General features: G+C 36.6%; 1 protein-coding gene across 1 annotated transcript; it reads right to left on the bottom strand.

The window, feature by feature from the left end:
* Positions 1–26,395: 26,395 nt before the first annotated feature.
* LOC105392304 (lachesin) lies at positions 26,396–99,488 on the bottom strand. Its single transcript, XM_048621683.1, has 9 exons — positions 99,162–99,488; positions 75,649–75,728; positions 74,946–75,064; positions 69,629–69,814; positions 68,009–68,198; positions 28,871–29,002; positions 27,682–27,801; positions 27,158–27,337; positions 26,396–26,707 (listed from the first exon to the last, which is right to left on the bottom strand). The coding sequence occupies exons 2-9, from the start codon at positions 75,710–75,712 to the stop codon at positions 26,526–26,528; spliced, it is 1,173 nt and encodes a 390-aa protein (XP_048477640.1). The 5' UTR covers positions 75,713–75,728; positions 99,162–99,488; the 3' UTR covers positions 26,396–26,525.
* Between the last annotated feature and the right edge of the window lie 3,926 nt (positions 99,489–103,414).

Below are 103,414 nucleotides of genomic sequence, written 5' to 3'. Positions count from 1 at the left end.
ATTCTGGTACAGGCTGATGCAACGATACCTGACTCCTCTTAGAGTAACAATACGCGAGCGATCAAGGTTGTCCTGATAAATATGTGAATAAGGACATGTATTATCAAAAATTCACTTACATAAATTGTGAAATATCTGAAAATTGGAAAAATAAATATATTATACTAAACGTAAAAATATCATATAAAATATCGTAAAAAGTAAGATATAAAAAATAATACCTATATCGTTGTTGTGAACAACGACGCGATTTATACATGTGGGAGTGGAACAGAACGCAAGGTGAAGTATCCATGACGACGAATAACAGAGGAGCATAGAGTGAAAGCAGAGTGTGAAAAGACGTAAAGACGTAAAGACGATTAAGTTTGGTATAAATTAAACGACGTGATATATCATTAAAATACTACTTTTTATTTATCCCCACAAATTGGGGGCTCGTCCGGGATAAATAAAATTAAAAAAATCTCGGAGATTACGGCGGATGAAGACGGATTTTTATAAAAAGAGCAAGATTGACAGTTGCAAATTTTACAAGAAAATTTTTCTTCGCATCACAACGCCTCCAGGTCTGAACATATACCATTTTAAGACGTAACGACGACGACAAGAAGATGCCACGGACGACGACGGGAGATGACGGGGAGGCAGTCGGAACATCAGGACCGCTCACGTACACGGAGGAGCTGGTAGCTAAGTTCAGTGGGTGCGACCAGACCGATTCCGCAACACGGTGGGCGCAGGAGGTCGATGACAACGCCGAGATCTTCGGGTGGACGGAGCTGCAGCGGCTGATCGTGGGGCGCAGGTCACTGACCGGTACGGCGGCACTCTGGCTGCGTTCAGAGAAACCCTTCAAGACGTGGGAGGCTCTGAAGACGGCGGTCACCAAGGAGTTCCCAGACACCGTAGATTCCAAGACGATCCATGAGTTAATGAGCAGCCGGAAGAAGAAAGCAAATGAGACGTGCCTAGACTACATGCTGTTAATGAAAGAGCTCGGCAAGCGAGGCAAGATGCCCGACTACGTCGCTATTAAATACATCGTGGACGGAATACTAGACGACGAGTTACATAAGGTGATGCTGTACGGCGTGACGACCTATGGGGATCTGAAAGATAAGTTGAAAGTGTACGAGACCATCAGGCAGAAGTCGAGCGGAAGACGGGCACCGGTCTTCAATCGTCTACCTACTGCAACTACACCCGCAGGCCCCGCAGCAGCTGCGCTCGCACCAGGCAACAGGACGACGGCCGTGCGACTGTGCTACAACTGTGGAGAGAGTCATCACATGTCAGCAGATTGCCCGTACAGACAGAGAGGTATTAAATGTTTCCGCTGCAACGACTTTGGACATATTGCTACGCAGTGTCAACAGCCAGGCGGAAGCGGCAACTGGCAGAGCAACGACGCGTTTGGACGAGGACGACCTGGTCTGCAGCAACCTCAGCGTGGGCCGAGGCGTTCAATGTTCACCATGCCTACGGAGTCAAACAACGAAAATTCAGCAGCGAGTCGGAGCGACCAACGACGTGAGAACTACACTAGCGCTACGAGCGGCACGACGGATTCAGGCGCAAACGTGACAGCCAGTGACAGTTCAAACTGTATGGACGTCAACGTCAAGATGACAGATGCGAATGCAAATGTAAACAAACAGACGGAAAGACGAAAGCCGATGAAGACTATTGAAATTTCAGACTGCAAAATGACTGCTTTAATAGATACGGGCAGTGAAGTTAACTTGTTAACCGACGAATACTACAAACTGATAGGTTCTCCTAAGTTTGACGAGGGACATGTGAGTGCTTTGGTGGGACTCGGACAATTGGAAGTGAAACCCCTAGGGAAAGTCACTTTAAGTGTGAAGATAGATAAAGAACATTATAATAACGTATTGTTTCATGTTGTGAATAGAAGTTGTTTGCCTTACGATGTGATAATTGGTCAAGATTTTTTGAGAAGAGTGGTATTGATTATGGAAGACGGACGCGTGAGTTTACGTATGAAAGATGACGAATGGATGAAACAAGTAGGGTGTTATACGTGTGATTCTGTGGTTGTAGATTACATTGGTGATATCCAGTACAAGGAGCAGCTGACGGAGATGGTAGAGAACTACCAGCCCCTACAGGTCAAGGAGGCTCCCATACAGATGAAGATTGTGCTGAAGGATGATATCCCGGTGACAAGGGAAAAGACTAGGACAAGGATGATGATAAAAGTGGGACCGGGGCTAAGAAGGATTAGAAGGCGAGTTACACATGAGAGAAGAAAGATAAGAAGAGAAGAGATACACGAGATAAAAAAGATGAAAAGAAAGAAGGAAAAGAAGATGAAACAAAAGAAGACAAGAAAGAAGAAAAGAAAGGAAGTGATACTGGGGGAAAGAAAGATAAAAGTGATGATGAATGAATGATGACGAATGTGTGTGTTTTAAAATGTAATGCCGTATTTGTTTTTTCTTATTGTTTGTTCTTATTAGTATTATTAGTTAAGTTGTTAATATATTGTAATTAATAAGGCTGAGGGCAGCCTTAATGTCAGGATGGCCGAGTGTGGGAGTGGAACAGAACGCAAGGTGAAGTATCCATGACGACGAATAACAGAGGAGCATAGAGTGAAAGCAGAGTGTGAAAAGACGTAAAGACGTAAAGACGATTAAGTTTGGTATAAATTAAACGACGTGATACATCATTAAAATACTACTTTTTATTTATCCCCACATACATACAATTACTACTTACCTATCGCAACCCCCTGTATAGTCAGTGATCTCAGCCTGTAGGCTGCATATCGCCAGGGGCTAGAAATATGACACACATAGCCCAGTAATATTACGTTCTCTTGCAATATAAACTTTATTGCAGAGAATGTGCATGAACTTAGAAGTGAATAAAATACTGTCTGCTTTCAAAGGATGATAGAAAAAAGTTTGTTAGTTTTCTGCATATTTATGTAGTTATGTAAGTAGTGACGTACTTACATATTATGTATTAAAAGCCGAAAGGCCGTAGCTCTGGAGGGTTACTCTATACTTGAAACGTAGATTTTCTTTGAAGAATAGGCCTGTTTCCTAATATATTTATTTTATTTACATATTTTTTATTTGATTTGTAAAAAAGATAAAAAAAAAAAATTTAATATTTTTTTTTTTATAAAAAATAATTATGAAACACGTATTTAAATATTTTTTCTCAATGAAAAATAACAATTTGAAAAAACTTTATGATAGTAAAAAAATGACGTCACTAGACCCCCAACTTTATGTTAAGTGGTAACCAATTTAGTAAAGCTTATTTCAATTCAAACCAATCCATCGCTTTTAAGCTATCTTTTCATAGACTGAAAACATTCCAATACATACGTATTTATGTAATTTTTAGACGGATATTTAAAATATCTTTTTCACCAATAATCACTATCACGACCCATCACGTCCCCACTGCCGGGGCACGGGTCTCCTTCCAATGAAGCAAGGGTTTAGGCCTAGTCCACCACGCTGAAACAACTTTTTACTGATGGATATTATTTTACTAATTACAGGTTTTTGATTTATTTAGCTTACTCGGTACGTACCTACATTGTGTCTTTAATTAAAGTAAAGCTAACAATACACCCAACTTCCATTATTATAAAGTTTCCTTGACTCTTACAAACGTGCGTTTACTTAATAAGCAAACTCTTTCTATTTTCGTCTTTAACCACATTACAAAACTTTGCTTACAAACTTCAAAATAAACTTACTTAGAAGTGAGTAAATTAAGATAATGATACGGTTATAAATATATTGAGATAGGAGAGAGATCAGATGTTTATACGGTGTAGACTGTGGAGGCTAATAATTAAGTTACATTGCAGTAGTAGCGAAAAGCTAAAGATCACATCCAGTGGCGTGCAGTGGACTGCTATAGTGCAGCAATACTTTGCTTACTATAAAAAAAACTTAATTACGGTGAAATCAGGATTAAAAAGATAATTATAATCTTCTTCTTATCATGTCGGTGTCAAACTCAAGAGCCTCACTAAGGTACACATTATCATATTGTACGATGTACGCCTGAGTCAATAAATAATTGGTAAGGCAGTAATTAGACATCCTACCAGTAGAGGGCAGGAGTAACTTCTGTGAACCGGTTACGCCCGTCCAACCAATGACCACGAACATTAAAAGTTCACTGTTCATTGTTAAAATTCCATCACGAACAATTCATAGCATTCGAACTTTAACAAGGTTGGGAGGCTAAATCTATTCGAACGCTTATTTTATATTATATTTTTTTCAATAAAATATAAGGAAAAGATAAAATAGACAATATTAAAAATAATCAACATACTGCTACGCCATGCTACGACGTAGCATCGTAGCACGGCGCGTAGCGGATGACGTCACTCGCCGTAGCATACAGTCTCTGAGCACAATATCGAATCGTAATTAAATCTTACGACGCAACTCTCGGATTATTCGTTCACAAATGCTGATATCGGTAATGAGAAATCCCCCTGCAGCGCCGAGGCGAATGTCGTTCTCGAAACAGAATCGAATCAAATATCGATCTCGATTCTCGCCCATTGTTACGCTGACGCGGCATGCTGTTTCATACTGCGACGCTATTGTCATGACTTTCATACAATTTGGGAGACTAAAACGAATACTAATCAATATGTTGATTGATGTGTATGAACATGAAAAATAGATTATATGAGTACATCTTAAAGAGTGAGACATTATCGACAACTGTGTACAATGGAAAAAAAATAGCTTCAAGCCGATACTTATTAATTTCAGAACCAGTGCTATAGTTCAGACATACATATCTAATACACAAGCAGGTAATATATTATTACAAAAAATATCAACAAACAAAACATGATTTAGAAACGACAGAAATAATTTTATAATCACCAGATTAGACGGACTAATATTATTCTAGGAAATTTCAATTAGAATTTATGCTTTGTCATAACAACACAAGTGGAATGAAAAGGTTGTCCGAATGTGGTAAAACTAAAGATAATCAGCTTATTTACCGTAACACAATGGATTCGGACAAACGAGAGGCCAGCAGATTGTCACAAGGTAAGTTTACAAAAGCGATATAATTATGCCATCTCCGTCTCTAATACAATGGCATAAAGACGTGGTTAGCGCAACTAAGATCCGTAACTTTGTATCATTTAAGGTCAGACCCAGGTTTGTTTGATAATGTTACATTAGGGAATAGTGATAGATTTCCTTTTGTTCATTACGGTAGCTGTTAGTTTGAATTTTTTTTAAATTTTTTGCGTAGTTGTTGGGTTTTCCGTGTAAGTCTTATCAGTTAGTTAATATTTATTTAAGGTCATTTTAATCTCAATAGAAGCGTTATATAAAAGTTCTAAGGGCTCTGTGTTCAATTCAAATATATTATAAATATGAATATTGATAACAGTTATGTTTTGCTGGTCATCTTTCTAGAACGTGCGTCATCTACCTTAGTATCTAAAACGACTCAAAATGTTAGTACGTTTTATGGCAATACTAAGTTATCTGCAATATTATGATTCCAGAACTCAATACCAAAACTAATATTATTATAATGGTATGGATTGACCGGCGTTGTTAGTGCAATACTCGCAGAAGGAAATTATATCTGCACTGAACTCAACACCCCAGGGTCTAAACTAATCAATGTTTTAGTAAATACAATAATAGCATGACTACATGATAGTAATGTAGTAATAAGAACAGCTCAAGTAATAAAACCGCCAGTATTTAAATTGCTTCTTACTTACCAACAATTATTTAGTTAGTGACCCTGACTACTGAGCCAAAGGTCCCGGGTTCGATTCCCGGCTGGGGCAGATATTTGTTTAAACACAGATATTTGTTCTCGGGTCTTACATGTGCCCGTAAAATGGCAATAGGCCAGCCCCCTATTACATTGGGACTAACATAACACTGGCGAAAAATGGGTGCGGCAATGCACCTCTGCCTACCCCGCAAGGGAGTACATTAGTACAAGGTGTGAGTGTTTGTTTGTTTTTTTTTTTTTTAATTTAAATTGCTTCTTACTTACAACAATGATTTCCTATATATTTTTTAAATAACTCAACTGCTCAATCCGCCATCTCCATCCGGTCCCCTCCGTATTGAGTTAGGGTATGATAATAGAGTGAGTCAGTCACATGAATCAGGGTGGGCGAGTCTTTGTGTTGTTGGTGGTTGGCGATAACCTTAATGTAAGCATCGTCACGGCGCGGAGAGCGATCGCCTTTGTAGCCCTTTCCGGGACCATTCTTTACAGTGTCCCACTTGAGTAATTCGGGAACTATAAACATTTATAATGCGTTCACGGATGTCTGAGGAATTGTGGGATGATGATCATATTAGATTAGGTACTGACTGGCTATGAGATTCGAGAATAGTGACGTGAGTGCATGAAAATACGACGTATGTCGAGTCAATAGTTTACCTGTAAACTCATACCTACTAATGCTTAAAATTTACGTAAAAACATTTTTAAACTCATAAATCTTCTTCTTTCCTCCTATTTGTTTAGAAACTTTTCTAAGGGAACGTTCTACTTAAAGAAAAATGGTTGAGACAATGACCAAACATCCTTTTAGACGACGCAAATTGCAACGAATAAAAAAAGAGTTAAAAGGAGGACCTTAATAATATAACACTGAAGAGAGCGGCGGCGGCGGCGGCAGACTTCCGCATTTGGGCTCTGTACAGTCGGGGACATGCTCACCTGAAAGGTGGAAATTTGCGGCGGACCACTACTATACAGAGTGTAGCAGTTGCAAAAGTGGTATTTACCTATAAGCAAAGGGGTGACTCAGGGGTCATAGGAAATAACTTTAGTTTTTTTAGACTTAAACTAAAAAAATCGGGAAATATATATTTGATTCTCAATAGCCATTTTATTGGTCAAGGAACTATTGTATTACGAAAAAGCCAAAAGAATATTTGGGAATTTCCAAAAGTTATAGATTAAAAATTTATAACACCCCTCTCGGCTTAGTCTAGCGCTTTTGCATATAGAAATGCATACAGAAACCAGTAGGTAGTGTTGCCGCCTCACGTCTTCTACTACAATCTTATATTGTCTGCCTCTAAATATTACCTTAGCTTTGGTTCACTTTCATTTGGACTTTCCACCATTCTTATGATTTCTACGCTGTAATCATTTGAGGTCACATTCACTGTACAGCTCATTTTTGCCACAAAGAGTTGAGTTTATGACATCCGTTTAAATAATTAACTTTTTGACAAACGTTTGGTTAAGTTTTTGTCTTAGATACACCAGAGATTCGCAAAAAATATTTTATTTCCTATTCTGTTTATTACCGCTTACTATTAGTGAAGGGAAACCTTATCAAGAAGTCTTCTAGGTGCATTGTACTCATAAAAAAATGTTATACGGCTACGACCTATCACGTGAGTATAATTATAGTACTATTTCCCATCCGCGATTACAGTTGTGAGCATTTTAATATGTACATAATATACCTATGTATTTTTTAAACGACTGCTTGCTCCACATAAAAGTGAGATCTAGGTCTAGCTATCAAGGGGATATAAAGGTTCCACTCGAGAGAGCCACGTAGAGGAACTTCGCCCCTCTCAGAAAGGAACAGAATAGAATAGAATAGAATCCCCAAATAAAAGTGAGATCTAGGTCTAGCTAGCAGCTACATAGGGCCCATTTCCACCGGCACCATAGGCGTGGTATTTGTATTCAGTCCGCGCGACGCGATAACTTTAATCCGGCTAAAGTGTCACCTTGAGTGGCTTACACTGGGGCTAGAACACTGAAATAGGGAGAAGTGATAACACTTATTGTGATAAACTAAAAATAGTTCCAGAAATTTATAGACTGCGCTGCAGATTAAAAAATATTTATTAAATTCCAAAAGAGAAGCCTTCAATGTTATTACTTATTTGTGCGTAGGTATTAATAATATAAATGTTGAGGAATGCCATCAAAGTGATAGTGCTTCAAAAGGTTTAGTAAAACACATTAAAATCTAAATAGACCGTACTGTGCTGTATTTTTTTAATTAAACATGATCTGAGTGAGAGATAATTCACGCGATAGAATAATAGGTATGTGCCGCAAAATGTATTGATTTGACAAAGCTTACAATCTAAAAAACCTACCATTTACTAGTAGGTCAGTAATTTCAGAGGCTTATAGGAGAGGGGGCCATGGCAACTGTAGACCGAGTCCACTAAATACGTAATAGGTGCGCCTTTTGATTGGCCCAATTCTAGTTCACGACCAATCACGAAACAGGTACGCTCCTACCAAACCCAGCACGTGATCGCTTACGTATTAAACGTATCCAGAGGGGTTACTTTAGTGTACGAAAAGATGTTTCGGAGCGCTGCGACGCTAACAACGACTCCGTTTATTTACACTAAAACAGATTTCATGACAATTCTCGCTTTTATTCGTTTTTGTCAAGCTAGATTAACCTTCGTCCTGTTCCGGCGCGCCACGGTGCAGATAACTGCATCAAATAGTGAAAACGACTATCACCACTTTTCATTGTTCCGATCAAAGAGCCATTGTCTGGAGTAGGGTAGGATAGGCCTTATTCTTATTTTCCCTTCAGGTTTTTTACTCCATTGTACCGGATAATGCGGAATCAGAGTGAAAAGAAGTGCTAGAAAACTATAAATTGTTGATAAATAGGAACTTTTTAAGAAATGTACATTTCTAATGCTGTACGGACTGTAGAAGATTCTTTATAATATGATTCTGTTTGTTAACCTTGCAATATACTTTATGTGACCAATACTAGATACTTAAAAATACAAGAACATCATATGAGCACTTGATGGATTATGATTGAGTGCCTCATTGATCATGTATCGCTTTCGGTATTTTTATTTATGTGGAGTAGTCTTACTTATCTGTAATGTGTCTTTGTTTCACGAGTATACTATTTTCAATCCCTGAACGCTCACCAGGGGTATTATAAGATTAGCGTAAAGTTTATGTGTGCAGTTGAGTCTTCAACAATCGCACGCTTCAGTGAAGTAATCTAGCAACCACCGTCCAAAGAAATCCAACTCATTTGTAGATATCTAACTCCTTGACGTATCTTACCTAGTGGAAGACCTATCATCTTCTGCTCAACCCTATGCATACCCTGAGGCATGCTCGGTTAACAAAACAACTAAAAGTAAATATACCTACTTATTTTTTTCTACTAACAACGTTACTATTATAGGCCTCTAAGGGCTGATTTTTCAACGGTCTGATAAACGTTATCTGAGGAATAATTTTGATGCTGTCACATCTGAATAGGTGTTTTAGGCAGTGACAGCAACAATTCTATTCCTCAGATAACGTTTATCTGACCATTGAAAAATCAGCCCTAATTCCGTCAAAACTGAGATCAATGTACCTTCTCTCCCTAAACACATCGCGCTAACAAGCTCAACAGAAGAATTACATTCTACGGCGTAATTGGCGAGACAAAGTTCCACGCGAGGTGAGGAAATGATACGGAGCCTTTGTAAAAGTTGCAAGCGACGTGACAAATCTTCCGGCTGCGACTTTGGATTGAAAATTACGATAGACTTCGGCGCCCCGACGTGCCTCGAATCGGTTATTAGTTCCCCATTGAGAAATAGCTGCACAGACTTTAAGGTATTACACGGGAATAGACCGGAATAGAGATGCTCGGTGGGGCGCGCACGTCTCCAGTAACTTATAACTTATAAGTTGTTATAAATGTAATGCCACGGCGTCAATTGAAGTGATAAGATATGGCTTTATGGACGCTCGGATGGTAATGTGGGTACGTGCGGCGGAATAAACGTGGAAAACTTTAAGAAGGGTTAGTTTTAGAACACTTTATTTTTTAAAGGGCTGATTTTTGCATGGTTAGATAAATGGTATCTTAGGAATAAAGTTGTTGGTGTCACTGTCCAATACAAACATTTAGTCGCGACAGCATCTGAATTATTTGTCAGATAACTTTTATTTGACTGTTCATAAAACGGCCCTAAAGATAAATGGTATCTGAGGAATAAAGTTGTTGCTGTCATTGTCTAATACAAACAGTCCAGTTCAGTTGTGACAGCATCAGAATTATTCCTTAGATAACTTTTATCTGACTGTTGAAAAATCTTTCCTTAGTAAAGTAATAAGTAGGTACTATGTACTTATACATTTTGTTTTTCTACGGCAGCGCTTTAAATACCACAAAAAACCGCTACTCAAAATAGGCGTACAATGACTGGCAAACAAAAGTGGATTGCGAAAGAGATTGAAAATCTACTAAAGGAGAAAGGGTCTTCATAAAGCCGGTTCATTACAGACTTTGGCGGCATTAAGCCCTACAACGGGCAAATAAAGCTAAGATTACAAGTTAACCTCATGTTGGTAAAACCCGAATGATAAAGCATCTTTAGAAGTAGGGTACATTCGGGCACACTAATCCCTCTTTAACAAAAACGCTTGGCTCCAAAAAGTGATGGGTGACTCGGGACCTCTATTACTCTGCGGCTGTCAGTTGAGCTTAAACGTCAGGGATTATGTTATATGCGTGGAGGCTTGAAATTTTTAAAACATCTGGTTTAGTTACAATAATTAACTACTCATTCACTCATTTAAGGGAACTTGTGGAAAATATTCTTAAATTGAAAGCAAAATATAATCAAATCAAGAATCTTGCAACAATTATTTTGCGATCAATATTCGTTGATTCCTCCACTTATTTCTAACTTATACACTAACGTACAAAGAAACAATTGCACTTACAAAATGCAGACACAAAAATGCCCCCAATTTTTTTAACATTTCATGGGAAATTTGAACAAAATATTTACGTTTTTAGTTGGTCATATTCTGATGCCGGCCGTTCCAAATACTTAAATAATACAGAAGGCGATATTAACTTAGGTTTTTCGTTGAGGAGTAGGTAATTTGGTGATTTTCTCAATGGAACTTTTTCATTGCCCGTGAGTGTATAATATATTATTATGTAATAAAGTTGTTGATAAGAAGGGTTCGGGTTAGTAATAATTATATTTTCATATGCATACTTAATTATATTTTTATTATTTAATTGTTTAAGTATATTCGTGCACATATAAAGGTTCGTGCACATTATGTGCTTAATCCTTAACAGTATAAGGGCTTGAAGACACGAGGCTAGATCCTGAGGCGTGGGCTGGTGTGGGCAGAATGAACAGGAAGGCTTCAACATATCACTAAGGTAATTGGATACTGCAATTTGGAAGTGCGAGTAGCATCCATGCAAAAGACACTACCAGGCAGGAAGTTCGGTTTAATAGTTTTATTATAGATATTATACAGATATAAGTTTATTATAGAGGTAGAAAGTGAATTTTTTCCATGCATTTAAAAAAAACTTGCATTTTTCGCAAGATTTGCTTTTCTTTTAATTATTATGTACCTATATTTACGTTAGAATTTTGCGTTCCCTTTCCAATTCATGAAAACCTAAGTATTTAATGAGTCAAATGAAAACGTCAATTAGCATCATCAAGTTGTAATAATCCACCTCAGTTTTACTAAATTATTTAGGTACTTAAGTATAAATATGATTTTCCAAACCACAAAGTGCCATTTTCCGGTGTGCCGAAACTAAACCGAATATCGTTCAGAAGTCGTGTTTATTTATGTTATCTTCAAATATTTCTCTTTACAATAGGTCTTCAAAAGATTCACGGCATTGCCTTTGCGTATTTACCTGGGAGAATTTATATTCCCAACGGGCTGGCCCGACGACCTCAATACTACACAATGGGCCGAATTATCATACTGTAATAGACCGCCGCAACTAAACTTTGATCACTTTAAGATTAGATACGTAAACACTGACTTATGTTTACTATTGTTTGCGTGTAGGACACTTTATTCATTGGGTATTAGTACACCGAATGTTTTTGGAAACATTGTACATAATGTACATAAGAAAATCCGTACTAAGTTGTCAATGTATTTTGGGAAATACGTTCGGAAGACATAGAGACTTTGGGTCTGGTCTGGTAACGCACTATAAAAATATCATTTCCAAGCATTATGATATTATTTTTGTGTGTTAGTATATTTCTTTACATAATTAGGTATAGTGCTAATGTAAGGTTTCTTCCTCGATCAAATATGTATAAAGGAGTGAAATAAGACTCTTACATTAAACAAAAGAAGTACCTACCCCATTATAATGAGCGACAACATACATATAAAAGTACATAAGTACCATATCTTAAAATTAACTCAGCGTGTAGGTGCCCTTTGTATTAACATAACATATTAAGTTACTAATGGTGAGCAGAAGCCGTTTTAATAACTTAATTAGCTACGTAATAACGTGCTAATTATGCCTCCAAAACTGCCAAGACTTATAATGGCAAACTTCACTCAATATCGGTTCGAAAATGTCTTGAGCAGTATGTTGAAAATGTTCACCATGAATGTTACGATATAAAAAAAAAACTATTGGAAGCCTGCACATCTATTCTCTATTTAGTACAAGATGTTGCAAAAATGAAAAAAAAATTAACTTTTTTCCACTTACTTGATAATACTAAGTCTTTGTAATACACATTATTTAATATTCAAGGGAGTTTATGGTTCCTATATTTAGGGCTAAGCTTGTTGTTATTCAAAAGACGCAGGTAAAGTGCCCTATTCTGGACCACCCAGCCATTCAAAACTGAAAGACATTATTGCATCGATTTTAAAGCGTAAGTCTACATGTTGAAACTGTTCATAGTGCACTAGGACAAGACCAACCATTTCTAAAGGCACGTATTAAATTCACCGGACAATATTTTCTCCGGATAATGAAAAAACATACTCGTACATAATAAACAAAAAAAAAAAAAAAAAAAAAAACACGCACTCACGCCTTGTACTAATGTACTCCCTTGCGGGGTAGGCAGAGGTGCATTGCTGCACCCACTTTTCGCCAGAGTGTATGTTAGTCCCAACCCAATGTAATAGGGGGCGGGCCTATTGCCATTTTACGGGCACATCCAAGACCCGAGAACAAATATCTGTGTTTAAACAAATATCTGCCCCGGCCGGGAATCGAACCCGGGACCATCGGCTCAGTAGTCAGGGTCACTAACCACTACGCCATTCGGTCGTCTACAATAAACATATTTTTAATAAAGTGTAAATAATCTATACGTTAATATTAGAAACGCAAAAACTCATTTGTGTGTAATAACACCTGAGCATAATGTAAGCCACTTTTTGAGCAACTATTTTCAACAGTAAAATATTTTTGATCGAAGATCTCGGGAGATAGTTCACTTTATTTTATACACTACCTAAACAAAATAAATGCATTTCTTTCACCTAAATTCTTTCCAAGTTCTTAGGAAACCATTATGTGTGTTGCCTCACCAGCACCTTAAATTCTAGACATTATTTCGTCTAAATGAAGCAAGTTTATTATCTAACCCGGGTTTTTATGCGTGGTGCTGTGAAGATTCTCCGTGCTTTATTATTAACTAGCTCATGATCTTATATAGGTACTGTGCATTTAAAATGTATAAAATGAATAAAATGGATAATGATGAGTTCATTACTACCCAAATGAAACTAAAAAAGCACGTTAAAAAAGTTAATACTTTTACTTCAATGACGGTCATAATTTATTTGTGAAAGGTAGTAAAAGAAATTCCCATTTTTTCAGAATCGTGAGGAAATCGTGTTATACCAACAGGGTTTTCCAAAATGGATGTATCTGTAAACGTGCAATCCCATTATTTTAAACCTTTTTAGGGTTCCGTAGCAGTCCTAAGAGTGGAACTATAGGACACTTGGCAGCTTTTTAAAAGTCTTTGGACTTCGTGATCTTTAGTATGTTATAGATGGTTATATTGACTAGTTCTGGAAAAATACACTCATGGGCTCACGAGCAATGAAAAAGTTCCACCTGCCATTTCCGTTCCATATGTCACTGGGGATGTGCGTGGGATGCCCTCCAGCCACTGGAAGCTGGATGTGGCTGATTGTGGAAGGAGATGATGATATCTATCTACGGTCATGCATACGGTGGTGATCGTCTGTGACCGATACATCTGCAGACGTGAAGTGCAGGCTTGATAGGAATCTAACGTTTTAAGATCGTAACATCGTATACTTTAATTATTATACCCAAAACTTTTTAGTTTCTGAGAATGAAAAAATACTTAGGTGAATTTAAATTCAAAAAAGCTGCTATAAAAAAAACAGAATAAACAAATGTATCCGTAAAAAATAGGGCTATTAATACCGAATCTCGTACTGAGCGCTGCCTACGCATATTTTCAATCGAATAACAACGCCGAAGTTAATCCATCGAAATCCCGTAAACGATTTTAAATCAACCCAGCAGCGAGCACAATATACATTTACAACGTTTCATAGATTGTTTCGCAAAGATAAGCAGAAGCCTGCAATATTCGCTGGATATGAGACAAAAGAATTTAATGATACATAGGGATTTTGAATGGTGGGTGACGTTGTGACGTGCCCCCCCTAGTCATTGTCAGCCATTTCCATGCCCCCTCCATGCGCAATTGAATAAGACGATTCTTAACACCAGTCACGGGAAAAGAATTTAATAACACGCGAAATAACAGCTTTCTAGACATCCGACCGAAAGCGAGCGATATCGCGGGCGCCGCTACTTACATTACGCTCCCTTGTATGTTAGGTAAAACAAATGTGGTTTAGAAATATTCACCCTATGGATGTTGCTACAAAGCTATTGCGCATTTGAAATAATTTCATTCTAATATTATATTATTGTGTACGTATGAGTGATGGGTGCAAATATTTTCACCCCGCGGCGCGCTGCCCTCATAGAATCCGACTGCCATTTTTGTGCGCGAATAGTTTTTATTTAAATAAAATTCCAATAATTTAACCGTTTACCACTGGAACTGGTGCAAAAGGGCGAAAATAAAATGTGCAGTAGGTAAAAAGCGTGCGCTTTTATTTATTTATTGGGATATGATTCAGCAATAGAAGTAAAAATCCCGTAGGAATTTGTGTGTATTTTCAATTAATAAATAGTGATTGAATAGTTGAACTGCTCTACATTCTGCTTTTATACAATACACTTTACCTAATATATATTTTATGTATTAGTGAGGTATATTGTGTTTTCATGCGATGGCCAAGTCAAACATTTTATTTAAAACACTTTAAGATGGCGTTGGTTTAGTTAACTACGTAATCATTTGAGATGGATGGATTTTACAACTTTTACGGTTGTTGACCTTAGTTTCGATAATGTTTTTATGGCTATAATGTAGGTATTATACTATATCACCATTAACCAGTAGTACATATCTTTTTATTAACTTAGTATTGAATTAAGTAACTATTAAACTAAATCATTATGTTTCCAAACGAATGAATAAAATGACACAAACTGAACTTCACGAGATCATCAGATTAAAATGTTAGCAGACGTTTACGAGCGCTCTCCTAATTCGATTTACTGCGCACTCAAGTCTATTCGAGTGTGAACTAAAAATTATCCGAACAACTCGTGATTCAACTGTTTAAGAGATTGTTTGGCTCTTTTTCAGTTTCTTTGTGGAAAATTTCGTTACATGATATGAATTAGCAATCTTAAACTTACGTTACTTTACCTAATTCATACTATAGTTGCTTTAGGCCTTTTTCTCATTGTTTCAGTTCAAACAAAAGAGCTACACTAGGGTTTGCCCACGTAGTTTGGAATAGATTAGCCACTTTTTACTTGCCCGGGGTGCGCCGGAAGTATAGTTTTCCAGTTGATACGTAGCCTCCGACATCGCAATTTCTGACACATTTCATGAATTTACATACGAGTACATCGGTTAAATACAAATAATCAACCAACTTTTATTCGTTGCCAAGTTAAGATTTTCTAGGTGTCTATAATTCCTTGAATAACTTTACTTTTCTGATTGCCACCAACACCGCTGTCACCAGCACCGACTTAAAAGAAGCAAATATAATAGACAAAGCCATAACCGTAGGCGCGTGGCGGGAAATCTAAGCATAGACAAATCTGGCGGTGTGTAGGCGGTTAGAGAGTGTGGAATGGGCGATAAATCGCGCCCAGCTATCGTCGGTGGGCGATAACTGGCGACCGTTTCGTTCGCGGCTTGTGTATTTTGATAATTCGGTGCCACCTGCCGCCCTCTACTGTCAATAACTCGCAAATATTGCGTGCGAGGTCCCAATACTGGAGTCCGATAGTGCGTATGATAATTTTTTTTAAAATGCCGAACAAAATAGGATTCAGACCTGAATTTTCAGGGGTATCCGGAAAGAGCATTCTTGAGTGCGTATCACCTGGTTTCACCCATTGAACTGATATTACTATATATATATATATATATATACATTAGTAATATTAGTTTAATGGTTTACCTTACCTATATGCATCCGGTGCTCCCTGGGCCGTCATCAACTGTCGTAAATCTGAATGGCTGAAAAAATAATAAGTAAGTAATATGAAAAACGAAGTTTAAGAAGGATTGTACTTATACAGCTTACGGATACTATCAATAGTTTTTAGAAGTTATGTTCATTGCTATTCTATCCAAATAAAAATGATACAAATCTTTGATTCATTTTCTATTCCAATACGAACACACAAGTCATATAATCTACCATGTCTAGACTTCTAGACATATAAAAGTCGGCGTAGAACTTATCGTTTTCGCGGTTGGATTACGCAATTTTGAAACGTAAAATGGTAAAACGCATTTCATTACAGTAAGAGACTAGCAATAAACTATGAATGTCGAAATATCGCTGTCCCGCTCGCTCTCCGGCGGCGCGGGCGACAACAGCAGTGATTCCGAATGAAATATGATTGTCAAAGTTCATAAATCGGAGTTTGACCCGCGCCGCTATGTGGTTTGGTGTAGTTTTCCGAACAGTGCATAGATGGTTTAGGTGTTACTACATATTTTATTAATAGAGGTCTTGCTACAGAAATCATCTTATTTTTTTAATCTTAAACATCAATTTTAAAGATTGGTGAATGAAGATTTGAATGAAACAATAGCACCACATTATATCCATACCTACATAGTTTTTCAATAGCATACTATTTTTTAGAAGGCTTGGCAAATTCTTGATTTGATAACTAATGTAAATCCAGCACCATGTAGATTACTTCACCACTTACTTACGGCCGTTTCACACGTGTATCTTACATACGCTATCGACGAAAAAATGTACACAATGAAATGGAACAGTAAATCGGAGACATAGACCTATTTAAACTAGTCATTATTGTGAGAAGTTGTGCGCAGGAACGTATTAAAATATCGATTGATGTTGGTTGTAAAAAAAGTCTTTTATTAAATATGTCCGGTGCTTATATACCTATATTAATGCTAGCGCAGCACTACATGTGTATGTTGCAGTTCATTCTAACAACTAGCCAATTTGCGGATACTACCACACTACATTATCATGCAAAACAGATCCTGATCACGGATACTGTGTGAATGAAACCTATTGGTGGAAAGTGACTGAAGACATGACACAATATCACTCCCATTGTCTATGAACGTAGGTATTGTGAGTGTCATCAAACTACCCACTAAATCACATAGAAAAAAAAACCGATTATTTTGTTTCTTATTGAATTTGTGACCTAGTTTACTTACCCTAAAGATAATAGAATAAAATAAAAATGATTATAGATACACAAACAGCATACAGCCAGCCATTTCACTGTTCAGTTCGTACACGATGCCTTACAGTAAGTGCTGTCGGAGTACATTCACGCACACATAACGTACAGTTCGCTCGAGCCGCTACAAACGATAAAATATCACTTTTTAAACTTCTACCATCTAACCTGAGGCATCGGGCTTTTGTATTGCTTAGCTCCAATTTCTCCATAGTCGGTTATCTAACCGACCAGGGATTGGTTAATCAATTATACGTCATCTCCATGTAAAATTCTTGACAGATATGTCAAAAGTCAACCACTAATACCTGGATATGCTTTAACCGACTATGGAGAAATTGGCAATTACACTGTTGAATGCAAACCTTGGCAGGTTTTTTTGGCAAGTACCTATACCTTTTTTCTTAACTGGTAAGTATATGTACTTCATTTTATATGTAATTATTAGCTATCAGATAGATCTAACTATATTATATCCCACCAAATAGTAACTCTGACTTTGTATGCAAAAAACTACATGTAAACATAGTAGGTATAATAGAATTTTAGGAGTCATGAAATGGTTGCACTGATCCAAACTTTGTCGTGTCGTTGGCTCTCGGTTTACTGTGTGCTGTTCTGTCGTTTTATTCTTAAATTATATTCTTTATCCAGCTGCTGTAGTTTTATTAACTAAAGCTATAGTGTTATAAAAAATAGAGTATTATAAAAAAATGTAAAGTAGGTATTAACTTTATATGTAGGTAGTATATTAGTAGGTTGCAACTGATACAGCACAGCAAAACTTTAAAAATTACCCAATGTAAGAATGCTGGTATATTATTGGTACTTGATAACAATAAGTTCCGGGGTCGATTCCTAGCTGGGAAAGACATTTGAGAAAAAACTTTTCTTTTCCTACATAGCTTATTGTAAAAAACACTTGCTTCTGCGTTAGTGAATGATTAACTACATAGACTTCATGGACCTTTTCTATTGTAGAAGTTTTTGTTTTTTTTTTAATTAAAAAAAAAAACACTCACTCACGCCTTGTACTAATGTACTCCCTTGCGGGGTAGGCAGAGGTGCATTGCTGCACCCACTTTTCGCCAGAGTGTTATGTTAGTCCCAATGTAATAGGGGGCGGGCCTATTGCCATTTTACACGGGCACATCCAAGACCCGAGAACAAATATCTGTATTTAAACAAATATCTGCCCCAGCCGGGAATCGAACCCGAGACCATCGGTTCAGTACTCAGGGTCACTAACCACTACGCCATTCGTCGTCGTTTTAATTTTACTTCTTATTTAAATCTTTTTATGCTTTTCAATGAGAACAGCTGCGAGCACGAGTGTATTTCAAGCAATCTTTGTTAATTCCCAGTTCAACCTCCCATGCGCTGAACCGTGCGTGTCCTTTGGCGTACGTTTTTCATACGCCACGGCGCATTTAAACTCAATATTTTCCGCCATCGATACTATTTACGTCAACAATATCGCAATATCACAACCAGACGGCGGCGGTTAGCCGGGAAAGGTCAGCGGAAGTTATTGGATTTCTGCGAGGAGCCTCCAACACTGCAAATTCTCAGTTTCCATCCCTTCCCGTGGCGAGGCTTTTATTGTCATCGGCTTCTTCAATGTATTGCAAATTAGATCAAATTTAGGCCGGAATTCTGCTGAATGCCTGAATACGTATAATATTATATTATTATACTACTGTAATTCCATGGCACTGTTTCAGACACTAATGAATGTTTATTAAGTTTGGAAGTCGGAAGCCGCAGCGGTTAGTAACACTAAATTTTGTGCCTGGGTTTGAATCCCGGACTGGGAAATATAATCAGTCATTTTTTGCATTAGAGCCTTGGATGTAATTTATTTGTTAATGCTCATGATAAATATATCAATGTGCAGCTATAATAATCCAAAAAGTATATTACAAAATGATAATTATAGTATGATTCGCTACCTGCCAAATAAAACTTTATCTGCTACGCCGCGCCGTAGCATCGTAGCACGACGGCTACGGTGCTACGACGTAGCATTACAGTATTCAATTACTAGTGGACGCCTTCACAGGCGAGAGATCGTGACGATTCTGCTCTTCAATCGTCGAGCAGACTTCTCGGACGAACGATGATTCCGCCAGCGTATCGTAGCGCCTAATAATAACGGAACAGACAGACTTTAATAGTCTCATAATTATTGGCTGTCGATTATGATAAAATATAGTAGAAAAACTGTTAGTTACAAAGACGAAAATAAAACGCATCTAGCTGCACCTTAACAGGAAAACAGAAACAGTCTATAACGCCTTAATCTCACTTAGTTTAAACTTCCATCGCTACAATCTGAAAGTGCAGGCTAATGAAATGAATGCGAAGAGCAAATGCTCAGCGTGACTGCGCTATTCCACTCTGTGCATTAAACCTAGACATCAGTGTTGTATTATTGAGTACAGTGATATTGCATTTAACTAAATGAAAAAAATATTGAGCATAGGTATACTATATGGAGCATAGTAATACAAACGATCGCTTAGATAATAATATAGCGCACGCTTTCCACCAGAAGGTATTAAAAGTTTTTCCTATAATATTTCAGTAATATATTAAGCATTAAGCATTAGCGGGGCCGCCCTGAACAGACTTGGCGTCGCTCTATTGGTATGTACCACTGACTGCTGTCGACCAACTGGGGTGGGAAACTGCTGTGTCTGTCATATGACACCAAGAAAAAGAAGAAGAAGACATTTTTTTTTATTAACATCATCACGACCCATTATGTGCCCACTGCTGGGACGGGTCTCCTTCCCAATGAAGGAAGGGTTTAGGCCTAGTCCAATTAACATAAAGTTACATTATTATGAAATGTGAATTATTAAACTCTCGCCATAGTACCTCTCGCCTGAAGGTTCCAGAATCGCCCTGCAGCAGCTTCATAACTCGGAACATTCTCGATAGTTCGATACAGTCTTCAGTCGCTCGCTCCATTTACCGATTCCGCTTGGGAGCTGTTGTCCACGAGTTCGCCTTACAAAATATACTTGACTTGAGCGTTTAAGTCTTGAATTTGCATAGCTTTTTGAACCTTATTTAGAATTAATTTGGAATGCCGAACAGTTGGATATTTGTACCTGAAAAGTAGATATTCGAAAATATAGCCAGTCATTATTGGTGGAAATCGGAAATGGTCGTAGATTACATTATGTTATACGAGTTACTTACATGACAATATTTAAGGTTCGTTCAGATTCAGTTTATCTAACATACTTACTTTAATGTCAACGTGGAATTCCGTATTTGTACAAACATACATACCTACTTACTCCATTATAAACGATGCACATATAATAAAAGAAGAGTACGCAATAACTCTGCAGTATTTTGCAGCAAGTGTATTTGCTAAGGATGTAATTGATTTTAATTCCACTGGCAGTACTTTGAAACGCAACCGAGCGTTAATGAAAAATAATTTTCCCATCCAAGTTGTAACTCCGGAGAAAATACTCGCAGTGTGGCTCGCAGCGCGGAAATATTGTCCATTAAACATTCTTTCTGTTGAAACTTGTGTTGCATCTAATGGATTTACAATCTGTTATTATGTGCTCTGCAGATTATTCTGTGATAAAGTGTCGACTGAACTTCAGTACGTAACGTTAGTTTGGATATTCTAGTTACAGTAGAGTATACCGTGTATGCTTTTGTTCAATTTTGTACTGGAAATTATAAAGTAAAACTCTTTATTAGCTAAAATTAACGAAGTAGGCAGAAACTGTAACAAAATAATTAGTTGATTAAAAGAATAAGTAACTTCAATAGGTACATTTTATCTGGTGCCCAGCAGGGACAAAGCGGCGACCGTGACGCAGCAACATTAGTTTCTTTCCTGCATCTCGAGCGGGCGGTAGATTGATGAGTCGCCCGCCGGCCGCCCGACACCCGGCCACCGGACGGCGTCATTAGGCGATCGGGAGCGCCGGATAATTGGACGAAACGGTTTAGAACATGCTGCGGACACACCGTCACGCTTTTCTTTCCTGTACATTTTACTTAAAAAATAATATACAAAAAATCCCTCCTAGAAAAACGACAAGCCAAGATAGAGATAAATAAAACCGTAAAACTGTTTGTTCCGTGAGTTATTTGTACACATCGACACCTAAACAAACATGTTCCACGAAAAAAGGTACTCGGGCTGAAGGAATCTCAACCATTTTAGGCGGCAGACACTAAATTATTTACCTGCTCAACCACCGCCTTACCTTTGTAAAACAAGGAAAAAGTAACTTCAACACGTCCTTTCCGTCAAAGCGACATTCCGACCCAATTCCTTCACAGCCGGGACGTCCCGGCCGCGGCTCGCGCGAGTGTGCGCGCGCCCTAAACCGTCCGCTTACTTTAATGACTGGCATTTCTGTTTACAGAAAGGACACACCGCACTTTATTGAGCTGTTTGCGTTCAACCCAAAAAGCCATTTGCTTCGCAGCCTTCTTTTTGAAAATTGTTTTAAGTTCCCTGCCAAAGAAGGGATGGGACGGTGACATATTTTTAATGGATGCCCAGTCCTAATTAATGCTTGACACGGAAAACGTTTTAAAAATTTGCTTTGACTGAAACTAGGTGGCTGGTAATTTTTTCGTGTCAATGATCAAGGTTATTAAAATAAATAAGACTGCATTTTAGTATAGCTACCTCATGAATACTTTAAGCTGTAAATAACAGTGGTTGTGTATAAAGTAGTATGGAGCAGTAATGTCGATATATTCCCTGGTCCGGCGCGGCGGTAGATTGATCACCGCGCGCCGGACGGACAGACGCCCCCATTCCGACGTCACTCTGCTTTGCTTCTCTAATTTATTTGTTTACTCGGCGTATGTGTGTGTGTGTGTGTGTGCGATACACTCACACACTCGCACACGTCGGAAAAAACAAACCCAATTACCAACGGACACAACTTCTCAAGCACTAAGCAAACACCTATCAGTAACTTCTACACAAGTCTCATTATCCAATAATATTGTCGCTACGCGCAGGTTTGTGAAAATTACTTTTGTCCACCCCGTTAGGACCCCGGTCAGGTACACTGTATAAACGTTGACCCTTTTTATATTTGAACGAACACTTTTCCAGGTTTCTTTTATAAGGTCTCGAATGTCCGGGTCTGCCCTGACATCCGCTTTTATTTTAAGGCCAAGATAAGCGACGACTTACCTCCAGTTTGTTTTGTCTTCATCCCGCCGCGTCACCGCTGTCGCTATTCATCTGGATTTCGTGATTATTTCTGAAGGTTATTGTTGCGCAGAAACGAAAATGTTTTCGAGCTGCAGCAACGTGTGCAGCAGTTGGACTATAAATATTGGTTTTTATTTGAATGGGTTTTGTTTAAAGTTGGTCGTCGTCGCGCGGCGCGCCTCCTCTAACTCCTATGACAATGTAAATCCGCTCAGTCGGCGCGGCAGGCATCACCAGAGGTAAAGCTGTCAGTACCGTTTTCAAAGAATTATAGTCGCATGACAGCATCGCCCCCTCGCGGACTTTTGTTACATCATACCGCAAGTCAGAATGCTCTTTTTTCCAGTTTGAATAGAATTTATTGACTACAGTGCAAACGATGACTGTGTGCAGTTTCACCGCTTTCAGCGCCCTAATATTTTATGTGCTGTCAGGTGCATAACTACATGCGACGTAGATCCGACAATATTAATTGTTTGTCTTTTCGCAGCTAACACGAGGTCGGGTCTATAAATTTGAACAATCAAAAGACTGCCAAAATCCTCAAATCGCTGCGGATAACGCACTCAAATTTGATGGTTATTTTGTGTTGGGGATCCAGCTTGATCCGGTGAAGAGATGCGGCTAACAAGTCACGTCCGCGGCTATCGCCCATACCGCCCGAGGCCGGTGGCGGCTGTCTATGACATTATTAAACTCTGGCGCATCTTTGCTCGAGTGACGCTAAAAAACTACGTGACCAAAGTGCACAATTGAACGTCGCTTCTGAAAAATCACCGGGCCCGAATCCGAGGAGGGGCGCGGTGGAGGAAAAATAAAAAGGCTCGCTACTTAACTGGGCGTCCCGAATAAATTATGGTGATGAAACTGTTACTGTAAGTGCTACGTGTGAGAGCTAATAACACACTTTCATAAATAGTAAATAATGGTTCTAATGGAATCTTAGATGTTAACTTTAAATACAGTACGGCGTATACTGTAGATAATGGTCGTTTTATTACTCTATTACTTTATTAAAATTTTACCATAAATGTTACGCATTTTCAGCATACTTAATTCCGGCGATTGGCGAAATTGCTCAGAATCAATAAATACCTATAAATATTGGATGTTTTGAAACTCAAACTTTAATCGCCGTGCATTTTATGAAATTTTCGTTGGAAATAAACACCTGACATGAGTTAATTCACAGTTCTTCATCTTTATTCCGGTGGCACGAGAGGACAGTATAAATTCATACCTACCTTATTGTGATATTCATAACGCAAGCTTTGTTCAAGGTTCACTAAAAAGTTTTAGGATTTAATGGTGACCTTTTTTTGGACAAGAACATCATGTTTTTGCATTTACCTATCAACTTCGCCTATCCCTGCCACTCATTCGTAGATTTATAGACTCTTATTTAACGGGCAACAAGGCGTTCGTTAGTAACTAATTAACTATAAAAGTAAATTATGTCATATTCTTACTCACTCACCTTATTTATATTTCCTACACATGATTCAATAAAGGGGATACCATCTTTTATAACAGTATAACGTATAATACTGCAAATACGAGTCGGAAGGACGAAGCGCCACACGAATACCAATTCACCAAAGTCGACATTATAAACCCCATCGATCTTATTTCACGGTCATTACACGGAGTGGACGCGCGGTACACTCGCGTAGAATAAAACCTCCGCATTAATTCAAGTGCAACACGAAAAATGCATTAGACTCACTTGCCGCTTACACTATTCATCATGATTGTACCCTGTCTGCTGCTACGGCGCGCGATTTGACTTATTTCTTTCGTGTTGTTCCGTACTTTTGGAGCTTTTGGAAATAAAATTATTGTGAAAAGGCTTTCAGAGTGCACTTTAGGAGCTTTTACCTATTGTGTATACCTGTAAGTTGTAACTAAATAAATAGGTACAATTGGAACAAAGATCTTGTTAAAACGCAAATATTTTGGTCTCGGCTCTTGGATGTTTACGAGTAGTGCTGTTTATGTCGTGTGATTATTTTTGATATCGTAACTTTCTTAAAAAAATATGGTCTTAGTTTTGACGGGAAACCCCAATGAAAACCAGGCATTTCCCGCTACCTTTCTGAAAACTGTTCAAATTACCTGTTTCATTTTATAACCTACTGAAAATAAAGATACATATACATTATGAGGACATTTAATATATTTCTTAACGTTAATCGTAAGTTAACATTTATTGTCAAAGTCAACGTAACAATATAGCACAAGGGAATAGTCATTATTTACAATTTAGGACAAAGAATAAGAAACATCAATGCCATAAAATATAGGTACATGTATAGCTTATGTTGTAACCAATGTCTAGACAGACCTATTGATTATATAAATATAATTACGCTAGATAGTTTTGATATTCTAATATAACTCAGTAAGTATGAGTTTGATTTCAAGTCTTAGTTTTTTTATCTGATTGTTTGGGCATGCACATAATGTAAATGCATTTATCTCCTACTCAAATAGTTAGGTAGAATCCATGTAAGTTGACCAATTATACTGTGACACTTTTATAGTATTTCATATAGTACCTAAGCTGCATTGTTGTGTCACCTTAGTTCAATGACGTGAATCGCAGTATACCAATACAGAGATAACAGACTGTGTATTATTTATACTGTATAATCCTGTAGTGTTACTCACTTATAAAATTAACTATAATTATTATTATATTGTCGTAAACCAAATAATTTTAGTTTATTTTATAAAATAAATGACATAGATATTTTTATAGAATATGATTTATGAGTATGAACATAAATACAATAAATCTGTTCTGTTTAATATAAATACAGACAGTAATGTTATTACAAACTATATCAGCTAACGTTAAAATATTTTGAATTTAGCAATTACCTACCTAATTCAATCAGATTTTTACTAGCACAATTAATGTATAATAATAGTCCATAATAAGTAATACTTTGAAACAAAGATATATTTTCTGTTTTCACGTGATCATAATTTATATTAAATAATTAAATAGGTATATTTTACATGAATATATTTAGATTTATGAACATTTTAATGCTATATTTACAACATTACGCTAAAACAGCAATACTAAGTTTGACAAATAATAAACTTGTCCTGTCTGAGTTAGTAAAATACTTACCACTGAGTTTCCCATTTATTTCAATCGCCAAAATAAAGACGTCTTCAGAAATACACTTTAGAGTAGTGACAGCCTGTTCTACGTTCATCTTTACGACTTTATAATGTTATGTTATCTATATTTTAAAGATTTATATAAAGTTAAGTTCAGGAATATATTATGTTGTTATAGTTAAATACCTTGAGCCTTAAAGTAATAATTTATCTCAGACTTACAAAGTATCAAATTTACATCTATTATCAGCTGAGAACTGAGAATGTTTAAGGATTCTTCGCTAATTATAGGTACCTCAGGGTATACTCAGCTGAAATCGGTTTATGATTTTGAACCTAGGTCAGTATTTTTGTGGTATCTCCAATAATATTAGCTACATAGAAACCCATTAAAATTTAACAAGTTAAACTTCAAAATAACATGAGATCCACATAGTCATGACAGTTCCACTAAGGCAAGGAATAACATACAGCACAGACACAGACAATCAGACTTTAGAACGTATAGAAGTATCTGACGACAACTACCAGGAGAGCATAGAGCGGCGGCGGTAGATGGTGCGTGAGCTGGGACGAGGCGGGGCGCGCGCGGGACGAAGTAGACCGGGTCCGCTGCCACGCCGCGCCGGAGACCATGGGCTCTTCTGCCCCGAAGCCGTTCATGCTCAACTCTAGCCCTGTGGGGAAAGGAGGTGGTAAGTTTTTGGAGATATATTTGTTGGGGACGCAGGAATGGAGTCTCCCAGAGTAACAACAGACAGGGACGGTGAATTAGTCTAACTGGCGAATGCTTTTCACGAAGACTAATGAAACTCCAGTTCTAACGATTTTCACTTATAAGCTAAGGAGTAGCCCTGCCAATGTCCAATTAATGGAGATAATTAATTGTACCTATGCAATATTCTGCTAGATCATTTAGAATTACAATATTTGTTTGCTACAATTAACCGATTATTCGCCATGCGGGTCTACACTCACACAGTTTACTTTACATTTCACTGGTATCTAGTAGGTAATCGGTCACATCAATTCGATAGCTGAAAGACATCCATCCAAATATCACACAAGACATTTGAAAACCTGACTGTCTTTTCAATTTTTACCTCAATATAAAAACCCAAACTCACTATGCAAGCTGACTTGGCTCTCCATCTTCCCGAGCGCATTGACCGACGCGCACACATACGTCCCATAGTCTCCTGGTGCCAGCGCACGGATTGTAAGGTTCATCCACAGAGAGAACGCGTTCAGAGCCTTCTCGGTGATCCGGAACTTGGGGTTCTCGAGGATCTTGTCGCTGACTAGAGCTGTGGAGAAGATGACGTTAAATGACCTGATTTGATGAAAATAAAAGAGTAAGAATAGAGCCGGACGCTCATATCGTAATAATAGTACCTAATAAACACCTGCATTCTAGTAGAGCCGCGTACATTAAATCTATAAATACGCGAGAATAGTGCTACGTAAGCAAAACAACATTAAATAGGCAGGTATGTATATCTATTGAACAAAATACACAAAGGAGATCAATACACTCAAAAAAATACAACCGATATACTAACCTGAAACGTGGCTTTAGAAAACGGTTATGTGAACTATGTAAATACAACAACATTAACAAGTAAATCGCATGTAAACTTACAATACTCACCGTCTTCCCGGTACCAGGAGTTCATGGCTTTAGGAGAGGCCTCGATGTAGCACTGCAGCTCCACGTCGCTGCCCGGCGGCGCACCCACTAGCTGGTTCGTCACTTTTACCTGTGGTAGGACTGCGAGGGGGAAAGAGGGTGTTATTGTTATTTTCAAGGTCCTTATTATTATTATGTATATGTTGCAGTCATCTGGTTGAATCAGGGTCGTTCATTGAATGGCGGTATTCAATTGAATTACTAAAGCAGAACTCATCATAATTATACAGAGTGGAATTTTATGAGTGAAGTTTCTCTTGCACTAGTGTGTTATGTTGCCATCAAGATATTCAATATTAAAATTCCCGCATGTTTAATGGAAAAGCCTACTCAGTTATTGTTTATAACACTTTTTTTAAATAATAGATTCTTGAAACTTTAATTCCTCGAGTAATAAGAAAAGCAAATATCACAAGCGAAGTGCATATTTGCTGACTCATCAACAATTAATATGATTATCGCAATATCATGATGTAACGTTAGAATAAAATTCCCGGAATTATCTGTTTAATATAACATAAAACGTTAAATTATTTACATATTTTCCATGCAACGGCGGCGGCCCCGATGTGTTATGAAATAATATGTAGTTTCATTATTTTATAACGTTTTGTAACTTTTAATAATGGTTTAATGTATCTAGCCGCTTCATGGCGCTGGGCGGCACCCTGTTGCTCACTATGCACTAGTAGATGACACAATGTATCAATCTAAACTCACTCTTAGCGTGTAACAAATAGAACTCACAGTGCACTGAACTGAACTGAACGGAGTACTGCCGGCGGCTGACACTCGGGGGCATTCCGTTGCTGGCGATGCAGTAGTAGTTGCCCGCAATGTATCAATCTAAACTCACTCTTGTCTAATAACAAATAGAACTCACAGTGCACCTGCACGCTGTACCGGCGGCTGACGCCGGGCGGGACCCCGTTGCTGGCGATGCAGTAGTAGTTGCCCACAATGTATCAATCTAAACTCACTCTTAGCGTGTAACAAATAGAACTCACAGTGCACCTGCACGCTGTACCGACGGCTGACGCCGGGCGGGACCCCGTTGCTGGCGATGCAGTAGTAGTTGCCCACAATGTATCAATCTGCCCACAACGTATCAATCAAAACTGACTCTTAGCGTGTAAGATATAGAACTCACAGTGCACCTGCACGCTGTACCGGCGGCTGACGCTGGGCGGGACCCCGTTGCTGGCGATGCAGTAGTAGTTGCCCATGTCCGCGCGCTGCACGTGGGACAGCTCCAGCGTCTCCCCGCGGTGGGAGTCCACCACTGGAACAAATGAACGGGATAGAAGACCTTGTCCTTAACCCTTAATTGGGCATGACTACTTTGTTGTACTAAATCTAGATATGCAGGTATCCTCACGATGTTTTCCTTCACCGCAAGACCGATGGTATACAATGTACTTAAACTCCAAAGAACGTCAGCGCCGGGATTCGAACCCGAATCTGGCGCGAGGAACGGACGCGTATAGATTATGTGAATGCTACTTATATGAATATGGAGTGGTCATATACGGATAGACATTACACATTGTTGGAAAAGTGACATGATAAAATTAGAGGGGGTATCCTTAACAACTGTTGTTCTACGACTTTTGGGAATTCGTGAAAAAAATAATCCTCAAAAAAGTAATCAAAAGTCACGTGACTATTAAAGTACTTATCAGTGTTTTTTTTAGTCAACCCATTTCAGCTTACTATGCCACTTTTACAAAAACCTGTATTAAATGTCTAATATTCCGCCAAGATGATAAACTTGGCGTAGAGAGAAATTAAACTCCGTGGCCATACTTCATGTTTTATGGAGCAGAAACGCCGATAAACACTAAACACTTGGGAAAGGTCTTTGAAACTGAACATGTCAACTATGAATTATAACTTATAACAGTTAAGTTATTTCGAATATCATATAACTACCTACACACCGACCCGACACTACTATTTTTCGTTAAGTAATTTAAGTGTATTCAATAGAAATTCAATAATGTTGAACTTGAATATTAAACTAATTTATATGCCGTGGTTAGTAGTAAAATACATAAAAGACCAATAGATAACTTCCTTCTTTCTTCTAAGTTAGTTAAAACCAATGAATTGGGTAATGGAAACCAAACCTGATAGATAGTGACATAGAAGTTGAAAATCTGTTTTTATATAAAATATTTATTGTCTCAACAACAAAATATATTAGGATAGGATTAAATAATACATTCGTATCATACCTATAACCTTTGATTATCATATAACGTGTTAGTCCTAAGGGTTCAAGTAGGCAGTCACTCTTTCACCTAAGGTTAGATAAAATCATGATAGTGTGAGGTTTTCTGTTTTTAACTGATGATTGCATACTGTAACGGAACATAGTCCGTCCGTAGCAGACTTATACATTGTTACAATATTTATGTATTGATTGGCGAAATTTTTATTATAAGCAAAATAAGACTATACGCTGGTTGGAAAACACAACCATATCGCGATGTAGAAATGCCACACTAGTGCCATCTAGTGGGTTAGACTCGATGACGCATTTCCTTATATGGTAATGTTCGGGGGGTGTTGTGTCGTTCGAATCGACAGATACCTAGAATAAGTACAAGTCTTATTGTTGACGCCTAGAGTTTAAAGAGATATCATACTAGATTCGGTTATATTATGGTTCAACCGTTTATACGGCTCTGTTAATTATTGTTTGATTATTGAAATGAATGACGCCATAGTGATAAGTTATTATTATGAGGATCAGATTTGCACAACACGAATTTACGCGACACTTTACGTACTACGCCTCCTTGACGCTCAACTGAGTATCTTTTAGTTCTAATTAATCAAATCAGGACTTAAAATTAGTAAATACTAGTTAAATAATAATAATATTAATTATCAATAATTATAGAACAATAGTTCATCGGTTTATTACCTTAAAAATATTTAATAGTTGTGTTATTGTCTAGCTCAGTGGCGCCACCGGTAGTCTAGGATCTGAGGGATGGGGTTGAATCGATAAAGTTCGATGGATGAACCGGGAAGGAAAAAAAAGAAGAGGGAGTCGAGGGTCAGGGAGGCTATAAATAGGATTCGGGAAGAAAACTCGCCCTTGGTCTTCTCGTGGAGTTTCGGGTGATAGGATGGAGCGTTTGCATATGGGAGTGAGAGTGGAAGTGTATTTTATGGCGGGGTGGTTTTGCAGCTTCGACCGGCCGGCGGCGGCGCCTCAGGATCCTCAGCTAAGTGTCGATAGGGTTTTGTCATAACCACTATTTAGAGGTATCACAGCATATCTATACTTCACCCCATTCTTTATATTAGAATATCTGTCTACTTTGTTCTGGTTTCAAAATTAGAATATTTTTCATAACCTAAAAATCCAATTGTTCCCCATTATTTATTGTTAAGCTTCTTGGCCATTTTGAAATTGAAGGCTGCTAGGGTACCTAGGCTTATTAGGAGAGACCCAAGGAAACCACCTTTTACTTCATCAATCAGCCTTAAAGATTCTATCACATAAAACAATCAATTTACAAGTATAAGTACATTCACATTGACGACCGAATGGCGTAGTGGTTAGTGACCCTGACTGCTATGCCGAAGGTCCCGGGTTCGATTCCCGGCAGGGGCAAATATTTGTTTACAGACAGATATTTGTACTCGGGTCTTGGTTGTTGATATTTATATTTAGTATCTATCTATCTATGTATTTGTGTAGATATATCAGTTGTCCGACACCCATAACACAGGTTCTGCCTAGCTTGGGGTCGGATGACCGTGTGTGAGATGTCCCCACATATTTATTTATTTATTTATATTTATTCAACTAAGGGAAAATTACTCCGCTTGTTTCATCAAGCTATGTTTGTTTACCTGGAAGGAATAAACTTAGTTACTTAAGTATATCAATATATTACAGATATTGAATAGTATGTTCTATTGAGATGATGACTAATGACTCAAGTATTTAAGTATGTTACTTTTACTCACAGCATTCTATCTACCTGAAATTGTTTCACCCAGCAATCTTTGCCTACCCAGTAAAGAACAGTAATTAGGAAAATACAGACCATTAGGTGTACCTATGTTTCATTGTGGTGGATCATAACCTATGTTCCAACATATTTGGTTTACAAACTTACTAGGCCTACACAACAATCTGAATAAGTACCTGAGTATTAATAATGGATGATTCATCACATATATAACATAATTATGTGGAATACTATTCAGTGATAAGTACTTGCAATCTAAGTAAATCTATTAGGTAACTTATTAGATCATTCTGAAATTGTTTAGGTTACAAGGCATTCATATTCCTAGGTAGTCGGTACTTATTTACTTATCTCCTGAGATACACAATATAAACATATTTCTACCAACTCCACCTAGTTCTCATGTAAGCATGTACTTATCTATTCAGTCTTGAAACCAGAATGAAGAATATGCTTCAGATTATTCATACTAAACTATGAATCCATTTAGCAAAATTGTATTCTTATTTGAATGAGCATTTCTATTATGTACTTAATTAATTAAAAAAAAATCTTACAGCTAGCTCAATGTACTTTGATTCTCTAAGAGTGGTTATTATAAACATTACTTATTACTTGTATTCTTAATATTTGAAATGATTTTAACCATTTTTCCACCGGGATAAAAATGGGCCGAACCATATTTTCATAAAATACTATGTTTCTACTTGAATAATTACTGTGTGTACTTGTGTGATTCACTATTTTAATGATTCTCTATGGTTTTATTATGGATTTAGCTACACTTGGTAAATTCAAGTATTTGAAGTATTGTTCATCATAAAAAAAAAAAAAAAACATACTTTAACAATTAGGCAGCAACAAAACTAATATACATTTAAGGGACACCAGTGTGGTATTGTTTGCAAAACAAATCTACTTTCAAAACATTAGTTCAGAACTAAGAAACCCAGATTCTAAATTTATACTTACTTACTAGGTATTTGATACTAGGTACATTGTGTAAAATGTGGGTTTGTATAAAATGCATTTCATCTTCAAACCAGTTAGATGCTAAGCAAGTAGGTTTAGACTGTGGGAGAGTAGGTTATTGAATTGAAAAACATGCTATCCTTTTGTATCTCATGTGTGGTGAATGTTATTGATGTATAGTTAGTGGATCTAGGCCTCTTACTCATTGATGTGATAGATATGATTTTGGTATTTACTTACCCACCTAAGTATGTAAAGTTTGCTTTATTGGAATTCAATAGGTATTTACTTCAGTACCTCAATTACTAGTTATGTATCAGAAAACAGAATAGAATTCATGTAATTTAGTAAGTATTCCTTTTATTCAATGGTTACATTGGCCATAACTTGTACCTGACTGACTGTGACTAAGACAATTCTTATATATTCAGCAAGTTAATGATAATGTATAATACTTAAAAACCTGCATTATACCCTTTTATTAATATAAATAAAGATTGATTTTGCTTTGGAAAAGATGTTAAGAATATTAAACAAAATTATAAATAATAGGGTCAATGAGTCAATTGCCGACCTAGTTGAGCACCAACTTTACTTTTACTAAAGTTATCTACTTGTCTGATTAAATAAAATAAATACCTTCAATTAGATACTTATACCCGTAGGGTCAATGTGTTGGATGGCGGCCATAGGAGCACTAACACTATTTTAAGTTAACTGAAATATTTGGAAAAGATAAAATAAATATTTCCATAGTTAATATTCATGCAATTTTACTTTTGAAGGTTAAATGGGTATCATTGGCTATATATTATTGACTGTGACCATGACAACTTTTACATATTAAGTGATTAGTAATAATTTATTATACTTATTATTCTCCTTTAATTCTGCTAATATAAATAATTATTGATTTGGGTTTGGATAAGATGTTGATAATATTAAACAAAATTTATAATTAGGGTCATTGAGGCGATTGGCGACCATAAGAGTTTCAACTGTATTCTATTCTAAATAAAATTTACCAAGTTTTGAATAAGATAGGAAAATATTTTCATAGTACATGAGTTACTTACTACCGATAAATAAATTGAAATGACTTCTTATCAGCTTGGGTGAAGGAAAGCAGTTGCTGAATTGGATTCTTCTTACAAACTGACCAATATACATACTATATACAGGAGGAGATGATGACAGTTAGTTATTAATAAGTAATGTTGAGCTTTACTGTGATGAAGTTAATTAGAGGCAGGGAAACCACCTCGAACAACTTGTAGGTACCATGGTAGACACAAGCCAGCATCGATAAAATATTAATTGTCACATAACTCTGAGATCTACAATATAGAGATACATTTGAGTGATTGCTCTTGACACAAGCTGAAATAGGAGATAGTAATTATATTCTAATTATGTCCATTATTGGAAGACATTGTACTGTGACGATATACATGAGTAGACTCAGGAAATATCCGTGTGGAATAAATGTATGAGTAGACTCAGGGAATATCCGTGTCGAAAATACAAGAGTAGGTTCAGGAAATATCCGTGCCGAATAACTATTACACATTATGGATACATAAGATATCCTTGCCAAATAACTATTACACATTATTAAGTAGACTCAGGAAATATCCGTGTCGAATAAATGTATAAGTAGACTCAGGGAATATCCGTGTCGAAAATACAAGAGTAGGCTCAGGAAATATCCGTGCCGAATAATTATTGCATGTTCTGGATACAGAAGTAGGCTCAGGAACTATCCGTGCCGAATAACTATTACACATTATTGATACATTAAGTAGACTCAGGAAGTGTCCGTGTCGAATAAATGCATAAGTAGACTCAGGAAATATCCGTGTCGAATAAATACTTAAGTAGGCTCAGGAGATATCCGTGCTGAATTGTGAAGCTGAATAAAATATTATTAACATCATCTGGATCCCAATCAATAGATCCTTTCCTAGGGACTGACTGACAAAAAAAAACAGTTTGAATAGAGCCAGTGGGCTAGAGAAGGTAGATGGGTCTGGTGGACAGATCTGGTCATCCTTCATAGGGTGTGCGAGGCGGGGCGCACCTTCTATTCAAATTAAAAACCCTTTTTTTATAGATAATTTTGTATATATTTAAATTACTTTTGTTTAATTAAATCATGTATGTTTTAAGAAATAACTATTGCTTGAGCTTTGTTCTGTTGTCCTAACAAATAGATAAACTAGGGATTATGAACTAGGGTTCTAGGGATTAGTGCTAGGGTAGGGATTCTCTCAATCTCCTAGAAGAACTTGAGTTACTTCGGAAATGTAGAGTCCTAACCGCTAGACTAGACGATCACGTATTGGCCAAACGAATAATGCAAAACACGTATACCGTTACAAGACTTCTCTTCAGTTCCGTTCCAATTGATGTAGGGCGAAAAAAATACGTCTCAAATAGGCAGGTTAGAGTCCGAAGCGTCACTACAGGGGGGGGTATATTACAATTGATATGCCGTAGACCAGGATAGGGTGATCAGAATTATTAGAAACAGGATCGGGTTATTAGGAACGTTATTTTATTTGTGTTTTGCATTATTCAAAAACTTAAAAGGCTTTTAGCCTACAATTGTTGCCGTGAAACGGAAGGAGATTGAGAGAAAACGTTAATAGGAAAATCATATGTGTAGGCGTACAATAAAATTGGCATTTAGAGAAAAAAAAATAAAAAAAAAATAATATAATGTGTACACTTAGGTAATACATTTTATTTGAACCATTTAAAAGGTCAATAACTGGTAACTTTACCCTTTAAAAAAAAAAAAAACTTAGCATAATATTTGTATACTTGTATACATTTTGCTTGAAACATTTGAAGTGCCGATATGTGGTACTTTTACCCTACTATATACAAATTTGTTGCATTCAAACTTAGTGTGCTTAAAAATCTTAAAATACGTGTAGGTTGCCTACAAATGCATTAGTAAAACAATCAAATAGGTTATAGGTAGCGTCCTGTCATTATTATTTTGGTATTTAGAAGCTGCGCACACTTTACATGGTTCATTTATACCGATCTTACCATGGTGCACTTGAAACTGGTAGGTTTGGCGCATGGATGTTGCGTCATTTTCTGTAATTATTTCATTAAATTAATATAGGCTATAGTGAAATAAAGTAGGTATCTACTAAGTAAACGAGAATAAACTAGTAAGGTCAAAGACCGTTCGAAGTTAGCGTGGTAGGTAGCTATAACTAACAGAAGTTTTGGTGAATGCAAACTTTAGTAAGTACCTAAGTACTTGTTTACCTATTTAATTTTTCTACGACTACGATTGTCTAGGGAATAGATTTTTTGTTATTTATACATACATATACACATATTATAGGTAGATAGTAGACACATTTTAATAAGTGTCAGTTTCACAGCGGCGGATGAGATATATCTACTCATGGCAAATTTATTTTGATTGTGTGCATCCGATTTTAGGTTTAATTCCAAGTGTACTGTCTGTCTACTGTTATTTTATACTTCTACTTACCTTTAAATAAAAGGAAAATAAGGATACAACAGGAAGAAGTTAGCTAGCTGTATTTGATGTTCGAACCTGATTACCTGTAGATATCAATGATTAATTGCAGTTCAAGAGTTTTAACACAGGTGGCGCTGGTATACATATTAAAATATTTTGCATTGTATAATTTTCTTACTCATTTATTTAGGTAGTCCGTTATGTGGGTTTAATTAAACCATAAAGGAAGAGTGTTGTTATAGGTTTGGTGTATGTTTATATGCTGATATATTTATACCTACTTTCAACGCTAGAGAAAGGGGTGTAATGAGAATTAGTTATGTATGACAAATAAATTTTGCCAGCATAGAAAAGATAGGATTAGTTGGGTCTTATGTCAAGGTGACTTTTACCCACGATAGAAGGGGATTGGTGTCATGAATTTGGTATGGATGTAGGTGAGTTCTAGGTACCTGACGTGTAGGTACCTTACGGACAAAGGAAAGGGCTGTTGTAAGTTTAGCGAATATTATTGTTATGAGTTTTGTGGATTTTAGTAATAGTATATTCAGCTTTCGTGGGGTTAACTGAATATGTATATAGGTACCGCATTCGTGTCGACAAAATTAAAGACTGTTTTGTACAGGTTCAATGACCTTCATGTATGTACCTATTTAATAGGCGTGTCGACAGTATTACATTATCAAAGATTTAATGACTTTAGAGGAAAATACACATTCAAAGGATTTAAAAAACTGATTTAGTTTTATTTAAAAAATTGAGATTAATAAGATTTTCAATAAAATAAAAGAGTAAAATACTGCAATCGGCCATTTTGACTGAAACGCCAATCACAGCGCATGACGTCATACTTATGTACGCTTCACTGTGTTTTGATTACCTTACATACTGATTGCGCGTTACGATTGATATATATTTGTTTTTGTGATTTATCGACTTTATAACACGAATAGATCTATCTTTAACAATGGAACCAGGTTTTGTTAAGGCAAACAGTGCAAATTTGTCCAGGATCGATTTATTGATGTTGGGCGAGTTCCTTGCAAGCTTGCAACAAATAAAGAATTTTGCTCTTCCGAATTTAGAAACGTGAAAACCTCTTTGTAAGTTTATTTTATTAGTATTTATCTTTAACTCTCTCTCTCAGCCTTCTGTAGTCCACTGTTGGACATAGGCCTCTCCTAACGATCGCCACCCCAAACGGTCACCCGCCATCTGCATCCAGCGGCTTCCCGCTACCTTCCGCAGATCATCAGTCCTACGGGTTGGAGGGCGACCGACACGCCGTTTGCCGACACGGGGTCTCCACTCCAGAACCTTTGTACTCCAGCGGTCGTCGGCTCTGCGGGCTACGTGACTAGCTACGTTATCTTTAACACTAGATATAAATATGACTAAGTAGCAATCAAACTCGTTTTAAACTCGTAGAAGTTTATTTCGTAGAAGTTTGTTTCGCCGTGCAAGCTTTAACCATTTAGGTATCTCTTATTATTTTCTTGTATGGGACATGTACAAACACCTTGTTGGGTGTCGTTACTGATGTATTTTTGCACTGAGGCACTGCACACCACTTATAAACTTTAGAATTCATTTTTAACACAAAAAAAACGCAGTGTTTGTTTACTTTGCTGTTGTAAACAAATTTGACGTACGTAAGTGTGACGTCACACACGACGCCATGACACGGCGAGCTGTTTTCGCGCAGTATTTAAAAATGATTATAAAAATGGCTTTAAGTTTCCAAAATCTTAAGTTTATTACCGAAATAAAGGTTTTGTTGTAAACAATATATGGTTATCTGCATTACGGAAGAGGATTTCAAAATCTTTCGCCTTGCCTATTAGGCAATGATAGGTAATGTTACGTCTTATTATAATGTCAGTGACAAACAGCTGTCCAGCTCCAGTGATTGTCACTGAGGTGTTTGTCACCGTGGTTAAAAGATTATGTAGTGGGATCAGTTGTCGGTGGCTGTTTGCCGATGCCGGAGGCACTGTTCGTGTGTTGGGTACAGTGGATATGTCACTCCTTTCTTTGTACCTACTTCAATGGCATGTATGTAGTAGGTATGCGTTTTGCTAATACGCAGGTATAGGTAATTAGGTATATAATTGGAACTAGGAGGGGGAAATCGATACCTAGCATGTGGAGAAAGAGAGGTTATGATATTATGATCTTATGTTTCTACATGTATGTAAATACTTAGCTGGCTACACTACCGAATGTTGTGGTGCATAGTGACCTTGACTACTGTCTCGAGTTCGATCCTCGGGTTTTTGGTGTTCAATGTGTGTTGTGGTGTTAAATTTATGTGCATGGAGATTGTGGAGGTGGCTCTCTGTTGTTGGGGAATTGGAGGAGGTTCGTGTCCTGCAGTGTATACCTAAATACAGGCTGCGCGTGAGTGCGTGCTAGCTACATATAGTATAGGTACTGGATTGCTAATTGCGTGTAGGTGCGATTGAGTATGGATTGATATTGTGAATAATGTGCACGACATTAGGGATATTATGAGATAGAGGAATGATAAGATTACGGTGTAAATAAAATGAGCTAGTGAAGGAAACTATGTTCGTATTTACATACTTACTTATATCTGATTTTATCAATGTGTTAAATTAGGGTGGCTTGGGTTCATCATCATCATCGGCCGTAACATCATTAGATTAAAAGTTACACACAAATAGGTATTCATAGGGTTACTTCAATGTCGTCATCACATATAGGGGGTGTTTAGGACTGTTCCCAGGAGAGGAAGCTGGAAGGCATAAGATAGTGGGGGTGAGCCCAGTGAATGTATGTTACAGTTCTTTAAAAATAGCTTGATTAGAATGACAGCTGTCAAATCCAAACATTTTATTTGTCACTTCTTCGCTTTCAAGGGAAACCCAACTTTATTTAGCAGGCATAAGTCAAAGTCAAATGGTTTCATCATCAGCCAATAATCGTCCGCTGCTGGACATGGGCCTCCCCCAAGGAGCGCCACAACACTCGGTCCTCGGCCTTCCTCATCCAGCCGCTGCCCGCCGCCCGCCTAGGGTCGTCGGTCCGGCGGGCAGGAGGGCGTCCCACGCTGCGTTTGCCTGTTCGTGGTCTCCACTTGAGAACTCGTCTACCCCAACGGTTATCGGTTCTTCGGCAGATATGACCAGCCCACTGCCACTTCAGCTTGCATATTTTGACAGCTATGTCGGTAATCAAATGGTTTAGTCGACGTAAAACTTTACAATTATTTGTCGATAGTCATCTACCAGGAAGATCTGTCAATCAAACGTGGTATATTTTAAAGGGGTAAGTAATACGAGGTATAAAAACGAATGGTATAACATTCACAAGGTATACGCCCATATGATATAAATTTATTAAGTATAACGATCACTGTGCATAAAAAACGAAAGGCATAATTACTAAATACATAATTTCGTAAAGAATAACGTTCAAAAAGTATAATTTCAATTGATATAACGATTAAAATGCATAACTTTCATAATATATAACGTTTATAACATATATTCTACAACGGATATAATTATCATAATGTATAATGCACAAAAAGTATAAAAGATTGTCCTATCGTATTTTCATTATTATTGACGTTATGTGGGGGGAACGCTCCGCTCCGCTTCGCTGCGCTCCGCTTTAGTTTGGACGAACATGTGCACCTAACACGCTCCTCCTCGCTTTGCTCGTCGTCGCACCTATCTTTAGGTTTTGGTACTAGGGGTTTTGACATTATTATTATTATAATTGGCGCTATGTGGGGAGACGCTCCGCTCCGCTTCGCTGCGCTCCGCTTTGGTTTCGACGAACATGTGCACCTAACACGCTCCTCCTCGCTTTGCTCGTCGTCGCACCTATCTTTAGGTTTTGGTAGTAAGGGTTTTAACATTATTATTATTATTATTGCCGCTATGTGGGGAGACGCTCCGCTCCGCTTCGCTGCGCTCCGCTTTGGTTTCGACGAACATGTGCACCTAACACGCTCCTCCTCGCTTTGCTCGTCGTCGCACCTATCTTTAGGTTTTGGTAGTAAGGGTTTTGACATTATTATTATTATTGCCGCTATGTGGGGAGACGCTCCGCTCCGCTTCGCTGCGCTCCGCTTTGGTTTCGACGAACATGTGCACCTAACACGCTCCTCCTCGCTTTGCTCGTCGTCGCACCTATCTTTAGGTTTTGGTGGTAGGGGGTTTGACGGTGTTGCATAATGTAACACAGATTATATTATATGTTAGTATTTTTTATGAACTTTATACTAAATGATAGTATATATTTTAAACGATATACGTAATGTATGTTATACGAATTGATATTAGTCCTCGTGAGTATTAGTTATTTTGATATTATATCAAATGTACGTTATACCAATTGAATCTTATACCTTATAAAAATATAGATTTTGTTGTTATACGTAACGTTCATTATATGTTGTGAACGTTATTAATGTGAAATTATACATTCCGTTTTTATACGTCGCAATACGCACCCATTTTAAAGGGCTCATGCTATATTTTATAAACTATAATATGTGTATTAGATTATAATGATGTGTTAGATTATGATGGCCAAGATTCATAATCATCGGGCGGTTCAATATAATATTAGGTAAATGTCACAGAATAGGTATCCTTAGGGCTGCTCCGATTTTATAATCATCATCATCATCATCAATAGGGGGTGTTTACGAATAGGTGACATAAGAGAGTGGGGGTGTCTCTTAAAGTGAGTAAATATGGGCTGCTCCAATTTTATAATCATCATCATCAATAAGGGGTGTTTACGAATAGGTGACATAAGAGAGTGGGGGTGTCTCTTAAAGTGAGTAAATATGGGCTGCTCCAATTTTATAATCATCATCATCATCATCAATAGGGGGTGTTTACGAATAGATGAAATAAGAGAGTGGGGGTGTCTCTTAAAGTGAGTAAATATGGGCTGCTCCAATTTTATAATCATCATCATCATCAGTAGGGTGTGTTTAGGAATATGTGACATAAGAGAGTGGGGGTGTCGCTTAAAGTGAGTAAATATGGACTGCTCCGATTTTATAATAATAATAATAATAATCATCATCATCAGTAGGGTGTGTTTAGGAATAGGTGACATATGAGAGTGGGGGTGTGTCTTAAAATTAGTAAATATGGTTTAAAATTGTAGGAATGTTTATGAATGAGAGTGTAGTGAGGGGATTGAATTGAGTCAATCAATACTATAAAATAGGAAAGACGGTTGTGATGTGAATGTGGGTTAAGTATTGTTCTGTTGTCACACACGTGGGGGTGAGAGTATTCATCTACAGAAATAGATAAGAGCTTAGGTTATTTGACAATTTCAATGCATTTTAAATTTGACTGTCTTGGAGTGAACGAATGTGCCTAACTTACCTAAGTATTTCATCAACATAGATAAATATTTTAGAGTTGTTTAATTTTGGGGGTGATACACCATTTAAATCATTGGTACTCAACCTTTTTTATGTAAGGGCCACAAACACGTTTAAGTCATGGTACGCGGGCCGCAGGTTGAGTATAGCTGATGATTCTCATTGCACTCCTTTAAATAACTAATTGATTTTGTAAAGGATTTTGGGTTAAACTAAAAGTTATGGATTGGAATAGGATTATTGTTATTATGATTAGTGATTAGGAGAGTGGATAAATTCTTAAATCAAGGGGGTGTGTTGTGTACTTACACAAGAGGGATAGCAAATAAGTTTCTACTTGGATTTAAGTTTAGGTACAGGTTATCTGATGGTACAGTGATGATGGTCACACCGTGTAACCGTGTCATTTATTCATTGGCCCTGTAAATTTTATACTTTTGGGCGCGCTAATGTCGGTGACTATACTTTGGTATGGTAATGAAATGGAATGTAGTTTTGGAGTACTTCTTCCTATACTTAATAACTTTACCGTGATAGATTACATTTTATAGTATATATTTTTTTTTGTGAAGGTGATAAGTGATGGTTTTTAAAGTCATACCTACTGCTGAACAATTCGGATAAACTACTGATAGGCATATAAGACATTTGCCGAGCTTCTATAAGGGGGCTATCAAATGAGTTATCTAGTAGCATTGCTTATTGGATAATGATATCTTTGTCGTTTTTATTGTCTCGACCGACTAAGACTTTCTGCGATGGTCTACAGTGCGGGCTTTCAACGATCTCATATTTGAGAAGGGAATAGTGTGACTTTGGATCTCAACTCAAATATTTTTCATTAATGAGTTATTATTGATTTGCATAAATCACAAAGACATTGAGGAGGAACTAATTTAAATGTCACTCAATGCGCCGATCGTTCTAAGAAAGTACTGTGAGACATATAGAGCGTCTGGTGAGCTTCTATAAGGGGCTATCAGATGAGTTATTCATTAGGCTAAAAATACAAGCCTCTTGAATAATGATACTTTTGTCGCCTTCGCGGGAGTGCTGGTTTGGTGGGGCAATATTAATCTGCAGTGGGGGATTCGAAGTTGTTCCGTGTTCGAGGTAGCGAAGGGCACAACGACTGTTATCTCGAATACTTTGTTTACGCTTACCACTGGTTACAATTTTAGTGTGCCGTAATTTATTAATTAATATTTACGTAACTAAGCTATAATTAAGAAGTACTTCCAGAGATGCATTTCTTTTCGTTAAAAGTTTCGTTCAGTTATTTGTTTTTCTTATAAACTTTTATCCTGTTGTCACTATAGCTTACAGGTTTACATAAAGCTAGGTAGGTTTAGTAAATGCTGAAGGTGATAAGACCCAGGGATTCTTAAATTTACCTTACAAAATTCTGTTGATAAAAGTGTTGTGAAGGTGTTGAAGTGGAGTTAATCCAAGTAGAAAAGTAAAACGATACGGGTAAACCACTGATAGGCACATAGGGCATTTGGTGAGCTTCTATAAGGGGGCTATCGAATGAGTTGTTCAACAGGACTACTGATAGTGTAAGCCTATTGGATAATGATACCTGTGTCGTAGATGGTGTCTGCTTGACTGGACATTCGGTGAGGATCTACAGTGAGGGCTCTAATCGATCACATATTTGAGAGGGGATATGGGTCTCAACTCAAGTATTTAGTTTAACTTTGTTACTTAGTTTCTTTTCTTAATTGCAAAGACATTGGGAAGAAAACAGTAAGCAATTCACCCAATGCATCGATCGTATGGAGAAATCACTGAGAAACATATAGGGCGTTTGATGAATTCTTATAAGAGAGTTATCAAATGAGTTACCTGATAGGATTGATTATGTGCACGCCTGTCGGGTAATGACACCTTTGTTGTCCTCATTGGGTGCGCTGGCCGAGTGGGTGGCATCTATCTGCAGTAGGGGGCCTCGAATTCGTTGCATATTCGAGATAGCGAAGGGTACAGCGACTGTTACCTCGAATATTCTGGTTTTAATATTACTAAGTGACAATAAAACACTGGTTACAATACTATGAATTAAGTAAATTTAATATGAGAGTATTGGGGTTTATCACCTTCACTAAGATATAGAGTTATCATTGTCTATCAAGTTAAGTAGGTAAATTTTTATCCAATTGCATTTCCTAAAAATTTAGGGGGTGGTTGTAACGAAACTTATTTGTATTGTAAGGTTCTGATATTAGTTTGTTATTTTCATGTACCGTTATTCATGTATAATGTATAAGTCTTAGGTAAATTTTTATCCAATTGCATTTCCTAAAAATTTAGGGGGTGGTTGTAACGGAACATAGTCCGTCCGTAGCAGACTTATACATTGTTACAATATTTATGTATTGATTGGCGAAATTTTTATTATAAGCGAAATAAGACTATACGCTGGTTGGAAAACACAACCATACCGCGATGTAGAAATGCCACACTAGTGCCATCTAGTGGGTTAGACTCGATGACGCATTTCCTTATATGGTAATGTTCGGGGGGTGTTGTGTCGTTCGAATCGACAGATACCTAGAATAAGTACAAGTCTTATTGTTGACGCCTAGAGTTTAAAGAGATATCATACTAGATTCGGTTATATTATGGTTCAACCGTTTATACGGCTCTGTTAATTATTGTTTGATTATTGAAATGAATGACGCCATAGTGATAAGTTATTATTATGAGGATCAGATTTGCACAACACGAATTTACGCGACACTTTACGTACTACGCCTCCTTGACGCTCAACTGAGTATCTTTTAGTTCTAATTAATCAAATCAGGACTTAAAATTAGTAAATACTAGTTAAATAATAATAATATTAATTATCAATAATTATAGAACAATAGTTCATCGGTTTATTACCTTAAAAATATTTAATAGTTGTGTTATTGTCTAGCTCAGTGGCGCCACCGGTAGTCTAGGATCTGAGGGATGGGGTTGAATCGATAAAGTTCGATGGATGAACCGGGAAGGAAAAAAAAGAAGAGGGAGTCGAGGGTCAGGGAGGCTATAAATAGGATTCGGGAAGAAAACTCGCCCTTGGTCTTCTCGTGGAGTTTCGGGTGATAGGATGGAGCGTTTGCATATGGGAGTGAGAGTGGAAGTGTATTTTATGGCGGGGTGGTTTTGCAGCTTCGACCGGCCGGCGGCGGCGCCTCAGGATCCTCAGCTAAGTGTCGATAGGGTTTTGTCATAACCACTATTTAGAGGTATCACAGCATATCTATACTTCACCCCATTCTTTATATTAGAATATCTGTCTACTTTGTTCTGGTTTCAAAATTAGAATATTTTTCATAACCTAAAAATCCAATTGTTCCCCATTATTTATTGTTAAGCTTCTTGGCCATTTTGAAATTGAAGGCTGCTAGGGTACCTAGGCTTATTAGGAGAGACCCAAGGAAACCACCTTTTACTTCATCAATCAGCCTTAAAGATTCTATCACATAAAACAATCAATTTACAAGTATAAGTACATTCAACTAAGGGAAAATTACTCCGCTTGTTTCATCAAGCTATGTTTGTTTACCTGGAAGGAATAAACTTAGTTACTTAAGTATATCAATATATTACAGATATTGAATAGTATGTTCTATTGAGATGATGACTAATGACTCAAGTATTTAAGTATGTTACTTTTACTCACAGCATTCTATCTACCTGAAATTGTTTCACCCAGCAATCTTTGCCTACCCAGTAAAGAACAGTAATTAGGAAAATACAGACCATTAGGTGTACCTATGTTTCATTGTGGTGGATCATAACCTATGTTCCAACATATTTGGTTTACAAACTTACTAGGCCTACACAACAATCTGAATAAGTACCTGAGTATTAATAATGGATGATTCATCAGATATATAACATAATTATGTGGAATACTATTCAGTGATAAGTACTTGCAATCTAAGTAAATCTATTAGGTAACTTATTAGATCATTCTGAAATTGTTTAGGTTACAAGGCATTCATATTCCTAGGTAGTCGGTACTTATTTACTTATCTCCTGAGATACACAATATAAACATATTTCTACCAACTCCACCTAGTTCTCATGTAAGCATGTACTTATCTATTCAGTCTTGAAACCAGAATGAAGAATATGCTTCAGATTATTCATACTAAACTATGAATCCATTTAGCAAAATTGTATTCTTATTTGAATGAGCATTTCTATTATGTACTTAATTAATTAAAAAAAAATCTTACAGCTAGCTCAATGTACTTTGATTCTCTAAGAGTGGTTATTATAAACATTACTTATTACTTGTATTCTTAATATTTGAAATGATTTTAACCATTTTTCCACCGGGATAAAAATGGGCCGAACCATATTTTCATAAAATACTATGTTTCTACTTGAATAATTACTGTGTGTACTTGTGTGATTCACTATTTTAATGATTCTCTATGGTTTTATTATGGATTTAGCTACACTTGGTAAATTCAAGTATTTGAAGTATTGTTCATCATAAAAAAAAAAAAAAAAACATACTTTAACAATTAGGCAGCAACAAAACTAATATACATTTAAGGGACACCAGTGTGGTATTGTTTGCAAAACAAATCTACTTTCAAAACATTAGTTCAGAACTAAGAAACCCAGATTCTAAATTTATACTTACTTACTAGGTATTTGATACTAGGTACATTGTGTAAAATGTGGGTTTGTATAAAATGCATTTCATCTTCAAACCAGTTAGATGCTAAGCAAGTAGGTTTAGACTGTGGGAGAGTAGGTTATTGAATTGAAAAACATGCTATCCTTTTGTATCTCATGTGTGGTGAATGTTATTGATGTATAGTTAGTGGATCTAGGCCTCTTACTCATTGATGTGATAGATATGATTTTGGTATTTACTTACCCACCTAAGTATGTAAAGTTTGCTTTATTGGAATTCAATAGGTATTTACTTCAGTACCTCAATTACTAGTTATGTATCAGAAAACAGAATAGAATTCATGTAATTTAGTAAGTATTCCTTTTATTCAATGGTTACATTGGCCATAACTTGTACCTGACTGACTGTGACTAAGACAATTCTTATATATTCAGCAAGTTAATGATAATGTATAATACTTAAAAACCTGCATTATACCCTTTTATTAATATAAATAAAGATTGATTTTGCTTTGGAAAAGATGTTAAGAATATTAAACAAAATTATAAATAATAGGGTCAATGAGTCAATTGCCGACCTAGTTGAGCACCAACTTTACTTTTACTAAAGTTATCTACTTGTCTGATTAAATAAAATAAATACCTTCAATTAGATACTTATACCCGTAGGGTCAATGTGTTGGATGGCGGCCATAGGAGCACTAACACTATTTTAAGTTAACTGAAATATTTGGAAAAGATAAAATAAATATTTCCATAGTTAATATTCATGCAATTTTACTTTTGAAGGTTAAATGGGTATCATTGGCTATATATTATTGACTGTGACCATGACAACTTTTACATATTAAGTGATTAGTAATAATTTATTATACTTATTATTCTCCTTTAATTCTGCTAATATAAATAATTATTGATTTGGGTTTGGATAAGATGTTGATAATATTAAACAAAATTTATAATTAGGGTCATTGAGGCGATTGGCGACCATAAGAGTTTCAACTGTATTCTATTCTAAATAAAATTTACCAAGTTTTGAATAAGATAGGAAAATATTTTCATAGTACATGAGTTACTTACTACCGATAAATAAATTGAAATGACTTCTTATCAGCTTGGGTGAAGGAAAGCAGTTGCTGAATTGGATTCTTCTTACAAACTGACCAATATACATACTATATACAGGAGGAGATGATGACAGTTAGTTATTAATAAGTAATGTTGAGCTTTACTGTGATGAAGTTAATTAGAGGCAGGGAAACCACCTCGAACAACTTGTAGGTACCATGGTAGACACAAGCCAGCATCGATAAAATATTAATTGTCACATAACTCTGAGATCTACAATATAGAGATACATTTGAGTGATTGCTCTTGACACAAGCTGAAATAGGAGATAGTAATTATATTCTAATTATGTCCATTATTGGAAGACATTGTACTGTGACGATATACATGAGTAGACTCAGGAAATATCCGTGTGGAATAAATGTATGAGTAGACTCAGGGAATATCCGTGTCGAAAATACAAGAGTAGGTTCAGGAAATATCCGTGCCGAATAACTATTACACATTATGGATACATAAGATATCCTTGCCAAATAACTATTACACATTATTAAGTAGACTCAGGAAATATCCGTGTCGAATAAATGTATAAGTAGACTCAGGGAATATCCGTGTCGAAAATACAAGAGTAGGCTCAGGAAATATCCGTGCCGAATAATTATTGCATGTTCTGGATACAGAAGTAGGCTCAGGAACTATCCGTGCCGAATAACTATTACACATTATTGATACATTAAGTAGACTCAGGAAGTGTCCGTGTCGAATAAATGCATAAGTAGACTCAGGAAATATCCGTGTCGAATAAATACTTAAGTAGGCTCAGGAGATATCCGTGCTGAATTGTGAAGCTGAATAAAATATTATTAACATCATCTGGATCCCAATCAATAGATCCTTTCCTAGGGACTGACTGACAAAAAAAAACAGTTTGAATAGAGCCAGTGGGCTAGAGAAGGTAGATGGGTCTGGTGGACAGATCTGGTCATCCTTCATAGGGTGTGCGAGGCGGGGCGCACCTTCTATTCAAATTAAAAACCCTTTTTTTATAGATAATTTTGTATATATTTAAATTACTTTTGTTTAATTAAATCATGTATGTTTTAAGAAATAACTATTGCTTGAGCTTTGTTCTGTTGTCCTAACAAATAGATAAACTAGGGATTATGAACTAGGGTTCTAGGGATTAGTGCTAGGGTAGGGATTCTCTCAATCTCCTAGAAGAACTTGAGTTACTTCGGAAATGTAGAGTCCTAACCGCTAGACTAGACGATCACGTATTGGCCAAACGAATAATGCAAAACACGTATACCGTTACAAGACTTCTCTTCAGTTCCGTTCCAATTGATGTAGGGCGAAAAAAATACGTCTCAAATAGGCAGGTTAGAGTCCGAAGCGTCACTACAGGGGGGGGTATATTACAATACTTTCCACGTCGTTATTTCACAATAATTGACAGGTCTACCTACACATTCACGCTGTCCCGTTTCATCTTTCTGTAAATGTTTTTTCTCCGTAAATTAAAATGAATGTTACTATTTACTTTAGCATTCCAATTTTGGCTCGGAATTAAATTGGATATTAATTTTGGAAAAGGCTTCGACGGCCGTCAGAAGCATAGATTGATGAGCCGGTGCCGAAGCTCATTCAATTTTCTGAGCCTCATGTGTCTCGTTTTTTCACGGAACCCTTCGCCGGCATAATTACCTCGACCCGTATTGTGTGAGGGTGAGAGATCACGAAATTGTTCGAAATTAATTACTTTTTATAATATTAACTTCAGTAGCTTCATTCATGCTAGCCGTAAAACCTATCGGAATTCTATAGGTACTGGAAGACTTATAGCTTTGAAATTCAGCTGCATTGGAAATGAAAACTTTTATTATGAGTCTCGTAAAAGAGTGTATTTAATCATTAAAATACAGTTCAGGTACATTGGATCTCGCAACAGTACCTTTGTGCATCATACACTTTACCATCATACCATTCTTTAGCTGATAAACTTTATAATTTACGTAAGTGGAGATTTTATCACTCGGAGTAAGTACAACTCGTTGAAGTGAGAGTATAATCCGCCGCCGCCAGCCGACACCGCCCGGAAATATTTCGCTCTCAAATCGCTTTCGAGTATAAAATATTTTATTATGCAAGCACGGTTCATTTAGCACGGCATTAAGTGAATTTGTCGAACAACGTATTTTAAAAAATGAACGGTTGAAAAACGAACGGGAGAGTGAGAGGAAAATTATGCGAAGCTGAAATAGACATTTGCCGGGCGTAAATGGATACAACATATTTTCGTGCGCCAGAAAATTTCACCTGATACCGGAGCGTAGGTGTTGAGTATATACTCATATATGGGTGTTCTTTAGAATTTTGTCTGCGCTTAGACATTTTTGCTCAGTTGGAAACTCCAATTAAAAGTTAATTATCAAGTTCGGGTGTGTGCTTGTTTGTTCATGGAGCCCACTAGGATAATGAAGAGGTAAAAGCCGGCGGGTGTGTACTGTGGCGGCATCGGGGAGGATAAATTAGTTGGTAGCAGTCGCATCGCGGCACTGGGGACCAATCTAGCTAGGGAAAAAGAACCGGTTGCTTAGCCGGTCGGACTTTCGCACGAGAGTTAACTTGTAAAAAAACACTAGACAGGAATATTCGCCCTCAAAGAGCTTGACAGACTCCGAGAGGACAACAACGTGATCTTTTAAAAGGTTTTTTTTTTGAACTATTGAAGTATGCAACCCTGAAAACTAAGCTTCGTAGCTTTGCTGTGCCTAATAGTCTCTGTGTCTAATAGTATTAAACGTTCCGACCGCGTGGCAGCTTTCGTTCGTTAGTTTTCAATCTAGAGTAACCCCTCTAGCGTATTAGCGGAAGTATTCGGAGTAGCGGCGCCGGCTATCGGCAACCGCCCATATATTGTGTATCAGATTAAAGTGTTACCTGAAATAAATGTAGCGTTTTGTCTGTATTGAGTCCGCGGCCCATTTTGCAATACGGGAGTAGATTTATGGCTTATGGAAAAATCCTCGTACAACCAACAGAGTGTACCTAATAATATTAAACCTACTTTATACGTAATACTTTATAATATTTATATAATTATATTTTTTATCCTCAACTTAGAGAATGGTATATATAACTATGTGGGTCTTATGAAAGTATTATACCATATAATATTGACTGTTAAATGAAAAAAGAGGAGATAATTCAAAGTAAAACGCAATTAATCTGCCGGTGACATTTTAATCCGAGGCGAAGTAATTCCGCTATAAAATTCAGACGTGACTTGAAATAAAGAGTGTCGACTTTAGTTCTTTGTAATTTTTTTATGTCGCCCTCTCATCGGGGGCCTTCCATTGTTTCATCTTATCTCATTCTGTTCTACATACTTCGTGTAACTTTTCCTCCAAATTAATAAAGCCCATTATAACCCCAAGCTTCACCTTTTGGATCTAATTTTTTTATTAAAAAAAAGACGGAAACACTTTTAAGCGAGGAAAAAATCTCTCACTACTTCAGTACCGTGCTTAGTGTTTCCTGTCCATTTGCTAGGCGCTTGCACTGAATACAATTTAAGTAAAAAAGAATCAATGTCGCATCCGAACCGAAACGTTAAATGAGTCGCGATGACACGACAATCGGAAACGTTTATAGCAAATTAAGTTGTTGGACAAAGACGGGACCGTGCCCCGTTTGTTTAATCAAGTCACTTGAAGGAGCATTAGCCTATGCCTTGTTGGTTTAGACAAGTGACTTGAACGAGTTCTGGGTTTCTGTACATCGTTGATTTAGACAATAATCTAAATAATTATACAATACACGGATTGTTTGACAAGACGCTTGAACGATTCTTAAAAGTGTAAAATACCGATGATTACTTCACTATTTCAATTTAAAATTTTATGAACACAAAGGATTTTATTTCATAGAATAGTTACTATAAAAATAAGTTACTGATTACTCAATAGTTACAGATTAGTCAATTTATCACAGATAATGCAAACTTACACAAATTCAGAATCTGAATAGACTGTACTTTGAAGTAGGTGACCTAACAAGCTTTTTTAATTCAGTAGACAAAGTAATGAGAAAATCAGAGATAAACTATCATAGAGACCCGATCAAGCCATCTAATCGAAGTAAACGGAGCACCAAGCAAAATTCTTTATTTCACCCACCCGCCTCTGTTTACTAATGAAACTTTTCAGTGGCACGTATAACTTTAGGGATTTTCCTGTTAGCTGCAAAAAATGTGACAGTTTTTCTAGTTGGTCGCAGCTAAGAGGATTTAGCAGTGAAGCGATGTCTTTTAACAGAAGGTTTATTTTTATCACTGGCTGAGTTTATGAGCGTCATCATGTTGTAAAAATGAGGGGATTTCGCGACTTGCCGAGGCGAAGCGCGCGCCCGTCGATTAGTCAAGTGACTTGATCTTCCACCGCCGCTTTGTAAATTGACTGTAATTTACTGTGGCCGCGCTAATTTACTACTAGTCTTTTCTTCGGCATAGATTTTAATTGAAATCTATTAAGAAAGTCAATGACTGTAAATTGTGATTGCTGAAGCGGGAATACAATAAAAATAGTTAGTCAGTAAAATTTAAATACTTTAAAATATACACAATTTGACAATAACGACTGTAATCCCTGAAGGGTGACCTAGTCAGAGACTCGCAAATGACCCACCCATCATCATGTACTCACATAATGATGGGTGGGTTACATTTTGTACTCAGACGTTGTTTCTGAGCCCGTAAAAAATATGCAACATCTCGTAAGCATATCAATATTATTATGTATATCGGAGCTTATTTATCTACAATACAACACCCGAAAGTTATTGAAGTAACACGACCGGCAATACAAAATTAAATTATCAATAATGTACTTAAAAACAACAAGTTAATGAGACTGACCCTTTTGTTAATACACACACGCACTCACGCCTTGTACTAATGTACTCCCTTGCGGGGTAGGCAGAGGTGCATTGCTGCACCCACTTTTCGCCAGAGTGTTATGTTAGTCCCAATGTAATAGGGGGCGGGCCTATTGCCATTTTACGGGCACATCCAAGACCTGAGAACAAATATCTGTGTTTAAACAAATATCTGCCCCAGCCGGGAATCGAACCCGGGACCATCGGCTCAGTAGTCAGGGTCACTAACCACTACGCCATTCGGTCGTCAAGTCTTTTGTTAATATTCGAAACTTTATTTCGGCATTCAGTAAAATCAAAAGTTGCGCCTTCAAAATCGGTTCCAATTACCAATCCAGCGGCGCTATAAACTACGTGATCGGTTTACAAAGGAATACTCTATGTACCTACCCTCCGCCAATCATGGCCGGCACTGTCTGTACAGTGGGCCGCGAATAAATTATGATAATGAACACTTTTGCGCCTCGGCTGCCGGCCTCAAACCCGCGCTTTTTCTTCTATTAACATAATAACTGTGCAACGAATCCTCCTTAGTAGTCTAGAGGAAGGCAGTTGAAGTAAACACAATGGGATTCTAACTCTTAAGACTTGTGAATGAAGAATGATATTAAAGACAAAGAGTTGCGTTTGGTCCTCCACTGTACAACTATGTATTCTGGCATAACTGTGGCGCGGTATCCGTCAGCGAAAAGCACTCGAAATTATATGCTGCATTTGCTCGTGTTGAATATTTTAATCTAGCTGAAAGCTTATTGGGGTTGAAATGAATTTGGCGAATATTGCTGTAAACACAGACGGGCCTAGGCAGTCGGCGCCAGTGGCTCCCTCTAACTGTTTCGTGACGAAGTCCCCTTGCAACTAACATACGAAATCCATTAAGTTTGGGCTACTTGAGCCTAGCGCAAGTAATGCCACTTTCCTGTTTTACGGACATGGGAGAGAATTATTTTGAAAGTAATTTCGTTCTTCTTTATTCACCCTCGCAAATAAGGTGTTAAAATATTTATGGTAAGAAAAGGTACCTTTTACTAACAAGATCAGCTTGGTTTAAATTTATTTTCGTTTTTGTCATTGTATTTTTTAAAGTACAGTACCTAAGCATCTCTAGCATGAATACTTATAGTATTAATGCCTTCAAACAATAATTCGGCAACATCGGTCTCCAATTAATAAATTGTACCTATTTCATCTAGCTCAGTAAATGTAATAGAATTAAGTTTATTCAATTAAAACAGGGTTTCGTTGCCATTCAAAGCTCTAAATTCTTATATTTGATTTTAAATACCATAATTAATAAATTTAATCTATAATAACAGTTAAATGGTATTTCAATCGTAAAAGTTAATTATAAAATAAATAGTCTGTGATGTTTTCGTTTTTGTTATAGGTACTTATGCGATTTAGGCAAAATTATAAATATTTAGTTTAGGAATTTCAAATGATCGTACTACACCTTTTATATTTTGGTACTAGGTAGGTACATTAAACACAAATGAAATTAATACAGCTGAATAACGTATATTACAATAAGTTAAATAACGTAATATGACGGCATAAACGACTGTATATAAAACTGAAAAGTCCTCTAAAACTTCGTCCCAACAACAGCCATTTTAGTATGCTATAAAAATAAGTCAGTATGTAAAACTTTAAAACCAGGCCACGCCACACTGCCGCACAAACAAATATGTACATATTGCATACATACATACATTTACATATCCAGTGGGTCTTAGTATGAAAGTGAAAACCACTGCAGTCGAGAGACTGTAAAATACAGGCGACATAAAATAAACACTACCTATGAGCATTTAGAATATATATGTTACTGTAAAAGCCCGAACAACGGTAAATCCTAGGATTTACCAGTAAATCTTAGGATTTACCAACATGAGTTGGTAAATGTAAGGATTTATGAAAATGGGTCATTTTTTTCGGGCTTTTACCATTAGAATTTGGTAAATGCTAGGTTTTACCACTGACACCTAGTAAAAGTTGGTTTTGGGAATAAAACAAAGATGAATTATTACCTATTCATTTATTTCAATCAAAAACTTAAATTACATATTTTCTTTCAGAATTTATATTATTTTTTATGAACAGTCATTTTAAAACCTTTAAATCAACATAATTATTTTAACAATGTGTAATAATCATATATTTTTTCATTTTGTAATTATTATCCACCTGTAAATTATTTCCTAAATAGTTAAAAGTAAAACTATTAAAATGTCTTCTCAAAAACATAACAGAATCGATATTATATATTTTTTTTGTTAATTATTGGCATTTAGTAGGTAAAGAAATATACTTGTTGAAAACAAATTAGCTTGTAACTTAACAAATAAATTGAGAAAAAAAAGATAATTACCTACCTATTATTAAAGATAGGTAGCTAGGTTAAAAAAAAAATACTTGTTACAACACGGAGTGTTGTTATGGCATTTTGAATTACAAAGTAATCCTGATGACTTGCCAGTGCATTTCTTCGACGAGAATTTTTTGAGACAGTTACATTTTTTGAATCCTTGTCCTCCAGTCAACGACAATTTTCCAACAACTTCTCGAAGACTCACTTCTTTATCTTTAGCAACTTCTTCTATTTTTATAAAATCTTCAGAAGATGTGGTGAACTGATTATTTGTGTAAAGCTGCTTTAAGTAAAATAATTTTCACGTATTATTATTGTTGACGTCGAGTAAAGTAGATTGCAATAATAATTATTTCTTAAGTTCGGTTAGTTATAAGTTATCATCATCATCACGACTCATTACGTCCCCTCTGCTGGGACACGGGTCTCCTTCCAATGAAGGAAGGGTTTCCATCTAGTCCACCACGCTGGCCTAGTGCGGGTTGGTGGACCCCAACACAAGCAAGCTTGTGCTGAGCGAGTTGTCGGGTAAGTGGGCAACCCGACTGTCAGACGTTTTCAAGCCGCCCGAAGGCCTCTGACTAGGCTTAACGACTGCTGCCGAAGCAGCAACCGGGACCCACGGCTTAACGTGCCGTCCGAAGCACGAAAGCATCCAGAAAAGAACCACTTGAAATCGGTCACCCATCCAATGGCTGACCATGCTGGTTGTTGCTAAACCTCAGTGATCAGTTACGATCACTGAAGCCCGCTCGAATACGGACGCTTTGTTCGACTACGGAGGTTATAAGTTATAACCTGGCTTTTTCAACATTTACCGTGCCTTAATGTATATCCTAAGATTTACCAAGTCAATAGTGGTAAAAGTGCGAATCGCAAAATCTTTCGGGCTTTTACCATTAAGAGTTGGTAAATCTTAGGTTTTACGCGTAAATCTTAGGATTTACCGTTGTTCGGGCTTTTACAGTAACATATATATATATATCCTCCTAGCCGTATTCGGCCATGGCGACTGCGTTCAAAATCCGTGTTTTATAGTTGCTGAGGGTTCCGCTGGTGTGCCCTCAAGTGACTTATATAGCCAATCTTGGCTTGGAACGTTCCATTTAGAATATACCTACTTGACAAATTATTAAATTCATACAAAAAATATCTTCAAAAGTAACAACTGTCAATTACCTACTTGCTATGTATACTCGAAATGCTCATGAGCTGTTCTTAAATTGTGTGGTAAGAGCACCAGTTGCTATAACTGATTATAATTATATGGTTTCAAAAATATAATAAGTAAACAAATATTTGTTTTAATTACTATTATGTTCCTTTTAATTTCAATTGCAATTAAGATGTGTGGTTTTATTCTTACTGCCATCATTACTTTAGTTTTATTTTAATTTCAGATGTATTTACCTATAAGACTAAGTGGCTGTATACATAATGTATCATCTAGCAGATAACAGGCGCTTTGATTCACAGTAAAAGTGGCGCGTACATGAAAATAAAAAGGTTAAGACTGATACGGCTAAAAGCAACGAATAAAGTATTTATTCTTGAAAAAACATTACAAAGCAAAGAAAGAGATCGCATCCGCCGTGAATGGAGTACCTACATAATTCCCTCGATGCTAATCTTATGAGATGATAGTTGTCTGAGAAGACGCGGAAAATTATGCTAAGATAAGATACTCGTAGGTCAGGTGTAAAATTAATTATTTTTAAAATGATCCGTTGTAATTAAGACATTCAAATAATTTATAAATATTTTTATAATAATTTATGCCCTGAAAGTGCGTTTGGTATATTTCTTGATCAATAAATTTATTACGGGGACCTATAATTAGTATATCGTCATGCCAGCAATTTCTTTATTCATAAATTTCTTTTCGTTTCGACTTGTGACGGTAAAATCTGTAACGAGATCTTTTGTTTTCAAGCTCCAGCATTTTCGAATATTATACAAATAAGCGGATTACGTGGCCTACCAATACATTATATATTATGTATGGTTTTATTTAAGTCGTACGCCTGTACTGTTACCTGTGAAATGTCTTCAAGTAGGTGGGATAAATCAGTTTGTATTGGATTAGTGAGGATTGCAGATTTGCAGCCAGACGGCTGATGTTGAGAAAGTTCCGTTCACAGCTGCATAATTTTAGACGTTTATTATAATAAAGAATAGAAATGAAAAATTATAAATTTTAATAAATTAGTTTAAAATAGGTACAAATCCTACATTATTTTCAAATGAAAACATACTAAGTTTTACTGGAGCCTATAACACAATCCAGAATCAGCGCGGTATTTTGTCTTCATTAAACCAGGATGCCATGAAATGTTGTGTCATGCCACACGAGCGGCTAAAGTTTCACTGCGCGCTTTTCTCTAATTTATTTTTATTGTTACATAAGCCAGTTTATGTCGCCTTTTATAACCCTTGCAGTACTTACAATCAACGGAAAGCCGGGCTGATCTTATCTTGTACTCGAGATCTCGCTCCATTCATTTGAAGAAAAAAGTGATTGTGGTAGAACTTAACTAAACAAAACTGCATTGTAAGTTTTAGTAAAAAAGTTGTAAATCAAAATTTTACTACTGAAGAGAGAAAGAGTGTAAAATATGAAAATTACGTCGTGAATTACTTATGATATTCGTAGTCATATACCACTTTTCTCTAAAAATAAACACATACAAATCATCTCCCGTACGTATACATATACAGGGTGTTGCAAAAATAAAAACTTTATATAACTAAAAAATAGAAACTTTGTTGGTCATGTGACTTTTTAGGGTTCCGTAGCCAAAATGGCAAAAACGGAACCCTTATAGTTTCGTCATGTCCGTCTGTCCGTCTGTCCGTCTGTCCGTCTGTCCGTCTGTCACAGCCGATTTACTCGGAAACTATAAGTACTACAGTGATGAAATTTGATGGGAATATGTGTTGTATGAACCGCTACAAAAATATGACACTAAATAGTAAAAAAAAGAATTGGGGGTGGGGCCCCCCATACATGTAACTGAGGGATGAATTTTTTTTTTTCGATGTACATACCCGTGTGGGGTATCAATGGAAAGGTCTTTTAAAATGATATAAAGTTTTCTAAAAAACATTTTTCTTAAAGTGAACGGTTTTTGAGATATCAGCTCTCAAAGTCGTAAAAAGTATGTCCCCCCCCTCTATTTTTATAACTACGGGGTATAAAATTCTAAAAAAAATAGAGGTGATGCATGCTAATTAACTCTTTCAACGATTTTTGGTTTGATCAAAGTATCTCTTATAGTTTTTGAGATAGGTTGATTTAACTGTAATTGCTGCTACGGAACCCTTTGTGCGCGAGCCCGACTCGCACTTGGCCGGTTTTTTACTATGGAGAAAGTTTTTTTTTCGCGAATTTTGAAATTCTGATTTCAGTTTCGAGCTTAGATGCTACCATGCTGCACATGTAGGTTTCGGCTTAGTATACCCTTTTTGCAACACCCTGTAGAGGTACCGCCGGCAACTGTAAAATATACCGAGTAATTGCACAAAGAACTATTCAACTTTTAGTAGGAATGCTACATTGAAATATGCTTTGTTAAAATCCTTTGAAAATAAATTGGTACCTACGTAGGCATTTTTCCCATATAGACTAGATTTTAACTGGAATCTGATTGGCTGGATTTACTATGGTAGGTATGCATTCATAATCTAAATTACCGTAGCATTTAACTAGTATTATATTGAATGTAGGTATTTCTGCAATAAAATATTGAATAATATCGATAGCCTGTTAGCAGGCAAATTTATGAGAGCATGTCACTTAAATTCAATTCGTCTAAGTTATGGCAAAATGCTTTTAAGATATTCAATATATTCTTAAAGTAGTGAACTCGTAACTTGAGTTTCTAACATGTGAAAATTCAGTATTTTTACTAGAAATATGGTTGATGTTATAGAAATACGTCGGTAGTTTAAAAATTCTACAAGGTTTGAATTGTGTGAATATTCTAATGAAAAACTAATAACAAAAAATACTCGGTTTCGAAAATATTCAGTTTTGCTAGAATAAAATATTCAGATAGAAATTGGCTTTCTAGTGAAAGCTAGTCACAATTTTCAAAACTTGGAGCGAACTACGGAAAACGTATATTTTAGTTTGATTTTTATGGATACGTGTTATATGATACTACATTTTCCACTGAAAATATCAAGTAAAGAGAGCTACAAATTGTAAAGGTATCTAAATATTGGCACAAAAGAAATACAATACTGAAAATCGAAACTACAATTCTCCAAAAACGATGCTCTTGAACAGATATCTACTTACGTATCTTTGAAATGTGTAATAGATATAACTTAAAAAAAATAAGTATATTTCATCCCGTTTGGTGATAAAAGCTTCAAACATACACACAGATACTGAACTCACAATGCCGCGTGCAGTTATTTCTACGGGTGGTTAAGAATAATAATGGGCAGCACAAAAATAAGAACCTTTAGCGGTCGTTCCCACAGACGCGTTAACTTTATAGCGGGATCTCGAAACCAAATGATACGTAATCCTTATACCATTGTAATAAGTTATCAGATTTCCAAGGGGCGCCCATTCCTACGAGGATTACCAATTTTATAAGTTAGAGTTCCCGTGCGAATGTCACCGCTATAACCATAAAAATTTAGTGGCCGTTTGCCCCTCGTAGGAGCACTTCGTATTTTTTAATAAAAAAAATGCAATATAGTTTTTCTTACTTGAGGAGCTGCGGAGAAGCAACGCTAAAAGTCTGGGAATTTCCAATTTGAAAATTGTTCTTAATAGCCTCCGCGCGGAGAGCATTAAAGTTTCTGGTTTTTGCCGCTACCACACATGTTTTATGTTTTTTTTCCTTGACTCGTGGAAAAAAATTTCCGTTGCAATAAACAGAATTTAAGTTTTTTGTTTCATGAAAAGCAGGTACTGGCATCTTAAGATGCCAGTTGACATGGGTATGGTATGATGTTGGATAATAGTATGAGCTAGTTACAAGTAGAATAGTAAGCATATAACAAAAATCAGATAGGACAGAATAGAAGGAAACGGTCAAGACTAACACCTACTACTCCACTACTACTACCCATAGAGCCAACACCCCCGTGGCATCTTGCCAATCTCGTCACACTGTTCAACTCAAAAGACTTCCTTATGGGTGTTTTGTTGTGTGCGTCCGGAGTGTTGGCAAACATGGCTATTGAGTTACACGATCAACTGGTGGCCACGGAAGATAGTTTTAGGGGAAACTTTTTCGATACTGCCACGGGACAGATATGTTTTGTAGTAAGCTTTTACGCGAAATAATTCTGGGATATTAGCTTACTACATGTAAAATTTCAGCAAAAGTTGTGTTACAATCAGCCGTCCATCCATTTATACACAAATTATTAGATATTTTGTAGTAAGCTTTTACGCGAGCGAATTCTTGGATAATTAACTTACTACATGTAAATTTTCAGAAAAAAATATCTAAATGTTTTTTGTGAATGAGTAACAATCGCCCATCCATCCATTCATACACAAGTTATTAGTAGGATATTTTGCGGTTTAAATATCAGGCCTATCAAACTTATCGAATTCCCATAATATGAGAGGGCCTTGTTAGTGTTTTTTCCACTGTTTCAGAAGTAAAAACGGAAAACAAATTCGTCGGAAGCGTGTGTAACGACCGCAATAAATTAAATTAAATGCGTAAGTTTTTGTATCCTTCCATGCATTTCATTCATTTAAATGAATGAAATGATCATTGATTACATTTCAATTGATTATTCCGATTGCGGAATATCTGAATTTAATACTTAAAATGTTTACTGAAAGTATTGCCTTTTTTAGTCGAAGATGGTTTCTAGTTGATTAGATTCCCCACTGATTTAAATGATATTTCTCCCATAACCTTGGAAAAGTCCATAGTAAATATAAGTAGAGAGGGAAAAGACGATCGGATAGCACAGTACTGTAACTTCCGAGGGTCTCAGGATACTATAAAGCGCTTGTGAAAAGTGTGCACCCTGCCTACCCAACAATGGGTGACGACTTAGGTAATGTCTAAGTCGTGGATAGTATAATAATATATGTGATGAATATATAATGTGTATACTGTATATTGTTTAATCATCATGAACAGCTCATACGACAAACACTGCAGGACATAAGCTTCTTCCCAGGAGATCAAAAACACTATATACTCGGCTTTTTCTATACAGCCTATCCGGCTTCCCGAGTAAGATTGTCGATCCAGTAGGCCGGTTTGCATCCGATACTACGTTTGTCTCTTCGTGATCTCGAGAAATCGAATGTAAAATATTAGAGAAGAAAAAACAGACACAAACACTGCTGCGCTGCGAATATTATCCAAATACAGAGCAGCACCAGCAGACAATACAATTTCACAACCGTTCGGAATCAAAGGACGTTTCTCTCGCATCCCTATTCACAGGCACGCAGCACGGAGCGAGTGATAAGTTGAGCATAACGCGATCGCGAACAAACACGTACTTACACACACCGACAGGGCATTTACATTAACTGAGCCAATAGTATCGCAACTACAGTTGTACCCGACGCGAAATTTCCATTTGCTATGTAGCACTTTGCCGCGTGAAATTAGACTGTTGTTTGCACAGCTAGTGAATGTACTACACGACACGCGACTGGTATAATAAGCTGTGTGTATTGGAAATTAATAGCGAATGTCATCTGTTTGCCGATTAGATATGGTAATTACAATAGGTACGTTATAGTTAGTTTTACTGAGTTGAAGAAATATAAATAAATAAGATTTTTCTGCAATAGCCTAGCAAAGTTATCTCATTTGTTATAATAGAGGCAGACCTTCAGGGAAATGGCAAGGCTTAATTGAATTAAGGAATAAAGGTACGAACTGTGAAATCTGTGTATTTTGAGAGTCCCAAGGGAAACGAGTACCTTACCTTAATAATATGTTTCACAACACATTACCGCACACAAAAGCTTTACATTGCAAACAGTAATATGTGTTGTAGGAAATGAAATGAGAACAAGAAAAAAATCTTCATAATATTCTGTTTTCAGTAATATTTGCGTTAGTCTAGAACTTACTTATCCTCTATCTAGTTTCCATAGGCACCTCACGGATACTTTTAAAATTTATTTGAGGCCTGCTTTTTACATTTAACTTTTTAGTTTTACAAACATATAAAGTAAAAGTTTAGTAGCAAAGCAATGCGCTATCACTTGCTAGTTAAAGTAATAAATGGCTTTAATTAATAATAATATGCCTAGCACATGGTGCATCAATATCATTTATATTTTTCTGTAAAAATGCTAACATTTCAATAGTGAAACATTTTCGTCTCAGCAAACATAAGCGTTCATAAAATTCCAAGTAAGTACAGGCGGACAGTTATCCTTGTTGGTCGTCGCTTCAGAACTTTGCAGAAGTCGATTTAAGTTACCGAAAGCAGCCTTACGTAAATTGTATTCGCGAATTTTTGTTACAATTTTAATCGTATATTTAAAGTTTGGAGAGCAGTTTTGGTTGGCAGCATTGCTGAGAATACAAAGTTAGGGCGGTATGCCTGAAGCGAGCAAAGTGAAAAACAGAGTTGGCTTAATCGGTGTTGTGAGCCATTTATATGTTAAAAATGTAATGTTTCCAAACGAACTCTGCAGTAAAATTACTAAACATGAGACTACAAAAAGGTGTAAGACATAATGCCGCGACAAGGAAAAGTGTTATTATGTTAAATTCATGAATAAAAACGATTGCAACTTCAAAAGAATTCGAAGCGTTTCGGCAAGGCTGAAACAGGGGGGTCACTCTAATATGACGGAAAACTAAGTTCCGGAGCGGTACTGCGCGAGCCCCGACTCTATCTCGTTGCATTAAACGTGCCGATTGCACGACATCTCCCGTTCATTAGTTTTTCGTCTGTATTGAGTAACCCTCCAGCCTTAGATCGGCGGCTCGGTCGCGCGCGAATTATTCGATTCATTTTAAAGGAATCCTTTTAAAAGGAGCCCGCAGTCTAACTCAAAGCTTTTATATCTGGCGCGTTATTGTCTTCGCCGGTATATGTATTAAAGCTTGCTTTCTCTTGCGTAAATAAAATCCATTGGAGGAAGACGCTCGGAGGTGCGGGGCAAGTGCAGCGGGGGCGGGCGGGGGGAGGGATAATGCCTCATGCGAGTGTCGGGCACAATGCAAAGTAGATTGAATTGGAAAAAAGACTCAAGTTGGAATAGCGGCTTTCGACACCCCTCGGGAGCCGTTGAAAGGGTTAACAATGGAACGCTGTCCTTTAAATGAGTATTGTATTGTAGCGTCGCTAAAATTCGAGCGTATTGATTTGGCGATATGAGTTCGATTTTCATGTAAGGTCGTCGTGAAATAAAGTGTAAGCACAAAATTTATTGGTGACTCTACGAATCACAAACAATACAATACCATTTTATGGCAATAAACTATTTTTTTTAGAAGTCAAACAATAATAAAGTGAAATTATTTATATTTGCTCACAGTTTACTACACAACAGAATGTAACATGGAAATTAATTTGTAAGCAGGAACTTCGTGAAATGGACAATTGGGCTCATTTATTTTGCATACCGTGTCACAATTAGCTGTGCGCTCGAAATTATAAATTAGTATACCAACATGAGTGACACGATGTTAATATTGAAAATTGAACTAAATATTGGCATTCAGATACACTGACAGTACACGTTTTAATTTAAACATCGTATTGATTATTATAAAAGTTGAGAATACAGCAATTGTTTCATACAGCATTAACTTTTCAATCCCAGTTAACACGGGGTTAAACTTCTTTTTGGTGCTAGTAAGTATTTTTTTTAATACAGGGTGTTGCAAAAAGTATGCACCAACTAAGCCGAAAGGGGGTGACTCAGGGGGTCATTCATTTTTTTTTCGCGAATTTCCAAAACTCGTAGAACAAATTTGTTCACAATTACCTCCTGACTCCTGAGTCACCCCCTTTCGGCTTAGCCTTTTTTCAACACCCTGTATATCAGCTAGCCTAACACGGGGCGCATGCCAAGTCCGTTTTCCGTCGCACTCGCTTTCGACGCCGCGCAATGTTTGTGAGTGTGACGCAAAATGTTTTATTACTTCATAGCATGCGCGTCTTGTGCCCCGTGCTAGATCTTCTGAATCTGATGAAGTTCTACTATCGCATGTCTGTATGTGTGTATCTATTAGACGAGGCTAGAAGGAAGCGGTGTGCTGCTCTCTCAATATTTTCCGACCCATTACCCGTAGGTAATGGGAGCCACCCGTAAGATGCAACCTGTTTAAATGTATATTGTGAAGAAAGTTAGTTTCCTCTACTACCTAGGTACAGTCTTAGTACTAGCGCACCTATCTAGTGATCCTAAGCAGAGAAATAACGAGGAGATTTCACGCTTCGTGAACTTTTTGTATCGTGTGTGCATTATTTCTAACTTTGTCTGCGTTTTAAAACGACTGATCCTAGAGAGGAGAGCTTTGCTTGGGCAACTGTAGTGGTAGATGGGTCAATGTTTGTATACGAAATTGATAACTAACTCGAATCTTTCAACATAGATAAAATTTTAGTTAAGTAAATGAAACTTATTATACTAGATCTCATTATTGAGCACCTGCTTCTCACGACAGATATGCTTCTACTTGTTAGGTATTTATGAAGAGCAAGAACCTACCTAACCTAAAAACATTTTTTTGACAACTACGCAAGATAAAAAAAACATATTTTTTCCACGCTCTCTATAAATATTCAACGAAATTTTATACCAAACTCTCCAATTCAACAAAAACAACATTGAGATGGATCGTATTTTTGACGAACGAAAATCTAACAAATAGGATTATTACTAAGTCCCGTTTAGCCAAACGGAGTTAAAAAACTTGGAGTTATTTATCTCGCCTTCGTGATGAGGCGTCTATCTCTAAGGCACTTTGGCCGTGAAGATTATGTTGTAGGGGGTTCATTGATCGTCTAATTTGATATTCATATCGAAGAGGGTGCTGGGTATTTCCTTTATGAACCACTCTGACTGATCACTTCTTGTGCCGGCTTGTATTAGATAATATATTTTTTGTATAAGTATATTTGATTATTCTTTCCTGTTTTACGACTGTTCTACGTAAGTGCTAATAATGTCGCAATGGTATAATATTATTTGTGGAAATATTAATATAAACATGAAAGAGCATAAAAAAATCTTTATAAAGTTAAATGCAAGTTTTAATAAATTGATTCAAAGCATTAATGTAAGTTGAAAAAAATTACCTATTTTTCTAAACTACCGAGAATATATCGTAACGAAAGCAGTTTGAAATAAAGTAACCAATCAATAGAAACAGAACGAGCGAACTTGAATACAAAAACGAATAATAAAACCGAACGTTTCCCCCGACAGGGGGCGATCAAATGTATCAAATACCTTTCCAAGCAGAAAGTCTGAATCAAACACTCAACAGTAGAAAATTTAAACATAGGTAGATATAGTTTACACTACTGGAAACATTACTCATCTCAAAGGAATACAGATGTAAAAAAGCTTAATTTTAAATAGTTCGCTAGAGAAAACCAGTTCGTTTTGAAATTCCTTCCTCTATACCCGGCATAGTGTTCATTTGTTCGTTGAGGATTTTTTTTGAAGAATGCTTCAATAAAATGGTGGAATTTAAAAGAAGACTGTTTTATTGTAAGCACATCTGTTAGATCTTTGATTCTATTTATGTATATGCCTCGTATCTAGTCCTAACTAATATAATAAATGCGAAAGTAACTATGTCTGTCTGTCTGTCTGTTACTCTTTTACACCAAAACTACTAAACGGATTTAAATGAAATTTGGTATACATATGGTCTAGACCCTGAGAAAGAACATAGAATCCTTTTTATCCCGGAATTCCTACGGGAAAACTTTTTTAGGCGAAGCGAAGCTCGCGGGAACAGCTAGTAGTCTATATCCCCTAATGCTGACCATATAAGATAATATTTTAACCATGGTTCCGTTAAATCTGTCCCTACACTGTAAACGTAGTAAATCTCAGCCTAGCCGTATAAAGCAACGATGTAACTAACATAACATAACTTAATGTAAACTTATAACTTACCCGTCGGCATCAGGCGCTTAGAGCCAGCAATCAAACCGACTGAATGAAGAGGCAATCATCATTAATTAGCTAAGCAACTGGAGGGCTCAGAGTATAGATACCTACTGACTAAATACACGTTCTAGTAAACCGCATGGTAATAGAGTGTTCCTGATTTATGCATTGTTGAAGTGTAGCCGCTGAAATGCATCAATATAGTAGGTTAGTTTCAATCAAGTTGATACGGGGGGCCTGAAGACTGACTCGTCCGCTATTAACGTAAAATACAGAAAGAATTGGGTGCAGTTATGTACTTACTACACAATTTGGGCCTCAGCACACCCTAATAGAAAATAAATCAAACTAGGCACAAGTCAAATTTTTTTTTCCGCGGAATTCTGAATTTAGCGGGATAAAAAATTGGAGATTGTCAAACTTTTGTGTTGACGCTATAGCCATAAAGTACTTACTATTATTTCAGTTCGACTTCACCATTATAAATTAATTATAAAGAATAAGGCCTTCCGATAATAAGTCGTCTATGTACGCGATAGTAAGCAACTTATTCTCGGAATAGTCTTATTGTTCAATGATGAAATCGGGTCTTAGAAATATACCCCCGAATTCATAGAGCTTTTTGACACTTTACAATAGGTTTAAAATTGTCATTGTGTTATACGAATTTCAACTTTTTCACTGAAACGTAAAGAGCTGAAACTCGTGTGTTTCAAAGTTAATTTTAACCTTTTTGTAAATTTACAATATGTTCTATGAATTTGAGGGAGAGACTGTAAATGTAAATACTTACAATTTACTTGTTGTACAGTGTTTACAAATCCCCATTACCGGACGTAATGGAAACTCCTCCAGTGAAAACGTCAACAATTCCTCGAATGCGCTCATAACACAATCCCCATTCATAACCCCAATAGCTCCAGCTCTTAACTAAACACAGTCAGAGTAAACTATGTAAATTGTCTTTTGTCATAACTTGGTTCCGGCGTCGGGTTAGCGCCTTAACCCGTATCTGACTATGTGCAGGGAATGTCGCAACAGTGAACAATCGGCCGAGCGAGCGCAGTCACGGGTATCTTTGATGCATGGACGCACTAGTTTAAACCTTTGAGAGACAAACTGTATTGCTAGATAAATCTTAAAGAGTGTTTAAAACGATATTTGACAAATTTATTAGGCGTTAGACAGCGCTAAACATCAGTTAAATACGGTCGAAGTTTTTGTGGTAATGCTATTGCTTTTACGCATATTGTAACTGTATGTGTAGTTCTTGTTAGTTTTGGCTAAAACGAAGAATAGTAATGTGTCAATGTAAGGACGGATTGTGTTAGTATCAGTACACTACTAACCTTATTGCAATACGTAAGTACAAGACCCAAATTAAATGTAAAGGTCTCCCAAAGCATAGACTAATTAGTGTATTAGTCTATGTCCAAAGTAAAAATCGTAATACTTATTAACTATAAAACTGTAGACCCCGTTATACAGCAGCGGCGTACCTCTTAATTGTTACGAATGTTATAATATTCGTGCGGTGAGCGATAAATCAAATATAAAGCAGCTGTTTCAGCTACGCGGTAATAAATGCACTTGGGATGGCTGGTTATTATGAACTTGCTGAAAAAACCTTCGTATTTCATACCACGCTGTATGTGGGTACGTATCTTTTTTATGACTGTGATAATGGCTTTGGGATCTTATGGGGCTTTCGTTGTGTATGTTTCGCGAAAGTTGGTGAATAATTTATTTATGACTTCGGAGGTTTTACTAGCTAGTAGCTAGATGAAAGGAATACTAAAACATTTTTATAAAAGCATTTTACAGGAAAACTGTCTGCGTTATTGATGTATGATGTTTTTCTTTTTTCAGCATTGTTATGTCCATTTTCCATCCGTTACACTATCTTTCTGGTCATTCCTTTGTTCATATTCTGATATAGACTTGTGGGTAAACTATTCGATCATCAAGTGGGCAAATATTGTGTATTACATGAAGTCAAAAGATTGGTCGTTAGAGGAGACCACAGCAATTTTTGGGAGAGTAAACATTAAAATAATTTAAAGTTTTATTTTTCAGCGATCGCATTCAACCTATCGGACATACGCGATTGACACCAACATTCGCCCATCTCTTCCACTTATTTATTTATGTACACTTTATTGCACTCCAAATACAAATTTTACACGGATGGATTTTAAAGCAAATTTACAGGTACATAATTTGCGGACTTATGGCTAAAAAGCAATTTGTACCACCAACCTTTCATTGTTATAATAAATTTACGATTTTATACAATTACAAAACTTACCTTTCCTCTCCCTCCCGCCTTCATGCCTAAACACGATGGGTCGGTTGTGCTCCCGTCGCCACATGACGGCCGGCGCGGGCACCCCCGTGGCCGTGCAGGTCAGCCTGATGCTGCCCCCTTCCCGCGCCGAGCTGCCCTCCGTGGCCGTGTCCACGATGTCAGGGGGTATCACCACGGAGAGGTGGCCCATCTGTGGCGGAGGTGAGTGGTTAGTGAAGTTGCTTGGTAATACTTAGGTAAATATTATTATTACACTCGCGAGCAATGATAAAGTTCCACTTACAAAATACCGACACAAAAGATTACCAACTAAATACGTATACGTACATATTTTGTTCAAAATAATGATAATTTTGTGGGTGGAACTTTTTTATTGCTCGTAAGTAAGAGTATTATCTCAATTTTGAGGAAATACAACTTAAAACCTGTACAAAAGTGTTATAATCTTTCAACTGTACTTATCTATACTTTAAAACTAGTTTGTATCTAAAAGTTTCCATCTACAGAACGAATGGCAAGCAACATAACATAAGCCGAGACGTGAGGACAGATCACCTCACCATCTCTCCGGGAAGCATGACAGGACTTATTCTAATACCCAAGAAACCTACCAGCTTGCTGCATTCATTTATTTGCTGTCGGCAAACAGATGGTTTACTTTATTGGTGCAGGTAGACGGCAGATTCCGGAAATATTCTTCACGCAAACGTCTTGCATTTCCTAGGCAAAGAATGCAATGCTGGGAGCCGCCCTCTATCGTAGTTTAAGCTTTTATGTCCCGTTTATTTAATAAAAGTGCGATGGATCTGCCGTCATGGGACAGTAAATTTTATGTGAAATAAAAACACATTTTTATTTTGAGTTTAGATGGCGGAATTAAATAGAAATATCACATGAGGGTGATAAATTTTGTGTAATAAAATTGTTATGTGCAGTCTGAATTAATACTAGATCCATAGATAGAATTAGATGGGAAATAGGTACATCAGCGTGACTGAAATCACATTACAAGTCTCACACACGTCTTCGTAGTCGGTGTTTTTACCTGGCACTTGCAGCTGCAGTTTTTATCCATGTCTTGTTCTGTGCCAAAATTCAGTTTTTTTTTCTTCCTCAATCCTACGCGCATATCTACCGAATTCATTTCGGCACATTTTACACCTGAATGTTTGCCCTCTTACTCTTCATCAATCCCATTCTACTAAATGAATCTCGATATACTAAATCGAATTCGTTCTGACACATTTTACACCTGACTGCTTTCTCCTTCTCACTTTTACCTTCCTTCTCCTCAATCCTCCCTCTCACCTGCATCTGCATGGGCTGCGTGTTGACCTGGCTCATGTAGGAGCCTGAGTCTTCTTCGTAGGCATCTTTATCGATATAGATAAACTCCTTAAATTCCATCGCTATTTATGACGCAAATGCGTTAAAGTTACCTTTATCTACATAGATAATGGTGCTATGCCGCTGGAGCAAAGTACTAATACTATAGGCGTGCGACAGAGATGGATAGAAAAAGGTCAATGCACGATTTTCGCTCTGATTGTAGACCACAATTCATTTTGGCACATTTTACTCCTACCTGTTTTCCTCCCCAATCCTCCATACTCCTCTCACCTGCATCTGCATGGGCTGCGTGTTGACCTGGCACATGTAGGTGCCGGAGTCGTTGGCCTGCACGTTGTACACGTGCAGCTTCCACGTGTTGTGGTTGTTGTAGGTGACCGCCAGGCGCGGGTTCAGCGCCACCATGCTCGTGTGGATGGCCAGGATCGCCTTCGAGTCGGACTTTATCCAGGCTACCTGCGGGTAGAGGTTATTATTGTTATTATAGTTGGTGTGGGGGCAGGATTGGTTAGGTTTTTTGAGAGACGGAGAAATGATTTGCATACCAATGTCGGGGAGCAAGACCAAGATCTAAACCCTAAAGGTCCGAGCGAAGCGAGTCCATTCAAACCGACTGCGTATTACCTAAAACCTAGAGTGCCGAGCGATGCGAGGCAGCACAAACCTAACCGGGATCCCCTAAAGTGTAAAGAGCAGGGCAATGCTATAGTTTATTTTTACTTCGTATTCACCAACCAACTTTTTTTTCAGGTATGCTGAGTGCTGTTTGGTAATTTGGCGCTCAATCTTCGTATTTTGCAGCGTTACGAGTTTGTCTTCTGGGAACGCCTCGTAGACATGGCAATTAACATGGTGATGTCATGCTGCAGTTTTTGACCATATAGTTAAATGTATACTTCTACTAATCTTACTCTTTTCATAATTAAGGAACATTAATTCTCATAATTTAATAACATAAATAATTTCAATCTTGTGCGATGATCTCCAACTTGCGCTGCGCTCTGTACCGTACCGTGCAGGGTGAAATAATAGTGCAATTAGAGGGGTCTGGTGGAGCGTCGGCAAAACAACACACTGCTGTCTAGTTTCAAATTGTCACTTGCGGTGGGAACAGTCTGGGTAGATTTTATTAGTGAACCCTCTTAGCAAGTCACTAAACCGAACATCCTGATATATTACAAACAAATACTAAATATTACAAAGATCGTCAAAAAATTAGACATTAATATTATGTGAGTACATAATAATGAAAATTTCAATATTTTTTGGCTTTGATTATAACCCTACCTGCAGATTATTCAATGATATTATATGTCTATGGTAGCCCATCCTATTGGAAATGGAAGTACATAGTTAACTGCACATATGCGGAATATGGTTCCCAAGGTTTACGCAAAACACATAAAAAACATTTAAATGTTACGATTTTAATCATTTAATAACATAACTAATTATTCCACAGCGGTTTCCTCCCGATGTAACCTTAAAATGCAAGCATACGTGAGTTAAATCGAATAGCAGAAGTTTCGTACGGTTTTTTTTGCCGAATGCAGACACAACTTAATGCGACTTGTTTTAAACGCTGCTCCAAATATAAAACTGTGCTCGTCGCGTTGCTCCATGTGAACATAGAGAAGGTACAGTCATAGTGTGTTGCAAAAAAATGTAACAAGTACAAATAGTTCTTGCCATTCTAGGCAACTTTTTGGCTTACTTAATCGATATTAATCAATCTATAGACCATCATTTTCATATTCAGATAAGCACAATACTTATGTTAAGTTTTACGACTCTATATAGTATAAGTGAATCTGTATAAAAACCATCCTAATACAGATCTCCATATTGCGCTGTTATGCGGTTACATGATTCAACAGCTACATTAGACAATGTTTTAACGAATCAAGAGTTGTACACTATTTATTTTGCATCATTATTTTCATCATATTCATATCATATCAATAACTACAAAAAATAAAACAGTTTCATCTTAAAGTTACTAGTGACAAATTATCCGAAGGAAGAATACACAGTTAAAAGTTAAACTAGTGGTGGTAACAATTATGATTTGTCAACTGTACATTATATCCGACGGTCTATCACTACTGTACCTCCTGAACCAGGCAGTGGCGGGACTTTAGCACGGAATGCAGCGTCTCGTGGCACGGAGCATTTTTCATGCCACACTCCGCTTTGTTGCGGTCCGGAAATAAATTAGCAACAATTCCCATTGTTTGTGCCGCCAACGCGACTTATAGAAAAGCGTTGTGTATGAGCGGTAAGGGTAACACACGTTTCCACATAATTAATTGGAAGAGAAGAAAAATTTAATACGTGAAGGTGTCCTAAGGTATTATGGGTTGGGACATAAGAGGAAGGCCTAGATCTAGAACTGGGCGATTTATTGACGTGTGATGATAAATAATAATAATACCTGCAAAGAGATGCAATAGCTTGTACATAAAAAAATACAAAAGAGGATGGTCATGCATTTGTTACGTTTAAAACAACAATAAACAATAGAATCTAGCGCAGCAGCCCTGAAAAATAGTTTTTCATAAGCTAAAGTGGCCCCCTTGGTACGCGCACCCTAATTGTATGAAACAAACGTAGCTTCACCGCCGTTCACCGCCCGTTCACCGGTTGTTCAGTTAAGAGCGTCACTTTGCGGAATTGTTTGAATGTGTATTGCCTCCGTACATATGTTTTAATTCCAGTTTTTTGCACCCGAAACTCTCTCGTATGCGAGCGTTTCTGTTTTTCAATTTAAAGTTTTTAAACTGTTTTTAATCTGCTTACATTTTAATCCGTTTAGGTACGCATGTTTTGTCTTTTTGTTTTTGTCGTAGGCAAGGATATCACATATTCAATCATAATATTAATTTTACTCATACTTACTTCACAAAGTACGTACATAACATAACATTTCTTTATATTCATCTTTTATAATACAAAATAGAAATTTAAAGTAGGCTGGCGACAATTCATAAAAATACGCATTACGATTATGTTACGAACTATAGATTGTATGGACCAGTATCATTATTGCAAAAATGTGCGACGGGTAATATTTTATACCGTTTTGTTTTTTTTTTAAGAGTACATCAGTGAAACTAACAGATTAACAAACATTTACCTTCACAAACTTGACCTCTTCATAAGGGCTATTAAGATAGTGTATTATAAAGATCGTTACCGAACAGTTTAAAGCAGACTGTCAGACATTAACAGTTAATGTACAGCACGCCCTACACTTACAGCGAAACGTGACAAGCATTATTATAACTTACTACTGTAGTGTAATGGAGGTATGTTCAGTAATAAATAAGCAACTGGGCTAGGGGTGCCGTGTCTGATTATATTATTTCAAATTACCATTATGTATTGTATAATGAAAAACTTAAAGTGACATAGTAACAAATTACTACTAAGCGGAAAAAGCTAGCTTTTTAACGCCGTCTGCAATATTGAATTACGTACACAATAATATAACCAAATTAAAAAAGTTAAATATTGTGTTAAAATTATTGTATGTTGTATGTATGCCTACACGTTTGAGCAATTACATCACTAGCGTATATATATAAAAGCGTTTCTCTTGCGAATTTTCAGAGAAAAGTTCCTAAGCTACGTCTCGTATTGCTACGATATCATCGTAGCAGTGCTACGGCGTAGCTGCTACGAGGCGTAGGAACCATGTAGCTACGATCCGAACCAACAAATTGGTTTGATGAAAATGTAATTATGCTTTGATGTATAAACTACTATAGTATTATGAGAGCGAACTAAAACTAAATGGTAATTTCCGGTTGGCAACCTCCGGTACGGAACTCTAAAAATGTAATACTTCACTAAACGTGTGTACGTACACTCGTACAGCCCTGATTTACAGTGCTGTGCGGAGGCGGCTGGGATTCTGTTAATTTATCGTTACATTACATTGACGGTGTAAAATCACGTGTTAATGTGTTCCGGGCGCGGAATTTATTTATGGCTGTTAACAAAATATATTTTATTTTTTGCATGACCGGATGCTGTTGTAGAAAGTAGCGCTGTTTTTGGTTCGATATGACATGTAAAATTTTATTTAAAATATTAACAACGTCGCTATCAGTCTGCCTCTACAATATAATACATACATTTAATATGAACATACCCAGAGTTTATACGAAACCGCATAGATTGTAAGACCGTTTAAATATACGTTGTGCGGCACACTAATATCAAGACTTACGGATGATAAAAAACGAATCCAAAACTGTTGAAATACAGTCGATTGACTTATGTGTGTAAGAATAAGAGAGTTCTATCTATCTATCATGACGAGGTGATTTTCCGCATTTAATCTCAAAGGTGGGCTATCAAACATGAAAAAAAGGGTTACTATAAACATCAACATACCCGGTAGTCAGACAGGTGGTTGACGACGCAGGTGAAGTGCACGTCGCGCCCCTGCGTCACCGTGTGGTTCTCCAGCGGCTGCAGGAACTCCGGCGCTGGGCCCACCACCGGCATCAGAAGTTGCTATTGTGCGTCAGGGTCACCGTTCGCTCGGAAGTGTACTTTTAAAACCAACGTACCCTATAATCGGAGAGGTGGTTGATAACGCAGGTCGCGCCGGCATCAAAGAACTTGTAAACTGACAGTTACTTCTATAAGCAGCTTCCGACGCGATGCTATTCCATGGATTCTCATGCACTGTGGGACTCATTTCCTTTTTGTGTAAGAAAAGGAGTGTTCTGTGTATCTGTCGCAGGCATCTGGTTGAATCTCCTATTTGATTGAACCACTAGCCCGTTCATTGGATGGCGCTATTCAGTTGTATGACTAGGCCGAATGTTGATTCTACAAGCGTCACAAAACGTCCAACTAGTTAGCTGACTTAAAATCAGTCAGGTGGTGAATAAAACAAATATGGCGTCTAACAGCTAACAGCTGACACAAAAAGCACTTATATTGTTAGTTATTTGAAAATAAATTAGCTTTAAAGTGCGTTATTTGTGTTAAAATAGTGTGATAACATGGATTTACCTATTATTACGCCGCGGGCGGATAGTTTCAAAGAAAAAATTGTGGCTAAACTGGAAAGTTATGAACAACAATATGAAGGTACGTTTATTGTTATTGTTTAGTTAATTTCTGAGATAAGAGCTTTGTAACATAGTCTTTTTGTTGACTCTTGTCTGGTCATGTTCACCCTAACCAGAAATTACAAAGTTGCTATATTATATCCCATTCAACGACTTCGCTGAATGACGTTCAGTCAAGACGTCGAACGTTACAGTCAACGACTTGACGAGTTGTCCTTTAGTCATACAACTGAATAGCGCCATCCAATGAACGGGCTAGCGGTTCAATCAAAAAGAAGATTAAACCAGATGCCTGCGACATATCTATCTGCATTTAGCCTCTGAAGTGGTCCATCAACCGTGATTAGAAAGGTTAGGGTTATATCTATCTATCTATCATGGCGAGTTGATTTTCCGCATTTAGCCTCTAAGGAAATTAAACGTCAGCAAGAGGGTTACGTCACCAACATACCCGGTAATCAACGAGAATAAGAGGGTTACTATAAACACCAACATACCCGGTAGTCGGACAGGTGGTTGACGACGCAGGTGAAGTGCACGTCGCGGCCCTGCGTCACCGTGTGGTTCTCCAGCGGCTGCAGGAACTCCGGCGCCGGCGCCGCCACCGGCATCTCACCTGGGAACCACACCAGATATACAGGGTGTTGTATAAGTCAACTCAGGGGTCAATTTGAATAACTATTGCACTACAAACTTTGGAAATTTGCCAACAAGTTTTGTTGCTTCTTAGAAAGCGTGACTTTTATTATGGAGAAGCCAATAATATGGTTTTGTGAATTCCCTAAAGATGTAAATTAATAGTTGATCGTATTGGCCTTCTTAGCACCCCCTTTCAGCTTAGCATACAAATTTTGCATCATCCTCTATAGTACAAAGAGCAATAATAACGGGTAAAAGAGGGTTATAATTATTTTCTTTGAGTTAGGCACCTTTGGGTCAACTAAAAGTTCATCCTGATAATCCTAATCCTAATCCTAACTAATATTATAAATGCGAAAGTAACTGTGTCTGTCTGTCTGTCTGTCTGTTACTCTTTCACGCCAAAACTACTGAACGGATTTGAATGAAATTTGGTATACATATGGTCTGGACCCTGAGAAAGAACATAGGCTACTTTTTATCCCGGAATTCCCACGGGAAAACTTTTTAAGGCGAAGCAAAGCTCGCGGGAACAGCTAGTAATAAATATATATTTTTTACCTGTTACAAAAACGCTCAGCAACGTCGCCAGCCAACAGGCTAGTTTGGTGGGAGATGAGCACATGTGTACGCACAGTCTTCTGAAACAAACATAATAATATACATCACAATGTATATACATATAAATACATCCACAAATGTTTATCAGTGATGTTACTTTTGGCACGGGATTGTACCAGTGTAATTGTACCAGACCAACTGTATATGGAACTTATATGGTACCAAAGCTTTGAGATAGTAAAAAATATAGCTGTTCCATATAGGTACATATAAAATATAGGTTATATTTTAGATGATAATGCTGTTAGGTATATACCTACATTGATCTCGCAACATGAATTTACCTAACCCTTAATATTCCACAATGTAGGTATAATCACACATAGAGGAAATGTGAATTTAGTGAAATACTGGGATAAAAACTCAGCCTCACAACTCTGAAAAATAGTAGCATACCATCGCTTCCTTTTACGCGACGTGAAAAAGGGGCAAAACAAACACACTTTCGCATTAGTAATAAAATAATACGTCATCATATTTATCCGTCTTCCCTCCACGACGAATATTTTGTAACAAACTTGAGCGATAAAAGAAAAGAAAGGAAGACAATTTGCGAAGTTAAAAAGAAGCGTGCTCGTTATAAAATCAGCAAAACTTCTAAACCGTCAACCACAATAAAATATCTCCGAGATTTAACAAGAAATAGATCAACAGACAGGAAATGAGGCTTGATAGAAATGTTTCTGAATTTGAATTTTATTTAAGGAAACGTTGATTTGTTTTTATTTCGTTTTCATGTTTGGAAGTTTTGGGATTCGCTGCCCCGGGCGTCTTCTTATTTACAACTAAACTGGTATATAAAAGCTAAGTAATATTCTGGACCTAACTGTATCTTTAAAATATTTTAATAATTTAGTAAATTTATTTATTTATCTAACCACTTTACGCATTATACAACATAAAAGTACAATACAGAATACCTATAGATAAACGCGTTTTCTTCCAGGCTACCAAAATACATGAGCATTATGTTCATAAACCTTAATTAAAATAATATTTAAAGAACATCCAGAATTACCTACATACTTTTTTGAAAATCAATAATTTATTTATTTCTAATACTTATATTATTTAACAGGATACACCTAACACAATAATACAGAAACATCAAGCAATAACAAAAACTTACATAAAAAATATACAAGCCAGGTCTCTCCTAACTTCAATCTTGCTGTACCCCACCATACCTAATTTAAATAAAGATGGGTACGAGTACAACAAAGGATAGCCCGGATACACTCCGTAAATTTTTAGGTAAAGATACCTTAAAAATTATTTTGAATACGCTCCAGCATGAGATTATATTTAATTTCATGCGGAGCCCAGATGACTGCGTTGCTTTCTAATTTACTCCTAACTAGCGCATTATACAGGGCTTTTACAGTACGTATGTCTGTAATAATAATATAGTATAGTAAATAAAGATGAATGGTGGTGTTGAGAGTCAGTTTATGTTCAAATTTAACATCCTTTGGGTTTCTTAAATTCTTAGTAATAGCATAACCCGATCCAATGATAACAAGGTATTCAAAAAGGGTATAGTAAGCGGATATTCGACTTTGGGAGTTATTCCTATTACCCACCACTACACGACCACTCTACTACATTTTCAACTCCCTGTATATTAATCGCGTAGCATACAAACAGAAATTGACAGAATTAAAAAAAACTCGCGAATATATTTTTCAGTAAAGTTCCTGATATTTAATAGACAGAGGGCAAACATCGGCTCCAAATACCGGTCTAGTGTTAGAGGAAATAGATACAAAACTATATTTATTCGCAGTATGAAAAAGTTGAAGTTAAATTTTATTCACACCGTTTATTTCGACGAATGATTCCATTTCGGATTATTGGTCGGTCGCCGCGGTTAGCCGATTATGTTGGGAAATAATTAGCGTTGGCACGCCTAAAATTCATTAAATTATTTTAAAATGTTTCATAATAAATAAAGAGGATCTCGCTTAATTGAAAACGTCGAATTTGTTTATTCACCTACAGCGTGATGGATGGATTACTTTTGCTGTGTATATTGATGCCGGAATTTTATCGGCTTCGGATATTATAACTTGAATTCTATTCTTATTTTATATTTGTATCAAGAAATGAATGTATGTAGAATTAGGATACTAACATTAGCGTTAGTGTAAGAATACTGATACTAACAAAATAAAATTGGGTCTAAGTTGTTAATTTGAATCAATAAATAATAATAATAACTTTGATGAGAGTTTCTGGTTCATCAGGTAGCCACGAATCATTTTGATTTTCCATCTATCCATTGTTCAACGATAAATCTATAAAATCCGTTGAGTCTCCTAATTATGTAGAAAAGGTAAAAGTTTAATTTAATCATAGACCATTCAGATATTAAAAATAAAAAAAGAAAGTAATAAAAAAATATAAAAAACCCGACGAATTGAGAACATCCTCCTTTTTTTGAGGTTAAAAAACAATATAATCATAGTTCTATTACAATTAGAATGAAGTTCAGAATTAACTAATTATTGCTTTACGCTTACTTTTCTAAATTAATTTCTATAAAACTATTAATAAAGATGAACGTCGATCGGTAAAAGTAGTGATTGGCGGTAAATTAAAATTAGCTTAAGAAAGTTCTGGAAACTTCTTGAAAAACTGCTTAAAACTCTCAAAGATTTATAGCTTTGAAAGTATTAACGGGATTTTTGATGTCTTGTTTGAACGTTAATGGAATTCAGTTTGATAAAGTAGTCAGGTGAAGAATTATCAGACTGGACAGGTAAAATCACTTCTCTCCAAGGTTTCAAACTAAGTGATTAATTACTATTTTGACTATATAATAGACGGTGATTTTTAAGGATAGCCTTATAAAAGTCAGCCTTTAAAAGTAATTAAATGGCATGGACTTTTAAAACCAATTTTTTCGATAGTTTTAATATAACTAAGAAGGTAACCTTCTTTGGGAAAAGGTATCTTTGATTATACAAGTTAACCACAAATGACCACATCACCATTCACCAGCATCCTAATTCATTACACCTTCTGCAAACGGCTTCAAAGACCGTACCGCTATCTTGATACAATTTACTATTGAGCCGGTATTTATACAAGTTACCCTTGATTTGACCGGCAATCAGTAACTATGTGGTATAGAATAAATATCCGGCCGGGTTATCCGGGGCTGGCCGGTTTCCTCAACAACTAATTGCCGAGACAACACTATTGATGGCCGAGAAACGGGCAGATTATCTCGGGCCCGCCCATTCGTCGAAACGATTATCGTACGTCGCTTGACTCGCTTGTCTTTTATTTCATTAAGTCCTTTGTTCTATGATCATGGGGTTTAGAAGGAGTATTTTTATTATTTATTGGAAACTATTGAAAGAACTGAGAAAAAATTGATTGTATACTTGTATAAAGTTCCTACTTTTATGTATTTAACTCCAGTGTAACAAACACTTATGCATGTATTTTTTTATAGAATATTGAGTTGCAATCAATTATAACTATAAGCATTGGACCCAAAACTACTTTTCAAAGTTTAGTTCCTACGTACTCTAAATTGCTTTACAAGAACAGTAGAATACCGAACTGACAGGAATAGTGGTTTCAGTGTTCTAGCCGAGTTAATACTAAAATAGCAATTAAAACTTTCCTTCAATACAGTATGATTAAAAATCTCTAGTTCGAGACAGTATGAAGAATCGTTCTACGCTGGCCCGATGTAGTTTTAATTACAGTAAATGTTCATTTTCATTGAGTTTTCATTTGAAAACTTTACTAAAGTTACTTTATAACCACCTTGGTACCGAAGGAAGCTTAAAATTTAGCGCTTGTGAAACAGCAATAGTGGGTACCTATTTTGAAAACACGTAATTCAAAAAACCTAATCATCATATTATGTATGACAAATATGACAAACTTTACGTACAAGGACAACAAAAGTTTATCGAACTAATAATAGAATATTTACATATACAAAAACAAATATGAAACACTTTGTTATGACAAGACAAATATTTTGTTATAAAATTTACCCGGAAACGGTCTCTTTGAAGTGGATACTTTGTTCGGTAGTCGACTAATAAATTCTTCTAAAGCATACCTTAATAAATCCGATTCGGATCAGATTCTTGGCTATAAATTGTTGAATAAATCGCTCGAACAACAGGCGGGGCTCGGCCTGTACTGTACAAGCCGGTCACACTCACTCGTCACTAGTTATAATAATAATATCACAAAATTTTAAAAACGGAAAAAAAGAAACCAAACAAACATGTTCTTGTCTCAGGCTAATGTTATTCCTTGCCTTCTTGCCTTCCAAACGTGTTAATAATAATATAACGTATCTATATAAAATATATATTTTCTTTACCTATTATATCTGTCCAACCGTAGCCTCAAGTCATCCATCATGCTGAGATGGCGACTTACTTTTGTTAGCAAACAATAGTGTAAATAGCATAGTCTGGCCTAATGTTGCACGTACTGACTTCATTACTTCAATAATCTAGCTTAATACCGCAGGCCAAAGCATATTAACGATTTCAGCAAAATACAAAGCTACCTCCCGGCCCGTACAGGATGGTTCGATGCTCGAAATCATCAAACATTTGCATTTAATGCGAGAATAATTTAAAGAGCAGCAATTTCCCGTGACATGCACTTTGAACGCTGAGTCCCGAGGGTGATCGGTCTATAATGACGTCATTTTAAATTGTCATGCCAATAGTTCTGTGGAAAGCCAGCTTGCGAATATTTAATTTAGCTTGTTTATTGACCAATTGTGCTTTTGTTTGAACAAGCGATGCGAGCAGGCATAGTGCGAGCATGCGATTTATGGTGAAGTTAAATTAAGTTCAAGGGAGTATCAACTTGAGAAAATATAGTGTTTAGGTCTCTTCCAAAGAATATAACATAAAACTCTGTCCCCTATCTGTTCATTATTATGCTACTTAAGCGCAATGTGCTACAGTACTACTTTTAAATGAAATTAATCTAGGAAACCTCGCTCGGATAAATCTTGATCATCATGAAAAGCTAAATCGTCCACTGCTGAAAATAAATACCTCAAAGGCAAATATTAACTTTAATAACAACCGCAAACATTACCATTGCATTATGTCCATCACCTTCCACAATAATATTATCCTCTACAAGTCCAACAGGGCTGATAGGGCTATCAGTGTTAACCGACTCATTGGTTTAAATATGAAATGTCACCTGCGAAGCACCGGCAGGGTCGCCGGCGGCGGCGGCGGGCGAGTGACAACTTGTCACTGGCTCCCATTAGTCATGTGGGCCATTTTCCACGTGTCGGGCCCCGAACGCGAATGATAAATATGTATTTTGTTATTTTAGTTATTTTGTGACATAATGTTGTCACACAATCGCGAGCTATGAAAATTGCCAGTGGTGTGGTGGTAAATTACTCCTTAACGGAAAAGGCTAGCTTGATGAAGACGGCCGATCTGTAATATTGAAGTATTCTGAATATTAAAAACTAAAAACGTTTTGAACAAATTGTAAAATATTTTGTACAAATTGTAAATTAAATGTAAAAAAAAATTAGCAATCGCTGTTTGTTGTTGTTGTTTATTGTTCAATTATTTATATTGGGTTTGCCATTTAGAGGATGGAACTTTTTATTGCTCGTTTTTAATTTAAGGAAATTTTTTTTTGATTTAGAGATCAATCTTGCAAATAGTAAATTGCAACGTGCAATACCCAGCCAATTTTAATCGCGTCAGTGTTTTTACATAGAAACATCCAGCAACAAAGTTGCGACAAGCAATAAAAGAGACAAGATCAAACAAAAATTAGTTCTGTTGAGTGTAAGCACAAGTATTCTTTTGCCAGTAATGTCGTTACTTTATTACCAACTTGTCCGGATCCAGATTACTTCGGAACTCGGCAAATGTTCTCGAATGGATATTAAAGTTCATTCTTTTGTCGGCCAACTTCCTAATTTCTTTCTTGTACTCGTAAAAAATGGAATAAGTGTTTTCCTTTTGCCCCATTCAGCAATGCATTCTCAAACTTTACTTGTTACGCTAGCATAAATTATTATAAACATTAACGATAGATGTATAGTGTTGCAAAAGTGGTAAGCCAAAAGAGGGTCATTCTGAACAACTTGGATATTCAAAGAAAAACCAAAAAGAAGAACCGAATGACCTCAAATTGTTCAGATGTCTTTCAGCTAACTGTAACTTAATACCCTGTATATAATCTATGTTTTGGCTTTGTTTACTCTATCAGTAATTCGTCGGCAATCCAATAATAATAAGTTACCCTTGACTTTGCAAGCCATAACGCCAGTGAAGCGACTCTTATCACGAAGACCGCAGTACAAACAGCTGGGTGATCGGCAGTGGCCGAGCGTGCGATATCAGATCAATCTCGACTTAAACCAGATCGATGGACTAATGCCATCACGCCAATGACACCATTATTATGTACTGGAGAAGACGAATAGCTACAGTCTGACATAGCTACCTTTGCAACAAACCAAGTGCCACCGATGAAAAAATAATAACAATTTATAACCATTTTATTTTTATTTCTGACACTGGTGTGGTACGAATTACTCTCCTTAATTTATTTACGGCGTTCAGTTCGCCTCTCATAGCCTTTTTTATCTGTTTCAAAGTAAGCGTTGTCGGACGCTATCGAGGCAAATATTAAGAGGCCGAAGTCTCTTAAGTTACGAGTACAAAATGGGTACGAATTTATCACATAATATGCCAAATTGTAGTTTTAGCGTCTCTGCTATATCTAATGTAGAGAATAGCTACGGATAAAAATATGTAGTTAATGCTTTCACAGAAGCATGTGTGAAGAAGGAAATTAATATTAATAATTACCAACCTTTTTAAATAAACTGGTTGACTTGTTTTTGCATGAAAATAATAAAACATAAATAAAATAGTAATAGTAATAATTTACGCTGCATTCCAGGTGGCAGCCCTAAAAACAAACGCAACAAGCTAATATCGGCGCCATTTTAAACATCCGAACATTCCAAGATGGCGGATCGTAACTGTAGCTCCCACATAGATACTGTATACTAACACGAGGTCCGGATTGTGGTCGCGATTCCCGCACTTAATTAATGAACACCAGTAATTACATCCACGTGCCTGTGTGCGTGCGTAATGTGTAGACACACTCACACACACACACACACATTGTCAGTGTATATGTGAGAGCTACAATAAATTGATATGTTGCACCTCTTGGGGTTTGATCGAGAGATAGAGTATTTGCAGTATCAGTTTATAATGCTTGATTTGAGATCAAACTTTTATTTCGAATCTGTATACGAAAAAAGATTATTGTTAGAACTTCTTGAAAACTTTTTCAGTCATGACTGTGTGCTTATTAAACTAAAAATTTAAAATTTTTGAACTATGATAAATTTTAATATAAAAATATTTCTTATGAAATCACAATTGATTAATTAACGCATTAGTAAAATGCTATCGCTCCTGAAAAAAATATTTATGACTACTTATATTATCTAACAGGATATATATATATTATTATTAAGTAGGACCACATTTATAACAAAAAATTACAATACTTACTTTCTTAAAAAAAGTACAAAATAACATAATTATATAACATAGCCATGATATTATAATATGTTGTATCAGTATTATAGAGAGAAACATAATATATAAAATTTTGCTGGAAAAAGTTACAACCGAAAGAAAACATTTTCATTAGCTGATCTATTTAATTGATGTTGACAAATTGCAGGAATTCGCGACCACCGTGAAACTTTTACGAACCAAACAGGAAACAAATTGATCCGTTTGTCCATGGAACTTAACAAACGTTACAACTACATTATAATAGGTAATTATCATTGGCGCTGTAATTGAAACATCCCTTATTCTTCTTCTTAGCATATCGGTGACAAACACTAGAGAAAAATATCGTCAATAGTAACAGTAACAAAATTGTAACTTGGATTTTGTTTAAACTATTTCGTAATAACAAACAAAACGACATTGACTAATTGCATCGCCGCTTCAATCTAACATTGTAAGGAAACAAAACCTTTCCATTTGTCGTGTAAACCGTGTGGCGTACAAAAATACTGCTACCAGTGTACGACGTAATTAACTGTGTAACAAATAAGATAGATGAGCTGTCAACGGTAGCTAATGCGTGGTCAGCGATGATGAATGCCTAATCTACGGGGTATGGTTTAGCAAACAGCTTTTAGTCGTTTCTGTGCGCCTAGTACTTTTGTTCGCGAGATTTAAGTGGGCTCGTAGGGTATAACTTAAAATGTGTTGAATAAAATGTAATGATCTAAGTACCTATAAATTCTTTATTGCACATAAAAAATATTGTACAAAGGCCTACCTTTGGTTATATTCATACCTAAACTTGGTTATATTCAATATCTTACTTTTAATAAAATTATTCTATCTTCTCTATTTAGATAAATAAAGTAAAAGTGAAAAAGTTTATGCAAAATGTAATGATTAGTCCGACCATAAGTTTATCTAACTCAGTTGAATATAATTTTATTTGAATTTAACTAACAAAGTACATAATAAGTATTAGCTTTTGAGCACTCAGTTACAGTAAAACAATCAAATATAAAATAGTTCTAATTCTAAACAATAAATAAAAATGTTAACAAATAGTACAATCATGTATTTACGTAAAACCCGAGCTAATGAACAAGTTGTCGTGCAAACGGTACTAGCGCGGTGGCGGCGCGTCTGATATCATTTTTCACATTGAAAGCGGTTGCACCATGTGTGGGTTGCGGACGGCTTTTTGATTCCCGGAAATCATAATTTAAATGTTTCACAAACGTTGATGACAATAATTATATATTATTTCGTTATGTATGAAGTTTTGCAATTGAATGTTGCATTAAAGTTTGGTTGGTTATTAAACAAATTTAAACTAAATCAACATGCTACCCTACCTTATACTCCTCCATACTGTATATATGTGCATATTTTTATTAGAGCTACTATCGACTATATTGCGCAGATAAATCCAAGTATTATGATCTAAAATGATTTAAGACAAAATATTAAAGACACCCTTTAACACTATGTTTGTTAGATTACTTGAATAATTATAAGTAGCAATTATCCTATCCAATATCCTTTCGGAATATAGACTAAACCTTTCATAAAACCCTGATGATAACACAATACACAATCAATACCCATAGAAGTATAATCAAACTATTAAAACAAACAAAGCGAGTATGTAAAGCTTAATGTCTTTTAGAATAGTCGAAACGTAATTATCTACACAACAAATACCAACACGATGAATTAACTACCGACCAAATCAATAGTGCGCTGGTATTACTACAGAACCAGTAATTTGTATGCATAAAACAGGAGATATTATTATGTAGATACAAGCCGGAGTTAACGATGTCTGCACAGACTATGTCTACTGCAGTGCTATTTTAAGCCCGATCTACACGTTGGATGGAATTGGCCAACGTGAGTCTGAAGAAATTGTTACCGTCCACATGTTGGACGTATCCAAGAAAGGTTAACGTTAGCGCCAGATTAGGTAAATTGATGTATGTAAGACAGGCGTTTATTTTAGTGAGTTTAGTATATATCGCCTTTCTTTATGAAAAAAGTACACGACTTCCAAGTAAAACTATGATTAGCTAAGGCAAGTGACTTAAGTGATGTACCGTTTACAGGCTGGCATTACACTTGCGCATGTTTAGCCTCGGCCAACGAGTCAAAAGTCCGTGTCTACAGGTTGGGAATTTGCCATGACTCTTCATGGCTTAGCCAACGTGTAAAGCAGGCTTTAGGTTATGCAGTGCTAATATCACGAAGGCTTACTACGGCTACCAATAATTGTAAATACAGGTGAGGTTCTAAGTCAGCCTAACCCACTTACGTTTCTACCCGCCTATGCCTCTCAATTTACGGAAACAGCAGTTTCAAAATTGCATTACGTGGAACGCCGAAATTTGGATTCTGTTTTACAAATTTCATATATAAGTATGTACCTTCGTATGTAATGGTAGATTCAATAAAATTTCAGCGTAACTTGACCTTTACAGGTGTGAAATAGATAGTCTTAAATATTAATTGATCTTCTTTCCTGCCGCCGCACCACCGCTTAAACTGAAAAAGTTTGACGAATTCATGAATGCGACATGGAAATAGCCTGAAACACTGAAATTCAGAGAATGACCGAGCAGCAACACTATGTTTTCTCATTATTTTGATACCAATCAAAAAGTTTATTAAAAAAAACTTTGTATAATTTAACGAAAACTATTGGGTTTCAGGTAGTGAATATTGCCATTTTTTTCCAGAGAATTTCCACACAAGAACCTTTTAGAAGGAAGAGAAGCTTGCGGCAGAACCTAGTACTGCATAAATAGGAATTTTGGCGTTCGTATTGTTTTCCCATCGTCTGTTCCGCTAAGAATCAGATAGGAATTCTTTTCGCTTGGTCGTCGCGTCGTGTGGCGTTTATTTGAATTTCTGCCGAAGCTCTCCGCACGCCCGGCTTCACCAGCTTAGAGAGAATGGAAACTTATCGATCTGTTTCACTCTCTGTGCGCCTAGTACACGGATTTGTTTACTTAAGTATATTAAACTATAGGCAAAATCATTTTTTTTGTATGAATGGTATGTATATGGTAATTACAGTCACGTACCTATATGGGATTGCGTGGAATTGTATTAAGAATGCATAATAATCTGCATTACTTAATGCAAGAGCATTTCCATATGTATACGTGATTCTCTAAACAATCTTCTCTCTCATGGAGTCATGACCTAGCATCCAATAAAAAATACCACTCATTATACTGTATTTGTCTATCAAGATTTTGGAGTTTATGCCAATGTCAATATGGCGGACCTGCGATTTTTCAGGTGCATCCAAGACCCAATAAAAAAAACATTTTTTTTCATAAATTTTCAAAAGTCATGAACAAAAGTTTTTCAGAAACCCCAGAGTCAGACCCTTTCGGCCTTTCCCTTTTTGCAACACCCTGTACAGAGCTTGGCCAGAGCTTTGGCACTAGTCAGCTAGAGTGCCTACAGACCGCTGCCCAGCCTGGTGGTCTCACCCAGCTGGTACCGGATATTCCGAGAAATACCAAAATGCCTGCAGTATGAAGGCCGTGAAAAAGTTCCCCTGTATCTGAAAGCGGTAGGTGCTCGAAATAGCTGACGTTATGAAAGCTTTATCGTTTAAAACTTTAAACTGTCGCAAGAAAAATTAAAAAGCACCTAGGTGTGTCTAACCTGTATCACAACGATATTCGCTCCTTTAAATCCTTATGATACATTATTCAATAAACTTGTATCCCTAAGTGATATTAGTTGAAACAATAACAACAACTATAAAATTAACACTGCATGAATTGGTCAGTTACAAACCGAAACTAATTAACAATTAACCAACTATGATGAAACTTAAATGGCAAACAAACGTGATTTATACAACACCCGTGTTAATAGTAAACTAATGAAGATATATTTTGCTGTATAACTCTACATGTTTTGCACGCGAGCTTTGCTTTGTTCCCGTGGTATTATAAGCCAAAGAGGGTGATTCAGGTCGTCAATCCAAAAAAACTTTAGGCAACTAGTAAAAAAGATAATCTAAAAAAGTAACGTAGCTTAAAAGCGTTGCCGAATTTTCAAAAGTCGTAGAACAAAAGTTGTACAGAATGATCCTCTGAGACACCAAATTTCCTAAAGGTACAAACTTTAAAACGTAATTTTGGTTTAGTTGTAGTTTATAAAAATAGTCTCAATGATAACTTTATAATACATATTATACTATACAGGACACCGAATGTATAAACGTTTTTACCGAATGTAAATCAAACATGTTCTACAATATAAGTACGTTGATCCTATTCTCTGTAAAGCCGTTGTGTTTCATGGGTACCCTCGCATTTGCCCAGCCATTAGTATCATTAGGCCTAGTCTCTTCTGCGTTGTATGTAGCCGTAAGAATAATAATAACATACGGTTATTGTCCTCCACGATAAAACAGCCCACTCTAATCTTTGAGTGCCTTTGTTGTGCTACAGTTTTTGGTACCATAATTACAACACCTGCTGCCGCTACATGGGTTCATTATCGATGTAAATAAATGAAACTATATCGCGATTCGCCATAAATGCGGCGCTGTTATTGAGGGAATGTACATAAAAATAATTTATCGACGTCGATAACAAACCGGCTATCCACAATATTATTTAAAAGTCGATACCATAAATAAAATTGACTTTTTTGAAAAATTCCTCCACTTAGTAAATATATTACTTTCAACTGTATAAACTAATTGGTTTTCTAAGGTAAACAAAAGAGATTCGATGTAAAATTCGAAAGAAAATAAACATTTTCGTTCAACGGACTAAATTTTATTACTTAGGCTCCCGCAGAGAGAAAAAACTTAATAACTAAGGCTTTTCTTGCGAAAGGACTGGAGAAAAAGTTTCACAGGCAGTAAGGCTAACAAATAGGGAAATTCCACGGTTTGTAAACGCTTGGTTTATTTGTATATCACTAGAGCGGGGTATCGCCTGACGAGATGTAAATATTGTCCAATGGCAGCCGACCTTTGCTCTTATTGGTGTATAGTATCGAGCCTCGATCATTGACCTGTTTTACTATACATTTCTGCTTAAGGTACTTTTAAAAAACCACAGCAATAAACTCCAGATTGATAGTTGTACTTGTCTTTTTGCTAGATCATTCAGAATGAAATTCATTGTAGGCTGCATCATTCATCGACATTCATCAATAAGTTTTTAGGGAATTTCTAACCTAGTAGAATAACAAAACCGAGAGTTTATTGATAGATCATAATGTTTTTTTTGGTTAAAGCCTACGAAAATATTTGACTTCTGAAGGTGCATTATCTTTTCCTCTATTATCGTATAACAAGATGCATGGAATATGAAAACAAAATGTACGACCAATTCAGGTCAATGTGCCTATTTCAGAACACTCCATAGTTACATACTTCAAAGATTCTGGGATGATATCTATTTGGTGTCTGCAAATATTAGCTGTCTGTTACTATACGGTATACGACGTAGAGCGCACAGGACTCACTTGTCGACGGATGAAATTGAAGGAAAGGGAATATTCGTATGCTTACATATTATAATGTACCTCTACCTACGGGTGGCATTTTATTAGTCTTTGACCCCAAGTTACGGTAGTTTATCCAAAACACTATTAATGATTGGTAATTTTCTGAAGTTACAAGTTTAAGAAGTGTGTTGTGTATTATAATTATGAAATAGTACCTGTGTGCATTTTTATGTGTGTTAAAGTAAATTAATAAAATTTAAAAATTGTATTGTATTGTATTGTACTGTTAAAACGTGGTTAAAATGGGCCTATTATATTGCACGAGTGTAAGTATAATTAGAGAGAATGTTACTAGTGTAGTTTATTTTAGATTTTTCCAGATACAGATACAGAGGCTGGGGACATAATATAGAGCAAACAGGAGTCTTTATATCGTTGCGGCTAAAACGAATGTTGGAAAAATATATCAGCCAACTGTATTAAAACTGTCGTATCAATATGATTGATGTAGCTTGTGATGACCGCTTTCTCATTATTAGATATATTGTAGATGTTCACATTTGGGAAAAAAATAATGTATATTTTAATTCAATTATAATAATAGATACTCTATTATTATAATTTATTGTACAAAAGTTACATATTGTATGTTTACAATAAATGTTGTTGTTGTGTATTTGTGTTTGCGAAACAAAAAACTTTCTAAAATTACAAGCAGCAGCAAACAAAAGCTAACTCCACGTAATTTTCTTTCAAACACAACGGCGGCGTAGCGTAACCGGTATTTAAACCGGCGAAAAAGCGCGGCCGGAAATTCGAAAACCCAAAAAACCGTTGCAACGGTCACACGCAAAAAGGTATTCCGGGAATTTTGACACACATGTGCGGCCCGAATCAATGGCTATGTATTAAAAAGCAGATGGTAGTCGCGATCTGTCACGCAATATCTGGATGATGGATGTGCTCGGAGTTGCCAGCTGCCGCCCGCCGCGGCTGCCAATCGAAAATGCTTTTTCGAATACCGAATAACCAATGAGGCGCCGCGCTCATCTGTTCTTCCGATGATTGGACAAATTAATTAGAAGCGAGATGTGCCCTAATTGGACACTAATATAAATCTGCGGCGCGTCAATGAGCCGATACGGCACGGACTCACTAGTTTATGTTTGTCTAATTGGCTCCGGTTTTGGTGTTTATTGCTGTCGTTACTACCCTTTGAGCTCGGTTTGACTGTGAAATGTAATTACTCTATAGTCACACGGTGGTTAACACGCGTAGCTATATTGTTTATTAGAACCTTTCCGGGAAAACGGCTCAATAGCGCTTCAATCTCATTGAAAAGCGTCAAGAAAAACATCAGATTGTTCTGTGAAAAAGTGGCGTGCCAGCGGAATAGTGAAGAATAAATGGGAGGATACAATGCGAGGCAACACAATTGCAGTGAAAAGACGCGCGGCCACGTGTCCCAGTTGCGAGCAGGTGGCACAATGAGCCGCGGTGATTGCGCCGCACAACACTATCTGGGAACTCTACATCTACCCACAATAGACGAAGTTTTTTTCCAGATAAAAATATGAACATGTTGCCAGGTTTGTTTCTGATAAAAGTCTAATATTCAACGCTGTTCCTGTAAATATATATCCGCGAAAAATAAATGAAAAGGATTTGTTTTTGTGTCATTCGTTGGAATACGATATGGACATTAAATAACCTTTTGGCGACACAGTGAAAACCAAAATAGTAGCGTACTAAACACAGCACCAATTTGGGCATCTCATTTGGGCGCATACAGACTAGTCTCTAAAGTTTGGGCCCCGGAGATTCACGGGAACGGACGAGTTCCCAACTTCGTAGTTAGTGTTTTCCATCGCGTCGGCCCAACCGCTATGACGTGGGACCACCAAGTCGGGTCCGTTGGGTTTCTCATGTCACTACAATCTACCATGTGCTGTCAAATTGATTCTCAAACTTGGTATTGCAGAATATCATGCTTTGAGGATTATGTTCAAATATTTTTTAGCAAAGATGTAATTATAATTTTTATAATTCAAATTACGGTAAAAATATGAATCATATTTCGTTTAATTTACTTCGTCTTCTCAAAGAGTTTTGTAAGCTCATTTTTGATACTTAATAAATTAACTTCGTGCAAAGTAATTCACATGAAATACACAAAATTAAGAAGTTTACAGAGTTAGTTCCCCGAATTAAGTTAAACTTTCAGTGCGTAATGTTTCGGTTGAAAATAAACTGAATGGGGCTTTAATTTTAGCTCTTAATTAAGTGTACTGAGCTTCTTTTAATTATTTTGCGTTGACATTCTATGCCCTGGGCAGTCTGACGCTTATCTGACTCGCCAATCCTTTCAGCACGATGGCAAACGTTTACCTCTAGTAATTGCCGCCGACAAGCTAAGATGAGATAATATTTCTTCTTCTTACGAAACGTAAACCTATGACCTTATTTATACCTACATTCCTTACCAAGTACAAATTCAAACTTATACAGGTTGTTGCAAAAAGGGCTTTACACGAAGCCGAAAGGGGCTGACTCAGGGGGTCAATCTGAACAACATTTGTTGTATGAGTTTTGGAAATTCAACGTTTCTATAAAAAAGAAATATTTTCTACCCTGTATGACTACTAAGGTGTTTCGTAGTAACTGTATACAGCATTATCACCCCAGGCGATGGCAACTCGTTGCAATTTGAGACGCTCCCACTGAACTTTATCTAAGGCCGCTGATTGCGCGAGCAAAGACTATTGGTAAAGAGCCACCCTAACTTAGAAATCGAGAATAGGGATGGGAAGGATGTTCTGTTTTAGACATCAGAAAAAGGAGGAGGTTCTCAATTCGTCTATAGTAGGTATGTATTTTTTTAATATTTATATTTTTATGTGAATGAATAAAATTATTTATTGCACATATATGTAGAAATAGAATAGGAAGAACACCGAAATAAATATGGTGCAATTGGTGGCTTTTTCGCTAAGACAAATTTCTTCCAGAGTACTTCTAGGTATCTTGAATGAGAGAAATTATAAAATTTGGTAATTGCCGTGATTATTCCTATATAAAAAAATATCAAAGCTACTCACCTTTCTCTTATTTTTATCTCCAAAATATAAATTCATCCAGTCCAGTAGGTCGACATGCGGAATATTATAATATTAGGGTTAGTTATAAACTTCAACTTCGATTTCGGTTGCGAATACCGGTACCGAACTACATGCATCCCGTCCCTAGCTGAGCAGTGTAAGTAAAAGTTCCCGACTTGCTCGGAATAATAACATACATGAAGTTAGGGTCACTTCGTATTGGCTCGAGTTTCGTTTACACTTAGATTGTGGTGGGTTATTTTATTATTCACGGTACGTGGAACTTACACGTATGAATACTTGGGTCAGGTTATGAAATTATTCGGATTTGGGACTCAATGTTTATCGTGCAATGTAAGGAGGTGTGTTTTCATCTGTCAAATGCATACATTTTCCGTCATTTGATTCATAAAATTGTGGTCACTAACACTGACGCTGCATTGTAAAAAATAATTATCAGATTTTTTTGTTTCTGAAAATATTTTTTTATCATGTTAAGGTTTACTACTCGCAGATCGAAGCTTTCAACGGAAACTCGTGGAAAAGTCAGATAAACTTTAGCTGGTAGTAAATTCATTGAACACCTGACGTAAGGTCGTCATCCTCTAACCCTTAATCTTTTTAGACATGAGCCTAGAAAATGTCCTTAGGTGCTGACTCAAAATTCTAATACAGGGTTTATGAGCTCGTTTATTTTACAAAGCCATAAAGTCAAGCTCTCCTCATCTTACATAGCCAATTGTCTTTTTATGTATTCGAACTTTACTCGATCCTTACAATGTCACATTGGAAACCTTGCTAAAAATTAACTACTACCCTCGATCATTTAAGCATTATTCCGTACGAGCTGTTCCCGCGACCTTCGCTTCGCCTTAAAAAGTTTTCCCGTGTGAATTTCGGGATAAAAAGTAGCCTATGTTCTTTCTCAGAGTCTAGATCATAATATGTATATCAAATTTCATTCAAATCCGTTCAGTAGTTTAGGCGTGAAAGAGTAACAGACAGACAGACACAGTTGGGTAAGTAATACGAGGTATAAAAACGAATGGTATAACATTCACAAGGTATACGCCCATATGATATAAATTTATTAAGTATAACGATCACTGTGCATAACAAACGAAAGGCATAATTACTAAATACATAATTTCGTAAAGAATAACGTTCAAAAAGTATAATTTCAATTGATATAACGATTAAAATGCATAACGTTTATAATATATAACGTTTATAACATATATTCTACAACGGATCTAATTATCATAATGTATAATGCACAAAAAGTATAAAAGATTGTCGTATCGTATTTTCATTATTATTGACGCTATGTGGGGAGACGCTCCGCTCCGCTTCGCTGCGCTCCGCTTTGGTTTCGATGAACATGTGCACCTAACACGCTCCTCCTCGCTTTGCTCGTCGTCGCACCTATCTTTAGGTTTTGGTACTAGGGGTTTTGACATTATTATTATTATTGACGCTATGTGGGGAGACGCTCCGCTCCGCTTCGCTGCGCTCCGCTTTGGTTTCGACGAACATGTGCACCTAACACGCTCCTCCTCGCTTTGCTCGTCGTCGCACCTATCTTTAGGTTTTGGTGCTAAGGGGTTTTGACATTATTATTATTATTGACGCTATGTGGGGAGACGCTCCGCTCCGCTTCGCTGCGCTCCGCTTTGGTTTTGACGAACATGTGCACCTAACACGCTCCTCCTCGCTTTGCTCGTCGTCGTACCTATCTTTAGGTTTTGGTGCTAAGGGGTTTGACGGTGTGTGTAATTAAACACAGATTATGTTATTGTATGTTAGTATGTTTTATGAACTTTATACTAAATGATAGTATATATTTTAAACGATATACGTAATGTATGTTATACGAATTGATATTAGTCCTCGTAAGTATTATATATTTTGATATTATATAAAATGTACGTTATACCAATTGAATCTTATACCGTATGAAAATATAGATTTTGTTGTTATACGTAACGTTCATTATATGTTGTGAACGTTATTAATGTGAAATTATACATTTCGTTTTTATACGTCGCAATACGCACCCGACACAGTTACTTTCGCATTTATAATATATGTTAGGATTACCTATTACTTAAGTATTATTCTGCCAGTTGGTTTAACTCTCTCAATAACTTTTACACAATTTTAACGCATTTTAAGCAAATCAATTACGTTTAATTTCTGTTACTATTGCATAATTATTTTTTTGTATCGCAACCCACACCATAACTTTCCAAACCATTACGTCTAGTACGGGTTTGATAGTTTGACGAAAACCATAAAAGTTTATGTTTTCTCGCATACAAAGTAGCGCCTCTAGCGGAAACTATCATGAAACTTTTGACAAATAATGTATGCACATGACAGAGGAAAACCTAAACTTTTTTCGTTTTCCTAATTTGCAAAACCCGTACCCGTAGGCCCTGTAAAACTAAACTCGGGAAAAATTCCAAAAGGCCATGCTAAACTAGTATTTTACCTTTTCGCGATCACAACACAAGGCAGCAGAACAGTTAGTTGACTGCAAAAGGTATCCCTAACACGCTTTGTTGCCCGGAGAGTATACTCCGGACATTCAATCGAAGTATTGTCAAAAAAAAAAAGATTTTTTTTCCAAAAAAAAATCACTTCATACGTAAGTTATGGTTACCTCTAAATATCGAGTAAAAAAAACAATAAAACATTTCATATATGTATAAATAATTTTATTTAATAAAAAAATATATTAAAATTCTGTCAAGTCTTGATATGCGCGTCTTGCGCTCTGTGCTGGGCCTTCAGTACATAATTGTGGTTATAAATTGATCGCGATCATGTCATTCACACATTTACACCATGTATTACTTGTAATCCCATGGCAGCGTTTCGATATAGGTAATATCTCAATCGTATAGTAGGAGTAACCCCCGCGCCGCACGACTCTCGTTCATGCTAGACTGCCGAACAAAAGAGCATCCTTCATTGTTTAACGAATTTCGACCTTGCACACAGAATGCCTGTCTTTCTTCTTTATAATGGCACAGCGTATGCATATTCATAATAATATCTCTTAAATATTTACGTATATTTCGTATTTTCCACACTTAAGGAATAACATGGGTGTTATAATTAATCACAAAAAGAGGTAACTCAGAGGGTATTTTTTACAACTTTTGATCCTACGATTTTTTTAAATCTTTAGAAGAACTTGTAATACTGACCATTATTATTATTAGATTTAGCTTATAGGTACTTATATAATAACAAAATCATTATTTGAATTATTCCTTTAGAATTTTTTAATTTTTTAAAGTGTAGGTACACTTGACGAGGGGTCAATTGATCATAAATATCCTTCCACCCTAAGGTTGTCTTGAGAAATTCGCTTTAAGCGAAAGACCGTCATTTTTGTACATATGTGTTAGTATTTAAGTTATGTAAGTTTATTTTACGTGTGTGTAAAAATAAAGAATATTCTATCTATCTATCTATTATTAAAAAGTCACGAGACGGATAGTTTTTATAGAGAAACCGCGTATTTTCGTGTGTTTTCACGAGTCGTACAACCACACTATACTGTTTTTTTTTTCTTCTTGATACAGGAAAAGGATTACCTATTAGATAAAGTTGTTGAAACTAAGACGAAGCACTAAAGTTCCGTGCACTTTGTTGAAACGCTATCAATTTGCTATTAAATATTTAACTTATAGACAGCTTCAAGCTAAGCAAAGCAACTATTTACTAACTATGGAAAGTCATGAAAGTACTAATAGTTTGCAAAAATAATTATCAACTTAAGATAAACATGGAATTGGAAACTAGAATCATTTGTTCTCAGCTTTTATAAAAAAAAAGTGTGAAAATTATTATTTTATTTAATGTTATAATTTCATAGCACGCGAGTGTATTTAAAACTTAAAAAATATATATTTATTAGGTAGGTATTTATTAAAATATTTAATCCTTTATTGTACAAATAAAAATTAAAAATTAAAAACTAAGAGGCTTAATGAACATCTGGAAGCATCGCCAAACCCGAATTATGCCTGTGACCGATGTGGCAAGCAGTGTAAGGCCCGTATAGGCCTGTTCAGCCAAATGAGAAAATGTGGCTCTCAAAACCCACAGCCGCTGTAACAATCATCTGTCAAGATGCAGTGGCCAAAGATGAAGATGATATTGTACAAATATAAAGATAAGAATACAAAGGATGGACTTAATGCTACAAGCATTTTCTATCAGTCAACCCACGGGAATCCTCCTTAAAGAGTTACTACAAGATATTTTTCCCTGAGTTATAAGTAATCCGCTGTAAAAATAAAAACAAAGAAATGCTAATTCAGCAAAAGCTGACAGGCTCTAATGGAAACTTTGCGGATTATCTCACGATTTAGTTTTACTTTAAAGAAACGTTAAAATTACTTTCAATTTAGGACAGTCAAAATCAAAACTAAATATACAGGGTGTTGCAAAAAGTGGTAAAGTAAACTAAAAGGGAATGGATCAGGGAGGAGTTTCGGAAATTTGTGAAAAAACCTAGTTAAATATAATGTTGAATTATGTACCACATGTTGAACATAAAAAATAACTCACATGACTCACCAAGTTTTCTATAAAGACTTCAAAAGCAAAAATAACTACATAATTTTAGGTTTGTTTTAATTCATCCAAATCTTGAATAAAAAATGATTGTCTCTAAAAGTCAACGCCTTCAGGAATCAGAAAGAAGTGTGAGGTCGTCAGTAATCACTGCAGCGTCTCATCATCATCATCATCATCATCACGACCCATCACGTCCCCACTGCTGAGGCACGGGTCTCCTTCCAATGAAGGAAGGGTTTTAGGCCTAGTCCACCACGCTGGCCTAGTGCGGGTTGGTGGACCCCAACACAAGCAAGCTTGTGCTGAGAGAGTTGTCGAGTAAGTGGGCAACCCGACTGTCAGATGTTTTCAAACCGCCCGAAGGCCTCTGACTAGGCTTAACGACTGCTGCCGAAGCAGCAAACGCACCACGTCCAGAAAAGCACCACTTGAAATTGGTCAACCATCCAATGGCTGACCATGCCAGTTGTTGCTTAACCTCAGTAATCAGTTACGATCACTGAGGCCTGCTCGACTACGGACGCTTCTGCGTCTTCTTCGCTTGCAGCGTCTCATTGTTATAAAATAATATACCAATAATATTAATACAAAATGATTGTTTCCTCTAAACATTATTATTACAAACATAATCCATTTACACGGAAGTTAATCAAGCGTAGATTTCCGTAAACTAATCCTTGTGATGTTGCCACGGCTCCCGATGCTACGACCTAAGTGCTACGCGCCGCTGGCTACGCGCTACGGGCGACGTAGCAACTTGCTACGACATTTGAACTTAGAAGTACTTACATAATAATATTATATTCAAAATATACGTACATATACCCAGTCCGAGAACACACACTTAGCAACGGAATCAAGTGCCAATATCAATTATTAGAATAGAATAGAATAGAATAGATTTCTTTATTTTCACACAAAAACATGGACAATAATTACAAAAAATTTAATCTAACACATATGTACAAATCAGGCGCGGATCCAGATCTCAAAATAGGTGATGTGCAAGTGAAAAAATGGTTGGTTTGGCATCGCCTTGAGGTACTGACTGATAGCCGGCTTTTTGTATCTTGTAGTGATGATGTTATGGAAGTGCAATTTTTCTAAATACTTAATTAAAAACTGTAATATTTTCAGTTTTTGAAAATGTTGACAGACAAAACAACTAGACTATGGGGCCTGTTTCACAATGTCTGGTTAATGGCTACCTGTGGGATAAAAGACACACTGTCACTGTCAAAAAAATAATAAAAGAGAGTAACAGAATTTTATTTTATCTCACAGTTAATTACTAACCAGACATTGTGAAACAGGGCCTAAATTGCATTCAAATGAGGCTGATTTTATCTCGATAGGAAATTTAGTTTTAAGATACCTACAACTATTTAAAAGAAAGCTTTTTTTAACTGACTTTGAAAAAAGGAGGAGGTTCTCAAATCATCTGTATGTATGTTCACCAATTACTCCGCCATTAATGGACCGATTTTTGAAAATTCTTTTATGTTGTATTGGGTTGAGTTCAGTGGCGGTCCCATTTTTTTCAGAATTTTATTTCACCCCCAAGGGTGAGTAAAGGGTTAAAAACAGTGTGTGAAATTACATTTTCGGCACCTATTAACCTATTCAAATGAAATTTAGAAAGTAAATAAAGTTCTTATAGCATAAAAATATTATGGTGACCTTGAGCTGATCTGATGATGGAAACAGGCAGTTAAGGGAACTCCTCAACGGTATATAGCAACTACCTCGTGTTTAGGCTTGAATGATTCGTATTGACTAGTAGGACTTATTGGTATCATTTTCATCTTACTTTTAATTGCCAATTATTGAAAATAAACTAAAAATAATAAAATAAAATAATAATTAAAAAAAAATAAAAAACCGACTTCAAAAACCACTATAAGAAAGTCATAATTTAAGGTTTACACGAATTCTATGTGACAGTACAAATATACCTAAGCAGGAACTATTCTTTTTTGAAATTGGTGCCATATTTCTTCAGATTACTTTGTCACCGCATCAACATCAAAAAAGAATAGTTCCTGCTTAGATATATTTTTACTGTCACATAGAATTAGTGTAAACATAGAACAACGCGGACATGGATGTTTGTAAATCTTTTAAGATAAATTTAAAAATATATATATTAATTATGTATTCGGACATTTTATTCAACAAACCCATTCCTTAGGAGTCAACATTTGGAAAATCTGAAAAAACTAAAATTGTCTGTCCGTTTTGCCAAAAAAAGGCTTTTGGAACGACAGAAAATTTTATGGTTTTTTAAATCTCTAACAAGTATCCGAAGAGCGTTCAAGTGATAAAATAACTGAATTCTAAAATCCTATGGTTTGATATGGCAAGTCATTTAGGTGATGGGCATGCCCACCTTGCCCATATGGGTGGATCCGCGCCTGGTACAAATGGCGGCCTTATCGCTTAAAGCGATTATTCTTTGTGGTTTCTGTCTATATAAATGTAGCGCTTTCGGACTCTATAATATTAAACATCTAGCTAGAGAGCAGTGTAACAGAAGGTTTTGATAGTAAAAGCTTTTTTGAAGTAACAAATAGGAAATTGTAAAAAAAATCTACGCTAGTCCAGCAGCAGTCCAGCTGTAGTATTTTTGACAAAGAAACGAACTCAAACTCAACTCCTTAAAATGTATCGAGTCAAACAAAATACTTACTTCACAAAGCGCGCGAAGAAAAACAAACTTACTGCACAACACAGTCATAAGTTCATGTCAAAAGTTCATTCGCACCCAAACTGTTCGCACAGTCCGAAAACATCTCACTTGTCATAGTTCGTTACCGTTCAGAAATCCACGTGGCGGGAAAAGCGCGGGAGAATTACGAGTTTCGCGGGAAAAGTTGCGCGTTTCCAGACGACCATCCCTCCTTGCTTGGACCGGCACACTGACATCCGCGCCGTATCGCCGCCGGTGCCTCTTCACCCTTCTTCCTTCAAATTTATATACACACAGACTTGAAAGGACACACACGGGCAGAACCGGCGTTCTTTACCGCTGTGTGCATCCTTCCTATGTGTGGCCGCAACGCATCTCCGCTCGCCTGCACAATGGCACACCTGAATTGCAACGCTATAAATTATAACCACACGATATAAGGCACAAATTCCCTTGGCGGTACAGAAACATAGGTTCATTCAGATTTGGCCGGCGACTAATTGTGCGCATGTCCATTGTAAGGTGGAGTTAAGGGAAATAGTGCTGTCTCTGTCGCTCTTGAAGTTTGTTTCGAGGATATAAAAGCGTATAAGTTTTATTACTAACAATAATGGTCGCCGTTTTGTAATTACGCGGTATGAGAATGTAATAAAACAACAATAATATGAAGAACAAAGCGACGACACACTTTTGTATACGGAGGAATGTATCTTAAGTTTCACTTGTATTTTTTGTTTCAGGAAAAAGGTTTTCGCTTGCAAACTTGAACGAGTTTTGTGGAGATGGGACATTTTCTAGAAAGTTTATATTAAACTCTAGGATGTCTTTATGGAATTTTGAATGATGATGCAAATAATAGCCCTGATAAACAATACTTACGTTAGTACTGTTTATCGAAATAAATTATTAGATTATTACTTAAAGCTGAGGGTTACGCTTATAATAATTACTGACCACCGATCTCAAGGACAATGCAGATATTGAGCGCGAGCGGAGGGCACTGTCAGTAAGAGCGAATATGATAGCCCGCAGGTTTGCACGATGTACTCAACAAGTTAAAGTTACGCTCTTCAGGGCTTACTGCACATCCCTCTACAGCTGCAGCCTGTGGGCAGACTACACGAAGCGAAGCTACAGTGACCTCCGAGTCGTGTACAATAATGCTTTCAGGACAATGTTGGGACTGCCTCGATTCTGCAGCGCATCTGGGATGTTTGCCGCGGCGCGCACGGACTGCTTCCACACCACCATGCGCAAGCGCGCCGCGTCCCTGGTGCGCAGGGTCCGGGCCAGCTCCAATATTGTCCTGAAAATGATTGGCGACAGAGTGGACTGTCCATTTCTCCGGCACTGCTGTGACAGACATGTCGCTGTAACGATGCCGCTAAGGAAGTTTTGATTATTTTATTTTATTATTATTATAATGCATGTAATTAAATTAAATTTATAATCTGACATTATTATTATTCTTATATATATTTTTAAATATTGTATTTAATCCTTAATTTATGTATTAATTTGATTTATGATAAATTGTACCTACTTATGTTAATTCTTGTGCTCGTTGTTATTTGTATTGTTTTTTGTTTATTGAATTTTATGACATGTACTGAATATGGATCAAGTTATCTGAAATAAATGAATTTAATTTTTTTAAAAAAATAATATATGTAGGTCACGTATGCATTACCCATTTCTTAAAAACCGTATCACCATTTTTCACAATGTAATGTTTCTAAAATATACAATCACCAGATTTTACGTCTGATTTGTGTAAAGGCTGACCTGACACTTTACCCACACTTTGTTCAGAGTTCAGAGGCTTATTTTAGTTAAATATTTTATAATTTCCTTGTATAATGTAAGTACGTTTAATTATTCTAAGCAAACATAATACAACACCCCTTAACCTATACTCAACTTAGTGAAGTAACCACAACTCGTAGAGCACTATTGAATAAACAACAAGCTAACATTATGTACAGGACGATATAAAATGAAGGAAAATAATGTCTTAGATAAAATTTCATTGATTTTATATTTTTACTAGCTTTATTCGCTACGCTCTTAAGGGTTTGCCACTGGAATTAAAAGAAAAAAAAAAATATTTAAAAAAATCGATTTATTTAAAAAACCGCATCTAAATCGGTTATTACGTACAGCCGTATTTTAATTTTATTTTAAAAGAACCATACTTATTCTTTCTGCTATCTGCTTATGCTGCACGGCAATCATTCTGCTCATTATCCGTGAAAAGAACCATACCAATTATAAACAAACACCATGTATAACGCAACTAACTAACACGATACAAACAGTAGATAAGTGAAGCACTCTTTCAGAGGCAGATACGTTTTTGTGAAGCCATGAATAACAATTTCGCGAGGAGCCGGTGGCGTAAATACTTGGTCATGAAAGTTTGTTGCCAAGTACCGAACTCCAGAACAATACCGACACACTGATAAAGAGAAATGTCAAGATTTTGGAGGAGGCACCGCGCGCAATCAGTTGTAATCGTCTCTTGGAGGAGGTTTTCGGAGGGTGTCAACTTAGAAGGCACTGTGGTATACAGTAGCGGGACTGGGGCGAAATTACGAGTATAAGGGCCTGTTTCACTGTGTCTGGATAATGGCTACCTGTGGGATAAAATACATGCTGTCACCGTCTAAGTACATCTAAATGCCTTTATTGAAAAAAGACCCGTGCCCCAGCAGTGGGGACGTGATGGGTTGTAATGATGATGAGAGGACATATATAGTGATAATGCGATACTTTGTTGAGCTCTATTTCCAGTAGTCGACGAAGACTTTGCTGTCGATGATCATGATTGTTACCATAACTATTTCTAAACGTATTTAGTTAATGTTAATACCACCTCCATTTCAGACTCCAAGGTTACGGCACTAAGGTCGTATTCAAGTGTTTTTCCGCTTGAGCCTCGTTTGTAGATGTCACTTTGACACACTCACGAGCCTTCCCCCGACAGATAACGACTTTATAAACAAATTGCTTTATTATTATTTAGCACCGGGCCAGAAGCTGGGTTGGAAGGACTGATGTGTTTTTTATAATGATTACCTATCGACACATTTCGCGCTAAAGGATGGAATAACTTTTAATTTTAGTTTATACGTTGTACATTTTTATACACAAGACAAGATATATTGGTATGAAATATAGTATTTCAAAAAAAAATGTAACTGTCAATTTCATACTGAGCACGTCAATTGGCGATAGTACGACAGCAACAGACAGGATTGGCTGAATTTTCATTTATCTGACAATATATAGCATGACCGAGACAACATTCTAAGATATCATGTGTAAGTACGCACGAGCTTGTTTACTGCACAAACACTCACGCTGAGTTGGACAAAGGAACTTTAAGCTAATATCAATCTTAACTGTATTGCTGCCTTGCTTTGACAGTATACGGGCAGAAAGAGACAGACATAGATTTTAGGCCGTCATTAGCTTAAAGTTCCTTTCTGCAACTCAGAATTCACTCAACATATAAGTTCCGCACCCAGCGAGCAAACAACAACATATCTCATTTTCTGTTATTAGTTTCTCAGTTGGAGAAAAACATCGTCTACTGCACAAAACGGCGTAGAAATTCAAAATTAATTTTCTGAACCCTTGTCCTTAAGCTACGCAAGCCGAAGGAAATGTCAGCGAGAAACTTTGTATAAGGGCAAGTCCGCGCCAACCACATGTCAAAGGGACCCGTAGGATTTCCTAGTCAATTAGTAGCCGTCTTCAATGTCCAATTTGCTGATTGATATCCTGAGGTTCTTTCAGAACAGGCTGGGGGAAATTTATACAATCTAGAATAATATATTATATAGTACCAATGGTACTTGAACTTGTAATTATAATGGGTTTTAGTGGTAGGAAAATAGAAAGTGACTGATAAAAGATGTTTATTAGGCCCGGGTCTCCTATTTACTCCGTAGGTCGCGTCAAGTGTCACCGCCGTAGGCCGCGTCACAATGCTCATTATGTCAACGCGCCAACGTCGGCGTGTGAGGGAGACCGCATCAGTACATTTCTATAGTGAGCATCATGACGCGGCCTACGGAGTGACGCTGGACGCGATCTACGGCGTAAATAGGAGACCCAGGCCTTATTATTGGATGTTTCACTATCTCTTAGTTGCCGTCATGTGACGACATGTTAGACTTTTTTTTTAAATAGTCTGCGTTGTGGGTCCAACGATCAAATTTGACTTATGAGAGCAAAAAAAAATATTT

The sequence above is a fragment of the Plutella xylostella genome, chromosome 6 (assembly GCF_932276165.1).
Source record: "Plutella xylostella chromosome 6, ilPluXylo3.1, whole genome shotgun sequence".
NCBI classification, from domain to species: domain Eukaryota; kingdom Metazoa; phylum Arthropoda; class Insecta; order Lepidoptera; family Plutellidae; genus Plutella; species Plutella xylostella.
Note: the sequence above shows the minus strand (reverse complement) of the source record. Positions and strands in the feature narration are given on the sequence as shown.

Bases quoted from the DNA above. Each gene is read 5' to 3' on its own strand.
- LOC105392304 (XM_048621683.1), bottom strand. From the start codon at position 75,712: ATGTGCTCATCTCCCACCAAACTAGCCTGTTGGCTGGCGACGTTGCTG. The intron at 69,815-74,945 runs GTATGTTGGTGT...CTCTACCCGCAG, and splicing joins ACCACCTGTCCGACTACCGG to GTAGCCTGGATAAAGTCCGA. The intron at 29,003-68,008 runs GTAAGTTTTGTA...CATTTGTTCCAG, and splicing joins AGGCGGGAGGGAGAGGAAAG to TGGTGGACTCCCACCGCGGG.